This window comes from Melospiza georgiana, chromosome Z (genome assembly GCF_028018845.1).
Source record: "Melospiza georgiana isolate bMelGeo1 chromosome Z, bMelGeo1.pri, whole genome shotgun sequence".
NCBI lineage: Eukaryota > Metazoa > Chordata > Aves > Passeriformes > Passerellidae > Melospiza > Melospiza georgiana.
Genome location: NC_080465.1, coordinates 38,649,709 through 38,793,887, shown reverse-complemented (window position 1 = coordinate 38,793,887; position 144,179 = coordinate 38,649,709). Strand labels below are relative to the sequence as shown.

General features: G+C 42.0%; 4 protein-coding genes across 6 annotated transcripts in view; 3 read left to right on the top strand and 1 right to left on the bottom strand.

Annotated features, from left to right (window-relative positions):
* The first annotated feature begins 64,489 nt into the window (after positions 1–64,489).
* SLC1A1 (solute carrier family 1 member 1) lies at positions 64,490–114,592 on the top strand. Of its 2 annotated transcripts, XM_058043833.1 has the most exons (12): positions 64,583–64,735; positions 78,043–78,183; positions 94,444–94,536; positions 96,124–96,238; positions 98,061–98,103; positions 99,821–99,928; positions 101,214–101,398; positions 103,266–103,373; positions 108,125–108,247; positions 108,754–108,948; positions 109,442–109,576; positions 112,479–114,592. In XM_058043833.1, the coding sequence occupies exons 1-12, from the start codon at positions 64,645–64,647 to the stop codon at positions 112,723–112,725; spliced, it is 1,584 nt and encodes a 527-aa protein (XP_057899816.1). In that variant the 5' UTR covers positions 64,583–64,644; the 3' UTR covers positions 112,726–114,592. The 2 variants fall into 2 exon arrangements, with proteins under 2 accessions (XP_057899817.1, XP_057899816.1); XM_058043834.1 differs by lacking the exon at positions 94,444–94,536 and having other exon boundaries at positions 64,490–64,735.
* Positions 114,593–117,493: 2,901 nt separating this feature from the next.
* On the top strand, positions 117,494–123,984 carry LOC131095924 (glutamine-rich protein 2-like). Of its 2 annotated transcripts, XM_058044081.1 has the most exons (16): positions 117,494–117,971; positions 118,296–118,382; positions 118,598–118,702; positions 119,106–119,399; positions 119,520–119,617; positions 119,763–119,871; positions 120,034–120,201; positions 120,448–120,570; positions 120,777–120,839; positions 121,153–121,317; positions 121,466–121,584; positions 122,242–122,307; positions 122,615–122,716; positions 123,141–123,237; positions 123,408–123,483; positions 123,826–123,984. In XM_058044081.1, the coding sequence occupies exons 1-16, from the start codon at positions 117,636–117,638 to the stop codon at positions 123,873–123,875; spliced, it is 2,058 nt and encodes a 685-aa protein (XP_057900064.1). In that variant the 5' UTR covers positions 117,494–117,635; the 3' UTR covers positions 123,876–123,984. The 2 variants fall into 2 exon arrangements, with proteins under 2 accessions (XP_057900064.1, XP_057900065.1); XM_058044082.1 differs by lacking the exon at positions 122,615–122,716.
* A 13,536-nt stretch (positions 123,985–137,520) lies between these two features.
* Positions 137,521–140,176, top strand: LOC131095961 (E3 ubiquitin-protein ligase TRIM7-like). The gene is made up of 3 exons (XM_058044156.1): positions 137,521–137,653; positions 138,682–138,784; positions 139,111–140,176. The coding sequence occupies exons 2-3, from the start codon at positions 138,709–138,711 to the stop codon at positions 139,617–139,619; spliced, it is 585 nt and encodes a 194-aa protein (XP_057900139.1). The 5' UTR covers positions 137,521–137,653; positions 138,682–138,708; the 3' UTR covers positions 139,620–140,176.
* A 230-nt stretch (positions 140,177–140,406) lies between these two features.
* Positions 140,407–144,179, bottom strand: part of LOC131095964 (C-type lectin domain family 2 member E-like) — a 4,911-nt gene continuing 1,138 nt past the window's right edge. The window contains exons 2-7 of the mRNA XM_058044159.1: positions 144,112–144,160; positions 143,354–143,448; positions 142,324–142,422; positions 141,456–141,628; positions 141,009–141,115; positions 140,407–140,620 (exon numbers count right to left, since the gene is read on the bottom strand). Of these exons, the coding sequence (XP_057900142.1) occupies positions 140,407–140,620; positions 141,009–141,115; positions 141,456–141,628; positions 142,324–142,422; positions 143,354–143,411 (651 nt within the window). The 5' untranslated portion in view covers positions 143,412–143,448; positions 144,112–144,160. The remainder of the gene's footprint in view (positions 140,621–141,008; positions 141,116–141,455; positions 141,629–142,323; positions 142,423–143,353; positions 143,449–144,111; positions 144,161–144,179) is intronic.

Sequence of the window (144,179 nt, the reverse complement as noted above, 5' to 3'; positions counted from 1 at the left end):
CAAAACTGAAGTATGGCTTCAATCATGGTTTTAATTCATATGTGCATTAAGGTTTTAATGAAGTGTTATGTTCTTCTTGCAGCAAAACACTGAACTGTAACTTTATCTTCAGCACAAAATTTTCAGCACTGAAGCCAGTAAGATTCCAACCAGAATATTCATCACTGAATTTAACAAAAAACCCTCAGACTTAAACCTTTGCTTATTCTGATTCTGTAATGTCTCCATTTCACCATCTGTGAACAGTCAAAAAACACAAAGCATCCTGTTTATTTCACAAAACTGTGCTCACAGCACACTTCTAGACTGAAAGTCATCTAAATGCCTACAGAGATATCTATGCATGTATCTGAAGTATTCACACACACTTTCCACATAAAACTCACTAAAAATGAAAGGCCTAAGCATGTCATCTTCAAAGGAAAGAGCAAAATCCCTAACTAGGAGAGATATGTCTTAACCACACTTAAATGGTCATAGAGCCTTACTCTACATACTATTTTTGATTGTTACATATTTTATGTTGTGGGAATAAAAATTGTAAAGTACAACAATAAAAGTCAGTAGTACTTATTTTCATGCCTGGATGAAGCATAAATCACTCTCTCCAATTCAGCCAAGGACAGGGAGAGCTGAATGTTCTTAAATTCTAAGAGTTCATTTTAAAGCAGAAAGTCCCTTGCCTTAACACAGGTGACTAAGTCTTTAGAAAAGGACACACAAAAAAAAAAGAAAAAGAAATAAAAGAAGGCATGTATTTCTGGCAATGGGTTTATACCATGTCACTATAAACAAATAAAAACTATTCTTCCCTGTATTTCATGTCTGCAATTTTAACTACATTGGAAAAGTACAAATATAATCAAGAAAAGATTATAACATACTGAATGCATTAGCTTTACTCAACAAAAGCACCTTTAGTTTAATCAACAGAATTTTTCTACATAGGTTACACAGACCTACAAGGCTTACAAAACCGAGGTTGATATGCAATTTGTGTTGTTATAATGCTGGTGTCCCTTGGTACTCTCCTCTAGCAACATTATATCTTACAAGGAATGACAGTTCTATACCATCATGTTTTCTCATTAGCTACTGTTGTGGTTTTTACACTTGAAGAAAGGCCTCTGGACTCACAATTTCCTTTCTCATGTTAGCAAACTGGTTTTTGAACCAATTGACCTGCAAGCAGGAAAAAACCAAATTTTTTTATGAGAGTAGGAAGATGTTAAGCCATTCTTCTGCATTTTCTTCCCCTAGTCTCCATTCATACTATATCATGAAAATGTATAACATAACATTGATATGCAAATGAATATATTATTTCTCTAAAATACTAAAGCACCTTGGAGAGCGTAAGTCTTATCATTTAAGAAATTATTATTTTGTGATATTTTAATATCAATTTCCATCAGGAAATCAGGACCTTCTCATATTAGTGGCCAAACTGAATAAGACCAAAGCCCCAGATTATCTAGAGATGCATTAAATCATATATAAGTAATTTAATTAGGACATGAATTATTTTCTGAAAGTCTAAATACCTTTTGCATCAGATCCAGAAATAACTACCTGTAATAGTAAAACCCCACACACTTCTAATCAAAGCGATCTTGGAAATTGTGAGAGTACAGCACTTAATACAATGGCTTATTTAGAAATAAGCTTTGCAATCCTGAATAGGGTTGAAATTTCATGTATTAAGTTAAAATGCACAAAAATCCCCCCACCAAACAACCAAAAAAACCCCAGAAATAGTAATAACCTGAAAATGAATGGCTGTACAGACAAATTACTTTGTTCTGTCAAAGGAACAGAAGCACTTTCCATCTTTGAATGAAGTATTTCTGTCCATCATAAGACACTGTAGTGACCTTTTTATGTTACCACAGATATCAAAAGGACACTTATGTCCACTGCTTTAAAAGTCTCTTTTTTCCTAAGCTGACATTACTCCAAGTTCTATGACTCCGCATCAATAACATTATGACAACATAAGTGCTCAAAATCCATAGCAATGATTCATAAATTCACTTTCATAAAAATAAAATTTAAATTCAAGCTGAACTGAAGCCTTGGAAAATCCAAATACTTATCCTTCAGAAAGTGAAAAAAAAAAGATTAATTCACAAATCTATGTCTGTAGCACATCTACTTTTCCAGGGCAGTTCTGAGAGTTTTAATCAGAGCTAGCTTACTGCTTCACTCAGTGAAAGAAAGGTAAAATATTTTTCAATTTCAACAAAAGCTAAATTACTCCACTGTGGAGGTGAATTTAAGGAATAGTAAATCCAGCTCAGGAGATGCCTTCATGGAAGTAGTTATCAGACACTGGCATTTTGCACATGGCACAGCAAGCACTATCCCAAAAGAGGAGACTGAAAGACAAGGCACTGAACCTTCTATTTTTCTTGCCCATTTTTCTACTGGACACATCTCACCTCTACAACAGCTACCAGACACTACAAAAATCAAACATGAACCATAACCCCCTATGTGGAACTGTGCATTCCAAGACTGTGAGTGCCTGTCCTCATCCCAAACAGAATATGGGTAGCCAAGACTCTCACCATGTCCCCCTCAACAATTTCCTTGGCACAATTCCAGGAAAAAATTTACTTCCTCCCAGGGCTGAGCAGCCACATGGCCACCCAAAGGATCTACCCACCCTCTGAGCTCTATTCTCCCCTATCAGCCCTTCCGTGTATGCATGGCCATGGTTTTTGGAGCGTCATCTCTCAGTGGCACCACAGTGAAATACTCAGAAGTTTGACATCACACCCCTGATGAGCCAGGCTGGGTGGACAGGGCTGTGATGGAGAGGGGGAAGCAACAGGCACCAAAAGCCATAGGGATGCTTCACCTCAGCCTCACTGACTCCTGAGTTTTTTGTGTCTCACAACTACTTGTGAGAAAGACACACCCTAATATAGGTGCAAACCACCATGCATTTTCTAAATAGAGCACACATGCATAGGAAGTTACAGTGTTTTTATAGTTATCTGGCTCTGGTTGGCAGAACAGAGCATGGTAATAAATTCTCCTTGAAAAGGAAAACCACATAAAGATTTAACTCTGCAAGAAATAACAATTGAGAGTATGAAATTAGGTTTGGAACAATAGGTACGTTAAGAATTCCAACTGCAATAAAGAAAGACAGTGTACTTTCAAAAGTGGGGCTAAAAAATAAGCTTTTCTCTCATTGATATAGAATATCTTCCCCATCCTCCATGTGTGCCAGCATCTCAGAAATCAACTACTTACAATAATAAATACATAGTATTAGCATCCACTGTTTTGATCATTTGTATCCATTTCTTGACAGTAGTATTCTTGAAGTACCACAGGGGTCTTCATTCCAAACTGTAGTACTCTGTAAATATCACCTTTTTCTAAGGCCCAGGTTGTCAGCCAAGGAAAGCTAAAAAAGGTCACACAATCTGAATAGTTTTTAGTTCTCGCACATCATCAGAAAGCCCTCTTGATACAGCATGAACAAACAAGACAAATGATAGCTAAAGATCTTCCACAACACTCAAGGCAACCAGTCCCCAAATATGATGGAGTTTCTCAGAGCTAGTATAATGAAATCTACTAATTACTTATTACTTGCATCACTATAATTCCTAGGAAGATTAGTCACAGAAAGGAATGCCTTTGTGCAAGGGACTGTACAAACACAGAGCAGAGCAGAGCCATTGATACTGCTGCAACTGCCACCAAAAGAGCAGCCGTGATCGGTGGACAGGATGATGTATATCCCACCATTTTTGCCAGTCTGCCCGAAAAACCTTCTCAAGTTTATTATGTTAATTAAGATCTCCTAAGCTTCCTCTCTACTACAACCTTAAATATCACAGCAGTGCTTCTGCAAGTGGTTGCTCCAAAAACACAACATGAGCTTTCCAGGAGCAAAGTTATTCCCAGCAGGGCTACCTACAACCCTCAGACAAGGTGGTTAAAAAACCCGAGACAAATCAGGCAGCACTGAGTACCTGAGTCTGAGGCAGGCTTTCTGACATGCCATCAGTAGCCGCAGCATCCACACCTAGCAAACAAAGGTACCTGCAAGCTCGGATTCGTGCATCTTTTACTGTCAATGCTGCCTTGTTCACCTTGCCTGGAAAGGCTTTGAACTTTCCAGAAGTGCAGTGCTTCAGTATTAGCAATGGTGAGACCTTCAGTCCATGCAGGACGCGGGAAACCACCAACAATGTTCCCGTGTGAGCCGACGGCAATGCAGAGACAGAGGTATGGGGCCATGGACACCTGCCCTGCCTTGGTTCCTCCGCTATGACCACCCTCGTGGGGCAGTGCAGGAGGCCACCACACACTGCCCGGTTGATGGACCGGGGAACAACTACGGCCACCCTTATCACTACCGCTCTCACCCCAGAGATCTCGCAGCAAAGCATGAGCAGCCTTAGCCGGGGCCAAAAGCGAACAAGGAAGGAGGGCACAGCTATAAGCCATGAGTTTCGAGTCTATTAAGTTTAAGAGGTTGGAGTTGCTAGCAACATACAGGCCGGCAGATGAAGAGAGCTGTCACCTCACCAAGCACGACACGTCTCTTGCGGACGGGGCCAGTCCCTGGACGAGAGGAAGCCCCGGGCGGGACACAGCCCGGCATCAGAGCCGCGAGCCCCCGCGGGATGCGCATCACTGCGACCGGCACCCCCGGCCGCTCCCGGCTTCCCGCCCGCGCCGCTCCGCAGCCTCCCGCCGCGGGTACCTAGCTCCGCTTATTCACCAGTAGGATGACAAATCTCCCGGGCGGGTGTCTGTCTGTCCCGTCCTTCCAGACAGAGCTGCGTCCCCATCCCGGCGGCGGACCGGCCGGCGAGGTGAGTAATCGCGAACTGACGGCACCACAAGAGCGCTTGTTTTGCTTTCCCTTCTCCTCCGCCCTCCCCGCGCTGACGCGGAGGCCGTGAGCCGCCGACTCACCCTTCTCCCCGCCGGGGCCGGCGGCGCGGGGCTGCGAGCGGGGCAGCGGAGGGGCCGAGCCGTGCCGTGCCGTGCCGTGCCGTGCCGTGCCGTGCCCGCAGGCTCGGCGGGGCGCGGCGCCGCCGCGGGGCTCCGGGCACTCACCTCCCGCCGGCCCCGCCGGCAGCGCGCAGCTCCCGCCGAGCGCGGCCGGCCGTGCCCGCTGTCATGTGCCGCCGCCTCCCGTTAACCCTTCCCGGGCCCGGGCCGGCCCCGCCAGCCGCGCCTGCTCCGCCACGCGGGGGGAGCGGCGTCCCGCCGGCAGCGGCCCCGCCGCGCCCCCTGCGCCAGGGAACGCGTGGGGACACGGCGGGATAGGGCCGGGGCAGCCGGGGCTCTGGCCGGTGATGCAGGGGGATTGATGGGGCGGCCATGTAGGGGCTGGAAGGTGCCGAGGGGGAGGCTTCGGCGGGGGACGGGCTGCACAGACGCTAGAGGGGATGAGGGAACCGAGGGGTGCGCTGGAGGCCAGGGGTGTGTGCAGTCGGGGAGGCGGGGGGGATTTTGTGTCTGTGTGTAACGGGAGCGGGGGGAGCTGCGGTGCCGCACCGCTTCTGCAGGAGAAATGTTTACAAGCTCTGGGGGCTGCAGGCTCTCCGGAGGATAGTCTGGGGGCCACACGCTGCGGGCTTTATGAGGAATGCGTGGGGGGTTGCACGGAGGCTGTAAGGGGGCTTGGATGGGACCTAAACGTTATGGTTTTCTCGTACACGGGCAGGGTAGTAGGTAAACCACAGGAACAGGGCTTTGGAAGTGGGAAAGAGGATGAAGGGGCTTAATGTCTGGCACTTTTCCACCCGGTGTAGAAAGCTGTGATATGCATGCAAGAGCCTTTCTCAACTAGAAGGAAATCTGACTTGGAATTGCAGGACTAGCAATGTAATAGCGTGAGCCATTGGCAGTATTGTTGGCAGTATCCACTCAGAGCAAAAGCACAGGAATGCTGTGGCCCCAAGGTGATGATCAGTTCTTGCAGCACCAGTTGCAGTCAAGAGGTAAATGCCATGAAGAGCACCCATTGCTCTCAAAAAGACTCCTACACATGTAGGATAAGGCCCAGCAACTGAAACATGTTGGTTCTTTCAGTTTGGGTCCATCTTACTCCCCTTTGGTGTAATCGGGGAATTGGGAATATAAATGAGCTGAAGCTAGAGATGAATAAAGCAGCTGAAAAGCCAGGCTCAGAGAACAGCAAATTACCCAATCACTCCACCAGCATGAGCACATGAGCATGCAGACCTCATGGCAGGGTGTCCTGTCAGCCAGGGAGCCTCCAGCAAGGGAGCCCACTAACATGGATGGGCAATTGAAGACTGCAGCAGGTGTGGGCCTTTCATGCCAAGCATGGCCAGCCCTGCATTTAAAACAATTTTAAATCCCAGTTCTCCAAGAATGAGAATGACACTGTGGCAGTCATTATTGCTTATCCCAAGGTGAAGGGAAGCCCGTATCCCTATTGTGCTGTGAGTGCTGTTAGGAGGAGAGTTGAGGGAGGGGGATGTGTTTTGATGTGTTCACATCACTGGGCTCCTCAAGGCCAGCCTTGATCCTTAGCTGAATAAACTCTTCCAAGCTAAAGGTCCTTTGTCATTCATTCATATTGCATCCAATTAATGTGACTGTGAAGTTCGTAAGAAGTCGGTGTTGCATTCTTTACATACCCAGAAAACCTAGCAGATATATTGAGGCTTCAATCTTTCTATTAAAGTTTCATTGCCTTCCAGTGTTTTGGGATTTTTTTCTAAGTGTATGGACACTTAGAGATTGAGACACTTGTAAGTTTACTGTTCATAGTACATTTAAAGCAGAAATATTTTTAAGCTGCATCTTACTTTAAAAATCATATTAAAAGAACTGACAGCTGAAGGCTGTCAATTACCTCCAATTAACAAAGTTAACATTAGAAACTGCAACTCATATCTAAAGATAATTTTTCATTTTCAATGTGCTGAAATAGCAGCGAAGTTTATTTAAAGTAAGGCAGGTAAGACTAATAAGTGCATTAAAAGTAAGTGCATCCAAAGTTTTCTTAGTGGGTGACACAGCTGCATGTTCATGTCTGTCATACAGCGTTGCACATTCATATCCGTCAGTATGAACCCATACTTCTCACATAAAGCACACATCCCAGTTATGAAAAGGCTATGTCATAGTCCTTCAGAAAACTACTGCTTATTCTCTACTGCAAATTTTATCCCCTCTATCAAAAAGCATGTATCAAATGGAGCTAGTGGATTCTGAAATTCAAGAAATGTATCTGAATCCACAGTAATACCTGTGAACTTCTTCTGCCACCTACCCAAGAACTGAGGGTAAAAATTTATATTTGTCACTTCAGTGCCAATTACATTTGCATAGTTCAGTAAAATCTTATATTTATGGCTCAAGGAAATGTATAGTTACATGCTATATGAAGGTACAGTGAACTTTGAATTAAGCCTTCAGTTTACAAACTATCAAACACAGAAGGATTTTTCAAAAGACTCTTTTTTAAAGAAAAAAGTCCCCTTTTTCTTCTTTTTCTCAGTCCCAAAGTCTATTGGAATAACACAGTATGCCATCAGTCCTTGCAAAGTCTCTTCCTAGCCTGATTCTTGTATTATGTCACTTGGTTTGTTGTCCTAGAGTGTTATTCCCAGGTATGGAGGAAAAGAGAGACATGGTCATATAAATCCTTGTCACCTTTGTCCCAGGGAAAGACCATCTTTGTGAGTGAGCCCTCACAGGAGATGGTCAGTGGCTAAAGATTATGAAAAGAGCTCATTCAAGTGGGAGAAAGAAAATGAATAAAGATTAGTAAATTTATTTTATTTATTGGTATTTTAGAGGCCTTTTTGAGAAAGGTAATTACTCTCTTGATGTTGAAGCATCATGTAGAGAAACTCAGATTATTTTTTTCAGAGTCCAGAGGAAAACCATTATAGCAGAAGGTACAGAGAATAAGGAATGTGATAACCAGAAGATACAGCTGGTTTTAGTTTTTCTTATCTCTTTCTTCTGTATACTGGTAGCAACAGAACTCACCTTTAGGGGGAAAAAACCTAGGTACTAGGATTGTAAGACAAATTAAATTTGCTTTTCTATAGCAAATCTGAAAAATTTTTGACCCAAACACCTTTGAAATTGTGGCAGTCAATTTAATGGGAGGACAAAATTCCACTGAAAATAAAGTGAATTTGAAGAGTACCTGGAATACGATGATACTTTGTTAGAGAACACTAACAGAATTAGAGGGCTTGTCTTCTGTTGCCTTGGACATGCTGATTTGAACAAACCCAAGTCTGAACAATCATTCCTCAGATGCAAACAGAAATGCAGAAGCTTTTTCAAGCTGTTTGGGTTTTGGGGGGGTTTTTTGGTTCATGTTCTTGTCTTGGGGGTTTGGTTTTGGGTTTGATTGGGTTTTTTTGGGGTGGGGGGACAACTGATTAAAAAAATACATCTTACTGACTAACACTTTTGGTCTAATTCTTTAATTTGACCTCAAATCTTCCATTTCATATCTATTCTGTTTTCATAGTTGCTGTGCAAATGAGAACATTATTTTTGCTAGTTAAGCTGATATAACAAAAAAAAAAAAAAAAAAAAAAAAAAAACACAAACCTTGAATTCCATCTTGAATAGTTTTACTGACTCCAGTATATTAAAATATAATCAAATTGGGTTTTCCAGGTTTAGCTGTAAAATCAAGTCTTGCACCTCTCCCATCTTAGCTTAAACTGACTCTTGGCAAGAAAGAACTCTGCGAGGGACGTCTGCTGTTTCCCATCATCCATGGCTCCAGCATCTCAGGGCTGATACCTCTTTTTTTCTAGCAGAAAAAAATAGGGCATTATGGGCAATGAGTTTTGGGGTTTGATCCTTTTTCTTCATCTTTCCAATCACAGGTCACAGGTTGCATTTAGGTGGTCCTCACAATACATCAGGGAGGGCTGTCTGATACCATCATGACATAGCAGGGCCACAGAATTTTTTTCTGTGTTCTATTTCCTTTTTCTCTATCCAGATTTCACAAATACTACTTTTTTTAGTGAGTTTTACTTGCTATGCAGGAGATGACACAGCATATTTCTCCTCCACACTGCAAGAAGCTGCTCTTCACTTATGAAGAGCATATTGCTAAGATCTTCAAAGTTCCCAACAGCATCTAGATATCCTTGTAACAAATCAGTTCCTCTCCTTGCAGCTCCAGCAATGCACCCTGCACTGTGAATTGAAGAGATGAATAAAAGCTGTTCCATTGCCACTCTTTAATGTAAGCTGTCAGGTGGAGAGAAATCTGTCTGTGGAATAAATATGAAAAAAATATATGCATTCTACTAACCTCCTCAAAGAAAGTGAGTTTGATTCCCCAGCATTCTTACACAGACAAAGCTGGCACTGGTAAACTGGATTCATTTAATTAAATTGTAGTCTAGTTTTATATGGTACAACATTACATGCAGAACCTTTACAGAAGAATGCAGTCATTATCTATAACAATAAAACCTTTAGGGTCAGAAAATAAAATTATTAGATGAAAATTAATTGCAAGGGAATTCTACATTCCCACAATACACCTGAAGAAGCTGGAACTGAGACTGATGAGTAGAAGCCTCATAAAAAATTAATCAGTGAAAAGACATAATATCAGCAGTGGAGTTTAGCTAGAATATATTAATACTTAACTGACACTTTTTCTAGATATTTCATATGCTGTGGTTCAGGCCCCAAAGTGGGAATATCATGTACATTGACAAACAGGTGAAGAGAACAGGGGGACCACATTTGCTTGGGTACCTCTGTCTTCGTGCCTGAGTCAAATTTGAAGTCAAATTGAGTTTTGATGTGGATCAAAGTATACTAAACCAAACATGTCTGATTTCCATGGAGAAATTATAAGGGATTTCGGGCTAGCATGATGTCCATTCCCTAATACTTACTGACGAATAACACTGCTAGAAACATTGTTATAGGTAGGATGCTAATTGAGGGCCAAGTAAGAAAAAAAGAAGGAAATTTCCCACAGTCCGTTTAGAAACCTTAGAAGAAAATGCTGTGATAAAGTGGAACTACTGTTTGTCCTACAGTAATAATGATTAATAATGATTTCTTTTGTAGGCCCCAGCAATTTTAGATTGAACAGCAGATAAGTACAACGTTGAAACTCACTTTTCTTGTTTGGGAGAGTAAGCATTTTATTAATCACTTCAGTGGTATGCATATAACACTGCAATTTTTCTCCTACTCTTGTTTCTATGCCTACTCACCTCAACACTGATTTTTAATGTTAAATTTTGCTTCATACCGTGTAATAAATACTGACATGTGTGTAGTTAGCTTTCTTCATTGTAGTACCTTTGGACTTCTACTAATTAAGAAAAGAAACTAATTTAGTTCAGAAAATACTGGAGGAAAACACACTAAAAAGTAGGTCCTTGATCAATCAGATATTGAACAATTCACCCCAAACGTGGCTGTCTCCCGCAGTCAGTGTGCCTCTTCCCAAGGGTGACATGCAATTAAGGAGGGGGTCTGGGGGAGGCATATGGGTGAAGCTATGGTATTGTGTGCACAGTATTGCCACAGGAGCCCATTACCTGTAACAAGGCATCAGCTGTCTCCATGAAGCCTGAGTAAAAGATATCTTGGCTTTGTACTCTCTACATGGGAGAGTATCTTTGTGCTCTTTTATGTCCTTAAGAAAATCACCCACACTCCCTCCTTTTCATTGTTTTAGTATATTTCTATTAGGAGAAGATGTGCAATTTAAAAACAACTTGTGAATAATTTGATGTTACTGTGGTTTTTGTTTGATTCTACATAGAATTCATTCTAATAGAAGTCTAACCTTTTTCTAGGATCATATATTTCACTGGTAGAATATGTTTCTTATGTTTTTTGCTTCTGCACCATTGAATTTTCTCCTTTAAACAGTATTTCTCCACTTGGAGTTAGGAAGGACCCCTATAGCCTCTACTGAAATTATATCAAAGTCCAGATAAATGGCTGGTCACACAATATTCTCGAAAGGTTGTGTTTAGACATATGTAAGAAATAAGAAAGTTGTCTATATGCTAGCCAAGTGTCAAAATACTGATCTGACTTTGTTCTCAAAACAGTACTCACTCATATTCCCAGCCTAGTTGATATAACTGTACCAACATATCTTCACATTTAGTTGGCTCTATAAGAACTACAGGGATATAGTGGATTGGAAATTCATCTCCTGAGTCTTTCCTTGAATGTAATTTTAAAAATTAAAGCAATGATAAAAACTTCTCTTTTTTTCATCCATTTGTAAAATGGATAAGAAAACAGCTATGATGATCTATATAATTCTACAATCTTTACTTAATTCCATTGGAATTCATTATTCTAAGCTGTAAGAGTCTACATTGCACAAAAAAACCCTTAAAATGTTGCCAATTCCCTATTATATTTCTTTGCTCCAGTTTAAAGAACCCAAAACAGAAAAGAATAACTCCAAGTCACATGTTCCAGTCTTTCTGGGCATATGATGTGTCTCAGAAATGATCAAAAATCCACAAGTGCATCTAAATTTTTTAATAAGCTGCATTTTTACTTATTATTTCTTATGCTACACAAATTTCTATTCTATGGTATGCCTATGCACTTCACTAACTTCTGTGAGCCTGACAATACATATCCATCAGCTTAAGTGATTTAGGTACATTTCTATCTATTTCCTTTACATTGCTAAAAAAAATATTCTGATCCTCCCAAAATGCTGCTTCTAATTTTTTTAATGTATTTTGTAAGGAGCTCACTTTTAAAATTTCCTAATTCAAAGCAACTTACTAATTTTCTGTGTGCTGTAACTGAAGGGGTTTGCAGTTCCACAAAAATCTCTGGCATTCATGGATTCAAATGGAGTTGACTTGAAAAAATAACACTGTCAATAAAATTCTAAAATCTAATGATTAGACAAACAAATCTAGTGAGCTTTAGCTGTAAGAGAAAAATCTTCTGAGGTTTCCAGAGAGGTGCTGTGACACTTAATGAGATCTCCTTCCTTTCCTTTTCTACCTTCCTGATCACACTTGTAATGAAGACTGAATCCTGACTTTCAGAAACACTTATAAATTATTCCTTGTGCAGTTGAATTCAGACTGTTGTTGCTGGGTTAGATTCAAAGTGTCATATGTGCTAATATAGTTCTTTATTTTTCTAACAACTCTGACAACATAAAATATAAGATGGGGATATATAAATTGTGGAAGAATCTAACCACAGAGAAACAGGAAAATTAAATATAAACAATCTTTATAAAACATCGTGTCATTTTTTTTTCTTTCTTGTTGCCAGCCAAGAACTTTGACATCATCTCTTTTTTGCAAGAGATACCATATCTCTAGAGAGAATATATGTACACACATATGCACATATATAAACTCAAAAATCCAAGCAACAGTTATCATATCAATGTCTGATGATAAACCTGTTCCCATTAAAATAAAACAATACTGAATGCTAGTAATGACTGTCAATAGTTATGAACATTTTTGTTGCATTCCTCAAAGCCTTTTTTTTTTTCTGGAATTTTCACAACACAACATGTTACTATTACATGGAAACATTTCAACAGCTTGAATTGATTTGATTTCAATAGAAAAACATAAAAATACTTAAAATTAAACAAGTTTTAAATGTTTAACTGGACTGCAAACATGGCTTTCAGTATATCACAAGGTAGGGACACTAGGAAAGAAGGAAAATACAAAAAGAAATGCTGTCTGGCTAGAAAGCATTGGTAGGCAGAAGGGCATTCCTCCGGCTAATGATTTTTCAGAGCATATGCCTTTGTATACTGGCACAAATGAAAACCTAATCTCTAGAGTAGATGCTAATTAACTTTCACTGTTGCACCATTAATACATTCCCAGGTGCTTCCCAGCTTTGATGTCATAGTGTCTGGGAGAGGGGAAATTGCTGACTGCCTCTTCAGGCAGCTTCTCTTTTGGGTGGCTCATTCCATGAAATGTATTTGCTCTGCCAGGAATGTCCTACAGGCCCTGATATATTGTGAAAGAGAGAGAGTAAGAAAAGGGCACCCATATATGAGAATGAGGCACTGGGTCTTATTTACTGAGAGCATTTTCTATTCAGGTCTTGCTATAGCTCCTCAAAACCTGTACTTTGAAAGACCACAAGCACCTTAGGTCTCAATAGAATAGACTTTCACTCTCCATTCTGGTCTGGATGATAATTTTGGACATTGGCCAACTATTAATGTTCCATGGTGAGTCTTTTTTAAACTTCAGCCTAACTAATAAATTAGTAATATAAATAGCAGGGGCAAAAAACTCAGCCACCTCTGTCTTTAATTGCCTGTTATAATCCCAAGTCCTCTGATAATTTCTGTTACATGCCATAATAAGATCATTAGGTGATTTTTTAGGTTCTTATGATTATTCAGCTCAAGACAGAGCAGGTATTATAACGCAGTTTCACCCCCAGTATAATCTGTTTCTAAGGATACTCCGCTGCTGTTTTTCCAACAAAGGATGCTGGTAGCTCAAGTAACAGTCATAAAGTTAGTGGATATGTTCAAGCATGGCTGACTCCTAAGTGACCTTTTGTTGTTACAAAGTGTCTATACTCAAGTATCCTTCTTTAATATTCTGCATTTCCCTATGTACACAAAGTTTTTACATATTCCACTATTTAATTTTTTGTAAAAAAACCCTCTGTGGTATTTATTATATACAAAATATAGAATCATACCATGGTTATGGTTAGAATGGGACATTTAAAGATAATGATGACCCATGGCAGGGACATCCTTCACTAGATCAGAGTGTGAAACCTGACCTTGGACACTTCCAGTGATGGAGCATCCACAGCTAATCAGAACATCTGTTCCTGTGTCTCAACACCCTCATTGTAAAAGATTTCATCCTTGTATCCAAGCAAATCTACCCTATTTCAGTTTAAAACCATTGCCTCCTCTCCCCATCACAAGGAAGCTGTAACTGCAATGAGGTCTCTCCTCAGTCTCCTCCAGGCTGAACAGAACAACTGACCTCAGCTGCTCCTCATAGGGCTTTCCTCCTAGACCCTTCACCATGCTCATGGCCCTCCTTTGGACACTCTCCAGTAGCTTTATATCTCTCTTACACTGTGGCACCCAGAGCTGCCCCCAGCACTAGAGGTGAGGCTGCCCCAGGGCAGAGCAGAGCAGGACAACAATGCTGTGCTTGAAGATGCTGTGCCTGGTGTCCCCAGGACACAGGTGGCCTTTCTGTCTGCCTTGGCACTGCTGGCTTATGTTCAACTTGCCATAAGCCAGGGCTCTCAGGATCCTTTCTGTAGCATTTCTTTCCAGCATCTCATTTTTCTGTACATCCAGGGCTGCCCCATCCCAGGTGCAGAAGCTCTAATGCCATGGGAAAACACAGGACACACAGTCATTCCAAGCACTGACTGCAAAACCCCACCACAGCCAAAGCTGGAACTTCCATAAGTTCATTAATCAAGGTCTAAATCAAACTCTTTCAGGTCCAAATTCAGCTGTAAGCCTGCATGTTCTCCTTTAGTCTAGATCTTAAAAATAGTAATGTAATATGTACACAGAAGCATGATCTGGGCTTCTTTCCTAAAGCTTATTTCAGTGGTTTGGAAACCATAATCCTAAAACAGTGTCAGGGGAAAAGAATCACTATATCTTCTTTCACCACTTGCACTCCAACACTGCAGACAAACATTTGAACAGTAATCAAAAAAAAAAGAAAACTGTTATTTAATATAATCATATTGCTGTTAAATAAGGGTTACCATCTGATAAAACTTTTCCCTAAATGCAATCTGAGGTTCAATCCAAGTGTTGAAACTGTTTTTTCAAAGGTACTATTAGCTGTTTTTCTAATTTGAAAAACTCTATTTCGCCACTCTTCAACACTTACAAACAAAAAAAAGATTTCACCAAAAATCCTAGACACAATGTTACAGGCATCTGTGAAAATGCAAATCTGCTTAAGGTGGGAGAAAATCAGAAGTTCAAGAATGCAAGTTTTATTCTAACTTAAAGTTGAGTGTCCATCTTTAAAAAACAGGATGAGCTGGAATCCTAATTTTTTTCTTTTTTGTGGCTCAGAGAAGTCAAAACATAATGCTTACTAATGTCTTGCTCTCAAAAGTTATATTGAATCTGTCTGAAAGGATACATGACATTTTTACTTGTCACTGTGCAAACATGTGAGATGTAAATAAATACTGGTGATAGACAAAGACATTTCAGCCTGCATTCAGTGTTAGTGTGATAATACTGCAAACCAGCACTGCAGTTTTCTCAGAAGTGGGTTTGCAGTGACCTCTGTAGGACAGACCTGAGATAGGGTCTTTCCATGCTCCAGACTTGCTTTTTGAGAAGCCATAATTTTATTGTACACTGCTGCAGCTTCAACAGAATCCCAGTGCATATTTTCTGTGTACTTATATTAAGATAAAAAACTGGGCCTTCAGCCCCTGATACCCAGAATGCCTGACAGTTCTGCTGTGGCAGTGTGGTAGTGACCTCCTCACTGGTCCCTTCAGCCTTTGACATCTTAGTGCCATTTGTCAACATGATTAGTTTCTGAAAAGTAATTTCTGTGAAACCACCTGTTTTTGCTAGGTGTCAAGTTCTGCAGCAGACAGAGATCCCCTGGCAACCAGACTGGCTCACCTGTCACACGGAGATACAGCCACCAACAGCAGAATGTTCAATTCATTGTGACTGCTGGGATGATTTCTTGAGTAACTATGCTGCAAGATGGGGACAGTTTGTGCAGCATTTTGATCTCTTGCCTCTTGAACATTTTTGAGAGAGCAACATTGTCTACCTGTCCATGGAAAAATCAATGGGGAAAAAGCAGAAGTTGAAAACATTGAGTTACAAGTTCACACACTTCCTATCCCAACCCAAGTTTCTGAATCAAAGAGACCAAATTAATCCCAATGTGTGTTGTTATGTCAAGTGTCTTTGACTAGTTCAAGATTCATACTACTCACTTATCCAGGAAAGCTGCAGTAAATTATTACTTTTCATGACTACCCTTTACAGACCTTAGGAGTAATCACCAATGCTCTGGAAATAGAAGAGTCAGGGCCAGTAGCAAGGGTTTGTGAAACGTGCGTCTTGCTTGACCAACCTGATCCCTTCTATGATCAGGTGACAAGTTCAGAAGATGAGGAAAAGGCTGTGGATATTTCTCCTTGAACTAGTCTCTGCTTATGGCTCAGACAGGCATCCTGTTTACAGGGTAAAACCTGGCTGTATGGCTGGGCCCAGAGATTAGTGGGGCATGGAGTTACATCCAGCTGGTGGCCAGTGACCAGTGGTGCTATCCAGGGCTCAGTACTGGGGCCAGTTCTGTTTAATATCTTCATCAGTGACATGGATGAGGGGATTGAGTGACCCTCAGTCAGTTTGCAGATGACACCAAGCTGGATGGGAGTGCTGACCTGCTGGAGGGCAGGAAGGCTCTGCAGAGGGATCTGGACAGGCTGGATCATGGGCTGAGCCCAGTGGTGTGAGGTTCAGCAAGGCCCAGTGCTGGGCCCTGCCCTTGGGTCACAGCAACCCCAGGCAGTGCCACAGGCTGGGGCAGAGTGGCTGCAAAGCTGCCACAGGAAAAGGCCCTGGGGGTGCTGGTGACAGCAGTTGAGCATGAGCCAGCAGTGCCCAGGTGGCCAAGAAGGCCAATGGCATCCTGGCCTGTGCCAGCAATGGTGTGGCCAGCAGGAGCAGGGCAGGGATTGTTCCCTGTACTCAGTGCTGGTGAGGCCATACCTCAAATCCTGTGCTCAGTTCTGGGCCACTCAGTACAAGAAGGACATTGAGGTGCTGGAGCAGGTCCAGAGGAGGTAACGGAGCTGTGAAGGTTCCAGAGCACAAGAACTGTGAGGAACAGCTAAGGGAGCTGGGATTGTTTAGCCTGGAGAAAAAAGGCTCAGGGGGAACCTGTTTTGAACAACCACCTGGAAGGCTGTGGTGAAATGGTGATCTGTCTCTTCTTCCAGGCAGTTAACAATAGGACAAGAGGAACTGCACCAAGGAATGATATTCAGGTTGGATATTGGGAAAAATATCTGCACTGACAGAGTGGTTGAGCATTGGAACCAGCTGCTCAGCGAGTGGTGGAGTTATCATCCTTGGTAGCATTCAGAGAAAAAAAGAAAAATACAGAACTTCATGCTGTGGTTTAGTGGGCATTGGTGGTATTTGATCAGTGCTTGGACTTGACGGTCTTGGATATCTTTTCCAACCTAAATTATTCTGTTACTCTGTTACCTATTTGCAGCAATATTGCTGCAAATAAACCCAGCCAAATGCTTGGGTGTACTCGCAAAGGCAGAGACAGCAGATCCAGGGAAGTTATCCTTTACCTGGTAATGATTCATCCTTTGTGAGGTGGCTATGAATTGCTGTGTCCAATTTTGGATCCCAATAATATAGGGAAAAGATGAATATATTGGGTGAGGTTCAGGAGAGCCCCCCCAGCCTTCTGTCAACCTGGGAAAAGGGATGGGAGATCTCTTGCTTTTTTGACTTCATAGAATGATAGGGTGGTTTGTGTTGGAAGACACCTTTGCAGGTCATTTAGTCCAACTCTCCTGCAATAAGCAGAGACATTTTCATCTCAATCAGATTGCTTAGAGCCCCATCCAACCTGACCTTGGGTGTTCCCAGGGATGAGGCATCCACAAGCTCTCCGGGCAAGCTGTTCCAGTGTTCTACCACCTCATTGTAAAAAATGATTCCTGATGTCTAGTCTGAATCTACCCTTTTATTTTCCTATTTATGCCCCGTTGTTTCAGTCTCTCAAAAAAAAGTCTGTGGTGATCTTCTTCATGAAGCCCCCTTAAGTATTGAAGGGCTGCAAATAAGGTTACCCCAATGCCTTCAGGCTGCTCTGATCTGTTCATCCCCAGCCTGTGTTAATACCAGAGGTTTCCCTAACCCAGATCCAGCACCTTGCATTAGGTCTTTTTGAAACTCGTGACATTCCCATGGACCCACTTCATGAGCTTGTCCAGGTCCCTCTGATGGCATCCTGTCCTTCACATGTGTCAACTGCACCACTCAGCTTGGTGTCATCTGCAAACTTGCTGACAGTGCTTGATCCTTTTGTCTGTATCACAGATGAAGACACTAAACAGAATCAGTCCCAAGACAGATTCCCAAGGGCCACCATCCATCACTGATTTCCAGACAGACCTTGATCATTTGCCCTCTGGATGCAGCCATTCAGCCTTCTCCACTTAACAGTCCATCCATCAAATTCCTCTCTCCAATTTAGAGAGAAGGATGTTTTGGGAAACTCTTACAAGGCTTTACAGAAGTCCAGATAAATGTCATCTTTATCCCTTCCTCGCCCCCTGATCTCGTTCCTCCATCACAGAAGGCTGGTCAGGCAAGACTTGCCCTTGGTGAAGTTGTGCTGGCTGTCTTGAATCACCTCCACAGAGGTGCCATACCACCTCCTCTAGGTAGATCTGTCCCATGCTCTTCTCAGGCACAGAGCAGAGGACTTTCCAAGGTCCTCATAGCAATCCTTTTAAAAGATGAGTACAATGTTTCCTTTTCCACTCACCCGGGACTTCACCTGATTGCCATCACTTTCCAAATATTATGGGAAATGGCCTGGCAACTACATCAGCCAATTTCCTCATGACTCTGGGATGTATCTCATCAGGTCCCATAGGTTAAGTCTGTTCAGATTTCTCAAGTAGTCTCAAACTTGATCTCTTACAGTGGGAGGACTTTGCTCCCCATCCACTTCAGAGCTGTGGGAAGAGATTGTTATTGAAGACTGAGGGGGAAAAACTATTGAGTACCTGAGCTTTCTCCTTGTCTCTTGTTTTATTCATCAGAGAGTTACACTTTCTCTTACCTTCAACAACCTTGTGGGAGGATATAGGAAAGGTAGACAAAAATTCTGTTCAGAAATGCACATCAATAGATGAAAAAGCAAGAGACACGAGCTGGAGCACGAAAGACTCAGACTAGAAGTATTGAAATGTTTTTTACCATGAGTGTAGTTAAACACATGGGAACAGGGAGGTTTTTTAATCTGTCTGCCTGTTCAAGTCTGTGATTAACTTGCTGTTGTTGACCATGATGATGCTCAGAGCGATCTCCAGAGGTGCTGGAGGAGTCAGCCACTTGTGATTATTTCAATTGTCTTCTACACAAAATCATGCCAAGAAAGAACTGATTTTATTTTTTTTTTAATTTGCTGCTGTTTAACTCAAACAAAAAGCAGTAACTATTCAGCTCCTAAGTCTAGACTCTCAGAACAAAAACATTTCACTGACAAATAGCATATGCCTCATGATTTTAAATTGTAAAAGCTTCAGAGAGCAGTACAAATTCTGCTGCTGTAGAGAAATAAGAGAAAAATGTTTTATAGTTCTTCCAACTGAAATGACCATGAACAAGCACTCAATTTCCATGAAGATGCCATCAAGACACAATGAACTGAGAAACTGGTATTGAACTGAGACATCTGCACCAAGCTTGTTTTTACCTTAAACAATATTTATGTTGAAAAATAAGTCATATCACGGCTGAAAAAAACACATTTCATAGTTGTATTTTAGTGCTTTTTATGTGGAGATCACGTCAATTAATGGCAATACAGGCGTTGAAAGAATGTTCTCTATTTACAGATGAAGTGCCTGATTGAGCCTGGATGTATTTACAACCTCTCTCAGATACCCTAAGGTTAATCATGCAGTCTTTGCCTTGATGCTACCAATGAGCAGCACTTAAGCAGTCACCTGGAAGATCAGTGGGAACAGAAAAAGCTGTTTTGTTGTATCAGTGATTATCTTATAAGTTCATATCATCATGCTTCACAAAACATATTGCTATTCACATAGAAAATTTAGTCACCCTCTTGCCAAACCAGGAACAGGTGCAGGAATAGGGAACATATCAGAAAGAAGCACTTCCTGCACCACACAGAAAACTAGTGCCTGAATCTTGTTAGAGAAGGCCATGTATCTGTTTTTCACTCAAACCATGTCTCAATACCTCTGCAATCAGCAGCACAGTGCATCCAACAATCTGGATTTCACAGCCCACTGTGTTTTTATTTGTGCCCAGCATCCCAGTTAGGCATTACAGACACAACTCAAAGACTTACATCCTCCATACAACTCCAACCTCCTAACCATCCATCAAAGCAGCTGCCCACAATGTCATTCAACTGTTTGCATGGCTTGTGCTGCATGCACACAGTTGCTTCATGCCATTTTGTTACTCTCCAGCTCCTATATAGGACAAGAGAGGTCCAGGTCCCAGCTGAAGCACATTCCTGTCTACTCTCCCATTGGAAGTAGAAGGTGCTGCACCCAGCTGCACCACTGCTGAACAGACAATAAACTCTTCACACAGCTGCAGCTCACCCTGCACGGAGACCTCCAGGCCAGTTGAATAATAAGGCTTTACATCTGAATAAAACACAGGCCCGTGCCTCCTCATTCTTTCTCACAAGCTAGTCAGGGCTTCACAGACAAGGTCTGACCAGTAGAGTAGGGTGTGCCAGGTTGTGTTTGAAAAAAGTGGCTCAGGAACAGCCAAGCTCTGCATGGCAAGGATGCCGCAAGTGTGAAGTAGAAGTAGGAAAATGTGCCATAAAACAACATGCCTGTTATGGCACATAATATGCCCTGTATGCAATGAAAGACTTCAGGAGCTTCAAATGTGAACACCAATTTCAGCATAAATTGTTCTCACTAGGCTGGAAGTATGATGGGAGGAAAAAGTGTGCAGAGAGAAATGCTTATTTGTCCAGGGCCATAACCTCAGTGTCTGTAAACCCCATTAATATAAAAATGCAAGAAGCAGAAATAGAGTCATTTCTACAAATACTCCTTTAGTTTGTTTCACTGCTGGTTTTCACAAGACATTCCTCTCAGACCTGTCCATTTTACTTTTTTGAAAGCAAAATATGCTCCTATCAATGAAGTCATGTGACAGGTCAACAGTTTCTTGAGAAAATAATTTGGATCTCTGAACATAATTTTTCCCATTGGTGCAACAATGATCCAATAATATATTATCCTACCAGAGCTGATACACAAAAATATGAAGGCAGTAGATTTTCTTCCTATGGCATTCAAAAAACCTGCAGGTAGGAGCACTTCACTGAGAGCTTAGAGTGAACTTGGTATCTGAAACTGGGCAATGCTTTACTTACTTACTACAGATATACAATATAAATTCCCTCTGTGGGTCATTCCCTCTGTGTAATAACCATTCATCTAATCCTGCAGCAGTTTTTCACATTTGTTTCACATCCTCCCTTCTGAGTCATTTCTTACAACCCTGGAGAAAACTTGAAGCCTTATTTGGCAAGTATCTGAAGCCTGTTCCCCTACCCATGCCGTGATCATATCTATATTGTATATCTGAAGTGGTTTCAAAAGAGTTGTTTCAAACATTTTTTTTCATAGAAAGTGTTTCTCCTCTGCTTCGAGCTACCTATGAGACTGCACTAAAGCCTTCTCTAATGCTAAGAACTTTTCTTGAGCATCACCATTCCTAAGGAGACTCTTACACTTAGTGGTCATATTCACAGCAGATACACATGAAAACTTTGTAACTTGTCAAACATTTAATATAAAAACTTTCTGTAAGTTGCATTACACTGGTTTGTTGTAGGGGTTTTTCTGTTTGTTTGTTTCTTAGTTTCAATTTTGTATGTAAGCCATGCACTGACTAATAGCTGTAAGGCTAGGCTGTCTTTGTGTTAGAGGTGATGATAAGTTACCTTTACACAGAAACTGAGCTACACCTTAGATGTGGTGTGAAAGAGGATCCCTGTACGGACAAATAATGATAGCAAGCAGTGGCAGAAGTTGGAGATATTTAATATGAGAAAGATTTCTGGCAAGTGAAACAGTTCTTTGATAACAGCAGGATGTTCAGCCTGAAGACATTTGTACTTCAGCAGCTACTTTGACATTTAGTATGCTTCCATTCAAAATCTGTTGTTTCATTTTAATTTGTTGTAGGAATTGTGAAGTCTTGGAGGATCTTTGCTGCCAAGATGAGGAGTTATCCAGAGGAAGTGATCAGGCTGCACAGCACAAGGGAAGAGGAAAGAGAGATAGGACATTCTCTGAGGCTCAACAGCTTGAAGAGCCACCAATCCCACCTGCAGCTGAGAAGTTGGCAGTGTTCATCCCTAATATGAAGGTAAGTGCAGCCTCTGGAGAGTGGAAGAGGTGGAAGCAAGTGGCTTACAGCACAACGGGGAAGGCTCTTTTCTCACCTAAAGGCTTGCAGCTTCACTATCCTCAAAGCTGAATAGGAGCTTCATGCACTTTCAAGCAAATTATCTGGTCCACCTGACCCTAAAACATGCAATAGCACCATGAGGAAACAGTGATTCATTGCAGTGGGTGACTCCTTGCTGCAATAATCACTGTTCAGGGTACAGAATAAACCACCTGTTGACCTGACATATCAATTGATGAGATCTGCTGCCTGCTGGGTCCTCTGTCCAGGATAATGTGTAGGGACTGCAGAAGTTTCTCTGGCTCTCTGACTAATACCACTGCTCATCTTCCATGGAAAAGGAAATTATACTGCTAGACAAAACTTGACTCTTGGGCTCAGATGGTGTTCTCAGTCGTGCTGGTGAAAAGAGAAGAACTTGCATGTAGGTAACAGAAGACTAAGATGAGAGGCATCCCTGAGTCCTGAGGGAGTTGACTGATGTACTTGCAAAGCCACTCTCACATTTGGGTGATATTTAATTTTGTGATATTTGAAAAGTGATGGCAATCATGTGAAGTCCCAGGTGACTGGAAAAAGAAAACATTGTACTCATCTTTTAAAAGAGTAGAGAGGAGGACCTTGGGAACTACCCATCTATCAGCCTTCCTTCCATGCCTGGGAAGATCATGGAACAGACTCTCCCAAAAGCTGTGCTAAGGCACACATAGGACAGGGAGGTGGTTCAGGAAAGCCAGCATGGCAGCACCAGGGGCAGGTCCTGTCAGACCAACCCAGTCACCTTCTGTGGTGGGGTGACTGCACGAGTGGACAGGGGAAGGGTGACAGGTATCATTTACCTGGACTTCTGGAAAGCCTTTGACACAGGCCCCCACAACATCCTTCTCCCTTAAAATTGAGAGAGAGGGACTTCATGGGTGGACTGTTAGGTGGATAACAAAGTAGTGGGGTGGTAGCACCCAGAGGGGTGTGGGCAATGGCTCAGAGTCCTGATGGACAAGAGGGACAAGTGGTGTCCCTCAGGAATCCATACTGGGACCAGTGTTATTTAATATTTTCATTAATGATGTAGACAAAGGGATTGAGTGCACTGCCAGCAAATTTGCAGTTGACACCAAGCTGAGTGACATACTTAACACACCTGAGGGATGGAATGCCATTCAGAGGTACCTGAACAAGCTCAGGAAGTGGATCCATGGGAATTTCATGATCCCCATGTGCAACTTGGGCAAACCCTGGTATCAGCAAAGGCTGGGAATAAACAGATCAGAGCCACCCTGCTGAGAAGGGCTTGGGGTGCTGGTGGCTGAGAGGCTGGACATGCCCCAGCCATGGGCACTGCCAGCCCAGAGAGCCACACGTGTCCTGGGCTGCATCCAGAGCAGGGTGGGCAGCAGGGCAGGGAGGGGATTCTGCCCCTCTGCTCTGCTCTGCTGAGACCCCACCTGCAGGGCTGCATCAGCTCTGGGCTCCCAGCACTGAAAGGATGTGAGTCCAGAGGAAAGGCATCCAGAATATTGGAGGTACCGGAGCACCTCTCCTATGAGGAAAGGCTGAGAGAATTGGATTTGTTCAGCCTGGAGAATAGAAGACCCAGTTGCAGTCTTCCAGTACCTGAAGGGAGCCTACAAGAAACCTGGAGAGAGACTTTATACAAGAGCATGTAGTGACAGGACAAGGCGGAATGGTTTCAAACTGAAAGAGAGTAGGTTTGGGATTAGATATCAGGAAATATTCTTTACTGTGAAGGTGGTGAGGCAGTGGAACAGGTTGCCCGGAGAAGTTGTGGATGTCCTGGCAATGTCCAAGGCCAAACTGGATAGGGATCTGAGCAAGCTGATGAAGTGGAAGGTGTCCTTCCCCACAACAGGGAGTGTTGGAACTAGATGATCTTTAATGCCCCTTCCAACTCAAATCATTCTATGTTCTATGATTCTATGACACAGAAAACACTGTGGTACAAAATGCCTTCTTTGCCTCAGTCTTTACTAGCAATTCCATCTTTCAGAAAACCCAGACACATGAAAAATGTGGAGAAAGGAAAATGCATAGGGAATTCTTCCATGGTGGAAGAGGATCAGGTCAGGGATCACTTAAGCGATCTGAACATACCAGAGTCTTGCTGGGATGCACACATGAGTGTGAGAATTAACTCACCTTGTACCACTGTGAGGTAATTCTCAATAATCTTTAGTAGATGTTAATGAGACTGGAGAGTGTCTACCATGATAAAAAAGATGTGGGTCCAGCCCAGAGAAGAGAACTCATCCATACCTACAAATACCCAAAGAGAGAGTGCAACAAAGAGAGTCATGCTCTCCTCAGCGGTGTTCAGTGACAGGAGCAGAGACAGAACTCAGGGCATAGTCTATGGGGTTAGACTGAAACACTGGAGGTACTTTCTAAGCAACAGGAAACCCTTTTTTCTGTGAGGATAACTGGGCGCTGGCGCAGGTTGCCCAGAGAGTTTGTTGAGTCTCCTCCACTGGACATCTGCAAAAGCCATTTGGACACAGTCGTGGGCAACCAGCTCCAAATGGCTCTGCTGCAGCAGGGGTTGGACCACAGGACCTCCAGAGGTGCCTTCCAAACTCTGTCATTCTGTGATTCTGTGTTTCATTTAGCCTATCATTTGTATATCTCACCAAAAAATGACATATAACTTCCAATTCTTTTTCAATTTAGGTCTTACATGGTGATAAATTGAATAATACTCCTGCTGAAAATGCCTCTAAAGTGGTGAAATACCAAGAGTAACCAGGATAAAGCATTTTAGCCAATTTAAAGTGTTATATGAGAGAGCAGAATTAGGCAATTAACAATGCTTATCACATGTTTTTGCCATTGCTTTCAATGCAATTTTAGATATGCATCTCTGAGACTTTACTTTGTTATTTATTCCTGCTATCAGACCTAGACCAGACTGTTCAATACATGGGTAGTTCAGACTTTTAGTATTCTACACACAAACTCTAAGACATTAAATCCCTGATTTTTCTATTTTTTTTCTTGTAAAAGCTTTTGTGAAAATGTGTATTTTAGTCCTTCTGGTATTTCCAGAGCTGGGTGAGGCACTTGCTCATCATACTGTTTCTAGATATCGTAGTCCTCTTACTAGTAAGGCTGTAGAATTTCAGCCCTAGTTGCACCAGTGCTTTACTTAATGTTGTCATGCTACTTGTGCCAGTGCAAGCTACTGATTTCCACCAAAACTGATCACTTGAATTGGTTCTGCTGTGGGTGCTTGGACTGTGCCTTGGAAGGGGAATTTCCAGTGTCCTCCTCATCAAAGCTTCAGCACCTAACTGAAATCCAAGACTGCATTCATGCTGCAGGCATTATAGTTCATTGCTAAGTATAATGCGTATGTGGGACTCCTACAAACCCTTCTCAAAGCCACATTTTTTGCCCTTGTATTAAGCAATTCACAGGGCCAAATACCCTTGGCTAGAATTCATGGGAGCTGTACCTTTTCTGATTGTTTCCTTTCCTATGTCTGCAACATACCTCTCTTTAAACAAAACATACAAAGGTCAGGGAAAATTACAACATAAAAACCTCCACCATATTTTCTGCCAGGGCACATAAAACTATCCATGTCACTGAGACCATGCAAGGCAGCCACAAAATAATTTCACTTGAGATTTGGCCTACTACTTGCCTTATAGTGATACTTTCTTTCTTGCTAGTGACCAGGATAAAGTATTTTGGGTTAAAAGGGCAGATAAAACTGTCAGATTTTTATAGGATTCATCAGTTGTTTTCTTTGTGCTGTACTAATACTGGTAATTCTTGTTTAATAGAGGATTTTCACCGTAGTTCTGGGAATGACAAAATATCCATGTCATTTTTTTGCTGTCTGAGCACACATGAGAGGGGAGGCTTACGACTGTGACATTTGCAGTCCCCATTGTCTAGAGTTACATACACACTTCCCCATCTGTCCCATAACTTTATTAAAGAGCCCTTTCCAGCAAGAGTTTAGTCTTTTCCAGAAGGAATCATTAATTTTCTGGTACAGACTAATTGCGATTATAACCGCTTTGATTTTATTTTCTCCTTTCTGTGGCTGGAGTGAGATTTCTTTTGACACTTAACTAGGCTAGATTTATTTTGTTAAAATCTAGTGGATGTAGTATCTCCTCACCATGAAGCCATACACTGCATTTTTATCAATTGCAGGACTCCATCACTCAGCAGTAAGCAAATCTGCAGAGTAAGGATGACGAAAGCAACAGGTGCTATTTATCTTGACTAAAACTACCACAAGATGTCACCAGTGTTAAATATAGGAAAGTACAAAAATATTGCAGAGGCTTATTCAGGAAGTGTTTGAAAAGCTGGTTTACAAAATATACATGCTATAAAAATCACCACTGTTGTAAAGTTTGTCCAGTTAAAGAAAAAATTTTTATAATACATACAAGTAACCAACTTCTTAGCTTGGTTTAAACAGTGATTTGGTTTGTGGTTGCTGCTTGCATCTAAAGCATTTTCTTTGGTTTGGTTTTAAACTTTTAGCACTTTTTAAAATATGGATTCAAAATTAAATATTGAAACACTGAGACAGATGTTCTCTGACTAACCAATATTTTTTCCTGAACATTGTGTGTTGTGTGCTTTTTCAGTGAATTAATTTCTTTAACACTGGCTATGTTCAAGATTCTAAGTTAGGAGGATTTGGAAAGTAATTTCATAGTTGGAAAGACTTTCTCTTTTCTTGTAGTTTTCTTCAGAGTGTTATGGTTTTTTGATTTGGGGTTTTTTAGATGATGTGTGCTATGTTTGGAGACATTGCTTGACATCTTGCATTTAAATAGTTTGCATCAGCTCAATGCATTATCCCTCTAATCTGCCATTCTTTTATATCTACATTGTTTCAGTAAAAAGAAGACAACATAATGAAGATGTAAACATGTGGTAACTCAAGATGTTAGGTCAAAACTGTACCAATTTGTTTCATCTACAGTGTTGTTAAAAAACATCATCGCTATTTCAGTGATATCATTTTAGTCTCCCATGGAGACCGATATCTCCATTTATCATTGTTCGCATGCAAAAATAGGGAAAGTAGGGTAACTCGATCCCAGATAGATAAGAACTGGATTCTGTCCAGAACACTGATTCATCAATTGATTTTAAGGGAGAGCATTCTTATTCTACCAGTATCTTCAAGTAGGCGAAACCAACAAAGTTGCCCAGGAATGGAAATATTGCTGTTCAACATCGACTCCAAACTCCTTTTCTTTCATTCTTTACCATAATCAGTCACATTTATCTCTATAAACCTTTTCAAACCCCCTCCAAAGGGTTTTGATTCTTATTGTTCTCTTACAAAAGCATGTTAGAAAGCAACTTCTGATGGGGTTGTGAATTACTTTCCATGAAAACTGCTCCCAAAAGACACTTGAACACTGCAGCTCAAACACACCTTCAGTCACACACATTTCTGAAACCAAGAGAACGTCCTTGCCCTGCCAGCTGTGTGACATGATTTCAAAAGATTTTGATATCATATGATAGTGATGATCCTGAAATGTAATCAAGATTAAGCCTTGATATATTTGCCCTAATTTTACAGCTACGTGAACTGGTGCCTTAGGATTTTAGCTTTTATATTTTTCATATATTTGTAATCCTGCAATTCTTTAGTATATAACTCTGAATTCCATACACAGTGCTAGCTACGGGTTTCCCATTGTGGTCAGACAAAAAAAATTCCTCTCTAAGCCTGTGAATCAAGGACTCCTCGCCATCATAGGCCCTGAGAAATGTAAACAAAAGTGAGTTTGGGAGGGGGAGTCAACCTGGGGTAAATTGCATCAGAACCATTTAAAGAAGATGATCAAAGGCCAAAAGCCAGAGAAGCTTCACTTAAAGAGGAATAAGTAATGCAGTAGGCTGAAAAAATTAGGAGCCTTCAGAACGAGAAATATTCGTTGCTGCCTGAAGATCCCACAGCACATCACTGGCAAGAAAAAGCAATACAGATTGTGGATGTGTGGGATATGAGCTTCAGCAGGAGGGAGAAGCACTGGAGCTATGGGGTCTTTTCTGTCTCGTACTTCTGGGGCTCAGGAGCTCACTACACACCCCAAAGCGGACACACTGTGGGTGCAGAGGAGGTTTGGGCACTTCTGCTCTCTTTCAACCTTATTTTCCTCATTTGACTTTGAATTCAATAGTTAAGTGAATAGTAAGCTCAGGAATCTATTTTCTCATCATGAAGCTATTCCACAGGTCAGGGGAAAAGTTTGGTGGGCTACTGCCCCATGAGTGCAGTCCACTGTTGGCAAAAAATGGGACCACATGGGAGCAAGCATCATTTCCTATGTAAGCGTCTGTCAGAAATGCTTGGAAGAAAAGCATCTGCTCATTGGTCTGCCAGAGAAGAGCTGTAAGCTGATGGCTCTGCATCCTCACAGAATAAAAGCATTTCCTCGGGTCCAGAGGGAACATCCTGTATTTCAATACATGAAAGAAGCACAAACAGGGAGGCAGGGACTGCCTAGTGGTACCTACTGTTTTTTTGCATCAGTACTAAAGGATATCTAACAGCCCTGATACCTCTGTTGCTGTGTCTCTTTCCTTTATTTTGTGAAGAAAAAATGTGTGACAGAGGAAGAAGCAAGGTACCCACAGCTGTCCTAGCAATTGTTAAACCAGGAAACAGCCCCAGACACTGGGCTGCCTGAAGTCTGTTGCAGGCTTCAGAGACAAAATGGAAATAGTCATTACACCAGGCCTACCATGAAGCACAAATGCAGTAAGTGAAAAGCGCTTTTTGGGTGTGATATTTTTTGTTCCTTAACTCCTGACATCATGGCAGCACAAATATAAAGGCTTCTTCCTCTCTTCCTCTCCCAGTTAATTTCCCAAGCTGGGAGAAATCAGGGGGTTTGAGTCTGGGTGACTTTCAAGTCACCTGCAGCAGTTCTCTCCATTTCACATCAACATCCAATTCTGCTTTAAAGATGTTCTCTATAATAAATACTTGAGACAGGGAGTACAAATTCTCTGACTCAGAGTACAGTTTCTTTCAAAGCTCCCTGTGTCCACAGTCCTTGAAAAAAGGCACAATGTTTCTTCAGCAGTCCCATGCTAAGTAAAGGAGTTAAGACAATTCTGTAATCACACTTCCTGTGAATGTCTGGCAACAGCATTCTAAAAAACCTGCTCATTTGCAGATGTGTCCCTGTCCCTGGCTAAACCAGATTCTACCACACCCAGGGACTTGCTGCAAACAGCATAGGTTCAGTCTAGAGTATTTCCTGTCTTTCCAAATAGATTTCTTAGCAATAAATAATGTGGAAAAAATGTGAAAAAAAAGGGCAAATATCCCTTTTATACATTTACATTACAAACTTTGTTTCAGGTGCTGCTGTTGTGATCTACTTTCAGTGTGTGTCAAGTTTTTAAGTACAGGAGAAACAGGAAGAGAGACATAGAATCAAAACCAAAAGTGAACCAAACCCCCAACGAAGCAATGTGACTTTCCCTGTTCAGCAGCACAGTACTGTGTACATCTGTCTGAGCAGAAGTGCAGGCTGGACTACACAGTCCCTTCTGGGAAAACGACCTGAGACCACTGGCCTGGTGGTCCAGTACCAAGACTGGATCAATGTTTTCATGTGCTCATTCTGGGTTGAGTGTACTAGCAAGTACTTTGAAAACACCTCATTTATCCCTGCAGCAAACATTTCTCAGTCAGTAACCAGTTTTTCATTATGAGGCTGTTTATCGTTTCCATCTTTACCTGTGTATTGTGGCAGTAAACTGTTGCACTATCTCAGAGACAACATCCAGTTAGCCACTTCAATTTACTATAAACCAGATACCTGTAGAGAGTTTAAAATGCTAATTCCTTTATGAAGATTGTTGTTCCCTTCTTTTTACTGTGTGCACTATGAAAGGCATTCATGTTCATAAAGGTCACCATCAACTTCATTGCAGCGAGTAAGAAGGGTTGTGCAGCCTTCAGAGGAATCACAGCATGCGTTTGGTATGGGTTCTAGCTTTGCAGTTTTGTAACAAACTCTGAGATGGGATTAGGCAAGTGGCTTCACAGGACAAGATGGTAAGAGTGAGTATTAGACAAACTGGAGATAAATTCCACAGAGTCTGAAGGTCCCCAAGCAATAGTAGTACATCTCAGTATTTTATACCAAAGCTATTCCTCCTGCTTTTCATCAGCTAGGCAGGAAAGGCAGAGAAGTTTGCTGCTGGAAGACAATAAACTCCACAATGCAAGCAAACCAGAAACAGGCATTTCACACACCCGCTATTGTCCACAAGTGAATTCTCCAGGTCATATCTGACCTTTCATCTCACTACTTTGATTTCAGACATTACTACCCCTTCATATCAGATTGAATAAAGACTCTGTAAACGACCCTGAAGAAATGAAATACAGATAGTTTACTAATCTTTGAGGCTGTACACCACTAAGTGACAACCTTTATTATAATAATTTCAGAAAGCACATTTTTCTTATGTACATCAAGATTTTATGAAATTCTACATAAAGACCAGTTGTACAACAAAACTTATTTAAAAAAACTGTCAAAACAAGAACTAGGTTTTTTTGTTTGGTTTTTTTCTCCGCAGCGTTAAGGCACTGTTTTGTAATGGTGTGACACTACACATAGAGCTACAAAAAAAAAAAGTATGTCAGGTTATACAGTCAAGCCTTCAAAAACCAGGAAATAACTAAATTGAAGCTGGTGTATAAGTAACTAAATTGGCAGCTGTTTCTGGAAAACAGTGATAAAAAGTTTGAGACCAGGTGCTTTCTTGATGCCAGGCTGCTTGAATGCAGCCTCCCACAGTGATGAGTAACTGCATTGAACTGAACAGACTCGTCACCCATTCTAAGTCCATCCTATCGTACACCGCTCATATGCAGAATTAAATCTTAGTGATATTTTTAAAAAATACATGGGAAAATATGGCAGTACTATTATTTGGATGGTTATATTTTGCAATTTGAAGTATGAATATTATGAATAAAAAGTTCTGGGCTACAAAAGACATTACTAAGGGTTTTGCTATTGCCCTACTTTTGAGCTAATCATCACAAAGAGAAAGAATTTGGTAAACTCTTATGTTCCAGACAGTTTTGTACTACAATCAGTGATAAGCATATCTTCAAAGATATTGACATGAATATTTCAAAGCAATGTTAGTGACTCAGTGCAGTGTGTTGCTCTTCTGTTTTCTGTCTAAAGGCGGGTCCCACATGTCTTTTTGGAGTGACATGCAATACCAGTTCAGCAACACAATGCTATAATATAGAAATCACAACAGAACCCTTCATCAAAAGGAGGGTTGATTAAATCTTGGGTAATCAGAAGTCAAAAAATACCCTCAACATAGTTATCTATATGTCCTGCTTCCCTTTGCTGTGGATGTCCAGACCAACAAAAAGCACCCCATCCACAATGTAACTGAAGGCACAAAACTACCTAAGCTTTCTTCCCCTGACTGCAGCCTCCTTTCAAATCCCATGCACTCCTCCAAGAATGTGGGTGTGGGTGTGGGAGTGTCCCAGTGTGTCAAATATGTTGTATATCTTAGGGTGCACCAGGTACAATGATCCACAATGAGCCACTTCAACAAATAAGCAACCTTCAATATTTGCTAAGGGTTACCTTTTGACCTTTGTTGGAAATATTACCTTTATCTTATTTTTCCATTATAGATATTTGCATTTGTAGATATTCTGAGACTTGTCACTAAAATGTAATAACAGTTACTCACTGTTTAAAATCATAGTATATACTATTGGCTTTGTGGCTCCCCATAAAGATAAATTTTCGTTTTAGCTGAACTTTGTGGACTATTAAATTCATATTTTCACAATGAACAGCCCATAAAACATCCTAGTGTTAAGAGGTTGTGAAGTCTCCAGATCTATGCATAGCTTTAGTTCAAAAGTTTGAAAGAATAATCAGCACCCCATGCTGTTTTCTGTTCCCACAACTGTCACTAATGCCTGGGAAAACCCTTCAGAGCTATTCAGCAATTATGTCTCCTCCCATTTTTGTATTTGGTTTGGAAACCAGTGCAGAAGAGGCAGATTAGCCAAAACTAACACTATTGCAAATATCAGCTTCATACAAACACTCTTCATCTGCAGCTAGGTCAAGACAATTGTAACATCATCTAATTTGCTCTTTGCACTTCCAAACTATAATAGAAGGCTAATTTCCAATAATTGTGGCAGCAGCAGGTGTATACAAAATTGCAGGTTTTTTCCAAATAGCAGTACTGCTTGATTGTTGTCTGCTGCAGAAGAAACAAGGAAGAGCTAGGCAGGATTCCTCACATGCTTCTTGTCTACACAACTGGGAGAGGCAAATGCACCCAGACATTTCAGACCAGGTTCTTCACAAGTTTTTTTGCTGATTTGGGTTTTTAAACTGAGTTTTTTCTCTCTACAGCCCCACTTCATTAGAGGTGATGGGCAAGAGGACGCTTTAGGTCTGTCTGCAGTGCTGTACAATTTTTCTGCATTGATTATGTAGTAAAATGGGTCCCCTTGTTGCTATCTAGATGTAGGGGAATGCTAAACACAGGGATGAGTTCTCTCTGCAATTCAGTTTTCCAACATGTTTCATCTGCATGTTTAGAAGAACAGACTTCTAGACTGAGAACATATCTCAAATGCTATAGACATGCTCAGAATCTGAGCATCTAGGCCGCTGAATACAGCAAATCTGCAAATTTATAAATGGCCCACACACTCCAGATGTGCAACTATACTTGTCTGCTCTTTCTCTGTCTGCTGCATTTTGTTGAAAATTTGTCCTTGCCATATGAAGCTTTAAGAATTTGAAGGGCACTGTACTATCAGACTGAGAAGTCTTAACTTCTGAAATTTCAGAATGTTTTTGAAATGAAGGACCAATATGTCCTTCAGAGAAGATGATGCCGTCTGTTTCCCAACACCTCTTCTTTGAGGAATTCCCCACCAAGACTATCAGATGTATATCAGCAGGATGTCCTAGTAGAGAAGAAGGGATGGATTAAACCACCACAGAAAGAATAACCAGCACCTGATGCTGTTTCCTATTCTCAGAATTGAGAGTCATTCCCTCCAGATCCATTCAGATTTTTTCCAGAACTGTATTGTGAAATTCTCACTTGTTAAAAGACAGTAGTTTGGGAGCGCTGTTCTTTCCACAAAGGCACACATAACTTCCTCCACTCTTGGTGCAAATCAAACACCTAAGAGCCTGTTTGAATACAGGGCTGAGCATAAAATTATTTGACAGGTGATGTCAGTGCAAATTAGTTACTGTGACAGTAAGTCCCTATTAAGAAGCATAATTACTCTAGTCAGCAAAAACTGTTTTCAGTTAGTACACTAAATATTCAGAAAAATCTGATCCTTGTCTTTAAAATTGTGGTGTGTGACTCTTTTACATCTTAACACTGCTCTACTACAAATTGTCCTTTATGAAAAAGATACTAATTTGTTGTACACAGTCAATGTTTGCATGTTCTTAATAACTTGGCTTTAATTCACAGGATGTATGTAATCACTGTTAGATAAAAGAAAAAAAGTAATTCAAGTAACATTTAGTCTACTGATAACATCTGAAATCTAGTGCTTACTCAACTTACTGGATTCTAAATCTAGAGAATGGCTGGTAACTTGATTTTCATTACCTGCTATTACTTTCTTTTCTGTTGTATTCTCACTAATAGTATTCGTTTCACATAATTTGCTTCATTCTCATATACACTCTTATTACCTTTAATTATTACTAGATCACCCACCACCCTATAGACCATCACTTACTCAGTGCAAACTCTCACTTCATAGCAAACCATTCCTCTGCTGTCATTGCACTGTTATGTGGTCATCATCTCTCCAGTTCAGAAAAAAACTATTTTCCTCCCTTCTCTTCTCAATTCTTCCAATGTTGCATCAAGAATTATACTCTGCACGTAAACTCCAATTATTCAATCTGTATTTTAAGAAACTCCCCACACTAACAGCTTTGCATGAAACTAGCAGTATTTTCTCCTGCCTCTCTGACCCGCATTTCATCTCTTTGCAGAAGGGTGTGGTGTAGCCATCTTCCTAAAATGGGACTTTGAAGGTAAGTGTCATGGACCAGCCTGCTGTGCCAAGTCTGCCTGCACAAACAGAACGAAAGACAAAAAGACTGGTTGTGGTCCTCAGCCATAGGTGAGAGCATGATATAATCTGCATTCAGAAAAATCCCACCAAAAGACTCACTCCCAAGGTGTAGCTTAATTTCACAGCACAAATTCAGTCACCAATTTTGTTGTACTACTCTGTATCATTGACAATACTTCCAGGACCATAGAGAGTAAACATGTAGGGAAAAAGATGTATATAGGTGAGGGTGTTTGATTGACAACACTATTCAAAAAATCAGTGATATTCCCCCTCATAGACTCACAACAGGAAAAATACTATCCATTAACTAATTAGAAAGAAAAATTTCTAAGTGACCTTACTTGCAGATGTATTTCTATCCATGATGGCAACATAGTTTAGAAATATTGATGATTTAATCTTATTTAAGTAATAATAACATGAATTATCGTGAACATTTTGTACACAAAAGAAAAATTTATAAGACAAAGTTGTTTTGCAAGGTGGGACAGAGTCAACATATGATGAAGCAAAACTCTGCTGACTATTATTTTTGCTAACTACCTGAAGAACTCTATTTACTTCACTTCACTGGAAAAACTTTATAGATGTACATTCCTACAAGCATGTAGGGTTCTACATGTTTATACAGAAGAAAGGTTGCTGAATGTCTAAGTGATTTGAGTTGATAATTTCAGCAAAAATAATGGTTACTTAATAAAAAAGAGGGAAAGCCACAAGGAGTGGCTGGGGGTCACTTGTTCTGTTCAGTCTGGAGGAGACTGAGGGGAGACCTCAGTGCAGACCTCCCTTGTTAGGGGAAGAGGAGGGGCAGGCACTGATCTTTTCTCTGGGGTGACAGTGACAGGACCTGAGGGAATGGCCTGAAGTTGTGTCATGGGAGGTTTAGGTTGGATATCAGGAAAAGGTTCTTCACCCACAGGGTGGCTGGGCACTGGAACCAGGTCTCCAGGACGTGTGATTCTTGGGATATCCTGTGCAGGGCCAGGAGTTGGACTCAATGATTCTTGTGGATCTCTTGCAGCTCGGGACATTCTACGATTCTGTGGGGGGGGAAAAAAACCCTCAAATTCAAGGAAAATGCTTCAAATACTTGGAGAAAAAATTTAGCCCAATTCTAGGATCACATTAATTACCCTCTCTAAAGGTAAACCCCTAAGGTGATTCTGCATACCAAGGAGTCTCCTCTTTGTAGCAAAAATCAAAGAAAATAAGAGGATTCAATGAACACATTAAAACAAAAAATATCAATTATTTTAATAACTAATGAAATCTCTTTCTTGACTGTATGTGTCATACAGAATTTCCCCAGCAGGGTTTTTATGTTTTTCTGTCTTGTGTGACTTGCAGAAATTTTGTGTCTTGAGACTGTCTTTGCATGTAACTAAGGTTTCCCAAGGTGCAAAAGTTATTCCAAGAAGAGAGGGAAGCAAACACATACAAAGATATATGCAAACATATTCACAAACAAGAAGGCAGGATCAGATAAACCTCCTCCTTTATGAAACAGAGTAACCGAAAGTGTTCTTATGATAAACTCCCCAGAAGCTCTTTTAATTAAATTAAACCCATGAACTTTTATAGCCTGATTTGATCAAAAACTAGTACACTTGTCATCTGATAACTGTTTAGTAGCCTCCAGCCCCATTCCTAATGAATGGTGACCCATAATAGATATCATGTAAAAAATGATGTCACAGAAAACAGAAAATTAATGCTGTGAATACTCAGTTCCCCCTTGCCCCAACACATCAGGCAGCACAAGATTGCTTATATTGGTTGTTGTATGCTTTTTTTATTGTAGGTGGAGGGCTTCAGTTTCCACATACATCTGCCTGGTATCTTTCACAAGAATTGATTCAGAATAAAAGAAAACTTGCATTCATTTTTGAGCAAATTAACTGCTCACCATCTAAATAGTATCTAATCAGAAGCAGATAGAAAGAATGAACAGCAATATATGAGGAGCAAAGGGAGAAAATATGTTCCTACTTCTATGATTCCCCTCTTACATTCTTTGCATTAGCACTGCCTAGTATGCCAGAATAAAGCTTGGTCCTTGCACTACGCTGGTACTCACAGAAAGTCCCCGTGACCACAAACATTGCATATCTATGCTTTTAAAATCGCACTTTAAAAAAATGAGCTCTGCTAGACAAAACATTACATTCTTATTTAGATTGCCTTGACAATGGCACTGGAGAATGCGTGAGGAAAACTCTCTCCTTCCACCAGTATTCTCACATTGTTATCATCAACACCAGCAGATCACTGCTGGCACATGTGCAATTACTTGATTTATTGTCAAAGACTAACATATATCATAGCAAAACTCTCCTATTTTCAGGTTTTTCTACTGAGAAACAAGATTATTATCAAAATGTATTTTTATGGATGAGAGCCAACCAACACCAAACCCAAAAAAGATGACAAGTTAAAGAAGGACAATTGAAACAAGAGACTGGAAGGTAATGCAACTGTATGCTTAAGCGCAGGAGAGAGCTCATAGGAATGGGAGGTAAATTCATTTCCATGATGCTTCTGGAACTGACAATAATTAGAGACAGGATACAAGCCTAACCTCTGCTTTGACCCAGAATGGCAGTATCTGATTTTTAACACAACCACCAACAGATGGATGTAGGCAAGGATTTATTTCTGCCAAGGAATGAAACAGCACACAGCAAGACTAATCACTAAACTATGACCATGGAGCAGATCACTATGATGGCAAATTCAGAACAACAAGAAGGAAAACAACATCAACCCTAATGAATACAGATGGGTATTGCCACATCACCTAGGGACTGAGAATTTATTTTCCCACATATGTCATTCCTTACAAAATTGTGATGAGATGACAGCTGCTGAAATAGGGAAGAAACCAATGCATGCAAGTTTTTGTGCACGGTAAGAGCACAAAATCTGTACCTTTTGAGACAAAAGAGCCATCAAAAATCAGTACATTGAACATTCAACAGGGAAATCTACCCATAGAGTAATTGTTACAAATGTTAGATAAGAATTCTTGCTTCAGGGAGGTCAAAAGAAATTTTTCTACATGATGAAAATTTTCAGTGTTCTGGCATTTGAAGGCTGGAAGAAAAATTTTTATTTAATTTACTCATTCTCTATATTAAAAAAAATCAGAATCTTAGAAGCCCCGATTTTCAGCTACTTTCTTTTTTCAGAAAAAACAGTGATATGGGTCCTAGAATTACAAGTAATTTCTGTGTTCAGCTGAGAGTAGACAACTCTGAACCAGGCAGAGGTGTATAAAAATTTGGACAGAGACATGAGAAACAAAGTTTTAGCAGAAAGCAGTAACTGCTCCTCCCATGCCTGCCAAAACAGATTATGGAGATTGGCATGCATCTGCTAAATCTCTCTCATGACAGATGACCTGTGTACACTAGGAGGTCCTCCCTTGGTTGAGTTCAAGATCAGAATGTGCATTGAAGGCAGAATAATTGGCCACAACAGATTTCTCTTTTGATGCTGTTATAACTTTAAATAAATGAATGGATAGCTACAGTGTTTGCATGTAATGGTGCACTTGGCATTACTGGAGATTTTTCACCAGCAGATTCGACAGACATGCCTATAGCGATGACAACCGTAACTAGAAAAGGGAAATGGATTAAATTTCTCAAAGTCTCTTCTATCCTTACTTTATCTTGTTCTGTGAACTTCTTAACTCTGTGGTTGTTACACTGTAGTTGTATTTTTCATGCTCTACTCTTCTGAAAATAACAAATACCTTCTAATATTAACTTAATTAGACTAAATTGTTCCACAAATTTGTTTTCACCACACTGGAGTAAATTAAGACAATTCTAGGCTTTGAGAGTGCAGGGAATTTTGAATATGCCACATAAACAACTTGACCAACACAGTTTGCTACATCAGTGTTTACTGTTATTCAGTGAGCATGAGCCATAGTATCTGGTTTCAGATGCATGCTCACAATCCTCAAGATAATTGGATTATAGCAAAGAGCAGAATTTGACTACAGGGAAGTATGTTTTTCAAATTTGACTGTGTTTCTCTATGCAATAAAAGGGATGATGCTGTAAAACATTTATTCTGAACATTATAAAGTTCATCATAAATTAGATTTTGTCAAGAATTCAAATAAAAATTTGAAGTAGCTAGCTCTTTGCATAGTGAAATTATAATGATTTATAAATTAGTAACTTATGTTCTTCAGTAGATTTGTAGAGACATGTATTTGCAATCAGCCTTGCATCCCAGACACTTATGGTTCTTAAGGCTGTTTCCATAGATAGCGATATCTGCCTCCACGCTGTCAGGTTCTGTCCTGCAGGCTACACCTGCCACAGCCAGGGAGGCATTACTTCAGCCTGTGAACAAGCAGCAGACCAAGCTGCTCTGCATGAGACACAGGTCATCCAGAGATGCTCTTGGTACACACAAATGATGATAAGTGTCAGCACTCTAATGTACATGGAAAAGCAAGGAATCAAAGTCGAGTGAAAACTAATCCTGAAAGCTACTGGATTGACTAAGCCACTTTAATAAAATTCTTGTCAGGTTACATGGCATAACTATAATTGACAATTTTGGAAGTACACTATTTACTACCATTTGAAGATACAGATAAACTAACTGAATCTGTAGAAACTGTGACTTTCCTAGTTAGTGATAAGTGCATAAATTCCTTTTATTATCCCACTTAAACACATAAGTAGCAATAAAAAAAGATTCTTTATCTTAGATCCACCCTTCCATATACTTTAAAACACAGTGGTCTTTCAATTGTCATTCCTTTGCCTTATTATATTCATCTCTGGATAAACTTGCTGTGTTACATCTTGTTTGCAAGGTATCCAATCCATTATACCAGCTGTTTAATGGCATCCCATGAGAGGATTTGGATTAATGGATTTCTGTCTGCATCCTAGTTACTTGTTAAACACTGCTTACAAGTACAACATTTCTACCATAGCACAAGAATTCCTCACTAGATCACAACATTCAAAAAAAAAAAAAAAAAAAAAGAGGTTAATTGTAATTTACTCCTAGTTAATTAAGAGTTTAAATATTTTGCTTACTTCAGTTGTATGTGCCCAGAAATATATTTATTGTTTTCTTCCGTTATCTTTCTTTTAAAATACCTCATTCTTTTGCTTCATGCAGTTACACTTTGCTGTCACTCTTCACTGAGTAAAAAATCATCTGGATGGCCAGGCCCAGAGAATGGTGGTGAATGAACTTAAATTCTGTTGATATCTGGTGGGATTCTCCAGGGCTTAGTACTGGGGCCAATTCTGTTTCTTTGTTGACAGCCTGGACAAGGAGATTGAGTGCTACCTCAGGCAATTTGCAGGCAAGTTGGGCCAGAGTGCTGACCTGTTGGAGGGCAGGAAGGCTCTGCAGAGGGATCTGGACAGGCTGGATCATGGGCTGAGCCCAGTGGTGTGAGGCTCAACAAGGCCCAGTGCTGGGCCCTGCCCTTGGGTCACAGCAACCCCAGGCAGTGCCACAGGCTGGGGCAGAGTGGCTGCAAAGCTGCCACAGGAAAAGGCCCTGGGGGTGCTGGTGACAGCAGCTGAGCGTGAGCCAGCAGTGCCCAGGTGGCCAAGAAGGCCAAAGGCAATCTGCCTTTCCTCCACAGCAGCTCTTTTCCTCCACAGCAAGCATTTCATATAGTCAGAAAATTACATATATTACAGTTCATTTTTATTAAGAGGATGCATGAGGAAAACTCTCAAAAGCTTCTTTAATGATTGCTCCTTTCTCTTTCCCATCATCTCCACCAAATAATGTTGTCCAGTCGCTAAAAAATCTGTCAGTGTTGTTCTGTTTTCTATGTCCTAGAGAAAACATAACACACTTTTTTCAAGACAACTCTGGTAATGATAACCTACTTTTCATTACACCTCTTTCACCCTTGTTTGGAGTGTTGTTGACTTCTCTAAGTAATGAATTGCAAGTTTTTGTTTGTTTTTTTTTCAAACAAATAAAACTGTTGAGTAAAAGTGTACTCAGGAGGTCATAATACCTTTTTTTCTTGTCTATTTACATCTCAAAAAAGTGATACAGTAATATAAAAGCATAGATGTGGAGTCTTTCCACAGAATCACAGAACCACCCAATGAACTAGGTTGGAAAAGACCTTTTGAGATCATCAAGTCCCACCTGAAAAGGTAACACCTCCTCATCAACTAAACCATGGCACTGAGTGCCACATCCAGTCTTTATAGTTCTTATAGTCTTTTGACTAAACCATGAGAGGGAATTGGTGAGCAAGCTGAAAAAAAACAACAACAAAGTCCTCTTCACTGCTTTTCTAAGGTTTTGCTTACTTATGCTGACTGCAAGAACATAAAATTTGCCTTTTTTAAGAAACATTACCTAGAATTCCATGGAAGTATGAAGCACAATAACTTCCCACCTGCACACAATGTACACCTTACCCTATGCATATTGCTCATGGCCTCTGGGCACATCTTCAGTACCACCCTTCCCTCACAGAGTTTCAAGGAAAAATTCAGGGCAGCATATGATAACATGCACTTACCTGAAAAATAGCCAGCTCAGATTGACCGTGATATTTACTCACTGTGTGGAGGAATGTGGGAAGAAAAATCTGAATGAACCAGAAGGTGTGCATTGTATATTTCTACAAAGAGATCTATTTCTGAAATCTGGGAACATTCCCATACATGAAAAATATGGAATATATACCCATGGTACATAGATTGTGTAATGAGTTCATTTGAAATACCTACAGATTACAGATAATAATGACTTCATAGTTAATGTCAGCCTGATTGCCAAGGTCTTGTAAAAGGTTGAAAGTTCATATATTTGACAAGAGTAAGATGACTGACTTATTAGTCACAACATAATTTCCTCTCACTTGTCCACCTTTTTCAAGTCTGGAACACATACAAGTGATATTAGATCTTCTACCAAAATCAGATGCCATTTTCAAGTACTTGTAACTCAAGCCACAGGTAATTCATGGTCAGATTCTCTCTCTTTCCAAAACAACGTGGATCAAAAATGGATAAAAAGGGGCAAGAAAGCACCATTCTGTGAAAATAAACTCCTCCATAATTCAATTTCTCTGTAATGTTCCTACCTTGCCAAATGCAAGATATCCAATATCACCTTAAATAAATGGCTATATGTTATAAGACATGGCTTATAACATAGATGAGTATTCAAGATCTTTCTCATGTCTCCCTGAACAAAGAATTTTACACTGTGTCATTGAAGGATTTTTAGACCTTTGAAAAGTGTCTCACTCAGGCACAAAAGGAGAGCAGAATAACAGTAATAGCACAGCATAATCCAGCTTACTGAAGTCAGAGACTTCAAAGGTCCTTGACATAATTAAGAGTAGGACTACCTTGTCTCTAAAACATTTGGATGAAAATATCTCCTTTTAAAGATGAATGCTTCAGCAATTAATTCTTAGGACAGCATTAGTATTACAACTGCTTGTGTAAGCTCTGTTGCAATGCAGTGAGGTGAAACGAGTGCTCGATGACAAAAGGACACTTCCACTGGGCACAAAGAGAGAGTATGACAGACAAATACATCATGCTTAGCCTGCAGATCCAAGTTCACAAAGCAAAGCGTGCTGGAAAACTACCCCACATGCAAATAAAAGCAACAAATGAAAGCAAAATGGATCGATATGGGTGGATGAAATGATGATCCTCACTACTTTCAGAAATGGATCAAGACATAACTATCAGGCTAACATTTCCAAAATTTGATGTGGAGCATCCATCTGATACTGAAGCTGAGTTTTCAAAGTGCTGAAGATGAGAAAGTCAAAGGCAAACATAGCTTGACAAAAACCAAATCAATCTACTTACTGCTGAGAGCACGAAACCAAAGCAATTTTGAACTATTTCCAGTTGGGTGCCTATTTTCCAACTACTTACGATTCCAAGAAACTGAGTTGTTATAGTCCCGTTTAGCAATAAGTCTGTTAAATGATATGGAGTAAGCAATAAGAAGTCACCTTATTTTAACATGACAGCTCCTAAAAAGGGATGATACAAATCTCATGCTTGCACAAAAACATTGAAATTATTTTACTAGCTATTGGAATATTTTTATTCAGCAAAATAGATTATACAAGCAAGGTGATTTTAGGGAGATAGTAAGAAATAAATTAGCATAAAAAACCTAACTATTTAAGGACTATTTTTGCTGTTATTATAGTGAATTTTTGTCCAGACTTAAATTTGAACCAAAAAAGTGGCCTAATGTACATATACATAATTATATTATATTAATTATATTAATTATATAATATCATATTATATTATATTTTATAGAATTCGGGAAAACTTCAAACAACAGACTTTCAGCATCAAATCACAGCTAAAGTGACATACAATGGTAATTGGAAAAACTCTTCAAACTATGAATTGCAAACCACATTGCCAAAAAATGGCTTCCATGGGATAATTTACTTGTTGGTTTGGTTGTTTGTTTTTTTTTCAAACTGAGAAAAAAATATACAAAAAAAGAAAAAGAAATGAAAACAAAATATAACAAAGAAGAAAGTGTGACTGCTTACTCCCTTCAGTAAATGTTAGAAAAAGTTATTGCAAACTGCCCAGTTAGGGTAATTTCACTATAGAGATGTTCAGAATTTAACTGATCCCTTCAGTTAAGCATATTTAGCCTCATCACTAGTAGTGTTTCCTAGGAAACACTGTTGGGCCTGGTCCTGTTTACTAACTTTATCAGTGATCTGGATGAGAAGCTTGAGTCTACTATTAGCAAATTCATGGATGGCACCAAGTTGAGTGGGAGTGTTGATCTGCTGGAGGGCAGGAAGGCTCTGCAGAGGGATCTGGGCAGGCTGGATTGTCGACGGAAGGGAACCAGGACATCATTTTGATCATCACAGGCTCGATTTTATTGATCAGTACGGCGGGTTAAATACAGTTGGTAATGAGCTTCATGCATATTGCAAAAGTTGAGCTCAGGATTGGTCAGCTTGCATATCAGCATCTACGCCTACTTCTACATTCCTATGGTTCTACTTTTGATACTTTCTACATATTCTTAGGATGTATTCAGGGCTAATCTCAACTCCCTATCCTCATGTTGCAGCAAGGTCGCTGCTGACTCTTCCTTTTAGCTTGCTGACTGCTGACTTTTCTCCTTCAGTTTAACCAGTGGCATTATATCAGTGTGGCCTTTCTCAGCTAACCAATTATTAATAATGCTCTCCACATTTCCCCCGTTTTCTTCTTGTGCAAGGAGATTAGTTTGCCATGTTTTTGCTATTGTACGGCTGACCATGTTTTGGATACAGTTAAAGATACAAGGCAAAATAAGCAAAAACAGTAAAATTACACCCAGCAGTCCTATAGCATAGATCACAAGGTTCCTCAGCCACGGTCCGAGTCCCAGGCCTTTAAGCCATTTGTCAATTCCTAAACCGTCTTCTTCTTTAAGTTTGTGAAGTCCCTGTTGTAACTCTTTTATCTTAGTGTGAATGGACACTGAATGATCAGACAGATTCATGCAACACATTCCCTCGAACTCTTCACATCCATGCCCTTGTGCTAAGAGCAAAAAATCTACAGCAGCTCTATTTTGCAAAACAGCATGGTTAACACTTTACACATCTGCAGTTAACATGTCTAGAATTTGTGATGTCTTGTTCAGCTCATTCTTTGCCCAGCATCCTAATTGTTTTGCTAAATTCATGGCTTTATTGGCAGATCCTCCTGGTAAGATAGTTGAAACCACCACCTGTTTGAATGTGCCCCAAAACCGTGGATCTCTTATCCTGCTGCAGTCTAAGTCATGTATGCTACGTTTTCTCCTGTTTGAATTTTGACTCAGCTGCATTAGCAAGGACACATTAGGATGAAACAGTGACAATTTTCCCAAAAAACAGGGTCCACCCTGTGGTTTAGCTGGTATACCATTCCATGCCCTGTCTCCACAAATCAAAAATATTCCTGTGGGTAATTTCATTGGTGCTGTGATATTTGTGCTGTTACATTGACTGTAATGCTGTGGAGAGAATTCACTCACATTCAGGGATGAATCTAGGGTGGCCCATGTTTCTTTAGGTTGGTTTAAATTCTGAGCACCCGAAAGTTTGAAGCTAAACCATCTACCAGCTGTAGTGTTAGATATGCTGGCATTTGTACTTCCAAAAAGATCCAATTCTTCAGGAGGAGAATGCAAAGAGGTGTTAAGTGATTGGATTAGTAAGCATTGACGATAGCCATCACTCTGACCTGCAGTATACCCCTGTTGCACTGGCAATGTGATGTTTGACATGTTAGACCTACATAAGGTTTGATTGTCTATCAAACTACAAAATTCTCCAGGAGACCACACCGGAAGTCCCACCAGGCATGTTCGAAATGGGTTAGTGACTCCTCCAAGACTAAGACAAAGTGATGATTGGTTAGTTTGATTAGCAAGTGTTACCCATAAATTTTCCCTTGGTTGACTAAAGTGTGTTACTCCTACTGCTTCACTTGCTACAGCATTGAGCAGTATTACAAAAACAAACCTCATTTTTCTTTCTGCTTACTTTGCTTCTCCTTTTCTTCCTTCTGCTTACGTTGTTTTTCCTTTCTTCGCTGTCTTTTCCCTGGTTTGCTAGATTGTCTATTGTAAGGCTGAGTCAATTCTTGAATATACTGATCTAATTCTAAATCAGCATCCTTGCTCACAAGTATAGCACGAGGTAAGTTTGAAGGCAAATCAGCTTTGCAGCGAGCTGCTATGATACGTGAGGCTTTAGTAATTTCAAATATTCTAAGGTTTTCCTGTAACTTCCACCTAAGATATGCTATAACCACTTGTTCTGCACTCTCAAAGAGCTGTAATCCTGTCCGTCCTGGCAGGCCAGTACTTTGTTCAAGAGCTCTAACCCAGATATGATTTCGAATCCACTTTCCAAAACAAGATGTACACCATAAATATCCCAATGACTTCTGTGAATACCAATAAACCTGATTACAATCTGCACAATGCAAAGCTACCCATGCATAGCATTTATCTTTATCCTTTTTGCAAACATAACAAGGAAGCGAATGTAAGTAAGGACCAGTATAAAATTGTGTATCTTCAACCCAAAGCAACCAATTCAATGGTGGTGATCGCAAAGCCTCTTCAGCCTTTTTACTATATGAGGCTAACAGCTCAAGGTCCTTCTTTAACACAAGGTGTATCTTATTTCGTAATCGTAGTTCTTGTTCGTTATCCTCCTCAACAACTATATCCTCCCGAGGGTCCCACAACAGTAAAATTGTTCTAATCATAGAAAATTAATTAGCAATCACTGATACCCCTATTCAAATGACACCGTTCCCTTTTTTGCCTTCTTTTTATCTGTCTTCAATCTTGCTGCTCCTAATTTCACTGGTCCTGCCACTTTCAAACTTAATTTTTTCAACTTATCAATGCAGCAATCTAATGCTCTATCAGGATCCCCTTGGAAGGGTCCTACAACTGAATGCTGTGTTAGAGGCACTAATTTCCTACACCTTATAGAAACTATACGTGATTTACTTTGAACCTTAATTCTATTTACAATACATTGTATTTCCCATCGATAATAAGCAAGAACCTTCTGTTCAGGAGACTCATAAAGATTTAAAGCTATATATGCGTTTTGCCCCGTTTGTCTCCTTAATTCATCTTGCCAGCTTTTACCCCACGTGTGCTCGTGTTCACAAGTATGACACCACAAATCCCGTAATAATGATTGTTCTATCCAAAAAGTTCTTTTACAACCCCCACAACGTAGAGCTATCCAGGCAGCACAATGTGGATTGTGACAGTCAAGGCAATATAGTTTCGCTGGATCTGTTAAGTGAAAAGTTGATAATGAGTCAATGAAACCAATCAACTCCCGGGCTGTCCGATAGTGACGTGTCAGTGCTCTGTCCACCGCTTCCGAGTACCCCTTCAATTGAAACAGTAGTGGTTGTAGGACTAGAAGCAGTTTCTTCCCCAGTCGCTCCTTGTCCTCCTCCGTAAGGCGATCCACCAGAGGCTGCATCAAAAACAGGTTTAGTCCACTTAGCAGGCACCCACAAAGGCCCTGTAGGTGAGGAAACACAAAGATACCCCTGACCCCAATATAATACTTTTGCAGGTTTTTCCCATTATCCTGTACTTGGGTTCTTATACTTAACCCAGACCTCTGTTTCCTTAGTATTTTCCTGACCTGACCTCGGATGATGTTTCATTGCAGGAGGGGTATCATCTTCCCCAAAAATGCATAAATGATTAATCACATACAAAACCTTAGCCAAACATACTTGTGGATCTGTCAAATCTTGATGTTTTTCAATATACTGCTTAAGGGTACCGTTTGCTCTTTCCCGTAAAGCTTTCCTTAACTGTATCAGTAACTCATACAATCGTTTATTATTCACTTCCTTAATTGCTGCTTCCTTTATTCGTTTGACTACTCCTGCAACATACATAGAGTCTGTGACCACATTTAAAGGCTCCTGTAAGTTGGACACCGCCCATACTACTGCTAACAATTCCAAAGTTTGTAAGCTATCTGCAGGGTCTGCTGTGAGGAGTTGATGCTTCCATTGTCCTTTTTCTTGCCAGGTAACAGCAGCACGCCTTGATTTCTTTCCTGCATCTGTAAAAACTGTAATAGCTCCTTCTATGGGGTTTTCTTCTCTTAAAGGTCGAGTAATCCAGTTCCATTCTGTCATCCATTGCAAAACTCTAGGCACTAATTTACTAGTCTCTACTTTAGCAGGTGACATCAATAATGCTTCTTGTAAATTCTTTGAATTTATCAAGTACCAGTCCAAGGTTTCTTTTTCCATAGATAATCTAATAGTAGCAGGTTCTCTACCATCCACTTCAAGAATTCTGAGACGCCCCTTTTTGATTAATGCAGCCAATTGTTCAATTTTTGAAGATATTGTTTTCTTGTGCTGTAGTGGTGGTGATAACCATTCCAACACCCGTATCTCCCCCGTTTTCTTTTGCAACTGAGAGAGAGCACCAAGCAAGTGGCAAGGGCTATTCCAAATAGTAAGGTCAATGGGGTGGTCGAGTTGTCGACGAGACACATACCCTTGCTGTACACAGTTACTAATTTGCTGCAAGGCAAGATGATGCTCCTTTGTCAGGTGTACAGGAGTAGTAGGGTCCACACCTTTTAACAAAGGCCGTAGGGCTTCTAATAAGTGATTTGGTATTCCCACAATAGGCTTCAGCCACTGTAAGTCTCCCAGCAATTTCTGTGCATCATGTAGAGTTTTAATGTCCAATTGTAATTCCAATTTTTGTGGTATCACTATTTGATCCGTCAAAGTCCATCCCAAATATTTCCAGGGCTTTGTAGTCTGAATTTTCTCTGCAGCAATAACAAGTGAATATGCAGCAAGAGTATTTATAATGGTGTTAATCTGTAAAGAGGAGAATGGCTGTTGCTGTGCAAACAAAATATCGTCCATGTAATGATATATTATAGTTGCTGGCCATTTACGACGTAGTGGCTGTAATGCTGCATCAACATAAAGCTGACATAAAGTGGGGGAGTTGCGCATGCCCTGCGGAAGAGATGTCCATTCAAATCTTTTATCTGGTTCCCCACGATTTATTGCTGGTAAAGTAAAAGCAAATCTCTTCATGTCATCAGGATGCAGGCCAATAGTGAAAAAACAATCCTTTAGGTCAATAACTAAAAGTGGCCAGTGTTCTGGAATCATAGCTGGATTTGGAAGACCAGGCTGTAATGCCCCCATTAGTTCCATTTGGTCATTTACAGCCCTCAAATCATGTATCAAACGATATTTCCCTGATTTCTTTTTGATTACAAAAATAGGTGTATTCCAAGGGCTTGTGGATAGTCGAAGGTGTCCCTTTGTATATTGTTCCTGTACCAATTCATGGGCATGCATAAGACTCTCCCCTTTTAATGGCCATTGCTTAACCATCACCGGTGTATCCGTTTTCCAGGTGAGTGGAATGGGGAAAGTCCAAGCAATGGCAATTACCCCAAAGGGTGCTGATTAGTTAACACCACTCCCAATTGTGTTAAAATGTCCCTTCCAATTAAACAGGAAACTGTAGGAGGCAGTTGAACAATTGAAAACACAGCAGATATTTGTTGATTCTCAATGCACACAGACAAAGACGGCGACCTGCTTGCCAATGTAAATCCTCCCACTCCTGTGAGCATGTTTGATGAAGGAAATAGAGGCCAATGTTGTGGCCAGGCTTCTGGAGAAATGATGCTAGTATCTGCTCCTGTGTCCAATAATCCATAAAGGGTTATGCTTTGATGCCCATAGGTAATTTCAACTTTTTGTTTTGGTCTATTTTGTAAATCCACAGTTAAAAGTGTAACACCAGTAGAGCCAAAACCTTTTTCATCCCGTGCTTGCCCAGTAAATGATTGTATTCCTGATGTCATTTGTGACAGTGGTACCAATTGTGCAATGCGTTGTCCTTTTGTAATTTTAATCGGAGGATAAAGGGTGTAAGCCATAATTTGTGTTTCCCCTGTAAAGTCCGCATTGATAACACCAGGCAAAACAAATAATCCCAACATAGTTATAGAGGAACATCCCAGCAATAATGCTCCACATGTTTGTCCATTTAGTATAAGAGGACCCTTTATTCCAGTGGGTATCCTCTCAGGCCGGTTCGTCATTAGTGTGACGTCTACTGCTGCTGATAAGTCCAAGCCGAGGCTCCCGGTTGTTGCGGGTTGCAGACAGGAGGTAGCAGCGATGTCACGGCAGCTGCTGGTGTCTCCGATGTCACGGCAGTAACTTGTGTCTGTCCCTCATTGCCGCATCGGTAACACTTGATGAATGGTCTCGAGCCTCTTTACGTGAACTGCCAGTGAGCCGCTTTGGAGAGAAGCAAGAGCAGCTAACACCTGATTTTGAGTAGACTATGCTTTTGCAATCCTAATCCTAATTCCTTTAAGGCTTCTGCTATAAATGCCTGTGAAGCTGTTGGCATTAATGCCATTCGCTCTAATGCTTCCTCAATAGTCTAATTTGCCCCTAAAGTAGCTAACACTCTTTGGGTTGCTGGATTGCTATTTTGCAAAGCACACCTGCTTCAACAGCGCCCTGCAACACTAGCCCGATCTATAGCTGTAGCTGTTCTATCGATAAAATTTCCAAATGATTCTTCCCTCCTTGCTTAATACCCATATAAGCCGGTAACCCTCCTGGCTCTTTAACCATGTCTATTGCAGCACGCACTAACCACATAGACTCTCTAAGTTTATCTGCTCCCGATATCATCTGTGCCTCTGTACGTAAGAATGCCTCTAAGCCCATCAGCTCCTTTACTGTTACTCCATGTAATGGGTCATGTGCATTAAACAATAACTGCTGATGCTGAGTGAATATCAACCGAACTATTCCTCTTAAATCATTAGGACATAAAACCTGAGTATTAAAAAGATAATCTAACATTTGCTTAACAGGTTCACTTTTTACTCCAAACTGACTAACCGTAGAACGTAGCTGAGTTAACAGCTTCCAATCTAAGGGAGTATATTCTGCTATATTATGCGTAAGGTTCCCCTGTGCATCATACTGTGGTGTGTATGTAACTGGACATGCAAGACTAGAAGCTATTTCCACCGCCTCACCATCCCCCATTTGCATTACTTCTTTCGCCAAAGCAGCCCAAGCTTCCCTCCTCTGTTTAGCCATCTCCCCCCATGGATCACGGTGTGCCCCTGGGATGGGATCTGGCCCTTTAAGGGTGCTATGCTGCTGGCGCTTCAGTGCAGACACCGAGTTTTCGCGCGGGGGGGGCAGTGAAGCAGAGGCTGGCTCGCGCGGGGGAAGCCCCGCTGGAGCTGACAGTGAAACCGGAGCCGGCTCAAGCAGAGCCAGCCTGCGAGGGGGAACCAGCCCCCCCGCTGGAGCCGGCTCGGGCGGGGAAGGTGACCCCCCCACCGAAGCTGTAACCAGAGCCGGCTCACTCGGGGGAAGCGGCGGAGGCAAGGCTGGCGGCGGAGGCGAAGCTGGCTTGCCCCTACTCCCACCATCCAACCCGCCTGAAGCTGGTGGCGGAGGCAAAGCTGGCTTGCTCCTACCTCCACCATCCGACTCGCCCTCCCCCTCTGACAGGAAAGGTGCAGGCGGTTCCACTGCGCCTATAGGAAAATCCTCCACACCACTTTGCTGGGGACTCTTAGGCATAAGTACTTTAGTTACAGAGGGTGCCAGGGGATCATCTTCACGACCATACCCTATATTCCTCTTATGAGCTTCTGTTGCCCTTTCTGCTGCCTTTCTCTCAGAGACCTGCTGAAGTAACGTGTTATACACCACCCGCCATAACTTCCCGAATTTCTTTGCTGACTTATCATCATCTAGTACTGTATCCCACAATATTTCCCCAAACTTTCTCCACTCTGATAACTCATGAACTGTATGAGGATTAGAAAAGATACCCTTAGAATGGCCATAAGCTAATAACCCTGGTAACTCCTTTTTTAAATCTATCCCTTTTATCCCACGCCGCTCTAAATAGGCGGTAAATAAATCATATGCCGCTTGCCTATCCATACCTATTAATCAGCGCGCGCTGTTGCAGCTCTCCAGGCTCCTGCGGACACGTATTGGCTTAAGTCACGGTTGTGAACCTTAAGGGTGCTTCAAATTCCGGCACCGTCCCGGCTGCTGGGACCCAAACCCAACTTCCGGACCGTGGCGTAATCCCTTTTTCTTTTAATCCGAGAAAAAGGGCAGAGATTCGGTTATGCCCGCATTCTCCACCATTTGTCGACGGAAGGGAACCAGGACATCATTTTGATCATCACAGGCTCGATTTTATTGATCAGTACGGCGGGTTAAATACAGTTGGTAATGAGCTTCATGCATATTGCAAAAGTTGAGCTCAGGATTGGTCAGCTTGCATATCAGCATCTACGCCTACTTCTACATTCCTATGGTTCTACTTTTGATACTTTCTACATATTCTTAGGATGTATTCAGGGCTAATCTCAACTCCCTATCCTCATGTTGCAGCAAGGTCGCTGCTGACTCTTCCTTTTAGCTTGCTGACTGCTGACTTTTCTCCTTCAGTTTAACCAGTGGCATTATATCAGTGTGGCCTTTCTCAGCTAACCAATTATTAATAATGCTCTCCACATTGGATCATGGGCCGAGCCCAGTGGTGTGAGGCTCAACAAGGCCCAGTGCTGGGCCCTGCCCTTGGGTCACAGCAACCCCAGGCAGTGCCACAGGCTGGGGCAGAGTGGCTGCAAAGCTGCCACAGGAAAAGGCCCTGGGGGTGCTGGTGACAGCAGCTGAGCGTGAGCCAGCAGTGCCCAGGTGGCCAAGAAGGGCAATGGCATCCTGGCCTGTGCCAGCAATGGTGTGGCCAGCAGGAGCAGGGCAGGGATTGACCCCCTGTACTCAGCACTGTGGGAGCCACACCTCAAATCTTGTGATCAGTTTCTGGGCCCTTCAATTCTGGAAGGACATTGAAGTGGTGAAACAAGTCCATAGAAGGACAGTGAAATTGGTGAGGAGTCTGAAATGCTTGTGCTGTAAGGAGTGCCTGAGGGAGTTGAGATACCTTAGCCTGGAGAGGAGGAGTATCAGGGGTCCTCTACAACTCCGTGAAAGGAGGTTGTACCCAGGCGGGAACCTTTTTTCCTAGGCAGCTATGAATATTAGAAGAGGACGTAGTCTTAAGCTTCTTGAAGGGACATTTAGGTTGGACATTAGGAGGCATTTCTTCACACGAAGGGTGATAGACATTGGAATGTGCTACCCAGGGACATGGAGGTTTCACTGTCCCTGGGGATGGTTAAGGAAAGAAAAGTGGCACTCAGTGACATGGTCTGGTTGACAAGGTAGTAATTAGTCATAGGCTGGACTGGATGATCTCAAATGTTTTTTCTCAAATTAGCTGAATCTGTGATTCTGTATTTCTCAGCACATACACTCAGAAATCACATGTTCTAAGATTTTGTGCCTTGATCTGTCCAGGTTGAATTCTTTGCTGTTTCCTGCAACTCATGAAGACATGTCATGACATTAGAGCTGAAAACTGAGTGACCAACACAACATTTTATTGGACAAATATCTCCCTGTATGTATCTTCTTACGTTCCTGTAAAGGCAATGTAACAAGCTGGTAGAAAGGATTATCAGCCTCAAATTATCCACATACTCTCCCACCTCAAAGGAAGAATATTTTTGATTGTTATTTTCAACATATAGACTCTACCAAAAAAATCCTTACATTATTCACTGGCTTGGGAGGGTGTCACAGTAAAGTTAACCACTGCTGACTTTTACATTCACAAAATTTGAGACTAGGAAAATCAGCAGCAGACTCTTTCCCTGCTATTGTATTTTTGTTTTCAATGTAGAATGTACTTTCATTTTCAAGAAAGCATGTGGTCGTAATCTGAAAGTAGCAGAATTTAAATGTAACCAGAATTTCTTTAGACTACAGATGACACAAATGGAATACCCCACAGACACATTAGATGAAAAGAAGTAACCTACTGTCAGCTGACACTGTGAAGATTATACAATATGATTTCTGTATTGTGACTCCTGCTTTGACAAAGAACATGTTTGACTCCTTCCTACTGGTTGATTGCATGAGAACAACCATATTATTCTTTTTGTATGGTCTCCAGATATAGCAATCCTGGGGTGCTAGACACATCTCTGGAAATTCTAAAGTGAACCTACAACTGAATCTACTAACTTGAAATACAATATTCTGCTGCAAGTTTGACCCCAGTTCCTCTCTGCTCCTTAGCAGGTGAAAAGAGGACATAAGCAAGGGGTTGAATGCACACACATGGACAGAACCTATCTGAATTTATGTACAGATTGCTTCTTGAGTACTTTCCGCTTCTGCCATAGAAAAGAGCTGTGTTCTGCAAGCTCCTGATATTGACCAGCAGTGTGGGGTCATTTCCATGAAATCCTTTTGCTAGCACAGCACAAAGTAACCTGCTCACTTGTTAAAATACTTTCATATTTCATCAGTCAAAAACCGTACCATGCAAATCTGCTGTACTGCAGTTAAGTCCTGATGCATAGGGGGACTTTATGTCCTTTTGGATGACAAAGAGTTTCCACAGCTATTTCTCAGGAGATTTTGTCTCTCCAAAGGCTATTTTCAGAAAGATTTGTTTGTTCTTACAGGACATTTCTATCAGAACTGTGAAGTTATGCTTAAACTGCCCTGCTGAAAGTTAATTATAAAACTTGCAAGAAGCATAGGTTGAAGTCCTGCTTACTGCTGCTGACCACAAATTTCTGTCAGGCTGGAAAAGTCAGCTGCTTCAAGCCCAGCAGCATTTCCATGACAATATTGTGTCCAAAAAATTCATTTTAAAACCTAAAATAAAAAAAAATATTAAAAGGTGATTTCTTATGGTTTTAATTCTATTTCTTACTATAGAGTTTACTGATCGCCAGCTAAACAATTCCTAAGAAACAAAGCAAAGCCTCAAGTCTTCTCTTTTGGCTACTGCAATTAAATAACAAGAATTACCTCCTCTATTGCCCCCTTACCAGTAATAGTTACACCTCTGGTGATAAGTAAGAATCCTAAGGCCTAAGAACTCTGTCCTGGATACGGGGACAAGAGGATGGAGCTTTCAGTGCTGTGTATTCCACACCACCCACATCACTGCTGGAGGGGTGCGGCCTCGACAGGAAAACACTATGAGCAGAAACTGAAGTGGCACCATCTTTAGCCAGGGCACATGGAAGGGCGTGTGCCAGAGCAGAGTCCAGACTGCACTGCTACTAGGCACCAGGATAGAGCTGGCACCATAGCTGTTGTAGCCATCAGAGCCAGCACGCCAGAGCTGCTGGCTGCCACTCCGCTGCTGCCACCACTGCTGCACCCACAGCCCTGCTGCTGCTGTGGTGGCAGAGAGTGAAAGAGAGCCTGCACCGGTACGGCTGCCACCACCAGAGCCAGTGTCTCTGCACCACAGAGCCTTATCTGGAAAAAGTAGTTTTCCAGATTTTGTTTTGTCCCTATTTTTCATTGTTTCTGGACTGGGGAGGAGGAGGTTGAGCCACAGGAGCTGCCCTGGCATGCCGCCTCTGTTTCGCTGAGGGCCATGTGATGATGGTTCTATTTTGCCTGTGTTTAGACAGATTGGTGCCCAGGTGGACGTTTGGTGAATACCCTTTTGTGGGCAAAACTCTCTCCTGTCGCTGCCTCTTGTACACTCTTTGTTACTAATATTGTTGTGATTATTTCCGTAAGTTGTGGTTCCAGTTTACAATTTCTCCTAGTTTCCACCATTATCAGAAGGGGCAGGGGGGAAAGGGGGCAGCTACAATGGGTTTAATTTTTCACCTGGGTTTAAAACCAGCACAAACTGAATCACTGAAAGGCATATATAGGACTAAATTAGTCAAAAGTTAGAAAAAAATTACACTAAAAATGACAGTAAGTGCTTTGTCTCCTATGAACTACTATCAACAACAACCCTCACATGATATATTGAAATAATGACCATATTACTGTTCAAACTGCTTGCATAATTTGCACTAAAATATTGTCTCTTGTATACTAACAGCTGTGTGTGAGATTTACTTACCACACTGGCTGAGCATTCACCTGGTTCCTCTTGTTCATTTCCCCTCCTTGTTCCTAGCAGGCTTTTTCTACAGTTAATGCACTGAGACAGATGCTTGGCTGTCTAAGGCTTTCCTACAACCAGGAAAATTTGGCCTATGACTTCCCATGCAGTTTGAACCTAAGCTCAAAGGCCAAGCTTCAAGTCTCAAAATAGATTGCCTCCAAATCATGGGCATTTTTATAATACCAGCTTTTTTCTTGCAGCTAAAATTTTGGCATACATTTCATTGCAGTTCAGGGAGGGCTGTAATTTGTCAGCCAGCACTTCATCTATGTTTGTAGAGATATGGTAGCCCATGGTGTTCATCCTGTTTCTCCTGGGTTAATATACCCTTTGACAGTTTTCATTCCCCAGCTTTTGCAGAAATTCTCTCTCAGAAGAAATTTAAGAGCATGGAGAAAGGATACACAGAATAAAAGCTTCAAGGGTCAGGTGGATTTTGAGATAAACCTGGTGAGGTACAGCTGCAGACCCGAGGAAATTGGTGGAGGAAAGTGGCTAAGTTATGTATCATATTCGAGAAGTTGTGGCAAGCCACTGATTGGTAAAGCAGAAATATAATCCCGATTTTTTAAAAGGTAAATAAGGTACACCCAGGGAACTATAGGCCTATCAGTCTCATCTCAGTGCCTGGCAAGGTCATGTAGCATATCTTTCTGGAATGAAGGTACAGGGAGGTGATTTGCAACAGCCAGCATGGCGTCACTAAGGGCAAATTTTGCCTAACAAGTTTGGAGGCCTTCTATGAAGGATTATAGTATTGGTGGATTATTAGTACTACCAATTTTGTGGACGAGACGTACCTGAGTTTATCTGGCCCCTGCAGCTGAACCACAAGGTGACAGCTGTGGTGTTTCACCTCAGAGATTCTTTTGGCTAGCTGGATGTTGCAGCAGTGTTGGACACGTGGAGATAAGTCCAGGCATGCTGGGGCTCCGGTGGTGGCAGGATGGAGCTTCCTCTCATAGACGGTCCGCTCCTCAGGTTTCCCTCTGACAGAGAAGCTTTAAGGCGGTAGTGAAGGAAAGGAGTCAGTTCTGATGGAGGGCTTTAATCCAGAGCTTTCATTCTGGCCCACAGGCCTCTGAATCCAGCAACTCCTCCAACAGAACTCCCGGACCACATGGTTGCTCGCTCTTTTACTCAGGGGAGGGGAGGAGGGAAGGAATAGGAAGCCCACCAACCAGGTACAGGAGAGGAGGTCTCAAGGGACAAAGGACACCTGGATGGCCCAATGGCCCCCCGGAGGGTAGAGGGCATCTTTTGAATCTGCCCAATCACTTGACACCCTTCTGGAATTCCAGGATTGACAGACAGTGTTTGGCAGGGGGCAGGGTGGGGAAAGGAGGGAGGAGAAACCCAGGGGTCTGGGGTAAACCCTGAAATCATACTGCAACAGTGAATGAGGGAGGAACAACTGACATCATTTACCTGGACTTGTGCAAAGCATTTGACACTGTCACACATGACATCCTTGTCTCTAAACTGGAGAGACACAAATTTGGTGGGTGGAACACTATGTGGATAAGGAATTGGCTGGGTGGTAGCCCTCAGAGCTGTTGCTCCCAAAACAGCTTGATGTCCAAGTGGAGACCAGTGATGAATGGTGCTCCTCAGGGGACCAGTGCTACATATAGTATCTGTGGCAGTGGCACGGACAGTGGAAGCACCCTCAGCAAGTTTGCTGATGACACCAGTCTGTGGGCAGCCAATGCACTGGAGGGCAGCGATGCTATCCAGAGGGACCTGGACAGGCTGGAGAGGTGAACCTGTGCCGGAAGGTGGGCCTCTGGAAGTTCAACAAGGCCAGATACTAGTTCCTACCTCTGTGCTGGGTCATCCCAAATATGGACACAGGCTGAGTAATGAATGGATGGATGGAGAGCTGCCCTGAGGACAAGGGCTGTTGCTTGACAAGAAGCTTGACATGACCTAGCAAAGTGAGCTTGCAGCCCAGAAAGCCAACCATGTCCTGGGCTGCAGCACACGAAGTGTGACAAGCAGGTTGAGGGAGATAATTCTGCCCTTCTATTCCACTCTCGTGATCCAGCCTATAGTACTGGATGCAGCTCTGGGGTCCCCACCACAACAAGGACATGAACATGTTGAAGTGAGTGGCCACAATGGTGACCAGAGGGCTGGAGCACCTCTTTTATGAAGACCTGCTGAGACAGTTTGAGTTTTCCAGCCTGGAAAAAGCTCAAGGAAAAACTTCTAGCCACCTTACAGCATCTGCAAGGGATCTACAAAAAAGCCAGAGGACTTTTTACAAGGGCATGTGGTGAGAAGACAAGGGCGAATGGTTGCAGAGACTAGATTTAGAATCATAGAACAGTTTTACTTGGCAGGCTGCTTAAAGATCATCTCATTCCAATTCCCTTGCTGTGGACAGGGAAAACTTCCAGTGGACCAGGTCACTCAGAACTCCATCCAGACTGGACTTGAACACCTCAAGGGATGGGGCATTAACTGTTTCTCTAGATGACCTGTTCCACTGTCTTCCCACTCTCACAGTAAAAAGTCCTAATGTCTAATATAAACTTACTCTCTTGAGGTTTGAAGCCATTCACCTTGTCCTGTCACAACATGCTCTTGTAAAATGTCTGTCCCCATCTTTCTTGTAGAGTCTCTTCAAGTACTGGAAAGAAGGCAAGGTATCAGATAAAATGAGATTTTGAAATATTTTAAAAGATGAGTTCTTTCCTTGAACCATTTACAGTGCATTACCTTTGTATTTTTCCAATTTTTTTTTTTTTTGCATTCTTTTGAAGTAGAATCCTAGCTCACAATTAGATGTTTTTATTCTAACGTGTGCAGGCAACTAAAAAAGCTGAGGCTTAGACACAGACCATGCTAAAGCTCCAAATCCTGTGATGAAACTCCTCAGAGCAAATTGGGAATACAATGACTGTTTAGTTCTGCCTAGAAAAGATGCCAAGGGCACTGAGTATTTTCAAGCTCTTGAAATGTCCCAGAAGATCAGATCATATGCCTATAATTCATTTTTGAGTGGCATAGCCAATAATTCTAAATTCCTTTCTCAACTTTGCTCTTCAGATCTTTGGCTATCACAGTTAACATATTACCTCAAACTTGCTGAACATTTTCTAAATTAGTGTTCACTCACTCATCCATTTCAATGTGCTACTAAGAGATTTGAGTTCCAAAATAATTTTGTCATTTGCTATCATTATCTTCTATCCAGAAAACGTTCTGCTTCATTACGTCTTCATTAAAATAAATCTCCAAATGGAATGTGGGTGAACAGTGTCCTTCAATTTCACTTATGTCATTTGTGAAGACTGGTAAAAAGCAACTGCTTGCTAGAATCAATAATTTTATAATTACATGTATAGTACATAATTATATGTACTAGTACGGCAACTTGTACCATATATCGCATAATGAGGCATCCTGCAGAGTTGCTGGAGCAGCAGTAGAATATTATCCTATAATTTTTGCTTTGTTCACCATCACCTTGTATTAATACATATGTACTTTGTGTAGTATGGAGGTTAAATGATGTTACTCCAATATGGCTGGAAAATATCACCATCTTCACTTGGGGAACAAATCATTATTATGCTAATAAAGTGATATTTGTTCAACATAGTTTTACCTCTTAATTTTTCAAGATTAAGAGACACGATTGCCACTACAGTAAAGATTCAGCCTTTTCACATGGGCCTAGAGGTCAGATGCAGGTGCTGCTGTGAAGTAACTCTTCCTCTGAGGTGGAATTGCCTTGTACATATTAGTGTGCCAAAGAACAATATATCCTGTGCAACACCCAATATCAAGTCACATCTGAAAATAATGCCTGATTCACAGCTCAAAAATCTTGGAAATATGTATGAGGTCTAGTTCAAATTTCTTTTAGTCATTTGCCTTAAGCAGAGTTCATTTCTGAGTCAGCAGGTGAGAAGATATTACAAAAATCAGAAGTGAAAAGGTAAATCTCCACTCCAGATAGTAGATCTATTGTTCTACTCTACAAAGATTTACTGAATAATTTTGCCCATGAAGACATCATACTTCAAAACAAACCTCATCCCTGCCATGCTGATATTCTCTGACAACCATTTTTAAATGCTTTGCAGAAACTCAGATATTTTTACTCTTTGTGCAAATTTAATTAGTTTTTTTATTACTACCAGAGTTCCTCTGCACATGAGGCTGAAGAAGGGTGTTGAGAGAAATATGTGTGCTTCATACTTATCCTTATTGTTCATACTTACCCATTTTGTGTAATTAGGAAGGAAAACTATTTGCAGTCATATTGGTCTAGATTTTTTCACGGGCTCTTAAGTGGCTGAATCTTTAAGAAAAGGAAGAATAATTTTTAAAATCATTGCCACAGTATGCACCTGGATTTACACCACTGCTGGTTCATGATCACTTCACAGATATGCCATCACTCTTTCTAGGCAAATGAGAAATTTGTGACCTTGTAAAATGTGTCTGCCTGTAATGATTTTCAGAGCTTGGCTTTCCTTCAGCCTTCTGTTAATAGTACATAACTACTAGTTAAATCTCAATCTGTGAAACACATTTCATGCCACCTTCCCACTCTGCTTGCCCACTTTCTTACAACATAAAATGTCTGCAGCCAGGAGAACATATAAGCACAGTATGAAATATTTACACTACTTGAAACAAGAAAAAGTAATGACACTTTCTCACTGATAGAAATTCCTCCAAGTAAGATATGGACACAACATCTTCCAAACTTCATTAAAATAAGTGACAATATACGCAGTATTTTTACTGAGGCCAGGAACACAATTTACTAAAAAAAAACAGAAGTGATCTAGAATGCAAAGTTCCACATCCGTGGTTTTAAAAGCTTAACAGGTAAACCATTATCAAGGAATTCTAATACTTTTTCATCATTATTCTTTTATGTTTGTTTGACACAGATGAGTTTTGATACCAACAGTGAAAAATAGCTGATAAAAGAATATTTAGTTACCAAAAGTGGGTTTTGGTAGCAAAAAAATATACTCAATATTAGAGGGCTACAAGCTGGCAAACAAAAATCTCATCTGCAGCTGTTGTCTTCCTCCCAGTTGTGGTCCCATTGACTCCAACAACAATAAAAATCTCATTGATCGGGCACAGGATTTCATTTAATTAAGGAAAACAAAACAAAACCCCAACAACCACTGACACCCTCCGAAAGCAAGCAAACAAAAAATAAAGTCCAAACAACAAAAAAAAAAAAAACCCTCCCAATGTCCTCTCCTTGTTAATTTTAGCTCAAATCCAGACTTTTTTATCTACTGTTAAGCATAATTCAACAATTCTAAAAAATCTCAGTTGAAGAAAACATGAAGAATGACTAATTTGATAAGGTGTAGGGTATCTTTGGCAAGAGTAGAAAAACAAGTGCAAACAGAAGATAAAGCACCTACTGGTAATATTCTGGAAGTTCTATGTAGTTAGATGGATCCCCCTATGCATTCAGGAACAGCTACTGAAATAGAAATATATATAACTTTAAAATTATAAGAGAGGGTTGGATTAATTAAATATACCAATAAAGTTTCTGGTAGTTTAAAACTACACTGGATTAAACAGCAATTGTGAAAGAAAAGTCTACTGCTATTAGACCAGTATCATGGCACCAGATATAAATTCAGCCCCCCATCAACTCTGCCCTTGAGGACAATCAGTGCATCTGTCAAGTAAAGCTCAGTGGAGGAATTTTTTTCCTATAATATATTTTTTTCTTATCACATACGCTATATTATACAGCATATATGAAAGTTAAACTTCAAGGTCAGATGTCAGGAGGTACGTCTTCCAGGCTATAAGGAAAAATTCTGCAATTTTAGGTGCTTGGTAACACTAAAGTATTGACAGACATAAGACACATAAGATCTTTGTGCATTTTGTTCCACATGCTTTGGCACTTCACTGAACTTAAAAATGCTATGATTTTTTTTGCATTATTTTCTCATTAAGACAAAGAGATATTAGAAGGAACTGCTCAGTTTGTGTTTTCAAATTTTGTATATACTCATGGCTTTATGTTATTAAAAAACTATTGCAAAGTTCCTATCTTGTGCACTGACCTTAAATTAAAAAAGCAAAATTAAATTAAACAAGCAAAATTAAATTTTAAAAAGCATATTTAAAACCCTTAACTATTCTACCCGTATTTTATGTAGATTATTTTTGGAAATATTTTAAAAATACTGTTGTTTATCAAAGCATTTTTAAAAACACAGTATTCAAAATTTCCTTAATTCCCTGTTGATGCAGTTTCCTTTGTATGCTCACCATAAACTAGAAGAAAAAGGCACTTCATTAGTTTTCTATGGAACAAATCAACTGTCACCAAAACTTATACAAATTATATTAGTAAGCTAACCGATGCAGAAAAAGCTGAACATCTAAATAAGTAAAACTGAAGTGATTTTTTTTTCCTTTCTTAATTAGAATCACTGAAGATCTTTTTTAAGATTTAGGAAAGGGCAAGCTTCCACTTGCTATACTCTGCTCTGCATTGTACTGTACTGTACATGCTCCAGTAGGACTGCTCTCCCAGCATCTCCCAGCACTGAAACATTCGTATGCCTCAAAATTGAAAATATTCCTATGCTGGTCTTCAGTAATTCACTTAAAATGTAGTTAAGAGAGTTATACAGATTGGAAGTTATTGTTGAGACACGGCTGTGTAAGTATTAGGACACCATGTGGTAATAATTTATCAATAGAATGGTTATTTATGTATTTATGTACACTCCTAATTCTACAACAAAATAATCTGAATTATCTTAGCCTTCAGGAAAAAAAAACCAAACATGGTGAATGTATGTCATTGTTTCCCAGGACAGTGTTCACATTTTCAAGACTGATTCCTCTGTATGGTTCATTAACATTAAAAAAATTAAGCACAAAAAATTAAATCATTTTTTCATGCATACAATCCTGACCATGATCTACTCTGACAACTTTGTAACAGTGATCAATATAGCTGCAGAATATATTCTTATCATCTTTACAGGTAGAGTGTATCGACATTTTTTCACAAATGCATTCTATTCCTTTCATAATGATTCCATGATGTCTCAAAATCAGACAAAAATTTAAACAAAATGTTTTAAATAGAATATAGATTTATGTTTGCTCAGTAGTTGCACTCACTAGGTGTACAAGCAGGTAGTCTTGAAAAGTGTTATGTCTTTTAGTCTTTTCATATAGATTAATTAGTTTTTAGAATAATTTCAACATTTCAAGAATGATTCATGGGCTTGGGCTACATTTCTTTTCCATTTTATTGGGATTTTTTTTTTTGATGTTGGGTTTTTAATTTATAACTCCCTTTACAGAAACTGCCAGCTTGACTCTACATCCAGGATCAAAGCCAATGTCCATCATTCTATAATAGGAAAATTAAATTTAAAATGGCTTGCTCATCAGGATGTTGAAAACATCCCTATTTCATAGGCTTGATTTTTTATACCCTTTAATTTTCAATGGGTGTTGTGTTGTCAACTTTGTGGGTTTAGGTTTGGTTTTTTTGAGGTCAAGACTGTGGAATTACTTTTGATGAAATTAAAAAATAAAGACAATTATTAAGGAAAAAAAGACTAGAACTTTGGCATGCTTTTTTCCTTAAACATTTTTAGGGACAAAACACTAGCAGAAAATAATAGAACATTGTATTGTAACAAAAGGTATATGGAGGTCTTCAATATTATTCAATATATATATTGTCTTGCTGTTGCAGAACACAAAAATAAGATCTGTCTCTAGCCTTCACAAGTTGTAAAGCAAATTGTCTTATGTTTTTTCTAAGGTTGTGCAACTCCTTTAAGATATTTCAAGCTTCAGGAAGAAATATATCAGCCACAATCACATTGTTTTGTACCTACAGAAGGGCATTTTTCTGTCCTTAGAATGCTGCAGATAATTCTAGATGTACCAAGAAGGTACTCTAAAATCCTTAATGTGAAAAAGGATACTTAATGTTTCAGTATTAAGAGAACTACAAAACCTTAATAGAGAAATAAGTAAATTCTAACCTTATTTTAGCTAGTCTTCAGGAACTGAATTGGAATAATTTCCCCTAGCTCACCAAAACAGCTCAAAAGAGAAGCAGAGTAAGTTGTAAGAAGGGGTATGTGAGAAGGTGAATAGAGAGAAAATTAAAGGAAGGCCTAAATTCTGAACATGTCTTGCAAATCATTTTGTTCTTACTATCTAGAGAGGCACCAGTTCACCACCTCCTGGGGCAGATCAGACATTTGACTTACTGAAAGCAACATCCGAGACTCCAAGTATATAGGAGAGGAAATAATAGTTTTAAAAAATTATACCCTGTGGCAATGAGATCCAAAGTCAGAGCTCTTCTGCACAAGGTATGCCTGATCTTGCCCATCCTGAAACCCAGTGTGTCTTTTTCTTCAAGTATCTCTTTGGTGCCACTCATACTTTGTGATATTTCCGTACCAAAGTCTAGGCACAGTTGTTTCTTATAATTTCTTTGCATTAATTATTTTTGTTTTGCTTTACTGTAGCTTGTAATGTGATAGTATGCCAGCCTTCCTTTTAAGAGGTCTGACACATTTTATGGCTTAATTAAACTAATATATTTACTTATCTGTTTCCTTTCCACCCCTGGGCTACCACTTATTTTTTTAAATTAAATTCTCCTGATGACAGATGCAAACAAATTACTGCAGTTTCTCTACACATCTGAAAAATAAGGACAATTTTAGGTGTGTCTCTATGAATTTATGTATCTAGGTCCAGGTTTTAACACTTGAGATTGATGACAGCTCTTGCCTCTCATCCAGGTGGATTTCAGTGCTCTTACCTGATTTAACAAGGTGCATACCTGACTCTTTCTCCAGGCTGTCACACAGCACAGCTAGATTCATGTGAAGAAAGAATGAAGAGAGACCAGAAGTGACAAGGTTTCAATTGCGGTTTTTGCTGATCTCCTTCAGGTCTTAGTTATCCAGGTGTTATAGACATAAATAGGTAAACCTTAGTAGCGTATGGTTAGAAATCAATGATATCAAGTGCAATTAAACAAGATAAAATAAATTTTCATTCTGCTCTCTCCTTCATGTCATTCAGCAAGACAATGGCAGATTTTGGTTGGGGGCTGTTTGTTCTTTGCATTTACCATTGAGCTACGGGTTTGACAATCAAAATCAGCATCTTTATAGACATATTGAAAACCATACACCCACAGAGAACTGGGTCCAAATATTATATAAGCTTTAATCAGCCTTATGATGGGGAGGAAGAAGGAGACCATTACCAGTGAGATGCACAAGAAATAAACGCTTCTTGGATATTTTAGTATGTAAGCCTACCAGGGTCAAATCCCGGGGGGGAAATCCGACATGTGTGTTCCTGCAGTCCCCAATTTTGTCAGCAGGAGCTGGGGGTGCTGGCCGGCAGGTGGGCCGGCCGAGCGAGGGGCGGGCGGGGGCCGGCCTCTCCGGTTGCCAGGTGAAGCGCGACGTCTCCGCCTCTCCGCGGTGAGCGTGCAGCCCCGCGGAGCGCACGCAGGCGGCTCGCTCTGTTCGGTCCGGTCCGGTCCGGTTCGGTTCGGCTCGGCTTGGATCGGATCGGATCGGATCGGCTCCGCGCGACACGCACCGCACCAGCCCCGCCGATCCCCGCCATGGCGAAGGCGATAAAGAAGGGATTGCTCTGCCCGAGCTTCGTGAGGGAGAACTGGCTGCTGCTGAGCACGGTGGCCGCCGTGCTGACGGGTGAGCGTGGGGCAGGCAGGGAGCGGGGCGACGCCGCCCCCCGCCCGGCCTTGCCAGCACGGTACGGCCTTACCGGCCCGTACGGTGGCGCGGCGCCCGACCGGGGACCACGCCGGGGCGAGGGGGGCTGCGCGGCCGCAGGGCAGGGCTGGGCAGCGCGGGGCCGTGCTAGCGACCCACCCGAAAGGCAGGCGAGGGCGGCGGGCTGCTCTGCAACGGCTCCGCCGCGGCCGCGGGGAGCAGCCCCGCAGTGTGACGGTGCCGCGGTCGGGCGGGAGCGGGGCTGGGCGCGGGGGGACGCGGCGTTGTCAGCCCCGGGCGGCCGGGTCGGCAGCGGGGGCCCGGGGCCCTCCTGGCCGGGCCGGCTTCTGCGCGCGTCCCTCCGGCCCGTGTGGCAAAGGTCGGTGATCGGCGGGGCGAGACCGCCGTGCGGAGAAGCGCAGGGGCGCCGGGGGCTGTGAGCCCTCCATGCTGCGGATCCCCACGGCGGGCTGTGCCCCGGGGGCCTCTGCAGCTCTGGGGGGACGCGCCCCTGCCTACTGCTGGTCTGCAGGTGGCAGCCCCGCCGAGGGAAGCTGCTGTAGGGCCGGGGAGCGGTGCAGGTGGTTGCTTCTGGTGGCCCAAGCGAGCGGTGCAGCTGGAAGAGTTTGGCAATGCCGCCCATCTTTTGGAGAGGTTTTCGGGGTGGAAACGTCTGGCAGTGCCATCCGGCTTTCAGAGAGGTTTTCACGGCCATCATTGTAAAGATAGCAGGATTTATCCCCTGTACGTCAACCAGCTTTTGAAGGAAAAACGAGTTGAACGCCATCTTATTAAGGATAAGTGGGCAAAGGAAATGCACTGTGTTACTTAGATGAAGAGATTTTTCCATAGGGCATCATTTTGGCCCTATTTATTTCATTTTCTCTTGGTTATTATTTGGAAAGCCTTGTTCACTTTTTTTTTCTCCTGTAGAGAAGTGGTGCTATAAATATTTCCTTAGCTTGTTGTCTGGGTCTCTTTCAGATGACTTTTCTGCTAATTTGAATTTTGGCTCAACCATGCCTATTTTAGTGCAAATTTGTTCAGAAGAGAATTATTATTTTGGAATTCCTCCTAGTTATTTATAAGCTGTAATCAGAACTGTGCTTACATACATATGTTTTCCACAATACACTCAGTATTTGAAAGATCCCTGGATTTTTCTGACCTTGTTCAAAAGTATTTTTGTGAGTTTTGTATACCAAATGTGCGAAGGGCCTTGCTTTGAAAATCTGACTGTACAACTGGAGGAGTGTGTTTATGTGTCTGTGTTTGCATGTGTACAATTGTTTTTTCACATAGTCTTGTCAGGTATTCTTCCAGGAGTTGGTGTACTTACTTTTGATTTACAGAAGTGGTTAAGAAATATTCCCCTCTTATTATCTTTGGTGTCTGTAGTTGGAATTGAAGATTGTGATGTGATTCTACAGCTGCAACATTCTGAAATTAAATTTCTCCGAGAGCCACAACTTATGACAATGCAGGAGCTGTGGGGACAAGTGACCCCAATTCCCCTAATACCCAATAGGAATTCCCAGTAAGAGGACAGTCTCCCAGCACCTGCTATGTCCTTCAACTTCTCTGCCTGCTGCACTGTAATTAACAATCCATATCTCAGGGGAGCTCTATAATATTGTCAAAGAGAGTCTTCATCGTAATTCTGTGAGCCTTGGACCAAATTACCTTTTCAAGGAACTGTGTATCTGCAGCATTTCCTGTATTTCTCATAGGTGAAGTAAGGTACACGAGAAGAACAGTGAAACCCTTGTAAAGATGGAGTTAAATGATATATTATTGCTTTACTACAGCATGAGGAAAGTTTGTAGTATACCTAGAGTCCACAAACCCTTCATAATTAAATTTACATATTTATTCTTTTTTAATATACTCTGGGAAATTGGTCTAAGGTTTGTTAATCTAGTTAGTTTGGAAGAACAATTTAGCATTTATGAGCAGAAGAGTGGCACATCATTTTGAAATAAGAAAATAGGCTTTTCAGAAGTGTATGGAAGTAATAAATGCATCAAGCTGTGAAAGTATGCTGTGAAAGCTGTCCAGCTGTCTTGCAAAGTACCTGACATTTCTGCACCATCGTATGGAATCATGATTTTTGCTCATCATCCTCAGAGCCACGTTCAGCATCCAATTGAAATATGCTTATCTTTTCTAGTACCCTTACTAAATTGAAAAGTTTTTCTGATTACTTGTGTGCAGCTCTGAAAAGAGACAGAAATGGAAACCCCTCAGAATTCTGAACACTGCTTCCTTCAAGAGTATTATTATCTTAAACATTCAACATTTTGCCTGTCCTTTCCCTTTTCAAATGTACCAGAATTTCTTTCATAGCAATTGTGTATGTGGAGGGTGTAATTTAAAATCTGTACACAAAATATCTGGAGTGTCATGTTTTTTGGGTAAAAACACCTGAATGCATATTCAAACAAAACAAAATTTGAGGCTCAAGTGGTTATTTTCCTTGCCTTAGAAGAGAGTCAGCTTTAGGCCACTAAGCTGATGTGAAGAGATGTGTAACCAGGAGAGCAGCAGCCTCACACAAATATCTGCAAAAGGAGGTGCAAAAAGGTGCAAAAATCTTGCATCTTGTTGTTCTATTGGCCTTACTGAGCCCAAAGCGACTGAGCTAACAAAAGTAGTTTACAAGTCAATTTGCTTCGAGTGCTTCTGCAGCCCATTTTATAGAAAGTTAAATTGTTTCCACATTATACAATCAAGGCAAAATCAACTGGAAATATCCCTGAAAATTACTCACCCCGAAACAGGCGTCCAAAGGGTAATTGCATACGGAGAGTTTAAGTCACACTTCACAGCTTTCTCATAGAGCATTTCTTATTTGTCATCACTTTGTCTCAAAAAGGTCACTGCTGCAACACAGACAAACCAATCATGAAAGGAAAAGGCTGATTATGTGACAGTGTCTGGGAAAGATTATTCTGAGGGATTCAATTCACCTAAATTTGCAGATACTTTTTTTTTTTTTAATTGCTGAATGGAGTGTCTGTCACTTCCTAAACATATTCAGAACTTAAGATACCTCTAAACCTGTCTGTGACTTGGGATTGGGCTTATTTCAACAGCACACATGTGGGACACTGAAGTTGTTCAGGTATTTATGTGGAAATGTGAGAAATGCAGTATTGAGATTGATAAAGAAGGAGGAAGCTAATGGCACCGAAGACTGTGAATCTCAGGTGTCCGTTCTTCAGCCCTTTGTTCATCAGGGGTGTGCCAGTGCGGTCTCAGTGAGAGGCGGCACACAAACCCTTTTGTTTTCTGCCATTACCTTCCTTCATCGTTGTCCTCTGCACGGATGTACACGGTCCTTAGGCTGTACGCCTCGGGCAGGCACCGCGCCGAAGGAGCCTTGGTGCGGGCCGGGGGCCGGGTGCCGCGGGAGCTGTCCGAGGTGCCTCAGCACGGCCGGCACCGGGCGGCCGGAGAAGGCGCGAACACGCGAGCTGCGGCCAGCGGCGATGCAAGGCGGGGCCGGAGAAAAAGAGAGGGCGGGGGTCAGGTATTGAGGCTGGAGCATGCCTAAACGACTGACTTTTCCACCTCTGAAGTGAATTTATTCAGTCTCTGCAGGATCAGATGCTTTGCTTGTGCAGTTCCATTGTTGAAAGATTTGGGCTGGCATCAGCCTGCCTTTGAGAGTGAGATTTAAACAGGCATAGTTCCTGTTGTGACGCCAGCATTGCAGAAACTTTGAGTGTTGTGACTAAAATGATTTTCCAAAATTTGGTAAGTGCACTAGCCATTGAATCTTCTAGTTTGTATTTTATGATACCCCCTGGCAGTTTATATGCCTTTATTCTCTATAATGTTAATGGAAGTTATTATATAATAATATTAAGTAGTAATATCTCACTTTAAGAATATTTCTTTGTTTCTAGACAAATCAGGCCCATTCATACCTGCTAAATGAAGGGCTGTGCTCCCTCTGTAATCAGACTTGACACGGGGACTTGACAGCTGGTTTTAGTAGCAGTAGTTCTGCATTACTGGAAGCCCACCAGTGCACTCATACAAGAATGAATGTCTCATAGGGTGAAGACAACAACAGAATAATTAGTAACCTATCACTCTGTTGATGGCCTTTCCCTATGTAGAAGGCCGCCTGAATCCAGGGAGCTCACAATATTCCTGAGGTTTTTTTGCAGATGTTGACTGCAGCTTCTAAACCCCAAAAACGTATTAACTCTCTGTCAGTAAGTTGCTTCTGTCTCTAGCAAATGCAATTTAAATAGCAAAATCCTGGTCTTGATATGAAGTAAAGTTTCACCATTTTCCCTCTCTCCCTCCTTGCACCATATCAAAAATAGCCTCTTAGGTTAGTTTAGGCTGTCTTCAGTACCATTTCTTGCTTGCACAATATAGTGGTAAGGTTCCAAACAATGAAGTAGATTTATAGTCTCTTGAAATATGCTAGCAAAACCAGCAAGAAATAAGTTCTTGGGGAATAAGGAGAATACAATAAAACAAAAGAATTATTGCTTTGTTTCTGACAAGTATAAATGTAAGCCAAGCATTCAATTTCTTTCTTGAATTCTAAAGCACAGCATTTTATTAATTTGGAATTTATAAAATATGAAAACCAGATATCTTGAATCAACTATGGTAGCATGGAAATTTAAATGAAAGCTGTTTTCTTCTTGCTGTGCCTCAGAAAAGCAAAGATGATACTTGTGACTTTCTGTGCCGCTCTAGACAGTGATGATTCTTGTATCTGTGTTTCTCTGTAACACTTGCCAACAGTTTGATATAGGATGGGATCTCTTCAGAAATGTATGAAACACAGCAATTCTGAGAAAATGTCTGAATTTAATTTTAACAATGGAAAGTAAAATGTGTAGTGACAAATAATTTCATCTGACAGTTTAACATGCCACTGAGGATCAGAAATTCTCTAAATCAGGAAGTTAGACAATGGAAGAATTCAAAGATAATTGAAGTTAAGCATGATGCCTCTTTTGAGCTGTTTTGAAGCGAAGAAAACCCATCTTTTATTTCTTCTTCTGGCATGTAAATTTTCCAATTTTACTGTTTGTTTTAACCCAGTCTCTGGGTTTCACTTTATGTGAGTAAAGTGAAACTATCACTAGAGCTGAATTTTAAAATCTTTGGAAAGGGTGAGCTTAATGTCAGTTTATACTCTGAAAAGTCCCCAGACTACCAAAGTCTACTGGTATTGTTTTTACATTTGAAGCAAGAACCCCAATATTAGTATCAGCAAAATATTTACTGTATCCAATTTCCCAATATTATTTAAGGGAAGATGTAATTGCAAAAATTACAATGTAATTGCAAGAATTTCTTTTCTTTTATATTTACATTTTAAAAACAAAGCATAAAGACACTTTAATCTTATATACCCCATTAAAAAAGATAATGTTCAGGTTGAGACTACTTGCAAGCAACAGTTGCACTGTTCGGAAATCTTTTTTTTTTTCCTATAAAGGCCCCATAGGATTTGTGCAAGGCATTTGTGCTTATAGTCCCACAACATTGTCTTGTCCAGTGAGAACACATGTGTATCACATCTGAAGATCAGGGCTCTATTGGAGTTAGCGTTTCAAATTTCGTGGTCCTTTCATGATTTTGGAATGGTGAACAACCTGGCCTTGCTTAATCTGAGCTATTTTTTTGGGTCATATATCTGATTTCTCAAGGCTTTGAAGTCTTCATTAGTTTCAGAATAACAATGTTACTGCATTTTACTATCTGTCTATCTTTAGTGTCCACTAAATTGCCTTTCCATCTGCTTATCTCTATCACAGTCATTCCATTGCTCTTCCAGCAAGGGAAGAGCTAGAACAGAATGTCCTGTTTACTGTCCTTTTCTCTCATGAATGAAGTAATAACAAGGTTTAGAATCTGGCAGATATTTCCAGTTACTGGCCTTTCACCTTTGTTATACCGCTTCCAACCATTTAGTTTCTTGTGTGTTTTAGGGGTCTTAAGTAAAGATGCATTTCTCCTGATGTGCTCTACTGAGCTAATATCTCTTGGGCTATCAATGTACAAAGGTGCTCATGCAGCTTTGGGATAGCAAGCAAAACATTGTGGAAAGAGAACAGAAAATCAGTGGGGTTTTACAAGGAAGGAGGAGAAATTATTGGTGTTTTGTGTGTGGCATTGTAATGGTGCCCATGGTACTGTAGTGTGTCAGGCCATATAAGCAAAACATTGGATGCTACAACTGAGAGACATGAATTTCCGAAACGATTGAGAAAAGGGGTCTGAACAAAAAAACTGCTTTATAAATTGTAGTGCGTTTGGAGACATTGTGGAAGCACTAAGACCTATACATGTCTGGATGACTGCATAATTAAAGAAGGCTCACACATCACAGATGGATGAGATGAAGGAGAAGGGTAATGGTTTTAGAAGTGATATATGAAAGGGGTCATAAGGAAGGTCTGCAAAAGAAGAAAGACCAGTTACTGTTGTCAGGTTACTTTTCAATTTTACTGTAAAGCACAGGAATAGAGAGATAGAAGGATACCCTCTGGGTTATCATATCTAGCCTCTGCTGCTTTGGGTTGCACCATTGTAGATAAAATTCTGTTAAATGCCATGCTCCATCTTAACGTTATATAGGCCATTTGATGCTGTACATCCTCCTAGGAAGCTGGATTCTTCAATCTGATGGTTGAAAGCCTTACGACTTCCACTGTAAATGTACTGTTTCACTATTTATGCATCCAATAATTAAAATATTACTCCATCACTAGTATTCAACCATTTTTTATATTCCTACCTCACTCATCCATGGTGGACAAAATAAACTCCTTCATCTCCCCTCAAAAGGTAGGCTCTTCATTTTTTTTTAATTACCCTATAGTCCTCCTTCATGTGTGTTTGACACTGATTTTGCTTTTCCTGAAACCTTAATGAGTTTCACACAGTATTTCCCAACAGAACAGGTGCTTTCACCAGGACACATCCAAATCCGTGAAGAAATGTAGGTTGCATAGCTGCTGGGACAGAATTGTCATTTTCCCCAGATAGTTTGTTTATGACATGACCTTGCTTATAAAATAAATAAGTTTGTTATGTTAAGGTTGTAAGCACACTACTTCATAAATATAATAAATTAACAAGTTTTTGAAACTATGAAAGAAAAAAATCTTATCTCTGGTATGACAGTTTATTTTTTAGTGGTAGATTCTTTACTAGAGTTCTAGCTAGATGAAGCACAGTTGAAAGGTTTTTTTCTTCATTCACCTGTATATTGTTTTCTTGGCTTTCTCTGAAGGAAGTTTCATCTGCACATGGAAAATATTTGGAAAGTATGTGCAGGTGGAATTCATCTACACTGTTTGGATAAAGGAGAGGAAACCCAGAGTCCAGTAGGAGACATTGTTAAATAATCAAGCTGGTTAGCCCTCTGCATGTTTGGAGGGAGTACTGGTTCAGATTCAGCAGAACTGTGGCCACACAGTCACAGGAAAATAGCCACTATTTCCCTTTTCCTGGATGAGTGAGCTAACTGCTCTTGGTTTGAGGAAGGAGGAGGTGTGCCTTGTGCAGGGCTGCATAGCAGAGGGGCTGCTCTGTGTTAGTGGTGACTGCTACAGGCTGCCCTGTGTTATCAGCCCTGTTCCAGGCTCCTGCAGCACAGAAAGTGGCAGGAGTTATGTGGGTTTGCTGTTTGCAGTGGCCTTCAAACCTACTGTGAGTAAAGGGAGTACACCTACACTGGAGTAGCTGATTTTTACCCCTCTGGCCAGCATTCCACCTTGCCTTCATTCCTGAAGGTCCATCACAGGGAGTCACTGTCTTCCTGAACTTTTCTCACACTGCAGTCAGATGACAATGTGCTACTTGTGTGAAGGAGTTTACAACCACTGCACCCTCAACAGGATAATCTGAGAGCATCAGGGGGTCTCACCATGGCAGAGGACAAGCATTCTCTTATACATTGCTCCTAAATATTCTTCAGTAAATCAAGAGCTGATATGGAAACTCTCTTCTGGAAGATTTCTGAGAGAACTTTTCTTCACATGTCTTTGTAAGCAAGCTGGTAGTCTGGCTAACACAAGCAACCATAGAGTTAAGATTAGTTACCATGTAATTATACCCCTTATACCTTAGTGGTTGCCTGCAGTTTTTCCAAGAATCATCTTTTTTCAATCCACATCAGTATGTTTATTGGAAGATAGAGTGTAAAACAGTAAAATGTGTAACATTAGAGAGTATTAAAAACAATGCAAAAGAGCTGAAATAATGTGTTTATAAGCCTTTGTAATATATTCTTCCACACTCTCTCTTTTAGTGATCTGTAGTTGGCACTATATTTCTTTGCAGTAAGAGACAGCCAGTGATAAGAGAAACTCTATGGAGAGAGCATACAAAATTGTTTTGTAAAATATTACTAAAGGACTGAGAATGTACCACACTGCAAAACTCCTTCCTGCCTGTGCTGCAGTTTGACATGTTTATATTGAATATTTTGTATTGTGTTTGAAATCAAGTCAGTGAACTTTGCTTGCTAGCCTTTTCAGTTCCATGAACCATCTGCTGTGAGGTTAATCCAGTTAAGACTCATCAAAATGATAGAAGTAATTGTTTTAGTCTGTCACATCTGTGCAGCATATAATGTGAAATTATGAAGAGCCTAATCACTTAGTTAATAGCACAATAGATATTGATACAATTCAATTAAATATTACCAGGTTTGAACAATGTGACTTCTTTTTCTTCTTTCAGTGCTGTGTCAAAGCAAAATTCCTGTAATTTCCACACTAACAGCATCAGCAGGATCACTAACTGCTTCAGTGAGAAGGAGTTTCCATATTATGAAATTTTAAGAAAACAGGAAAAATAAATACCACAGCTTTTTTTTCAGAGCAATACATGTGCTACAGAACAGATAATTTTACAAAACAGATTATTAGTTTTACAAAAATACATGCTGGATTCCTTTTCTCATTGCCTTTATGGTTCATTCCTAAGGATCATTCGCATAATAAAGTCAGTGGGAGGTGAAGGTGATATGTTGTTTCTTCAGTGTCATGCACACTGATGGAGAACTCCCTGTCAATAGAAACTGTGCATCCCAAACCAGTGTTCTCATCCATGAATGCAAATAACATGATGGAGTCCCACCTGTTGGATAAATTTTTTTTTTCTGTTTCACATTCTCTTTCAGTGAGAAACAGAAGCAAGCATGTCTATAGGTGGACTTAGGTTATCTGTTTCAAAATTGTGAGTTGTTCTACCTGTGAAGGTAAAGAAAGTAAAGGGGCATGCTATCTTACCATATTCTTATCAGGGATGTAATCAGGTTCTGAAGAGCAACTAACCCACAACAGTAATGATGTAAAGCAAATAAGTACTGTAATGTCATACTGCATATCCTGAACAGATTCAGATACTCAGGGTTTCTGAGTTTTGAAATTCAAAATCTGTATTTTGTTGACCTCACAAAAAAGGGTTCAGGGTTTAGCTATGACTGAAAAATTGTAAATGGTCTCCATGTTGGATTGCTTGGGAGCTTCTGAATGGCCAGCATATTTTTACAAGTTTACAATAGCCGTCGGACAATCTATGACACACCCCATGTGTGCTACTATAACTGAGCATGGAGATTATGCCAATGTTTTGAACAGAATGTGTGTAGGTTTTTTACTCATTTCCAAATCTGTGTCATGAACTTCAGCAAGGTACTTGAAGAAAAATGTAGTAGCCCTATAATCATTCCCATACAAAGAATTTACTTTTTCCTTAGATAAAATTTCAGAAAGAATAGCAATATGCAAAGAAACACTCCAGATGAAGATCAGATTGCAATAAATTACTGTTCACCACATACCCAGATGTCACAGAAATTGTTTTGCAGATAGACAGAAACCTCAACATAATGGTCTCCCAAGACACGTTTTACCTAATTTCAGTGGTGGACTCACTGACCATAAATACACAGGCAAGACTGGTTCTTCCACCTCTCTACACGCAGCCATCATCTCCTAAGTCCTGTAAAGCCTCAGGCTTGGCAGATGTAATGGATCTAGTGCTATGTACAGTGGAGCCAGTTGCAGGTGCTAGGTAACCCCTTGCAGCACTTTCTGCTGCCCTTTTTCTGGGTGGCACAATGAAAAATGGCTCATCCTATAGAGGGGAAACATGCATTCCCTCTGGCTTTTCAAGCTGGGACTCCCTGAAAGTTGGGTGCCAATGGGTTTCACTTGGTGTGCTTATATTCAGTGATTTTCTTCTGCTCTGTTTTTCTTGTTCTTCTCATCCTCACCCCTCACTTACTTCGTCTGTATTTGCACATTTTCTTTGAAGGATTTTCTGTCTGTTACCAAGCTTATAAAAAGCCTTGTGTGTTACCTAGGAGAACAGTAGCAAAGAGTTAAAACATGTGAGAATTGTCCTGTGGCATTCATTGTGCTCGCAAACTCAGGGACCTGACTGCACCTTTCGTTTGCTGTCTTGGTGGCTGCTGGGAGAGGAAATGTAGACCCCATGCTATACAGCATGTGCTCTACTATTCACAGTTACAAGGATATGTTTTCCTTAAAAATTTCAATTAAAGGTATGAGATTGTACCATTTATTCCACCATCATTCTTCACATCTGCCACAGACTGCAGAAATCTGGAGCTTAAGCAGAATGTGTCATTGAGCTGCAAGTAAAGGATTGCTCTTGTGGTAAAAATCATAACCTAACTTAGCCATGTGGACAAGAAGGAAAAGCAAAAAGAAGAGATGGAAAAGAAATACAACCAATTTATCGCGGATGAGAAGAAAGGTGGAGTAGTTGAAACTCCTCAAGGAAAGATGAAGAGAGCAAGTAGGAAAAATAACATTTTGCTCTTCAAAAAGTACAAGCAAATTATTCCATAAATTAAAGAATTATAAAAAAATAAAATTAAAATAATAATAAAAATTAAAAATAAGAAGGAAGGAATCCTAATATATAGAAGCAGCTTTGAAGACTGTATTTTAAGGTTGTTAAAAGTAATTGTTGATTTTAATTTCAGAAATAAGGAAGTTATCAGTAGCATTCATCTAGAGAAATTGAGATTTTTATAACACATTGTCTCTGCTTTGGGCTGCTGTAATCAATGTGATGTTAAAATCAGTGGTTACCATGTGAAATGTGTTTATGCTGAATCACACTTCTTTTTGTGTGTTGCAATTCCCAGAAGAAATTTCCAAGTTAAACTTGGTTATGAAGAGGATCAAAAAGTTCTACATATGTCCATTTCCTGTACAACAGCAAGTTTATTCTGCTGAATTTCTAATCTTCTCTTGTTACTGTTACAAAATAAAATTTCTTATATTCCCATGATATATTCAAGCAGCATATGCTACATGCTAACTGCAGTTAAAAAGTAGCTGCATTTTACTGTAGTTTGGTATGCTACACGAGTTAATATGGATATAAGGGCGCTGCCGGGTAAAGGAATTGCATGATGAATAAGGAATTGAGAGCAATAATGTAATTTCAAGAGATTGTTGAAACTCTGTTCTCAGCTATTGCCATTAGATAAATAATATCCTCAACAAAAAAATCAAACAGAACAGGTATAAGTGTATAGATGGAACATCTTAAGGAAACCCTGCTATAATTTTGAGAGCATGTGGGAAGTTTTTGTAGTGAAATATGAAGAAGTGGAAAATAGAACCCTCAAGAATTAAACCAAGGTTTCTACCTGCAAGCAATCCTGCTGAATATACAATTATCAGAATTCCATCTGGTCAAATATGGCAGTCATATAGAATGAAAGGCAGATGGTTAGAACACATCCGTGTCATACCTGCTGAAAGTAAAGTGGCATTACACAACTTGCCGTAAACATGCAGTTCAATCTTGCTGCAATTTAAGCAAATGTCTACCCTAAGTTACATGCATTGTCTGAAGACATGGAAATTACCTGTATGGTTAGATTCAGCTATTTACTCTAGTGCCTTCAGGATCAAAGCCTTAGCAACTAATTTCAACTCATGTAACCATTTTACAAATGGAATTTTATCTTGCTTGGGCTTATCTAAAAGTGCAGAGCAAATATTTTCAACTCATCTAATTCAGTACCTAGATGAGAAGTAGATATCATTGTGTCTTATCATTCTTTAATCAAGGTTATTTGCATAATATTGCAAATATCTTCAAGGCTATTAAGATTCAAGATTGCTCCAAGGAATTCAAGCTGTCTGTATTCACTGGCAGAGATTACACCTTGATCAGAAATCTTAATAGTTGACTAGAGCAGCTCATTTTCTTGGAAGGTTATCTGGTTAATTTTCCATCTCTATTAACAGGAAAGACTTGGTTTTTTATCTGCTTTAATTTTCATTTAGCTTGATTTTGATGATGGAGAATTCTGACTTGTTCCTTCATTGGATCCAGTTAGAAACTGGATCTCTTGATCTCTTTTCATTCAGGACTGAAGCATTACCAAGCTTCTATGTGAAACAACAGTTCTAGTGCTTTTTAGACTAGAAAAAACATTTTACACATTTCCTGTAACAGTCATTTTAATTTGAAAATCATGTTGGAATGGAAAATAAAGCTATTGCCTGTCAAACTGAGGAATTCTGTCTTTTGACTCATAATTTTTTTTCTTTTGGTAGAAGTCTTATCTGTGATTTATCTCAGAAGTGGGAACTATCTGATAATTCATATAATCCAAAGACAAGAGGATGTATAAAGGTTCCTTGTGCCATGGCTCAATCACTGATTGAATTTATAATCTGGTATTTTTAGGCTGGTTGTGTTGTGAAATGAGTGTGAAATGAGCAGAGTGTATTTTTGTTGTGCTGTTTCCTGGAAGTTATTAAATTAATTTAGTGATTACAGTCACACTCTTTCCTAATTATGTAGAGCAGCAATTACTGAGTGTGTTGCTGCTGGGTAGGCTTATTTTCACCAAAAGAAATCATCTGAAGTATTTATGTCACCATCTCTCTTTAGTGTTTGGTAGTGTTTATATAGTCTATTGATTTTTTAAATGCCTGTTATGAGTCTTCTAGAACTGGTGAAGGTGGGTAAAAAGTCAGAACTGGACTGGACTGATAATCAGACCACCTAATCAGATTTTTCTGAAGACATATCTAAAGACATCCTGCTTCAGAATTATGTGTTATTACTTTGCTTATTAGAAAAGGAAATAAATGATTTTACCTGATTTAGAAGTTGTACCAGAGTTGTGAAAATATGTTTATTTCTCCTTTTATTCTGCTATTTTTTCTCCTTGTCTCACATGTTTCTTTTATAAACTACATCTAATTTGTGTAACATTTTTATGTCCCTTTTAGGTATTGCGATTGGCCTGCTGGTACGGGAATATGGCAGTCTGTCTAAGTTGGAAAAGGTCTACTTTGCGTTTCCTGGGGAATTGCTGATGAGAATGCTCAAACTCATAATTCTGCCATTAATCATATCAAGTATAATCGCAGGTATGACTGAAAATGTACTGTTGGCTTGTGGGACTATCATTGTGGGTTAGCTTTTTTTCTAAAGGATATAACCCCTAAAAACAACTTGATGGAACTCTATACTGAGAAAGAGAGATTTCATACCTCTAGGTTAAATTATTTCTATATATAATGAGAATGAGAAAAGATTTAGAAAGATTAGCACTATTATCTGTAACATTATATAGAGCTGTGAGCTAATAACTTTGCAAATCTATAGATTCTTGTATCTCTCTCTCCCTATTTTCAGAAGTGGGTTAAGCACATTGCAAGCCCAAAGCTGCAACTACATATTCTGAGGTAGAGTTAACTGTTATAAGCAGTCTCATGATGCCATTTCACAAGCAAGAGAGAGCTGATCTCATTGCCTTCTGTCACAAAGAGGACATTCATGACCTATACTTCCTTGGTCTCAAGTAACTTCCCTGAGGTACCTTGCATGAAGTCTAGCATTCACTGAGCCCTTCTGCGAATCCACTTGTACTTCCCCAAAACTGAAAACTCCCTTGAACCAAGCAAGTGCTTGGGAGACTGTGTGGCCAGGAAGGGAAGAGAGAAGCAAAGCTTCCATCTTCTGGGAAAAGCAAGCAAGCTGTTGGCTGGAACCCTGCCCTAAGTGCTAGAATTTGCTAGCACTTCACCCACAGAGAAAACTTTGGAAAGATTTGGTGGAGAAAGCCCAAAGCAAGGAGACAGAACTGAATGTCAAATAGCCTTTCCTTAGAAATAACTTTTTTCAAAAAAGGGAAAGCCAAGTAAACTTCTCTTTATTAAGTCTTTACTGAGGGTGCAAGGATTGTGACTCTTTTCTTTTAGCTTCTTGCAGTGACACATTGGTCCCTTTTCATCTCCACAAAACTTCTATTTTGACAACATATTCATGTCTAGATATTCATATCTGTAATGTAGGGTGAGATGAACCCAGTGTTAGAATTGAAATGGAGAATGTCAAGAGCTGCAAGATCCAGAATGGAAAGCTGCCAAAGGCAGAGTGAGAAATTATGTCACAAAATAGTCAAGGGTTATGTCCAAAGGAATGAAAGGAGGATAAGCAATTGTTAGTGTGTAAAGGTGAGGAGAACCTTAGTCTGTGTCAGGCTATCCAGGAAAATAAATATCCAGGATATTTATTGTGTTTAAATGTAACTGCCAAGATAAGATTAAGACTTCTTTTTTTTTGAACAAGGTTTTATTTGTGAGTGAAGTTGGGCTCGTGTCTTCAGAAATAAATTGAATCATTAGGATAATCATGAAATTATTTTTTAAATCTATCTGTCCAGCACTTAGAGGGGAAACAAGAATCATCCTGTTAAAAAATATTGTGCTCACTTGATGTATAATGTTCCAGTATGAGTAAACTGCACTTGTAACTACTAACATAATCTTGGATTTTACAGATTGCAGATTACAGTCAAATACAAAAATGACTGTATAATTGGAAATGCCAAGGTCAGAATCACAGCATCTCATGGTGAGAACGAGATGCTCTGATTCTGACCTTGGCATATCCAATTTCCTTGGCAAGTAAGGCCATATTTTTCTACACTTCTGTATTAGAATTTTAGGCAAGGGAAAGGAAGCAAGATAGGTAAAAACAGAAGCTACTTCGATAGACTATACAGGCCTTTGCAAATGAACCACAAATGTTGGTGCATGATGCTATTTACCCATATCCATCCTCAGGATGTCAATGAGATATTGCCTCTTTTAAAATAGGTATGTTAACCTTCCAAGCATCAGAAATGCACATTTGAATTGAACAAGTAAACCTGTGAATGGTTATGAAGCATACTAGTCATTTTTCTTCTTTTACACAGAGTCATATAGAGTGATTGAGGTTGGAAGGGATCTCTTGAAACTATCTAATCCAGTGCCCATGCAGGATGTCATGGTGATACTGGCTAAACACCAGATAGCCACAAAAGTCATTCACTCAACTTCTTCTGTTGTAGTTGGGCAGAGGAGAGGGGAAAAAAAAATTAACAAAGGGCTTGTGAGTTCAGATAAGGACTGGGAGAATAATACTCTAAGGGCAAACCAGGTTCAAATTTGAAGGTGTAAGATAAATTTATTATTAATAGAGTTAGAGGAGGATAAGGAAAAGTAAAATAAACCTTTAAAACACCTTTTCCCCTGCCAGCCCCTCCCTCCTTCCCACTGACAGTGGAGGAAGACAGGGTGTGGAGGTTCTGGTCAGTTTATCGCCTGAGATTTTCTGTTCACTCAGGAAGAGGAATCTTTTCTCTGCCTTGCCATGGGGTCCTTCCCACAGGCAAAGAGTCTTCCCAAAACTGCTGTGGTATGGGTCACACATCCACAGGCTGCAGTCCTCTAAGGACAGGCTGCTCTGGTTTCGAAGTAAGGGCCCTCTCTATCTCTGGGAGGAGGAGCCCTCCCTCTCTATTTGGTTCTCCCATGGATCCCAGCATCCACCCACTCCAGTGTGAGCACTTTTTCCATGGGCTGCGAGTGGATCTCTGCAGCCTCATGGACTTCATGCATTACAGGTGGACAGTTTGCTTCACCACAGTCCTCATCTTGCATCTGACACTTGGAGCACCTCCTTTCCCTCAAGGTATCACTGACCTTGATGCCACCATGTTGTTTTCTCTCACATTTCCTCCTCTTCTCTGACTAGAAGAAAAACTGCTCCGTGTAGGTACCATTGTCAACAAGTTCTACCAATTCTGAGATTCCTGCAGGATCCCACAGTGCCGAGAGGTTCCACGTTGGGGAGTCACTTGTTGTGTTTCTGCTGCTGGCCATGGCACAGGCAGTGATGGATGCCATGGCACTGGCACCATTTAACATCTCCCTTCATGTGGGGTCTGGGAAGGAAAGGCCACCACCACCTCTGCCCTTCTGCCCACGGCGTGGCTGCCTAGGGGCGGCCAGGCAGGCAAGGCCCGCCGTGGGCCGCGTCGAGATGGCGGCAGCTACGGCTCGTCGCCACCACTGGAAAAAACTGCACATGCTGTTTGGCTTTTCTTCTTAAATATGTCAGCACAGAGGTGTTGCCAACCTCTCTAATTGTGCCAGCAGCATGTCCTTCTTCAGAGCCATCAGACACTGCCTCTGTCAGGCATGGTGGAAGCTTCCAGCAGCTTCTCACAGAAGCCACTTCTGTGGCTGTCTACTGTTACCTAATAATGCAGGCTGTGTCAAATCAACACACAGGGTCAGCTAAAGCAGTGTCTTCATGTTCAGATTAAATCTCACGGGTTTTTTAATTTTTTACTATTGTCTCATGTCTTGTTTCTGGGCACTACTGCTAAGAGCCTGGCTCTGTACTCATTCCCATACATCAGCAATTTATACACATGATAAGGTCACTCTGAGCATTCTCCTCTCCAGACTGAACAGTCCCTGCTCTCTCAGCTGTCCTCATGTGAGAGATGCTCCAAAACGCTCATCATAGTTATGGCCCTTTGCTAGACTAAGTCCAGTAAGTCCATCCCTTTCTTCTACTGGGGAACCCAGAACTAGACCCAGTACTCCAGGTGTGGCCTCACAGATGTGTTTGGAGAGATCACCTCCCCCCACATGTTGACAGTGCTTGTCACAGTGTTGCCCAGGAGTCTGTTGGCCAGCTTTACTGTGAGATCTTACTGTCTCATGGTCAGCTTATTGTCTGCCAGGACTCCCACATCCTTCTCTGCAGAGCTGTTCCAGCCAGTCAGCCTCCAGCATGCACTGGTTCCCTGCACTATTCCTGCCCAGATGTAGGGCTCTGCATTTTTTCTTGTTGAACTCCACAAGATTTCTTTCAGACAAATTCACCAGCCCATGCAGGTACCTCTGAGTGACCATATAACCATCTCATACATCAGCCACTGCTCCCAGTTTTGTCTTGGTGATTCATGCACAAAGCTGTTACCTGTAACCAAAATCTAGTATTTTGACATGACATAAATTTACAAAGGCATCAAAACTTCCTAGACGCCTTTGGACTCAGCATCACAGTCTAGTTAGAGTTATGTACCAAATGAGCCATTGTAATTGTCTCTGCTGCACACACTTCACCTTCAGTAAAGGCACAATAACATGACGATGTTTTTTCTCTCGTGGTGAGCTAATTGCATCCCTTTAACTTGTAAACTAAAAAGACATTCATTCTGGGCCAGCTGAAGTGTTGTTACTACTTTAACTGCAGCAGCTTTGAATATATTATGGCCCCAAGTGCCACTGAGGATGTGAACACATGCACAGGTCCAACAGCTGTGATCGTCAGATACAGGCCCTATAGGCATTTGCATAATACCTGCATTCCAACAAGGTGGACATCCTCAGAACACATCTGGTCCCACCAAAGACCACCAGCCGTCATGCAGATTGTGGTGCTTTCCTTGCATATCCTACATTTAATCAAGAATGATGAGGTGTCTTTGGAGGAAAATGCTTTTGGGTCTCATTCTAGGAAAGGCACGTGGCCTTGCCACTAACAGTAAGGCAAACTGTCTTGTTTACAGTCATAGCTAAAGACAAATCCTGGATCTTCCATAAATTTTTCATTCCCCTCTTTGTTTGCTTCTTTACAGTAATTTTTGAAAGTGTGAATTTTGCTTTTGATCTGAAAATGCAAAATTTCAAAGAAGACATGTGGTCTAACTTGACTTTAGTAGTAAGGTTTTTGACACTCTCACATAACATCCCCACAGATCAACTGAAAAAAAATACAGGTTAAAGAATTGCGCAGTGAGGCAAATTGAAACCTGTCTGAAGGGGCAGACCCAGAAGGTTGCACAAGTCTGGTTGGAGACAAGTCAGTAGTGATGTACCCCAGGATTCAATAATGGGGCCAGTCCTGGTTAACATTTTATCAATGACTGATGATGGAGCTAAGTGCTTCTTCAGCAAGTTCACAGGTTTGTTCAGTGGGCAGAAGAGAAGGTGACAGGGACACCTGATTCCAGCTTTCCAACACTTGATGTAGTCTACAAGAGAGCTGGAAGGGGTCTTTTTACATGGGCATCTAGTGCTGAGACAAGGGTCAATGGCTTTAAACTGAAAACAAGTAGGTTTAGATTAAATAGTGAAAAGAAATTCTTTACTCTGAGGTTTGTGAGGCACTTTTCAAGAGAGCAGGTTAACCCATGGAAATTTTGTTTGCCTCATCCCCAGAATTGTCCAAAGTCATGTTGGATGGAGCTCTCAGCAACCTGTCTAGTGAAAGGTGTCCTTGGCAGCTGTGTTGGAACTAGAGGATCTTTAAGCTCCCTTCCAACCCAAACCATTCTATGATTCTATGATGCAAAATATATCACCAAGACATTTTTGAAAATGCAGTCTGTGGTTTTCTTTTTTAGGATTATGATGTAATTAAATAATTAAAAAGGTAATGTCACATCCTGAAGAGAATCAGGTTATGCTTTAGAGATGGGGAGCTGTGGACAAATGCATGTCCCATGACCAGATCCCAATCCATTTGTGCATAATGATGTAAATCAAGCCACAGCAAAGAGAGTGGAAGTTGGAATCACTCCTTGAGATTTCAGGATTTTCTGCAAAATTTGAAGTATTAATAATTTTAATTTGTTGGAATAAATTCCATCTTAGTAAAAAAAATCCTCACTGATTTCCTCAGTTAAATTAGGAACATGCTTCTTCCTTCTCCTTGGAGCTTTAATTAGAGCAGAAAAACCCTTACCTCTATTTTGAGATTCAAAAGGTAAAATTCTCCCCCTGAAGAGAAGGAGGCTTTGTAAAATGTGGTTTTCATTCATAAACTCAGCTCCTTTGAGCGTTAGAGATGAAAAGCATTGTTTACGTACTTATTTAGTGTACAAGTTGCAATTTGTGAAATTTTTCCACTAACCTGCCTAGAAGCATAACTGTAGCATAGTAGGAAACTGGCATAAGCACTAAGCATGTATTTGTTTTGAAAATCTTGGTTAGTAGAACCTTGCTTTGGGTGTGGAATAGTCTGAGTAGTACTCCAGCTCAGACCGAAATTTTAATTTTTCTCTTCTTCTCATAATAATTTTAATGGATTCTCTACTCTCACCCAAAAGTCTACCCCTGATAATTTGATTCAATATATAGAGCTCTTTTGTCTACCCATGAGATTTCTATGCTTCAAATTAGTTAATAGCATACTACTGCATCATTCTTGTCAAGAAATTATTTTCTGTCTTCTGCTGTAGTGACATGGGAAAATTGAAAATGAAAATCAAAAGCCTAGTGTTATTCAAGATCATTGCTATGATGTCAGAACTACAGCTGTACTGAGTGTAATGCTCCACACCCCAAATCCACTCTTTTTGAAGTAATTCTCTAAAAGAAGAAATATTAGACAAATACAAAAATATGTTATTTTTAGGTATCCTGTAGGGAGAAAGAATTGAGAGAAATCTCTTGTGTGCTTCATGGGAGTTTTGACACTTCAATGTAATCATTTTGGGAGTACTTATGTCATATAAAGTATCTTTGAAAGTCTTAGAAATTCACAACTGTAATTTCATTCCGAGATCAAAAATTCCTTGGAGTTGTGCAGTGTATTTCATTAAGGGTGCATACTGAACAGATCAGTCCTCTTTAATCACTTTAGCTTTCTTTTTCATGAAGTGAGATTCACACAGTATGCAACAGCAGGAAATGTTTGTAAATCTGTTTTCTATCAGGATGCCAGTAGAACTTAGGTTGGAGACAACTGTCAAGTTTCCTGAAGAGTTGTTCTCTTCTACTTGGGTTACAAGCTGAGGAAACTTACATGCCTAGTCTGAAGTTTTATCAGTCCACATAAAGTGTCTGGCCTTACTTCCTGCCCCTAAGTTCTGGGTTAGTAGCTAGTGTCAGGAGATCTGGATCTTAACGCAACATCCCCAGACATCCAGATACTATGAGAATACCATGGGTCTGCTTCCCATCTCTTTTCAGTTGGTGCTTCTCAGATGGGGTTATATCATGCTGCCTGCCACATTGATTTTCAAACTGTAAGCAATGGGTCTTGATGTGGAGATCTTTCTTCAGGGCTAGAATCTATTCTGTCAAAAAAATTCACATCACATATGTGATAAATGACCTTTTTTTTGATGATGTTTCCAGAGTTACCCATAAATACCAGAAATTTTTGCTTTGTATTAAAAGATGTGGCACATAGCAGAGCAGGTCCACGTCTCAGATCTCAAAATTAATGACATGATTTTATCAGCTGTTCAACATCTGTTTCAAGTTCTGCAATAATCTGTGCATCATTTCTTATATTTCCTCCCTGACAAAATATTAATAAAGCTTTTTCTTATGTTTCTGACCTCCCCTGCACTTTTAGCATTCACAGACAACTTCAAAGAGACTAGAACAGATGCATGAGAGTTTCCTGCATTGTGAATTTCTGCAGGCTCGGCTATGGGTAACACCAAAATTTCCTAAAGCCATTGATGAGGCATTTGCAGGTACACATGGCATACTTCAGGACCAGTGGGAAAAAAGACAGTCTCAATTACCTCTCTCAGGGCAGCTGTGAGCTATAAATACAATGTCTGCTGAGCTGTGGGTCTGGCAAAACTATAAAGTTTCCATCGCTGTAGAAATAAACTCTTGCTTTACTCCAGGGCCTGCTTTGACTCCAGGTCCACTGCAGTCTGAAGCATCATGCCAGTTCCATTTGTCCCTATACTTAATATACACTCTTACTTGCACTTGCTACTTATAGTACAAAGGCAATGATTTCACCACAAATCTGCCTCAGCAATTTCTATTTCTACAAGTCCAAGAAGCGCAGCTATTGGGAGATGCTCTATTACTTACATCCTTAGGCATCCTTAACAGGCCCTGTGCATCACAGTCCTTGGGAAATTACTGGGCTAGCTTAACATACTCAGGGACTGTCTTCTGAAGCACCTGCATGTTCTTTGTATGCATTGCTGTTTCTTAAGCCAAAAGAGCTTCCAAGAAAATCAGATCTATTGTATAGTGTTAGTAAATTAGTTAACTGGGCTCAGACAGGAGACTCACCTCTTTCCTCTGTATCATTAATTGTGTGAAGGTCAGAAACATTACAGTACTGTTAATGAGTTCTGACTTCAGCTGCATTGAGGGATGTTGGAAGTTCTGTCCCCACTGTCCATGTGCAATCATTGAAACAGGCAGGATGGCAGAGTCATGAGTTATTAATGGACAAGACTTTGTGCCCCTCTTCTTCAGATTACTTCTGTCATAGTCATCTACTCCTTTCCCATCAATATCAGTTGACCTTATACAACTGAGACAGCCCCTACATTATTTGAAGTTTTAAATTAAGGTAATAAAACTTTGAAGTGCACTTCTGGTTCATGGAGCACAGTTACCACCAGCTCTCAAGGGCAAACAGCTCCAACAGAACAGCCATTTTGTGGTACCAGCTGTCACTGCCTCCTGGCCTAGCCATATCACTGTGGGCACTGCTGGTGGTACCACTCTGGATGGGTCTAAAGTCAGTTGGTGTCTTCTGTGGTTCTCTTGTGGAGCTCAGGACATATAAAACTGTTCAGGACATATACAACTAGATACTCAGGACATATACAAGTAGATAAACCAGATTTCATTCATCTTTTTCACTCCATTTCCCTATGAGCAGATATCACAATTGATTAAAAATGCAGTGTCATGTTAAAGGGCTTTTTTAATAGCTTGGAAGTTAAACCTTGTCCACCTACACATATTGCTGTCAATAATTTTGAGGGAATTCAAGTACTTTCAATACTACAGTTTTCTGTATACACTCCATACATGTATCACCAGCAACAGTTCAGGGCTATATTTCTGCTGCATCCTTGAACTGAATCTGATTTCTGTAATGAATCTTGTTAGTATGTCCACCTGTCTATTTTGGCAGATAGATGTGTCATCTTCCTTCCTTTCAAGTTCTTCTTATATTCCAACTGAGGAACATCATCTCTCCTGAAAAGTCATTAACTTCAGATTATATAACCTCTAAGAGCTTTCTAGAGAAAAAACTAAAATGTTCCTAGAAGTGATGAATAGAAGGCAGTACTAATACCCTCTTTCTCTGCATGTCTCCAATAAGCTCTGTAGGGAAAGATACAATGATTGTGCCAGCTGCCAAGAACACAGCACAACAGTCCCTCAGCAAACTATATCCAGGGTCAGAAATTCCCTCTGTTTTATAATTGCTTTAACCCTTTCATTGCTATAAACTGTTCATCTCCCATTCCACCCTATCTAGCATTTAGAAAGGTTCATTACAATTACTTTTTCAACCTCATCCTAAATGAACCAAGACATCTCTCAGTATTTGGGCTGTTATAACTATTGTTATATTCCACATTTTAGTCTCTTTGTTGGGATTTTTTTTCAAATAATATTTTTTCAATGTCTCTCCATAGTTAAGAGACCAATATTTGACATGTTAATCCAAGTCTCATTAGATCATGTAATTAGAAATTGAGAATTTTCTGACTTGAATTTTTGGTTATATTTAAATAGCAAGAACAATTGCTGAGGCATTACCTGCATGCATCTAGCTCTCTTTCCCACTCTCTCCCTAACACTGTGCCCCTGTCATGTGCTAGTTTTTCTCATTTCATTTGTAAGACATTCTTTTGTTGCACTGACACAACTTACAGTGGGATAACAATCACTTGTTCTAAAGAAAAGCAATAATAAAATTTCTATCAAGTCGATTGAAAAGGTAATTGCTACAAGCTGCCATAGAAATCCTTTTCCTTTACAGTAAGTAACAATGACATTTGAATAGAAAGGATAACTGCTGTTACAGAAGAATTGACAGAATAGGAATGGAAGACTTCTAGTAAAAACACTAAAGACAGTAGATCATGTAAAATCTCATTTGAGAGACTGCAAATCACTGTATGTTTGGGGTTTCTGTTTGCCATAGCTTTTTCATTACCTGATCTTCTCAGCCAACATCTGACTTGCACCTGTCCTCCTAATGAGACACAGCTAAAGAGGTCATTCAGTTAGCTGGGGAAAGACTCATTGCAAAAGATCTTTCCAAGCCCCATGACACAGTAAACATGAGGAAAAAATAAAATTATGAGGTGCATATCAAGTGAAAGATATTTGAGAATGATCTAGTGGCAGTAGCAACCTGAGTCCTTTGTCTCAGATGAGCAGTGGACAGTACATTGTGCTGTCTGAAGTCCTGTGTGTGGGTGGTATTTCAGTAGACAGTTGTAAATGACTTACTCGGTCCTGGTCGTCTTGTTCAAACACACGTAACATGGTATTACATTTCACAGAGAATTCCACAGAGCATCAGGGAAAAAAAGAAAATATTCACATTCAGCTTTTGGAAGAAGCAACAGAAATTGCTGTTAAACTAGTCTGGAAACTGAAATTTCAGCGAGAATATGAGGAAAATGACATTTCAGGAGATGATTATTGACAGTCAGACCAAACTTGACAGTTGGGGCTTAACTACAACATCATGCAAATAAAAGGGCAAAATGGGACAGAAAGGGCTCAGAGTCTGGAATGGGAAGAGGGGAAAATCATAGATGACTCAAAAATGTCTTCAGTAAAGCATAGGCTCTGAATTCACAACCGTGATTCCTTCACTGCCCTTATTTTCCATATTGTAAGCAGAAGGATTTTCCCTTCAAAAAATGAGCATAGACCAAGGACAAAAGGAAATATTGGGCCAAGAACAAAAGGACAGAGGACAACTGGCTTTGGAAGCTTGCTATACACTCACTGCTTGTGCAAGCAATAATCTTGCTCGACACTGGAGCTAGAATTTGGTGTTCACTCCTCAGATAAAAAGCATGTTGGTCTTCTGAAGTAAAGGCCAAATATTGTTTTAGCATTGGTAGTATTTCCCATTGCAAGTAGAAGATGGCAACTAATTCAGAACTTTCACTTGCATCTAAGAAAGATTGTTTTTATGGCCTGACCACTAGCCTTGTGATGACCAGTGAATTAAATGAGATCTCTCAGAAGAGAGTGTCAGCATTCTTTTGGGTTTTTCTACTCAGTACTTTTAAAGAATAAATATTACCTTTTTGCAACAACACATAACATAGTTCATCCCAGCAATAAAATGACATTACTTCTTTTATATAAGACATTGTGATCCCCTTAGAAGGACTGCCTATTGAAATTCTCTGTATGCATTTTAAGAGTTGCCTATGGTTTTCTGGTTTTTTATGTCTTATGCAACATTCTGTAAAAACTTTTTGCTTCCCTGGATGCTCACCATCATTTAATTTAATGTAATTTAATGTAATTTAATTTAATTTAATTTAATTTAATTTAATTTAATTTAATATATCATTTATTTACATATAATTTCTATGATGTAGTGACTGCATATTGCAGCCAGAAAAGCCAAAATGGACATGAAGAAATATAGTGTGAACACCTGGGAGAAGTTGAGAATAATTTTGTGATTTATCTAGTGACTTCAGAAGTTCTTCAATTAGTCAGTAAGGCTGCTAGCAGTTTGGAGCAGTTTCAGAACTGTGTTTTGCCTTTGAATCAGCATTGTGGTCATAGCTGAGAAGGTCTAAAAGGCATACAGCTCTATTCTTCAGGAACTTTTTTGTTAAATTTTTTTACAATTGGGGATTAGATAGGGAATTAGATATCAGAACCCTTAGAGAATTGGTGTGCAGTTGATATGCACCATACTTGAGCTGATTTTCATCGGAATTGAATTAGCTTCTAAAACTAATAGAGAAATATACCATGTGTCTGTCAGTAGTGTGAACTTGGAAGGACCTTGAGCCAGACTCTTCCTTCAGGCCCTGGGTCATTTAAGGAGAACAACTGTCAGTTCTAGAAGCTGGCTAAGTGGCATTGAGAAAACTCACATCTTGATCCTCAAGTGTGGCCGTGCTGCAAAAGGAGTTAAACAGCGTAACTTTTATGGATTATACATAATGATCAATGTGTTGTGCAGATAAAGTGATGATCCTGTCAGCTTCCACTGATCTTTGGAAGTTTGAGAACAGCTAAGGACTGCAAGAGATGGACTTGATGATGGCACTGAAATTTGTAGAGCAGGAATAAAAAATGCCAGGAGGTCTACGTATGATTATTTCTGTTGAACAGAGTCAACCACTGCACCAAATTTATGATTAAATCTCTCATGATGTACTGAAAAAAAGCACCTGGAAATGTAAATCTGTGTGTACAGTTGCATGTATTCCAATCTGTAGAATAGTATGAGAAATTCTAAGGATGTAGGTGTTATCCCATAGGGAATTATGAAGATGATATCTAGCAAGTCAGAAGACCCCTGTGATTGTTTCCAGTACTTCACAGAACTCGTTTTACTCCCAGATCTCGCAGGACCGAGCAGTGGTCTCACAAGAGCATAGTGAACAAATCTGGAATTACAGTGCTGTGCCTCAAACCAAAGCCATTTGCCCATTTGTATATAGGCATTTTACAGGCCTCTAAAGTGAACATATTTTATGTTCAGTGGCTACTCCTAAAAAATTCTGGAGCACCACGTTTCATATTTAAACTTAGTTTTGTTTAAATGAGACTATTCCCTTAGATAGCTTTATCCAGTAGTCTTAAACATGTACCATTTTTAAAAATTCCTGCAGTGCAGCATTTCACTTTAGGAGGGTTTTGAGGTCCTTATACAAGAAAGAGTAGAAGGGAGAGACTTCATTTCACTGATTTTTTTGGGTTGTATTCTTTTGCAAGTGTATGTCATACAAAATAGAGAAAACTGGGCAAAAAAAGAGAAGAGTGCTAAGAGCTTCAAGCTGGAGACTGTAACATAGAAAATGTGGGAGGTGAATTGCAGACTAGACAATTGATTCCAAAATTTTACTTCAGTAAGTAAAACCTTAACTCTGTTCTGCTAAAATCATATGGGCAGAGAGGTAGATAGATTAACAGATTTTAACATCAGTTAGTGTCTTTGTTGATGATCTCACTCTTAAGCCTTTTTGTATCATAGCCACAGAATTGCATTTTGTGCTTCAGTGGCTACAGCTGAATTAGGAAATATCTTATAGGAAAATTCAGGGGACTAATCAGAAATAACTGCAGTTTTGAAATGCCATGGGACAGAGGAGAATCTATCGTGCCTGTTCAAATTCTATACAGTAAATTATATTACCAGTTTATCTGTTCAAACATGTTTAAATTTGGGGATAGATTGAGGGAAGAAAGAACAAATACATGAGCTGTAAACGTTTAGTTGTAATCCAAAGTAGATAACCAAACCTAATTACACTGCTTTTGTGATCTAATTTTGAATGACACTGCAGACTTTCCTATTGAAGCAGCATGTGTGCCATCTTAGTTTGAGTAATTAGTGTTCTTCTGAACTGAAATTGGTGTTGCGTAGTAGTTTAATACTACTAGCTTTGTAGTTAGTATTGTTTTAGTGCTTTCTTCAATACATCTTCTATTAACTCTTTCAGTTCCAAAGAAACTGAAAGACATAATGAAACTAAAGCCATGATGTAACTACAAAGAGAATCTTAATTTCAGTTTTCTTGAGAAAAAGGCTAGTGGCTATCAATTATGTTATCAATTGCTCAGTCATGACAGTAGGACATATCTGGATAGAAGTCCATTATTACATATCATATTTTCTTATGTGTTACAAGCTAACAAGAAAAAAAGGAGCTTAGTAGTATACATTACCCAGTGTAAACCTGTGTCTGTGGCACTTGTATTGAATGCTATTTCAGTCTCTAAATGGAAACATCATTCTGAATGCAGGTTTCACAGTACAGCAGCTTTCAAAAAATGCAAATCCCACACCTATCATCCCCAGACCATTGTTGTACTTATTCAGCCATGTCTGTCAATAATTTGTGTGGTTTTATGGTTACCAGCAAAGCAGCATCAACATGACAATGGAAGGACAGACTGGATCCTAGCATAGCTTGCTCACTAACAGGATCATTACTCAGTTTAAAAAGGCAGGGGCAAAGTTTACCCTTTATTATACCTCTATGACTCTACTGAGCATAACAGTTTGCAAAGGGATTTCATTTGGAGCCAGAAGAATTCCTGTCACAGGAATCTCCTTTCATATTTACTGTAGGATCTTTATAACTGACTACTCCAGGGAATTGCATGATTATTAGGCTCTTAACTAAGTCAACAAGACTGTCAGAGAAAAAAAAAAAAGGAAGGCATAAGTTTTAGAATAAAATTCCATTATTTCCAAGTTTTTTTTAACTTTTCATTAAAAGATATGGAATGGTGGCAATACCCGCTTGCTCTCTTGTAAAAAAAGTATGTGAATTCTTCCAAGTTAATTTATCAGGTGCAGAAGTTTCAACATTGAACAGCCTTTGAAAATAGGTTTGTCCACAGAAAGCATTATTTGTTATTATTGGTGTGAATTGACACAATCAGGTAACCAAGGGAACCACCTAGTGACAGCTGAAACACAAAGAGTAGATTTATTTCATTACCTCACCAACAATGCCAGTTGGCTGAGGCACTTGGAGACAGAGCTCCCTTAGGCTTGGCTCATCCTAGCGGCCAGGGTGGGGGAAGTGCTTGCAGCCTGCCTCCAGAAGGCTTCCTGCATCTCTGTGAGAGTGCGTTATCTCTCCACAGGAATTCCACTTCTCAAAAGAGGTGCAGGCTGAACAACGCTAGGCGTAACAAATGCAGTTTTCCCACGCTGACATTTTTAGCATTCCCAGCTGCAAGGTCACTTAGGTCTAAACTATTCCCTCCTGCTCCCCAAATTTTCCAGTTCTAACTATTTCCTCCAAAAACTATCCATTCTGAGGAGTTCTTGCTGCCATGACTTCCACAGCTGAGCCCACAGCAATGGAAAAGTCCTCCTTTCTACCTTTTTCCCCCCAATTCCCAAGGTGAGAAATGGAAATCAAGGCTCAGATTCTGTGTTTATTCTGTTATTTGTGCCTCAAACAATATCCTTACTGCTGACAGTTTTGTGTAATAGCTGTGGCATTGTTTTTCTCTGCATTAATCTGTATTCCTTTGCCATATGAATAGTTCATTGATTGTCTTTATTTGCTTTACAAGTGAGAGAATCTTTGAACTATGATTTCTGTATATATGTGTAGTTCTTCTGTACTCAATCTTATGGTACACTATGCCATGGAAGACCCCAAGATAATCAGATTATGAAATAAAACAACCTTCATTCTTCCCTCTGAGTATTGTTTTCATTTTGAATAACAATTAACAGAACTAGTAAGACATTATATGAGTACTCTAAGCACAAGTTGTCAGTGCTGTTAGTATAATTTCTGAATGAGACATCAACACATGGTTAAACTGTGCTTGCTAAGATCCTTTTTGAGCTCAAAGATCAGTAAGTTACATGTAAGTCAGATCTCTTGATTTTTCTTCCTTCCTTTTGAAACTACTTTTCCCTACAAAATCACACTTCTCTGAGGCTAAATATCCTCCTCATGGTTTACCTTTTGTATGAAAAGGGATCCAGCCAGTCTTTGATAAACTGACTCAGTAAACATACACGTATTAATGGATCATAAAGGTATAATAAAGAGATAGCAGTGATTTATTAACTAATGTTGTTATAAAGAGACAAGTTTTGGAGTCACAATGCTCACTTTGCCCTGGTTACTAATTTTACATATACAAGTTTTATAAATCTTTTAAACAACTAATAAATACTTCACAAGTTTCATCTAGTATTGTTGCCAGGACCTAAGTTGACCTGAGTGTAATACCTGTTTCAGCACTTTCCCTACTTTCATTAGTAAATCTGCTGTCAGTTCTTAACAATGACATATACAGGTGGAGAAGTGTGGACCACCCAAACTTCAGAAAAAGCTTTAGTCAAAAATTTAAAAACAGTAAACCTGGTAATGAAGACAAACTGACCAGAAATGATCCTTACTTGTCTGATAAGTCTTTGAGCCACCTGGGGTAACAGGCCTGAGCAACTCTCTTCACATGGCTTTTAGCTTTAAAGCCAAAATGTTACAGATATGGAAAAAGTGAAGCTATGAGTTAACAGAATAAGGAAATAAATTGTGACATGCTCTTATAAACCAAAGAAATCTAATTAATCACAAACATCAGGGAATCAAGAAAGCTCAGTTGTCTTTGTTCTAGAAAAAAAGGTGGAGGGGGAAAGGGAAAACAGATTTTTGAAAAGAAGCAGAAGCAAATATGTTGGTCAGCTACAGATATTTTTCAGAAGTGCAAATGTCAATTAAGTATTTAGAAACATCTTGAATAAGGAAAGATTTTCTGCAAACAAGTAAGAGACAATAATTACTTCTCTCTACAAAAATGACAACATTCTTGTAAGACTGGTTTTTATTGTTTTGTTTCTGTGGCTGTTTTTTTCAGGTGTTGCTGCTTTGGATTCCAACATTTCTGGGAAGATTGGTTTGCGAGCAGTTGTATATTATTTGTGCACAACAGTCATTGCGGTAATATTAGGTACTCTGTGATTCTGTAACTTTTAAATCATCAGCATTGCCTAATTACAAATGTACTGCACTGTGACATTACTAATTTCTCAAGACAGGATGTGGAGATAAGATGGGGAATCAAACCAGACAACCTGACATTACCTGTAGTCAGATACAGAGAGGAACTGTCCTGCTGTCCATGGTTGGGCTGTGTTCATATCCAGTGTGAGGCCACAGGCAATTTCACCATATTTTTCAGCTCAGGGAGGATTAGGAGCTGTCTGCTGAGATAAAAAATGACCAACACTGAGAAAGCTGAATCAATGTCAAAGACCAACCTTAAATACAAAGTGAATTTCCTCAGTTGCAAAACTGATAGCCTGTTCCTGATTCTCTTATTGAAAAATATGTAGTGTGTCACACCTGAAAGAATGACAGAAATTACTGGTTCCTTTGTCATCTTGTTTCTTTCCTTAAAAGTTTTTTCCCCCTCTGTGACTGCCAGGCTCCAATCCTAGATCTCCAAAATTCTCATCCCCTGTTACAGGAAGTTCCTGACAAGCAACATTGACATGTTTTGTATTTGCTTAAAGAAACATTCTCAGCCTGCCTTCTTAAAGCATAAACAATATAAAACAATCTATCTCATATGTCTTGGTAATTTCTGTAAATACATAAGGAATATTATATAAAGACTAATATTAGTATATATCTAACTTTGAAATTGTTCCAACTTTGGGTGAGGTGTTAAACCAGACAATCTCCCGAGGTCCTTGCTATTCTAAGTTGTTCCATGGCATTATGACATTACTTGTTTCATAATGCAGAGCTACGCAAATACAATAATGCTTTTATTCGTTAGAAAGACTTGTTCCTGCCTGGTTGAAGGGTCATCCAAACAGCTCTTTCTCCCTTCTTTCTTCTTTCACTGAAATTTAGTAGTTTCATTTTCTTTGGCTTTCTCTGGACTTGTATAAGTGGAAAAAAAGAGAAAAAATATTTTGAGAATTTGGAGAATAACAATAGTAAAAATTCTTAATATGGAGCCACTAAAGTAAATGAAAAATTTGTCATTGATTTCAGTATTTACAAGGTCAAATCTAGTATTTCTTAATCTACTTTTTTAAAATTTCTTTCTTTTTCTGAAGCCTTCTCTTACATAAGCTACCCAACTTTATTGAAACACCCTGTGACTCTGGGGTGCACACTTGTATTCATATCTGAAAGCTAGAAACAAGAAGAGCTACATAAAGGACGAGGGAAATAGCAATTAAATATATTCACTCTGCAGAAGTTGCAGCACACTCATCTGAAGCCAGCTGAAGTAATGTACCCTCTTGGTGAGCAGTAGTGATGTAGTACAATACATACAAAAACAAAGCTAAAGTGATGAAGTCTAGGGGCAAACCTGCAAGTAGCTCCTCTACAAGGGGAACCCACACATTTGAGTGGAGGAACCCACCACCTGCAGACTTTTCTGCACATGCTAGCAGAAGCACCCAGGGAAAGTGTTTGTTGAGTTGAGTTCACAAAGAGTTTGGATACACAGGATATACTGAGGAAGAATGCACCAATGCCTCTGCTTGCACAGTGAGCTCTGCTTCTCCTTCTGCAGGGATTATCCTTGTTGTGACCATTAGACCTGGAGTGACTCAAAAAGCAAGTGAGATTGACAGAACGGGCAGTAGCCCAGAAGTCAATACTGTTGATGCCTTGCTGGATCTGATCAGGTGAGATTTTAATTTTTAGTTTCCATATCCCCTTTGCAGAAGTTCAAACAAACACAAATAAAGTTGTGATATGTAATACAATAAAATGCTCTCTGATACTGTTTGGATGAATTAGGGTAGTATTTCAACAAATTAGACATTTTAAAATTTACTCAAAGCAGTTTGTTTAAAAGAAATTCTCCTTATAGACTTCAGCTAATAAACCAGTGATGAAAAATCCATCCTTCACAGAAACTGACATGCAAGATTTATCTATTATGAGGAAAAGATCCATAAAGGATTGGTGGATTACTGGTGGATTACTGATTGGTAGCTTCTGTGTCATCCAGCATAGACAACCAGCTGAAATTGCAGAGCTGTGGTTCCCCTCCGCAAGGCAGCATGCAGAGTAACAGATGCAGTATGCCAAGATTTCCAGGGGTTCCACAGTCAAGAAGTTTGCTGCATCACCAGTATCTAAGGCAACCGTATAATGTGTCTTTCCCCATTAGCATCATGGACAATGACAAATATTTTAAAGTGGATAGAAGAAGGAAACCCCTAGAAAGTCTCCAGAAGACAGGTCCAGGTTTTCAGAGCTACTGTGTATAAAGGATTTGAAGAAAAATAACATCAATAAAGGCTGCGTTTCCAATAGAGGCTAGAGGCTAGGTGGTACCTTCAAAAATATTTCTGTTGATTTTTTTCTTCTGGTATATTTAGCCTCTATTCTGGGTCACTATTCCTGCCCACCATTTTGTCTTTGTAGAATTTTTACATAATCTATCATGTAAGAATCAACTGCCACATATCTGGTAGTTTGGGGGTTTGCTATAGATTATAGCTCAACTTCTTGCAAAGAAGTTGAAGACTGTAAATTAGCAGTTAAAAGATCTGAAATTCACTTTTAAAGGAATTAGAATTGCCAATATATTTATATTCAAAAAGATGGATAAAAATAATAGATTTAGGATTCAACACAAGACAGTCTTGTAAAGTTGAAGGAAAAACCCACACTTGCACAAACTGATTTTGCTTTTGAATAGATTTTGCTTTTAAAACTTGAAGACCAAAGGCAGAAGTTTGTGAAAGATCTTTAGGGGAGTTTTTAAAACTTCTGCTTCAGTATATCAATGTATTTTATGTATCAAATGCATTTTCTGCACTGGATTGGATATTTACCAAATACCTAATTAATGCTTTCTTGTTGCAACTGTTTGAATCTGAAATTGGCATTTGGAGTCACACAACTGCATTGCACTAAATCTCCTAATTTTTCAGTGTTTGAAAATTGTCCTTGACACCAGAGTAATACAGGAGAATTTACCATTAACCAAGATTAATTTCTGAATTCAAAACTACAAAAGAGCATACCAAATATCTTATTCTTACAGCACAGCCTTTGTAAGAATTTTTTTATTTTTCTTTTCTGCCTGTATTTGACATAACCTATAAAGATGGTGTGTCCTATATTTCTTACAGAAGTCAAGGAGATAATGTAGTAGGGATAAAATACACTGGGTTTAGTATCTTACCAACAGAAATGCCAAATACTGAAAAATAAGCCCAAAAGTTCGACAAGTGCTAGCAGGAAAACAGTCATTGAGACTCTTAAACCCTTAATTTCTTTAGAAAAAAAAAAATCTATCTATCTATCTATCTATCTATCTATCTATCTATCTATCTATCTATCTATCTCTGGTGATGCTAAATGTACTTCTTTCTGCTAAAAGAAACAAAACATGATCTTGTTTTTAAGCATCAAATTTTATCATTTTGTTTATAGCAAACAACTTTTCCTTAGTATGCTGTCATATTGAAATGCTTCTATGCTTTTTAACAGGAATATGTTCCCAGAGAACCTTGTTCAGGCCTGTTTCCAACAGGTAAGTTTGCACATTCCTCTTTATTTCTGTAGTTTTCACTGTTAACCACAAATTATTTTCATATGTCACAAAAAAGTTGTCAGGTAAGACTTATTTCTGAGAAGTCCAGGAATATCTTCATCTCCTATAAAAAGGTGGGGGTTTAAGGCATCTTGGTTCCATTTCCATTATGATAAACACTCTGCTATCAGCTATTAAGTCCCAAAAAGGCACTGTTTAAGAGCTGGATGCAGAAACCAAGCAGCCTGTAAGACAAGATGATTCCTTTTGGGACAACAACAGTTAGAAGAACCATCTTAAGAGGATTAGTTGCCTTGTTCTTAAGATCCCTCTGTGTCTGATAAAGTCTGTGTAAGTTTGCCCTCACCCTGAAGTGTCTCACATCTAATATCAACTCCCAGACCAAATCCTTTGAAGGAGAAGGATGATAACTAGTAGTCTATTTGAGACATCTTTCAGGAAAAGGGAGTGTTGCAAGATGAAAGAGGAAATTTCTGTCTGTATATTAGACTTATCAGCTAACCTTCCCCAGAAATTTATATAAGAAATTTATATGCTCTGTGCACAACTCACTTTATAAAACCTCTCCATGTAGTTTTTGTCATCATTACTGGCCACCCCACACTAAGGGGACAGGCAGGTTCTTTTAGGAATCCTTGACAGAATGCTGGTGGCATTAAACTGTAGTTACTATTAAAGTCTTGTTTTCTTAATGGATTATGATTAGTGTAGCACAGAACTTACAGTCAGAATAGCACAGGATTTCTGTGAGCAGAATCAGTGTAGAACAGTTTTATAGTAGCACAATTTAACTTGTTTTCTAATCACCTGGAGCCACCGCATATTTGGTCAAATCTTAATACTTAATTTGCTGTATCAATATCACAGCCATAATCTAGGTTTGAAAAACAGATGAAAGAATGCAGGTTGGTCACTCAGTCCTCAGAGGAAGCAGACAATGACAGAAGCATCCCTGACCACCCGGTCTCACTGTTCTGCAGCACTTTTGGTCCAAGTTACTCACTAGGACTTACACCTGCTTGGTTTTATGGACAGTGTACCTGCTGCTGTTACATTTGCCTGTTCAGTAACTGCATCATCAACATTGCTCATCTGGCTGGGTGCCTGGAACGTTTAAGACAAATAAGGAGAGGGGTAGTCAGCCTAGTGCCAGGAATCTGGAGGCTAGTAGGGAGCGGAAGAGTAAGTCTGTTCGGTTTGTCTGCTTGGTGCACAGGACCTTGAAGACCTGGCAACGAGGGGTAAAGGAAATGTGTAAGCCATTTGACCACTAAGAATGTCTGTTTGCCTAGCATAGTGGCATTAGTTATGCTGACCACACCGCCAGGGGCCTCTCCTGGCATGGCTGTCAGCAATTCTCTCCAGGCTGTTTCTTCCAGCAAAAAATTCTTGCCATTGTCAGGAGCTCTAGCTCATGCCCCACAAGACTGCAGCACATCCATGGGGTATCCAAGATCCTGGGGAGCAGCATTCATAGGATATTATTTGTGAACCTCTTGTTTGATCTATAGCTTCTGAGGAACAGAGCCCTGATGGCTCACATGAATTGGGAAATAAAGTCTTTGTCTGTGTTTGCTACCTTCAGCTTCAATTGGTTAATTTTTCTCATATTTTTACTGAGCCTTTGTCTATTCTTCAGTTTTCTCATTTTCCTAAATAAGTTCTTCTGGATTTTTTTCTTTAAAAACTTTTCCAGTATAAAACTAAACGTGAAAAAGTTAAAACTACAACTGCTGTGGATAAAAAGAGCTCCCTATTTCGAGAGGAATCCACTACAATGGCTACAACAGCAAAGGCTTCAGAGGTACGATCTTTTATCCTTTCATTCCTTCATAATATATGAAGTAAGAAGAAAGAACATAGACTAAATTTGGTTTATTTCATGTGATTAGTGATGAAGAAATGATTGGAAATAGCACATAGATGGATTTTAGCAAGAGCACAGAAGTTAATTAGTAAATGCCTAGAGGTCCTTCCAGTAGGATTAAGAACATCTCAGGATCCCATGGGTAATGGACCAGTCCAAAGAAAACAGATGAAGATTGATTACTTTTATCTGCTTATGATTGGTAAATTTTCTGAGAAATTTAACACTCACTGCGGAAAGACTAGATGTACATCACCTTGAGATATTTGAGTAGCAATAACTGTAATTGTAAGCACTAAAAAAAAAATTAGTTGAAAATAATAATAAATATTTTTAATGGAAAACAAAACAATATAAAGCATTTGTTAATTAATAGTTTTTACTCTGAAAAAGAATGTACAAAAAAAAAGTGAAGAGATTTAAGAAGCCTTTCATTAGAAGTGTAGAAAGCTTTTGGGTGTTAATGGTGTATATCTCTAGAGGAGAGGGAGAAAGGAATTCAATAGAATGTGAATGCAGAACTATAAACAATACCAAATCAATATACATTTTATTACACTCCTTCCAAATTTCATCTCAAAGTAATAATAGCATGGGAAGAAGGGCTATATGAAGAGACATTAATTAAATCCTGAACCAGAATGTAGTGAAGAATTGCACCCTTTTGTTGATATGTTCAGGCTGCACAGAAGAATGTATGAATATCTCTTTAGTAGGATTTTTATGTAATGTGCACACAATTCTCCTATAAATTATGCAATTACACTGATGTCCCAGTTGTTAGGCAGTGGTGAATTTATCTTAGATCCAGACACAAACCCTTGAGTTGCTCAGAAACTAATGCAAGAATTCTACATCTGTGTTTTGCTTTCCAGTGGGGAGTAAATCTTGAGTGTAGAGGAGTAGATCTTGAAAGCATGACTCTGGATACTTAGACCTTGCTATACTCATGTCAGAAGTCTATAGAAAGGACAACACAAATTAAGGGGTGCTTTACTCCCTGCTGAGGTTTGGTCAGATCCATACATGGCTTTAAAATACACAAGTTCAGTTTAGTGTATTCCTGAACTTGCGCATTTGGCTATTTCAGAAAGCCAGTAGAGTGGCTGGGAAAGAGCTTCATGTCTTTCAAAAAAATCTAAATGTGTTTTTGTTTTAGAACTCTTTAAATTAAATTCACTATTTTCACATAGTATTTTTTTCTCTTGATTCCAATTTATAGAACAAAACCCAAGAATATAAAATTGTGGGGATGTATTCCAGCGGCATCAATGTGCTGGGGTTGATTGTCTTTTGCCTTGTTTTTGGAGTGGTTATTGGGAAAATGGGAGAGAAAGGACAAGTGCTGATGGATTTCTTCAATGCGCTGAACGAAGCTACCATGAGAATAGTTCAGATAATTATGTGGTAAGTTCAAGGATATACTAGCATTTTCCAATAACTTCTTTAAGTGGAGTTTGTCACTGAAGAGGTAAGAGCAGACTCAACCTCATGTCTGCTTTTGCATAGTGCTTTACAGAAAGCAGCTTTCAAAAAAAGATTGGTAAAAAATTTCCTTTCTACAGAATTTGATCCTTTTGAGGGAACTGGAAACAGGGCTTCTTAATATATACTAAAGGAGCAGTCCTATTTGTTCCCAAGAAACTTGAGTTTTTTAGACATTCTTGCTAGATGTTTATAAAAAAACTAGTGCACTAGTCATTTGAGGCCTCTTTTGAGGATAAGCGTTACCATTCATATGCCCTTCTGAGTCTTGAACATTATTCTCTGAAAGACATTGTGTTCACAGGATGTCTGTATTGGATCTAACTTCCTTTAGAAATCTGAATTAATATGCAAGCCACAGCACAGAGAAAAATTGAAAATGGTATGCAAAATACAACTTAGTATCATTTACCTCCTGCTAATAGGTTTTGAGACGGCATTCTCATAATGTTCTCAGACAAGAAAAACAAATTTAATATATAGAAACTTGTGTGATAGTGTTTGGTTGGACTTCACAGCTATTAATAGAATTTTGTATGTGCAAATCACAATTACAGGATCAGGACTATAAATACACACAACTCCTTCCAGAGTTTGATCCTACATGCGGAATGCCTTGTGCCACTTACTACAATACTCTGCTCATGTGCACATTTCATACCAGTACCATGTCAGATCTGACTCTTCCATGGGTTTTTCTTACATCCCAGCATACTGAGATGTATGTAAACCAGCAAACCTGTCCAGGATTTGCACAATTCTTGCTTCTTTAAAGAAAGGTAAATTAATTTCTGCAACTAGTCCTATGCTAAGCAGCTAGTTTAGTCCCAGGCTAAGTTAAAGCCCTGTGAGACAGGTTGCCTCACTCTGCAGAAAATTACCAACAATGAGACTCCAGACTTAGCACATGCCATACAGGTATTTACTTATAAATTGATTATCCATTTTCTTGCATGTGCCAGAAGCTGTGGCTACAGACTCCCTGAGTTTCTACAGATGTGGGAGCTGTTGTTTGAAACAAGACAGAGTTTTCTGGTGAAAGTATGAGGAATTAGTACTGTTTTCATCAAGTTCAGTGCTTAGAGGAACTAGGTATACCTGCTTTTTACAGGTGTAAGATACAATTTTGTTTATGAGATAGCACACATACATTCTATAATAACTTGTCTCTGTGACAGCCTGCTCTCTGGAACCAAAATAAAAATATGCAGTGGAGCTGGTGCTAACATAATTCCTGATATTTCCCTTGAATTTTCTATAGGCAATAGCCTATACAGCTGTTCAGATCCATGAGGCATGTGCAGGTTTATTCTGTGACACAGGTGACACAGATATAACCCCCAGTGCTGCTGGGCAGCTCCTGTAACTACAGGACACCTTTCCCATCTGTGTGTGATTGCAGACTAGACAGACACTGGTCTCAACCCTGCAAACTTCCACCCCCAGGGAGCCTGTGGTTGTACACAAACATTTGCTGTAACAGGCTATATGCCCATACCCCTTCCTGACTTCTGTATATTCTGTGACACCAAGTTATACAATACTAGCTAGACTATGTGTAGTCTATTTTCCAGGTTTTTTTCATCACCTCTGTTGTAGCCTTGCTGCAAATGAATAAAGTCCAATGTATAACATAATTTAAGAAAAAAAATCTGTTGTTGTGAAATAGGATATCAAAACATATTTTTTATCTGTTTAAAAAAAATTACTCTGGGAGAGAAGTTATTTCATGGTGAGCATACAGTATTTCTGAGAATGCATTTTTGATAGCTTTATTTTTCCTTTCTAGGTATATGCCAATTGGTATCGTGTTTTTAATTGCTGGGAAGATAATAGCAGTTGAGGACTGGGAAATCTTTCGTAAATTGGGTCTTTATATGGCTACAGTAATAATTGGGTATGTAATTTCTTAAATATGTATGCAGTTTTGGAGCTCAGTTGACTACCACTCAATTATCCACCACATCCAATCTTCTAGGTCAGAGACAAAAATTCTCATCAGTGAAAATTATGTAAGGATATGTGAGGATGGTTTGAATGCACATTTTGCTGGATGCATGTTCTGTTTTAAAAAGTCACTGCCTTGCCTTCTAAAAAAAAACCAAAACCCAAAAGTCAATTCCTTTATTGTATTCACTGTTTCATCTTCACAGCTTGTGCTGAAGAAAATATTGTTGTATTAAAGCTGAGGTTATGAATTATTTCTTATTGGGGCTTGCCAGCCTATCGAACTTATACAAATACGTGGATTATGTTGCAAACCTCTATGGAACTTTTTGGGAGTTTTTGGGCCCAAGGTGTTGCAGCACAGACCAAACTCCCTGCTGAATACAGATGCATAGTAAGAGCAGTGCACAATAAAGGATGCTAAAGAGACTGATCCCTTCCCTCCGTAGTACTGAGCAGACAGCTGACATCAAGAGAAGCCCTGGGGATTGCACTGTTTGCTAATTCCTCCTCCAAGGTTAGGGTAGATGGTGAGGCTGCAAAAAGAGAAATTGTAATCTGAATAACATAGCCAAGCATCAGAACTTTTTTTCTATTCTTTTTTTTTTAGCAGTTGTCTATGTAGAACAGTCTGGGTGCAGGAGGTTACACCTGCACAATGTGGAGCCTTTCAGCAGTGGAATTTTAGAATAACTTAACTGCTCCAATTATAGGTTATAATACCAGGTTATTATCTATCTCTGAAAACTATCCTACAAAGGACTCTTTTGTCAGATAAATGTGCTTAAATTTCTGTTTCCAATTCAGTGAAGCATAGCCTTCTAGGCAGTCTTGGTCCATTACCTTAGCATCCACTCCTATAATTCCTTCAGTATACCAAGGACTTATATATGTTTTGTCTAGAGGCTCAGTCCAAAATTGTTCGAGAGTTTCTTTCCCCACACGTTGTGCATTTGCATGCTATTCTTCAAATGTCTTTCACACACTTTCTGACAGCCAAAGAGAATGGTAATATATTAGTCTTAAATGCAAACTACTTTATAAATAGTCAAGAAGGATCTCTGGGGTTTTTGCATTAATCTGTGCTAGATAAGCATATTTATTTTAAGGTTGTTGTTTTGTTTTATTCATAAGCATATTTATTTTAAGGTTGTTGTTTTGTTTTATTCATAAGCCAGTATGTTTGGACTAGCTGTTTGAAAATCAGAGATAAAATTTATTTCTAAATAAGAATTACTGTTCCAGAAATAGCACTGATTCATTACTTCTTCAAAATGTTACAGAGATGAGTACAAGTTATGTTCATCTAATGCATTATACAGTTTTTGTGAGTATTTCTTTGCACTTGGAAAATAGGTCAGATTTTTAAAGGTTTCAAAAGCTGATATTTACCAAGAGATGGTAAATGAAGATTCTAATATTTTCTATAGAAATTATAAATGACACCCCAACCACAAGGTAGATAGAAATCATTGACAGAATGACAGTGTATTACTTCTGCTGGTTTTCTATGTCATTAACTCCAGTTAATTCAGAGAAGGAATATGTTGAATGGATTACTACTGCCCCTTTTGACTTCAGTTTTACATCAGATAGTAAGTTTTAGTTTTAGATGTGATAGCAAGTTTTATGACTATTTACCTATCGATTACTGGTTATAGGTAATGATTTTACTGTGACAAGGCAAGTCTTCCTTAACGTGTGTGTGAAGGCGCAGTGCCTTCTCCAAAGCACTTTTATTGCAAAGTAACCTGCCACTGCATAGCCTCCTGTTTAGCTGGTAATAATTTGTTTGACAGGCACAACAATTTAAAGTAGATCCCCAGGTGCCATCAAAAACATTAGTGAGCACTAATTTGCATCCTTGGAGAAAAAAATTCTCTGTTCCTCCAAATATGACCATGTTCCCTGATGGGTGCTCTGGTAGAAGACCTCTGCAGCATTTCTGCCTCCTGCAGAGCAGCCTTCCATGAGTGCTGCTCAAGGCGTTGTTTTGCATATTCTCTGCAAAACTGACCATCAGGGAGAGCATGTAATAATCAGATCACAAGAGCAGATATGAACACATACACACAAAGCTATAGGCTACAAGGAAAGGGGGCTTGTTCTACATTTTTCAGCCTGAAAGAATACCCCTTATTCTTACCTCTCAGGAAAAAGGAGAAATGTTGCTCTTTGTTTGGGTCTCTTAAAAACTGCAGTTCCCACCATCAGTTTGGTTTTCATTCTTATGTATTTGACCCTGTCTGCAGTGTATTCTGTTCACTGGTGTCTTCTGTAACTGCTTTTCATCCTCTCTTTAAGCTTGAACCTGAAAATAACAGGTTATCTTAAATGTTTCTTGCATTCCTTTTAAAGATATTTGTCCTATCCTCTGCTTTCTTTCCTTTAACCTCCCTAACCAGCTCACCTTCTTCCTAGCTTAATTATTCATGATCTTTCATAGCCTCAGCCCTACCAGGACTCATCCAACATTGTCTGCAGCTCATCTCAGTCTCTCTGTCTCGTTCAGGCCACCATGAGAGAACAGACTTCCCCCAGTGTCTTTGGTGCAATTTGCCACTAAGTATCTCAAGTCTCTCATGATTGATGGTTACAGAGTCAGGATGAGGACATATTAGAAGTTACAGCAGAGGAAAGTCAAAGTGGAGACATAATTTAAGTGCCAGAGGGAACTCAAGCTGAAGGGGGGGCGGGGGAGGAAAGAAAAAAAAAAAGAAAAAAAGAAAGGAAAAGAAAAAAGCTGCAGCAATTCTTTGTCTCTCCTTGCCTGTGCCTTTTTCTCTTCCTAATGCAGCAAGGAAGCTACATCCCTGTAAGAGATATTCCTATGGAATGGTAGCTTGGGATTCTGAGGGACATGACTCTTCCTAACTAAAAAATGAATGCTATTAGAATTTCTGTTTTCAATTGCTGATTATGATTTTGGTATAAAAATTCTGCTGCTTTCTGATAATTGCATCTTATGAACAAAATAAATATTACTTAAAATTTGTTTCAGGAAAACCAGTAGTAGCAAAGCAGATAAACAAAAATATTTTGAATAATGTCATGTTCGTGCTACTACTAAAACGATGCAAATCTAAATTTTTCAAATAACTAAGTCAGTATGCTTTTAGACTTAGACATACTCAAAATGCTTACTCTCATTAACATTTTGTTAAGACAGTAAATGGCACCCATACCACTTTATTTTTTCCTATATTCAGTTTGTTCTCAGGCATGTCACAAACCTAGCAATTTATACAATAATGCCTTGTATTGGTGCATGTATAATTTGCTAGATTTCTTTCTAGAGTTATTTATAAAATTTTATCAAGACATGTTGCATGTTATTATTTACATTCCACTAAATATATCATACGATTCTACAATTCTGTGATGAATGTAGAATGAAAACTTCAGCTTCATACAGAATGAAAACTTCAATGCCTGTTCCTTTTAAAAAGATAATTTTTCAAGGAAACATATATGTAGGTTTTGTGGATGATTTTTCATGCCATTGTGGATTTCTGTACTGTGACTACTGGTCTCTTAATTGTCTGGTTTTGGCAGAACAAATGGTACCATTATTTATTGCTATCTTTATCAACTGCTCTGAAACCATAAAGTGTTATTACAACACAGGAATGTGCACAGGAACATTTTGTAAGAACAGAGTAAAAATTCCAAGGTCATAGGTGACAGCAGTTTTTGGGTTTATGTTTCCAGGCTATGTGATAATTTCTTTTCATGAAAAGCGAATGTGCTATAATTGCAGCCTTTGAACACAGGAAGTATTCACAGACTCTTCAAATACATTTCATTTCAAACGCACTTACAGCAGTCAGTTTACCTTTTATCTTAATGTCCACAAGCTCTGCATTCCTGTGCATTCAGGATTACTGCACAGTGTTCAAAATCAATGCATAGGTTGAAGGATGATTTCATCCCTGAGACCTATACAAATGCCCAGGCAAATACATCTGAGCTGCTAAAGTCAAGAGAGTGAGTTGATCTTCTATGAGTCAACCCACCTAATTTTAAAAATTAATACTTTCAAAACATAGTATTTCAGCATCTTACAACATTAAAAATGCTTAGACTATATACACCTCATTTAAACAGTCTCAAATACCTCACCACATTTTAATTGTAGACCTGAGCTTAGACAGTTTTGCCCACAGCAGATGTCGATTTTTCTAAAGGTCCATATTTGAAGATTCTGCAGAAAATGTGCATTTCAGCTGACCCTGACTGGAAAGCATATTTACCTTTATTTCTAAAACATGTTCTGTAATAAGGGCAGACAAACTGAGGATAATAATTTGACTTGGCTTTCTGACGCTGGTTTGCATTGTAAGGATTTGGGAGAAAAGAGAAATGTTTAAGTGTTATTTCAAATCACCCTCTGCACATCACTTTAAATATTACGTATTAGTTTAGTCTTCTAATTTTTATCAGTTTAAAAATTTTTCAAGTCAATTTTTGCTCAGCTTAGGAGAGACAATTCATATATGGTGTCTCCTTTCCAAAAGGAAGTGTAGAACAGCATTAGTCTGCTTTTTATTACATTCTCTCTAAATTTTTCACCTAGGTGAAACACCTTTAGTGTTTCATGATTATATTTGAGGACAGAGCTGGGTACCTATTATCAACAGCTTAGTAAAGAAAGACAATGAGATGGATCTATTTGTTTAACTAGTTGATTTTATTTTGCAGACTTGCAATCCATGCCGGTATAGTTCTGCCGCTTATCTACTTTTTAATAGTAAGGAAAAATCCTTTTTGGTTTGCCATGGGAATGGCTCAGGCACTTCTTACAGCCCTTATGACCTCTTCCAGGTAAACAAAACCAGTATCTTTTCTGTAGTGTTCCTAACAGTATTGCATGGTCTGTGCTCTGCTTTTATTGCTCCTTTTTTAAAAGCCCTGGTATCAGCTGGAGGCTGAAATACTGTTTTCAATATTATTTCTGTCATAACCAAAGGACACTACAGAGTGTGTTAGCCTTACACCAAATGAGAGTCTGCCTTTCCCTGGAGGAGGCAGTTCTTTGCCATTCAGTTCATTAGCCGCAGACTTGACAGCATTTAAGTGGTTGAACATTTTTTGTGACTACATATACCATGGCAATTTACCATGTAATTTTGAGAACTAACACTTAGCTATTTCTTCCAATATTTAGAAGGTATAAGAGAGGTTGCTTTGCTTTTTCATAGTGCAGCCTCCCTTCCTGCCTTAGATCTCCTTTTGAGTCATAGAGCAGATCATGCTCTGAGCAAAAGGAAACATAATAGAAATGGTGTGTTGTTGCTTTCACTAATTTTATGTGTTTCATTATGTGCCAGTTCTGCAACTTTGCCTGTCACCTTCCGCTGTGCAGAAGAAAAAAACTTGATTGACAAAAGAATCACAAGGTTCGTTCTTCCAGTTGGAGCTACCATCAACATGGATGGCACTGCTCTTTATGAAGCAGTAGCAGCCATATTTATTGCACAGCTGAATGACTTAAAACTGGATATTGGCCAAATAGTTACCATTAGGTAAGACTAAAGCCATCACATACATTTTGTGGGAAGTGAGCTTTTTTGTGAATGGTACATTCGGATACCCCATGGGAAAGTTTAACCTATCATTCACAGCATAAAGAAATAACAAATATTCTCATTTCTTGATCCAAGGAGTAGCCAGTGCAACCTGATGGGGAGGTAGGATGGATCAGGATATACAACACTGTTATGAAAATTGCTATTATTCTTTCCTGTAAACACTTGCAAACCTAACTCAGCCTCTACCTTTGATCCATCCAGTTTGCTTGCTAAACATGTGTTGCCTGTTATTCTGTAGTGTAACCATAAGAGTACATCAGAACATAGCTTGTCCTATAAGCTTGATACCAGACTTTGAGTAAATACTATTCAGGATGAAATCTGAAACATTTAGGCTTCTTTCTTGCAGTGAAATTAAACTATTTGTGTCAGAAAACAGAGTAACATGTCTTCTGAATGCCTTTTCTGGGTTTTATTTGGGATTTAGCGTCACAGCCACAGCAGCCAGCATCGGGGCTGCAGGCGTGCCCCAAGCCGGACTTGTTACCATGGTGATTGTGCTGAGTGCCATTGGCCTGCCTGCCGAGGATGTTACTCTGATCATTGCAGTTGACTGGCTTCTGTAAGTTTAAGGCACCTCATATTTAATGTTTTTTTCTTTTTTTCTTTTTCCCTATCTTTTTTTTTTTTAATGTTTGCATAAGTTGCCTAGAAATGTGTGAGTCTGAGAAAGAAAGCAATAACATCATTTAGTTTCAGAAAATGGACAGAGATTATTCTTATGGCCAGGCTTGTTCAGAGTTAAATGCAGTAATGGCTTTGATTGTGAGATAAGTCCTGCATGGGATGGCAGTGAATAACCTCCCATTCAGAGATGCTGTCTGCCTTAAAGTAGTGGTCACATCACTAATAAATCATGAGCATCATCCTCAAGACAGGCAAATTTGATAGTACCAAGAAATGTCTCTAGAGTGTCAGAGACACCACCACATTATGCTAAACACATACATCATTCATAAAACTGAAATGTAGCCACAAGCTGCAAAGCACATGATATCCATAAACTGGCAGTGGAGCACAACATGAACAAAGCAAAACTGACCCTGGATTCCCTGTGCACCCATATAGCAGGGTGTACACAGATCTGTGCTGCCGGCACTACTTTGCTAGGACTGTTCTTCCCTGAGAGCACTCAGGGCCCAGCCCTCAATCAACAAGCACACATCTAAATTTGGAAAGTGATTCTTATGCCTAATCTAAACCATATCAGAACACTTCAAAACCTCTCAGTCACATTCATCTGCTCTTTCTGGAGAGAAGCCTTTGCATCAGAAATCTTTTCTGTTCAAGTTACACCAGTGTGTATCTCTGCCAATTTTGCAAAAGCCCAAAGAATCACAGAGTGTATTCTGGAGGTCAGAAGGCTATCAATACTCAGTTTTGTTCCATGATATAGAGGATTCACAAGTTAACAAGTATAACTTCAGGTTTTTTGCCTCCTAAACTGTGTGAGCTTTGGTGATCAGGCCAAGGTCTTTTTCACCTGCAGTTTGCATGAATGACATTTCACTGGTATCAATCCAGTGATCTTAATAATTTCATGGTATTTGCATGTCTTCTTCAGGTATATTTACATTCAAGATAAATGCCTTGCTGTTCCTCCTCTGGCCTTTCCAGTCATTTTATTGAAGGATTTCTGGTGGCAACCTATGTATTTCACAGATATATTTAATTTATTTACTATATAACTCAATTTTGCAAATAGAGAGAAATGCCAGTCTCCAGAAAATCAGGGCTATTGTATGGATCCAAGAATCAATTCCATTTATGTATAAGCATAATTTCTCCAAAGGAACCAGTTCTGTCCACAAGTAATTTTCCCAGTCAGCTGTCTGCAACAGGGTCTAATAGTTTTGTTTGCTGTGCTCCATAGTAATTTTGTTTTCTTTAGCTCTCTTCTATTCCTAGTGAGCATTTAATGTTTTTAAGGATAGTGCAGATCAGTACAAACCGCTGGCTCAGAGCAGGTATCTGAAGAGTCTAAGACCACCCAAATGTATAATGGTTCCTTTATCCAAAGTATTTGTCCAGCCTCCTGCAAATTGCAGAACAGAGAGCTCCTGAGTTAGAAGTGATTTTTGTCTTCTTCTACAAATGCCTCATTGCTTTGGGACCCATGTTTCCACAAGTCCTTGGGAGATGAATTCCACATTCTAATGATGCAGAGATATAATTGAATTTTGTTTGTTTTCATCTACACCCTAATAATTTCATTTGATGCCCTTTACTTACCTTATGGGAGTGAGAGAGAAAGAGAACAATACCCTATTTCTCAGAGCAATCATGACTTTATGGATCTGATTTTTACTCCACTTTAGAAGTCTGTAGCTTTTGTGGGTTTTAGACACAATATTAGTACATGGAAGGTTCTTGTTCCACCATGAAACATACAAATAATTCAAGATGTTTCTGGTTCTAATTAAGGCAGTTTTCAGACTAAGATATGTTTTGCTGTGTAAATTAAATCAAATAGAATAGTGCTGTTATAACCGATGATTTTCCAGTGGTGTTGATTTCCTCACTTGTCACACTGATTCTACTAGAATCTTTACAGCTCTCTCTTCCTTTCCCTACCATATATTTTTGTTGCACATAGAAAACTTTTTTAGCAGAATTCAGAATTCAGCAGTTTTGTAGAAGTATTGGGAAATGTTGTAAATATATCCACCTCAAGGTCTCTGCACAGAAAGAGAAACTTGTTCTGCCAGAGAACCTTTGTAGTGCTCTGTAGCTGAAAAGAAAAAGAGGGAAGCATGGCCTTCCACGCTCCATACCATACTTCCACATCGATTTTCAAATTTTATTATGTTGCAAGGGTTTGTTGTTCCTCTGCCAAGTAGCAGCAGGTTTTTAAGGCCTGCATGTCACATTTCTGTCTGGAGAAAAATCAATAGTGCAGGAGTATCATATTCCTTTAAGTGAATTTTTTAGTATAGGTTTGTCCTTCAGCCCTTAAATAAGGAGAGGCCAGCAGAGGACAGGCCTTTCCCTTTGTCAGCTTTGGGCCAGAATACTGGACATCCTGGGCTAGGTGCTCTTCTGGCTGAGGACATGACTGTTAGAATGACAAAAGGCACAATGCAGACTCTGCTGCTGCACCCCACAATCTATCATTACAAGAGGGAACCAGCTTTGTAGCATACTTCAAGGGCCTGAGAGGTGATCCTTCCAACATTTTGTAAGGCTGTACCACACCACTTGGCTCTAACAGACAAGTGACATGACTTGCAGTTTTGCATGTCCTGTACAAAATAATTTCTCATGAAAATTACCCCAGGCTTCTTCAAATACCTGTGGGTAAAATTCTGATTCTTGTTTTAAAAGACTGTTTTCTTTTAATTGAATAATTACCCAAATCTGCACTGGGAAGAAAACAGTGTTGCATGAGCTAGAGTACCTTACTTTTACTAAAAGGATTTTCTTAACAACTGGATGGTGTGTCTGACAACTTTTTTGTTCCGTAGGGATCGATTCAGAACAACGGTGAATGTCTTGGGAGATGCCTTTGGTACAGGAGTAGTGGAGAAGCTCTCAAAAAAGGAGCTGGAGCAGATGGATGTCACCTCTGAAGTCAACATAGTCAATCCTTTTGCCTTGGAAACAGAAATACTTGATAATGATGAAACACAGGCCAAGGAATCTTACATCAATGGAGGCTTTGCTGTAGATAAATCTGATACCATATCCTTTACACAGACATCCCAGTTCTAAAGCCAATAGCTTTGAGATAAAACAGGAGCACTAAGCATGGCTATATGCAATATCTCAAAAAGCTAAAAGGAAATTGAGAATTAATTACATCTCACATCTGATTTACCACACAGACCCTGATTCTCCTTACTGGTTCTTCCCTTGCTCATCATCTCCCTCAACAGTTTGAACTCACCATTTTTAGTCCTTACTGATAGGGTGAAGAAAAAGACAGTTGTAAAATACTTTTTTTTTTTTAAGAATATATACTATTCCTGAGGCTGTGAAATGCCTCTCTGGAATCAGCATGCTCATAAATGGGTCATTAGCTGGGACAGCCAAATGTGTTTTACTCAGGAGTAGCACAGCATTTTACACATTACCACATCACAAAGTACCTGTATGAAATCCCTTTTTACATCCTTGCCTTCTAAACAGGTTGCACTGTAACTTGATCATTTGCCAAAATGCTAATTTCTGCAGCTGAGGGGATACTACTTGCATGATTCAGGAAAAAAACAGACCAGAAGGGCCTTGAAATAAGTACATTTTACTGTGAATAGGGTTTAGTTTTTATTCAATTGTGAAATAATTAGTCACTGAAAGAGGTCCAGTATTTATGTAGCTAAGTTTCCTCATACCTTTCATGTGAATGCCAGATGCTGGTATTGGCTTTCAGATGTGAAATAAATTGCTCTGAGCTTGCTCTTCTGGCACTTGAAGAGCTTTTGTAAAGTTATACTTTACCTATTTAGGTCAACTTTGATGGCTTCCTCATACATTTCCATCAGAAACAGAATCTCATTTTCTATTGTCCATTTATGATTTTAACAAAATATTAGTCAGCCCAAAAGTAAGAAGAGATCATGAGAACAAAAGTGCAGAGTGCAAATTCTAAATGTTTCTTCCTTGCAATAAAAGCAGATAGATAGATATATATACATATATCAAGAACATAGGAATGAGACTTTTCTCATAGAAAGAAGCCACTTTCACTAAACTCTTTACACAGACTGGTTGGGGTTTTTTGGCTCTTTGGTTTAGTTTGTCAGTTGAACATGCAAGCTTATAGCTGCAACACCACTATAGTGCCAACCTGTCAGCTAAACTGTATCTTATGAACCATTTCTGGACCTAGAAAATCATCTCCTCAGGTGGCTTGCTGTAAGATAAGAAGCACCGAGAACTTCCTCATTAAAAATCTCCATTTTCTATAACATTTTACACAAGATTTCCATGGTGCAAAAATCACTCTCTCTTGGGAGGAGTTGATGTAACAATTTTTTTTCTGCCTTGCACATTGAAGAAGTTTAGCCATTTTATATATATCTTAAACTGATATTCATATATAGTTATTTCTTTGTGAACAAGCTTGTGGTAAGCATAAATAAGCATTTATTTGCTAACAAAAAACCCTTCAAATACCTGCAGTGTTATATACTCGATTCAATCCTACACTTTTGTATTTAGACAGACCAGAAGTGTGCCAAAGAGAACTGATTAAGAAGAAAACATTTACTGTAGATTTTGATAAATTGCACCTTAAATTAATGAGACATAATACTGCATTTAAATTTAACATCAAAAACTATATGAAAATGTTAATCTAAGTATTGGTAAATTTATACAATAAAAAGAAAATGTACAGATTGAGCAAATCAATCTTTTACGTTTGCAGAAATAGTATGAGACAGTCTTTATCTGTGTAGCTTTGCTTATGGGAGGAAAAAGCCTACCAGTTTCCATGACGAGCCTATAATCTCTGCCTTGTCTTTAACCAGCTTTTTAAGTCACCCTTTTATCATCACTTTATTATTTAGTCACCCTGTTAATGATGTACTGTTAAAAGTGTTCCTAATGTGTTATAAATAAATAATTTCTCTCATTACTCTTGTTTTAGCCTACTATCTTCTCCTTAAGAGTTCCTTTAGCTATGACAAGAAAACCAAACCCCATCAAATTCAGGGTTTATGTTATTGTCTCTAGTGATTTAGCTGTAATTTTGGCAAGAATTGCTGTCTTCCTCCAATAAAATAGAAGCTTAAGAGCAGAGTGCTGAGATTGCAAGAAACCCCTCTAACTACAGATGACCTGGATTCGATGCTATTATTAAACACAGGCTAAGCAGGTGTTTGTTTACCTATAACTTACTCATCTGGATCAGATTCAACTGAGCAGGTGTTGATGGTATTGTTTTGCCATCTACTCATCTATTACATCTATAACCAAGAGACCAAAGCATATGCTGAAGATCCTCTTAAGTCCAAGGATGCTTTTCTTGACACAGTATTGCAAGTGTGTACCTTCTATATATGTGGAAACACCCTGCTTGAGCAACGTCTCCTCTTTTCCACAGTCTCCCTCCTGGTCTGGAAGATTTGAAGAGTGGTGAAGAATCACTGTTAGAAAGGCATCTGCAGATTTTGGCCCTTTACACCATGTTGTTATGTTCTTGTAGGGGTTTTGGGGCTGCAGAAGCTTAGCACAAGATTGGACTCTGCATTTTGAATAGTGTTTGTGACTTTAATTTGACCTGGAGGACCAGGTTACCCACACACCATCCCTGCCAAAATACTCAGGGACTTATAGTTGACTCAACTCTGAACGAGGAAAGAAAAGCACTTGCACATAAACATACACAGGTCTGTCAGGTCCACGCAGGTCAGCTATATCAGATCCACAAGATCTAAAATTGCATAAAAACCACTGTGACATATGCAATTCACTTGTTCTTTAATATTCTCTGATATGACCAGAAACTGACCAGTGTTGCATGCGCAGGCAGGAGGCAGCCAGTGGACCCCCACGCTGGGACACCACAGGATCTGTGGCCTCATCCTGCCATCACCACACAAACACCTTCTGCATCACTTGCCCCTCCTCACAGGGTCAAGGTCTTTAAGGTGCCTGGTGACCCATGAGAACCCATAGCCTGGTCCCAGACCCATGGGGACCCTTGGCCCCATCTCAGGGTACTGCTCCTAGCTGCAGACCTCCAGTGGAGATGGGGACTTCCTGGGGACAAGGACCTCTGGGCACTGGTATAGGAGGGTTCCTGTGAGGTCAGGGACCTTCAGACTCTCAGGGAACATGCCATTTGAGGGTCATGGGTGGGTGACATTCCCACACTGAAGTGGCCCTGTTCCCAGCTCCATGGCCCTCTACTCCCCCCAAAGGAACCTGCTGTAACAGGGTCAGGGCCAGGGTGTTAGAATCACTCACAAGTTTCTCACCAGAGGAGCTGGAGGACTTATTTAAAATTTGAAATCCTGGTGTCAAAGCAGATCTTAGGCACAGCTGCATTCCCACTGCATGTCACAAGTGGCACAGGGACTAGTGGGAGCTCTGGGACTGAGCATACTGGAAGCACAAGGATGGGGGAGCTGGGCTGGCCGTGCTAGGTAGGACATGCTTGCTGGCAGCCTGGGAGGGCATTCTCATTGTGTGTTCTCAGTGGGCACTGGTAGCACAGAGATGGGCTGTTCTGGGAGTCCTAGTGTAGCAGTACTGGCAGCGCTGGGCTGAGGGTACCGGGACATTGGGCCACACTGAGATGAGAGGCACTGGGGGCAATACAAGCAGTGTGTTTTGGGGTGTGGTTTAGAGGCTGGATGTGCTAGGCCAGGCATTTTGGGGGAGTATTTGTGGTCCATTGTGGATATTTGTGGGCCACGGACTGGTTTTGAGGGCTATTTGGGGTGCCTAAGGGTCATGAAGCAAAGGCTGTCCCACAGAGTAGCTGTCCCCCTCCATGTCTGAGGTTTTGGAGTTCAATGTGATGCTGGAGTGGGAGTCCCCTCAGGATAACAGCAACTCCAAGGGCAACCACTACACTGTGCAGAAGGTGATGGGGAAACCCCTACCCACTGCCCCCCAACTGCCTTCCCTTAGAATCCCCAAATGATGCCTGGGTCCTCTTCTGGTTGTGAGGGGACAGCCTGGATGCCAGTGTTCCACTTCTGGCCTCGTGGGGGAGCCCTAGACACATACATCTCCTCCTGGCTGTAGGGAGTCGCCCAGACACCATCCCGTCCTTGTCCTGAGGGGCCATCTGGGCATCTGGGTCCTATCCGGAGACCATCTCAAGGAGGGCACACCAAAATCTGGATCTCCTTGGGGAGCTGCCCAGATACATGTCTCCTCCTGCTTGTGGTGGACACCCCAAATACCTGGGAGTTTTGTGTTTTGGGGTGCCACCTGTCCTCTGTCCCTGAGAGCCCAAAGAGGGAGCAGGTGTGGACAAAACCACCTCTCTTTGCTGCCCCCACATCCAGCTGCCTGGGTCTTTCCGGGATTTTGAGACTGAGCAGGGGGTCCTTAACTCAGGCCATGTGTCCATGTGTGTGTGTCCAGGACTTAGACTGAAGCACTCGAGTTCCATCATGGCCCGTGCTCGGGCCCATGGGTCGAGGCACCGCGGCAGCTGAATCACTGCTCTCAACTGCGCTGTACCGGGCAGCCCAAGGGGGGCGACACCTGAGGGGACGGGGTCGGGGGCGTCGGGGCACCCCCACTGCTGTCCCTCCCAGCCCAAGGTGGAATGTAGATAGACATCAAGGGGAGCAAGGCAATTTTGGGGCTCCTAACCACATGTTCCCCCAATCCAAGGTGGGGTGGCTGAAGAACAAGAGGCCATCAGGGAGGACCCCTCCAGCCAAGGGCCACCACAGCTGCAAACACGGGAGTCGATAATCTGTAAGAAGTCCCTTCCGATCCGGAAGGGATCCTCCATGGCTCCGCGACAGCCGGCTGACAGGGCCAGGCGTTACCTGGCAACAAGCGACACCACAAACACAGCGACCCGCGATCGGGGCTCTGGAAGGCAGAGGAAGAGGAGGAAGGAGGGTGCTGGCTGCCCTCATTGCTAACTGCAGCTTCCTTCCGAGCACGGAGAAAGGAGAGGTGCTGTGTTTTCGGGCAAGGCAGCAGCCATGGCGTCAGGCAGCCTGTTTCAGCTGCTGGATGAAGCCATCGGGACGCCCGAAGTCAATGTTAATTTGGAGGCGCTCCGCAGACTGCTGAGGGTCATATTGGAACACCTGAGCCTGCTGGGTCTGCAGGACGTGATCCCCCAGGAGGGGGCCCAGGAAGCCGCGCCCGCCCCGGGGCAGAGCCCTCCCGCCGAGGCATGGGACACAGGGCAGCCTCCCCAGCCGCCGGGGGAGGATGAGCTGCAGGGCACCAGGAGCGGCTCTCCTGTCACCTCGGGAGCTGCCGACATGGTACAGATGGAGAAGACTGATGCCAAAGAGAGTGGCATCTCCAAGGTAGAGGCTTTTCCCACCCCCCTGGGTGCTCCGCCCAAGACTCCCACTCCCGTGGGGTCTGTGCCCTTATTTGAGGGTTTGGTTGAAGCCCAAGCTCTGAGCAGCATGTTGACTCTCATTGTGGGAAAAGGAGGGAGATTTGGAGAGAAAATCTGGGGCTGAAACACTGCTCTGGGTGCCTTGGGCCTTCCCATGTTGGGTCTTTTCCTGCTGAGCCAGGATGTGCCATAGGCTCCCCAGGGCAGGAGCTGGAGTCTCTGGGGTGCTGCTTGCCTGGGGCTCACCCCCAGCACGTGTCTCTCCTAAGCCACTGCTCTCCCCCAGGAGTCCCACAAGGAGATGGCTGGGATTAAGGCCATGCAGTTCAACATGGGAAAGGAAATCCAGAAGATCAAGGAGGCGCTTGGCCAGGTGAGCTGCCACCATCAGCATGCTGCAGGTGGGAGACAGCAGCCAGTGACCTCTCTGTGCACTGGAGGTTCAGCTGCATCCGGCCCTGCCAGATGAATGGAGGGTGCAACCCACAGTGCCCAGCTATCTGGCTGTGCCCCCAGGTGCAGGCAAAGGTCCTGCAGGTCCCCAGGGACCCTGCCATGAGGCTCATCCCCCTTACACCCCTCTCCTAGACCACAGATCTCTGCAAGGATCTCTGTAAGGAGATCAGTGAGATGAAGGCCACACAGTCCCACATGGGAGAAGACATCCGGATGATCCAGGAAGCACTTCGCCAGGTGAGCTGCTGCCTTTGGGGGGGAATTGGGCCCTCCCTGCCTCCCTGCCTCCTCTGCCCTGTGTCCGTGTGTGTCACCCACTGTGAAGGTCACTGGGAGGGAAGAGTGGGAAGGGTGTCCTGTGAGGGAAGCATGGAAACTCAGCCTTGCTCACTAGGAGGCCCCCACCTCTGCCTGCAGATCAACCTGGCAGTAGAGGTCACTGCCGGCCTCAGCCAAAGGGTTGCTGAGGCATTTTGAACTAAACAGTCCTGAAAAAAGGGAAAATGTGGAAAGAAAGAAGGTAAAGATCTACCAGTACTTGGCAGCCACAGCCCACCCAGGGTCTCTCTGGCTTAGGCACAAGCTCATTTGTGGATGTTTTGGGGTCCTGATCGCAGTCCCTCTTTTCACTCCACTCCAGGGGAACCTCCAGGATGCTGCTGGCCAGCCACTGGTCCTCCACAGCCAGCCTGCCCCTGCCAAGCCCTACACTTCAGACATGGACAAGCTGGGGCAGAGCCCTGCTATGCAGAGCACCACCCCTGGGGTGCAGACAGGGACCTCCAGTGTCCAAAGTGGCACCACTGTGACACAGCCTGGTTTCCAAGCAGGCCTTCCAACTATGGAGAGCATCCTCAGAAACCTATCTGAGCTCCAGGGCCAGATGTCCTCCCTGCAGAACCTGGCCAGAGACCTGCAGGGTGAGAAGGAGAAGGTAAGCCCATATCAGTCCCTAAGGGGGCAGCAAGAATGCCAGGGGGAGTTGGCAGAGAGGAGACAGGCAAAGGAGACCATGGGGTCCATGCTCTGACTCTGCCACTACCACCCTTCCCAGATCAGACAGCTGCAGGATGCCCTTGGAAAGCTGGGTGTGACTGTAGCCGAGCGCGAGCACGACGTGGGTGGCACCAAGGAGAGCCTCCTACAGCTGGAGTAAGAGGATGGGGAGAGGATTTTGTATCCTATGGGGCTTCAGGGGAGCCAGGAGGAATGGAGGGTGGCAATCCAGAAGCATCAGATTTGGGGAGCAAATTTTGTGGAGGTTCAGCCTGCCTTGTGCCCTCATCTTGTTGGCTAGGCCTGCACTGCAGGAGATTAAGCAGGAGCAGAAGGAGCTGAGACAGGAGCAGAATATTACCAAGGCCATACTGCAGCAGGTGGTTACAGATGACCAGCTTCAGGATCAGGTGAGGTTAGGAGGCAGCACTCCAACTGTTGTCTTGAATGGCAGGCTGCTCCTTGTGGGGTTCCTGGCCACATTCCCTGCCTGGTCAGGGCCATCTGGGCACCAGGTTCTGCTGGCTGCATCCATTCTATCTCAAAATCTATTCGTTCTCCCCTTTCTGCAGCTGAATGAGTTGAGAGCAATGATGGGGACTGGGAGGCAGCAGCAGGGAGAGACACACACAGACAACAAGCTTGTGAGGAAGCTCCTACACCGCTGTGAAAGGCTCCAGCACCAGGTGGACTCACTGGTGCCACAGCTGGTGCAGAGGTCACTGCCAGACAAGACCCAGGTGCGCAGCTGGCAACATGGAGGGCTGCATCAGGACCCTCTGTCTGTGCTCACTGTAATGTAGAGCAGCCCCTTGCTACCCCCCAGCTTGGTTTGGACAGGTCAGCAGTATGGCAGGAAATTAAAGCCTTGATACAAATGTCCAGCTGGCACTGACCGCTCATAGCCAAGTAACCCATATCTGTCCTTGAGGGCAGCCAGATACCTCTTGCATGACACTATCTTGTCATCTTTCTCCCTGGAGCAGGAGGAGGAGCTGCTAAAGAGCATCCAGGCCACTGTTGTGCGGGTGGAAGGGGACTGCGAGCAGCTCGGCTACCTCACGGGGAGCCTCCGGGATGACCATCGCCAGCATCAGAGAGATATCGAGGTTGGTGGCTGCACCCCCAGAGACTCAAAGTATCCCCCAAGCACACCAAGGCTGGTCTGATCACACAGAGGTCTGATCCCCTGCCCACCTGCTCGCAAGCCCTTTGTTGGTTCAAATGGCCTTTCCCAAAGAGCAGGGAGCCCTGGCTGGCCAGAACACAGCTCTGACCCTGCTGTGGTGTCATGAGATGCTTTTTGCATTGGAAGGCTCTGTTCCGGTCCCTGGAGGGTCTTGAGAAGAAAGCAGACAAGGAGGACCTGCTGCTGCTGGTATGGTCTTGAGAGGTCCATCTTCAGCCCGGGGGATCTTGGACAGGGTGACAAATGCACTTTGCTCTTTGGGCACGCAATGGCAAACTGGCTGGATGGGGAAGGGGGAGGGTGTGAGTACTTCTAGACTGGCTGCAGATCCCTTGCCAGGTCCCTCTGTCCATCTCTTTAAATCCCTTTGACCCCATGGGGGTGATGGCGTAAGCAGGCCACACAGGAATGTTTCTGCCTCTATCCCCAACACACAGAGGCTGGCCCTGCCTCTTGTACCTCTGCCGTGTCCCACCTCTCTCCTGCCTTTCCTCCCTGCTAGAAAGTGGACAAAGCTGCCCTGGGCAGCAAAGTCAATTGCGCCCATTTTGATGAAACCATGGAGCATCTGGAGGAGAGGATGCGGGAGTTGCTGAGACGTGTGCAAGGTCAGGAGCAGCGCTGGCAGGAGGCCCAGCAGCAGTTCAGTGATGCCCTGGACTCCAAGGTGAGGGGTACCTTATTCTCATGGTACAAAACTGGCTCCCTGGGGGCTTTGCAGCCTGAGGCAGCCTCCCTGTGAGGTTTCCCCATCTGCTGGCTTTTCCCATGTTCCATCCTGGAGCAGCTGGTTAAGGGTATGCATCTGTCCACAGCTGGATCGCCTGGAGCTTGGGCCTTTCCAGAAGCAGCTAGAGGATAACTGGGCAAAGATCATTAAGGATCTCAAGGATGAGTTGACAGTAGAGGTTGGCGATGCAGCTGGAATTAAGAAGTGAGTGCAGTGGGATGGTACTGGCTTTGGTAGCAGCACTGGCCTCATTCCTTCCTGTATGGTACCCTGGCATCAGAACAATGTAGCCAACAAACCGCAGGGATGCTGACAAAGCAGCTGCACCTTCTTCACCGATCAGTATCAGGTTCCCCACATCAAAGGAGGCACAAGAATGGGCATCTGCAAAACGAAGCTGTGCAAACCAGAACTGGGGTTCAAAGGTGCAAAGGTTCAAGGATGGAGAACAGAGGGTTGTTTGCCTGGGCAAGGGTGCAACTCATGGTGCCACAGGCCTCAGTCATGACCTGCCCACCTTGGCAAGATGGAGGGGAGTTGTGAGTACTGACAAGGCGATGACACCAGGGGAAGAGCTGGTTTGGATGGCAGTGTGGGTGCCTGCCCCCTTCCCATCATGTCCCTGCCTGCTCTGGGCAGCTATGGGCCACAGACACAGTTCAGCAGTTCCAGTGCCGCCAAGGCAAGCTTATCTCCTTGTTCCCTTGGATGGGAAGAAAACCAGGCTCAACATGCCACAGCTCCCTGTGCAAACATTGAGGCTCCCTGCAGCAATGTGCCTGGCACCTGTTGCTGCCTGTGAGCTGCTGGCTGTGTGCACTGCAGCCCTGTCAGGAGCTCACCCAGCCCTTTCTCCCTTAGGCAGCTGCTGGTCCCTTTCAAGTGCCTGTCCTGCGACCAGCAGCTCAACGTGCAGGTGCCTGGCCCGTGAGTAGCACTCGGCACTGGTATACTGGGGGGCTGCGTGGGTGGGACAGGGATGGGTGTGCTTGTCCCCAGCTGTCTCAGGCACAGGGGTTAGACTCTGCTGAGGGGCCTGGGGGGCTTGACTCTGCTGAGCCCCCTCTGAAGCCATGTTTTTCAGATGTGAAGTGTTCCCTCCAGGAACACTTCTCTGAGGGCAGCAAGCAGAGTGGTGCTGGGGGGTACAAGTCTATGGGTTTTGGTACTCTGCCCCAAGCTGGGGTGCCTTATTTGTCCCCTGTCACCCACCCATGGCTCCTGCCCTCCCCAGGCACATTGACACACTGCCACTGATTCCATCGCTGCCCAGCAGCCATGCTCCACACCCCTCTACCAGCGGCACAGAGGAGCAAGCACAACAGAACGGTCACAGGTAGGGGACATAGGGACCCATCACTGGCCTCTGGTATGCTGGGTGGTCCTGCCTTGGCAAGGGAGATCTCGACCCTGAATGGGAGGCACAGGGGGCCTGGGCAGGGTAGGGTAGGGTAGGGGAGCAGAGGGTCAGCTGTACTTGCCCCAGGTGTCTGGGCTTTTAAAGCCCATACTGCACTGCTCAAGCCCTGGTCTCAGTGGCACTGAAGCCAGGTATTATCAGTTGTATCTGGTCTCAGCCTGACCTCAGGCTTGGTGGGGACTCAGCACAGTGGGACAGGCATGGGTTTCCTGCAGCAGTTGTTGGGGAGTCAGCAGGGACACCTGTCAGTAGGGAGCACCCTCTGCCCCCCCCTTCTCTGGCACAGTGGGATGAAGCTCAGTGATGGACAATGAGCACATCTCCATGCTCCATCCCTCAGGAAGCTGCTCAATAGCAAGTTCCTCAAGTCACAGAGCTGCAAGGGTCAGGACACATGCAGTGCACCGCTCAGGCAGGTCCTACAACTCTCCAAAAAGGTAGGGGTGGTGAAGGGAAGAACATCAGGGAGGAACAAGGCTGGGAGAGAGATGCTGAGCATCTGAAAGCCAACCTACCTCAGTTTCCTCAAGGAGAGATGGGTTGGGAATGTTGCTTGGGGATGCTGAATTGAGCCCCATATTGCAGCCAGCCATTCTCTCCTTCCCAGCCTAGCGTGATTGAGCTGCTGAGCAGAGATGATGGCAGTGTGGACCAGGTGGAAAAGAGGGCACAGGATGAGCTGGGTATGGCCTGTCAGGGCACTGGTGCTGGGGGGAGAGAGCACCAGCTGTTTGCTGGTGGTGGGTGGGCAGGGCTCTGTCTGCACACCTGGGCAGGTGCCGGGAGGGTCTGGGGTCTGGGCAGGCTGAGGGGGGGTGGAAGCAGGATGGAGGGGGGTGACTGGTGGATGGGACAACTAGTCCTTGGTGTGTTCAAGACGGAGTGCAGTGTGGAGATGGCCCTGGCCAGTGTGGGAAAACAGCCCATATGTTGGAGGGCAGGGGCCGGTACCCTGTCCCTGAGGGTCTCTGGCCGTGCAGATGACCCTGGGCTTCAAGGCGCTTACCTCTGTCCTTCATCCCCAGGCCCCACCACCTTAGAAGAGGACCAGCCAGCTTCAGATGTCAAAAACTGATCCCAAGCACTGCAAATCCAGTTCCCCTGGATGGAACTAGTAGCCAGGCAGCTAGATGTGACTGGATGCTTGGAGCCCTGCATGAAATAAAGGACCAGGACAGCTGCCCAAAGGGATTTCTTTTTCAAGTTAATAAAAATATTTTAACCTGCTGTGTTTGAGATATTCTAAGCAAGACTGATTTCAAAACTAACCTCTCACTTCAGAGCTGCTACCCTAAAGCTGGACAGGTGCCACAGGGAAGGGCGAAGTTTTGGTGGGGACAGGAGCAATAGAATTTGGGGTGAGGCCCCAGACTGGGTCATTTGGGTATGTGGGGGGTGTCTCTGAGCCTCGTGGAGGGGCTGGAGGTGCCTAACCTACAGGCTGTCGAGGTGCAAAAGGTGGAGCTCCTCCACCTATGCTGCTGGTGCCCCTGAACTGAGCTTTGGCAAGGCTGCTGCAGCACCACACATCTTGGAGGAACTTGAGATGAGCCCAAGAAGCACTGCTCCCTCTCCCTCGTCAGGCTCAGGGCAGGGTTTAATACCATCATCATCATGCATGATTTGCACTCTGAGTGAGGAGTGAGCTGGAGCACCTCCTCGTGGCCTGAAAACTAGAGTGCACCTTCCTGACTCCTCCCAGGACACTGGATTCACAGCATTAATCTTTACAGTGGGCTTGGACCTGCTTTGAACTATCAGTGTCCTTCTGCTTCTTGGCCTCATTATTTTATATCACATCAGCAGTCACATTAATCACTGCTGGTCAAACAAAAGTGCCAGTATAAGAAGTTCATTCTTCCTCTGGGCGGGCTGTAGAGGACAGACATGAGTGGTGAACTCTGGCCCTGACCCAGCAAAAGCATGCAGGGGGAGCAGAGGGTCATGGAGCTGGGTACGGGCCCACCTCATCGTGGGTACGTCACCCACCCTTGACCTGCAATGCTGCATGTCATCTGCAGAGCTCCCTGACCCGCTGGCTCCCCAGCCAGTCACAGAGGTCCCTTTCCCCCCAAGATCCTCAACCCCCCAGCCTAGATGTCTCTGTTCTCACAGATCAATTTCTCCCTGAATATCCTCACCTCTGGCTGTCTCCATTCCCGGGAGGGTCCCACCTGGGGCAACACTGCAGTGTGGCTCAAAACCACCTCATTTAGGACACCAGTTCCGGGTTATGAGTGACACAATAAATCACTAAGCTCAGCCAGCTTATTTAAAGATAGTGCAGTTCATACTTTTTTTTGGAGTTTGGTGAGTTTTTGTGTGAAGGATTTGGGTGGGCAGCAAAGCACAGCTGGCTCACCATAGCTCCAGGGGGAAGTTCCTCTATGTGGGAAATTCAGGTCTAAAGCACGGGCCCATACAGAGTGACAATTTTACAGAATAGAAGGCAAAACCTAAAACTTACCCAATCTTCAGTTCTTTTTTGCTCATCCCAGCTATCAGCTCTATTAATGCTGCTGACGCCCTATAATGCACTACAGTGTTTCATCCTATGGGCCTTTAAAAAGGCCCCTTTTAGCTTAAATAAACCCTCAGATGTGGCTTTTTGGAGGGGATTTTGAGCAATGAAGGGACTTGGAGGGAGAAACATCCTGCTTTGCTTCATTCTGGGGAGAAAAAGCCTCTTCCCAGAGCAGGAGAAATTATAAAATGGAAAAAATTAAATGAAATTATGAAATTTTATCCCAACAAACTGGATAGGAAAAGGGGAAAGGCCCCTGGAGGGGGCAATTGGGCAAACTGGCAAACCGGTAACACATGAAAAATTTAAACCTCCACTCCCCCCCAAGCAGCATATAGGTTAATTCTGGAAGGGTTTAGGGATACTTCTGGAGCTGTTTCTTCCCCATGTCCACTACTAGTGCTGATAAAAACAAGTCTTATTTTCACTTAAAAGGGGACAGTCTCAAAAACAAAGGTGTTGGGTGTTTATCAACCCCCAACAAAGCAAAGGGGTTGGGGAGCATTTTCTCCTCAAGGCAGCAGTGCAGAGGCCACCATTTCTTCAACAAGTTCCTCTCTAATTTGGAGATTTCTTCCCTGTGGGCATTGTTTCGAGGTGGAAAATCCCCATCTCCCGCGGTGCTAGCTGCTCCCTTGGGGAAAAGGCCCAAAAAAGAGCAAACATACCCAAAACCAGATGATTAAAAACACAGACCCCTCCCCCAGTTGCACTAGAGCTGTATTTTCTGCCTTCTGGATGCAACAAGCTGCTGATTTTTAAAATTGCCTTTTGATTTCCATTTTTATAAGCACCCATCGGCACCAACAGATTATTAAGTTGATAAAAAGTTAAACAGTTGTAAACCCACCCCCAAAATGCATCTCTTTTCACTTACAATGGACCTCAGTGAGGAGCAGGAGAAGATTAACACCCTCACCATCGTGGAGGGCCTGAAGTCCTCACTCAGGTTTGCCCCTCCATGCCTGCTGCACCTCCCTTGGATTCACAGTTCCCACTCGGTGTGATCCTGAGGTGTTAGTGGAAGAGGAGCAGCATGGGGAGAAGCAGGAGGCAATGGCTAAAACTCCCCCCAGGAATGTTCACCCTCAAGCCCCAAATTCCTGCAAAATGCACCCTTGGCTCCAGCTTTGTGGAAAAAACTTTCCTGTGGGACAAAAAACCCTTCAAGTACTACCCTCTTTCATGGGCTGGTATGAGGTGTGCCTGTCACTCAGGAGGGTTTTGGGGTCCAAGGGTCCATGTGGCAGGGCTGCAAGGTGCATCTGCTCAAGGACTGGGGGCTGTGCACCCTCCACACCAACCATCTGCCCTCCCATCTGCTGACAGGATGCTGTTGAGCTGCCCTGGAGCAAAAAGAGGCTGATTTCCTTGCCACCACAATGCCAGAGAGCCAGCTGTGGGGCTATTGAATTACACAAAAAGGCAGGAGGTTTGGGGGTTTTTTGTACGGACTTTCAAATTAAATATCCAAAAAGCTTTTCAGACAAAAAGTGGATGGAGTGTTGCAAGCTCATCTGTTGGAGCAGGATGCTGCAAAGAAGTGTTTTGCTTTACACATCACTGGACCTTGTCTTTCAAGGAAAGACAACTTCACCATGAGCCAAAGAGGGAAAAAACTAATTATAAAACTGAGCAGGGCTGTAATGTGTGTTTAGCTGTGACCTGTGTTTTGTCAGGACCCTTGTCTAAAATTCAGGTCCCAAAGGTAAAAGTTTCTGCCTTTCCTGATAGTTTCTCCTCTTCCTCAAACTAAGCTGAAGACTGCATGTGGATGGGGAGGCAATTCTGGCAGCAAAGGAGAGACTGGGACTGCAAGAGGCAGAGACCTGCCCAGTCCTGTCTGGGCTTGCTGATAACAGCACTTTATTCCATGGTTGAACCCTAACAACAACCTTCTGCTGCTTCAAGATACTGGTTCATTTAGTTTTGTTCCCCTTCTATTCACTTGCAGGCAGTGAAATGGGAGATGAAATTCTGTCTGTGGCCTCTCTTCCTGCTTACATCCTGGCAGTGAACACAAAGCCCTGAAAAGGCCCAATCCTGAGTGATCCTCAGAGACATAAAACATGGTTTTAACCCACTTCCTCTCAATTCTCTGCAAATCCTAAGCAGAAAAGTTTCCACTTGCAAAACCTTATTATGAGACATCTAGCAGCACAAGTAAAGCCCATTTTCTTCCTCAAGACGAGTTTTGGAAAGCTTTTAGGGACATTCTCCCTATTTCTCTGGTCCATGCTTCCACTGACAAACAGCTGAGGAACTGGAAATACCTCTGTTCTCCCACTGAGAAGCAAAAGAGAGAAATGTGATTGTTAAATTAGATGTTATAAGGAAAATGAAATGGGTCTGGGGGAAGAGTGGGGCTGTTCTTTGTTGAGTGGAGTGTTTGCTGGGGCGGTGGAAGTGTTTGCACTTGCAAGGTTCAGAGTGGATTTTTGGGGAAATCAGGAACTGAGTGTGAGCAAAGCTGGCCCCTTGCCCAGCCAGAGCAGTGGCCAGAGTCATTCACCTGTGAAAGTGGGTGGGGAAAGGCAAAGATTTCAGTCTGACTATCAGCATCACAGAAAGCCACCCGCCCGCCAGCATAATCCAAATCCACCTCCATGTGTTGGACAGTGTGGCTGTGGGGCAGAAACATGGGCTGGGCCAGGTGAGAGCCTGCAGCTGCCCCAGCACTGCCCCACGGCCCAAACCCCACATTTGAGGCTGAGACCAAAGCAGCCCTTATGGGACACGAATTCCCAAGCCAATCTCCAGTGCCCCGTCAGGAGCAGGACAAACCTCCATGGCCCAGCAGTGACAGCCCCCCACAAAGTCCTGCTGACCCAAAACACAGCAGAGAAACTCAAAACTCTCCATTCCTGAGAGCAGAGGAGCTGGGGGTGATTCCTGGCGGCCTGCAGTCCAGCCATCCAATGACACCAGGATTTGGGGTGAGCTGTGGCTGGATCCAGGGTCATGGTTGCTGACAGGGAGAGGGATGTTCATGAGCTTATATGCATTGGAATATCACCTCCAAAAATTGCACCAGAGCATCAGCTCCAGGCACTGAACCCAAATGGGAGTTCAGTAAGTCCCTGAAGCCAGACTCACCTCTCCATATCCCTCTGAGTCTTCCTCCAGAGAGCACTCCAAGATGTTTGGAAAAAGAAGATGACCCCAAAGATTTTTACCTCTGGATGTCGCCCTGGGCCTTCTCCATATCCACCCTGCTGCACAGAGAAGGCAAGACCACCTGAGGTGGGAGACACAATGCCCTTCATCAGGCATCACCCAATTTAGTGTCCTGATTTGGGTGCTAATTAAGCATCAACAGCATTCTGCACCTCCCACCTTCAGTCTTCCATCCCTTAAGGCTAATCAGGAATAAATTCCTGATTTTCTTTTAAATAAATGAGCATCTGTGATGCTTTCACTTTCCAGCCAAATCTGCCTTCCCATTTTTGCTTAATTAATTCCCTTTTTCCCAGTTTTTACACTCCGAGCACCTTTAAATTGTCACCGCCTCTACCAGCATGTTGGTTTTTCAAGTAAAATCCTTAAGCTATTTCCAGCTCTGACATCAACAGTCATGGCTGTACCTTCCTCTCTGTGTACCTCGAGAGGAGTAAATTGGGGTGTTTAATGCCAAATTTCCTTTCCCCATTGCTAGAAAACCACTGGGACATCTTTACTCACGTGGGCAAGGCTCCCACACCTGCAAGATATGATGGAAGATTCCCCCATCACCACCAAGTTTTGGATTAACCATCAACCCCCTCCAGCTCCAAAGCAAAAATCCCAGAGGAAAAGAACACAGGGAGAGAAGATGATCCAAAAAATGGAGGGCTTGGGGCCAAAACTGGTGATATTTTTGGCTCCAATACCTGTTCAAGATGGCTCAGGCATCCTGGAGAGGAAGGGAGAAAGATGCTTAGGGCTGCTTTCCTGTAAATAAAAGCAAAAAGCAGGGGAACAGATTCTGGGGCTAAGTTTCATCTCGCTCATAGCAGGTCACCATCTGGTTGCTGGCACTTGGCCTGGAGCTCTGCATGGCATTGCTGGATCCATGACATCTCGGCAGCTTCACCATGTTGCTGTTCCTCCAGCCTCCAGCACAGGCGATGGAACCAGGAAAGAAATTGTGATTCCTGGTCACTCAGCACCCAGCAGAGCCCCTTCAGCATGGCCTGCAGCTTCTGCTTGTCAGCCCTGCCTCGAGTCTGGGGGATGAAGGAGAAGGACTAGGATGCTGGAGGGGGTATGAAGCAGTGTGGCCCCCATGGTGCACCCAGATGGCAGCACCACCCATCAGCATCTCCTGTCTTGTCTCCTCTGCTGCCTCAGTCAGCCCAGCATGTCACTTGTCCTCCTCTTGCAGGGTTTTTTGGGAAGCTTCAAACTGCTTCTGCAGGGAAAAGAGGTTTATACTCCTGGAGAAGGGAAGAAAAGAAGGAGAAAGGACTGGAACCCCTAAAGTACCATATCCATGTGCAGATGGCCCCAACCTCACCCTCCTCTGCAGCTGCACTGAAGCAGATTTGTATATTCATACCCATGTTATAACGAATTTCATAGTTATGCTGCACGCACACCCTCACCTTATCCATACAGTGATACCTGAGCAATACAGGTCTCCCAGACAGGCTGGGATAGCCCACCTCTCCAAGGTCTCCTGTAAAAAAGTTGCCACCATTCCTTAAAAAGTTCACTGACCACCCTTCAGTTTCCATCCCCTTCCCCCACTCCTTGCACCCACAGCCAGGTCAAAACCCTCTTTGGGGACCTCCATTTCCCCTCTGCGCCCAGAAGTGGAATAGGAGCCCTCCACAGCACAGGTGCCAGGTGAGAGCAGGAGTTTGGAATCTCCAATATTTAGTTTTGGTCACAAAACTACCAGCCGCTATAAGGTTTCATACTTAGCCCTCACTAAATTGCAGCATTTCAGCTCGGTTTTGGCTTCTAGATGCTTGCATTGCTTTTTTCCCCTAGAAAAACAGGGAAAAGCCTTGCCTCTGCTCAAAATACATACTCTGGGGGCTGAGTTTTAAGGGAAATTAGAGTCGTTCAGGCAGGGGGGGAGTGTCTAAGATGGGGATACACTCACCCTGTAGCAGCGAGCAGCCTCCTTGAGCAGCACAGTGGGGTGGGCATGATGCTCATGCAGGCGGTGCAGACGAGGACTCCATCACAGTGACAGAAGACAGTGAGGTGCCTGTGGCACAGATCCTGCGCCGGCAGCGGGGCCAGCTCCTGCACGCCTGCCACCACATTGGCCAGCTGCTGGCTGGGGCAGAAGCCACTGATGCCTTGTGAAGGCTGACCTAGAACAGAGGCTAGATGGAGTTAAAGAATAAAGTAGGTATTTATTAAAAGGCCTCAATGGATACACCTTGGGCAGCACAAGAGCCCAGCCAGGGCTACACCCAAGATCAACCCTAAACAGTAACAAAATTGATGACCGATCACGAGACCTCTCACTTTTTAAAGTTCTAGTCCATTAGCATATTGGAGTTAATTGTCCAATTATAGCTCTAGGTTTGGAAGCCACATCCTTCTTGTTCTCCTCTCTTCGGTCCACTGTTGTTTATGCTTTTGGGTCTGAGATTTGGATCGGTTTTCCTTGGCCCCCAGCTATAGAAGGAATTGTTTTGTCCACCTATTCTGTGACGACAGCTAACTATCCCTTAATGAGAAGTTCAGAACTACACACTAAAGCAGTACAGAACCCGGAAAATATAAAAGCTAAAACCTGAGGCATCACCACCGTGCGGGAACGGCACCCGGCACTGCAGGCACGCAGCGCCGCCCGCCGCGCACCGCGACAGGCAGCGCCGGCAGAAATTGTGGCCGCAGCTCAGGATCGTGACAGCATCCCAGAAGAAATCCAAGCCGACAGCACAGGTGGTTTCCTCCTGGAGGAAACCTGAAATCTGACGGCCTTTCCCGCGGCCATGGCTGTTTGCAGGACGCGCTCGGGGAGGCGCGCACGGAAAGAGGCCTGGCCCGGTGCTCCTGAGGCGGCGGCGGGCCGGGACGCTGGGGCCGGCGTCCGGAGCCTCCCGAGCAAAGGCAATCCCGGGCGGGTCCGACATTCCCACCGCCTCAGCCTTGGAACAGCCCCTCGGGCCTGCGCCAGCCGTGGTTACGGACAGAAGGGAAGGCAGGCAGCGGCAGCTGGGGCCCAGGAGGGACGAGTGAGTGACAAGGCGAACTCTCACCCCTCCGGCTACGCCGGGGGAAGCAGAGTGAGGCCAGAAGGGGGCTCCAGGAGACAAGGATTAAAGCAGGAATGTGGCGAGTGAGCAGAGTTCCCTGGAGCTCATGTGGATACCAGCTTGGAGAGGGAGGGTTAAAGTGAAATAAAACCCCACCGCTGTGTGTATTTTAACTATAATAACGTTAACGGAGTTTCAATATACTATATCTCATTTTAATATAAGACATATGTATGTTTAAAAATAATTGCAAATTTTATTATAGAGCTATAAAAATAATAAGAAACACATAATATTTAAAATACTAATCAGGAATTGTAGTTACGAATAAGGTAGATAAAACAATAAAAGCAGTCTGATGTTCCCAAACAGTTGTAAAATCCGCTCTGCCCCAAAACTGCTCAGCTTTGGCTTTTTCACGGGGAAAAATAATTAGGGAGAAATTATGAGGAAAAAAACCGCACCGGGCATACGTAAATCGCAAAAAAACGCCGTTTATAGCCTCAGATTTGCCTCTGCCGGGGGCGTGGGGTAGCATGGAAAACTCCTTGTCATTGTTTGATCTCGGCCAGCGGCGCTGTGCGGTCCCGCCACTGCCTCCTCCGGGTGAGGAGCGCGACAGGGCGGGACTGCGAAACCGAGCCCAAACAAACCCGAAGATGGCTGTCTGGGCATTAAAAAAAAAAAAAAAAAAAAAAAAAAAAAAAAAAAAAAAAGGGACCAAAATAAAACAAACAAACAAATCTTTTTTTTTTTATTATTATTATTATACTTCTAAGAAACACCCGGAAGATTACTTTGGTTATCAGCAGACCAACCTAATGCTTAGTTAATTCTTAATTGTTTCAGGCACTTACTGTTCTTTTCAAAGGAGGATCTCAGCCTACATAAGGATTCTGCAGCAGCAAGAAAAGTCAGGAATATGCTAGGTATAAATATTTTCCCAGAATTTTCTCCTCGGGATGAGGTGGCGGTGAAGGGGCTACACGCGGGCGAGGCGAGGCAAAGAAAAAAGCTGCCCCTCGGGGTGGCCGCTGCCTTGGGTGGCGGTGGCGATGCGGTGTGAGCTGCCCCTCGGGGTGGCCGCTGCCCGCGTCCCAAAGAGCTGCGCCGCGGGACGGGCAAGGCGGCGGTACCGGGGCCGAACCGAGCCGTGCCGGTGCCGGAGCCACCAGAAGAGCTGCCCCGAGGGCGAGACGGCGCTACGAGAGGCGCACCGCGCGGGTGGTGCGCTGCGAGCCGCCCTGGTCGCTGCCCAGGCCCCGGGAGCTGCACCTCGGTACGGGCCGGGCGGCGGCAGAGGGGCCGCACCGAGGCGGGGGTGGGGGGCGAGATGTGAATGGAACGTACAGAGCAGAATAAAATAAATAGAATTAAAGAGCCGCAGCGGGGGATGGCCGCTGAGAGCTGCACGGCGGGACGGGACAGGCGCGGTCCCGCGGGGAGCGACTGCTTATCGTGTGAGGGCAGGCCACAGCCAGAGCCGCGGCAGCCGCTTCCAGCGGCGGGGAAGAGCGGGACGTGCTGTTCTCAGTCAAGGCTGTATAGCTTAGGACCCGGGACAGGTCCGCCACCCTGCACCCCAGAACCGGGACCCGTGTATGCCCCTTACTCGCCTGCTCCCTTCTTCCTGGCCCAGCGGAACCAAGAAAATACCTTAAAATCTAGCCTATGCATACACACACACACACAAACAGGCGCATGCACAAAAGAAAAATTGAGGGTGGCTTTTTTGTTTGTTGGGGTTTTTTCGCCTTTAATTCATGACCTACATGATGAGCAGCAACAGAAGATTGGTTACTAATTATAGCAGCTGGGAGGGGAATTTTCATAAAACCATTTGTCTCCCTAGGAGTATGGGCGGCACCTAGAATGAGGATGCACAGGTGGCATCTTGCAGAGTCCATCTACTGTGTCCACGTTCTGCATCTCCTGGCAATGACTCCTACTAGCTACTAGCCAGCTACTAGCCAGCTCCTGACCCCGGCAGAGGGCTCTCTGGCCTCATCCTGCTCCTCCTTCTCATCCCACCACACCCTTTTTCTCTCTGGCAAAAGCTGTAGGAGAGGAGTCGTGCCAGTCTCCAGCATCATCTTTGCTGTGGGGAGACCCATGGGTTGATCCGTATCTGGGAGGAGGGGAGGAGGTGGGGAGTGAGGAGGTGAAGAGCCTGCTGTTGCCCTTCCCTTGGACAAGATCCTCTTCCTCCTGAAATGCCTCTGACTTCTCCCCAGATAACTAAATGATCCCAAAATGCAACTGAATTCCTCCCAAAAGAACTCTGAATTCCTCCCCCCAATATAGATGAATATCTGAATTATCTGAATATATCTGAATTATCCCAAATACCTCTGCATTCCTCCCCAATGCCTCCGAGTTCTCCTAAATATCTGATTTCTACCCAAATGCCTCTGAACTTCTCTAGGGTCTCCCACAGAGCATTGCTTTGGTGGGAGCAGGAGCTCAGGCTCTTCTCCAGCTGCTTGGGGAGCCCCGAGGGGAGGTGGAGCCTCATTTCACTCAAGCTGGGAAAAGAAATTAGAGGGACAGATGTTATGTGATGGATGTAGCAGCCAAGCACCTCTCCACAGCTGGAGCGATAAGGATGTGAAGCAACCAGTTGCCACATACCTGCTTAGGATCCTCCCAACATCCTAAAAGGAAAAAGGGAGTTCAAGACCCCATAGGCAGCGCTTTGGGACAGCTTTTGGGTAAGAAAGGCACTCATCTGGAGCAAGCATTTGGCCTCCAGCTGCCCGATGAGTCTGTGGAGCTGTGCAATCCCTTCAGCCACCCGCAATGATTTTTCGGCGTGGGTAGCTGTGGAGGTGCCGTCCAGCTCAGCCAGCCGCCGCAGCGCAGGGCGCTCCCGCAGCAGCACAGCCGCTCAAACTCAGCCTCGATGCAGCGCCGCTCAGCCTCACTTATCTATCTCCTGGAGGAGACAAGAAATCCTCAGACCTGAATTTTCCCCTTTTGAGTTAAAGGACAAAAGTGCTTCTGCTGTAGCCAGGGGGGGGCTGTAACACTGGGGCAGGGCTGGGGACGCAGCTAATTAGCGACTGATTACGTACTTCACCCTGTCATGGTTTGGCACTGGCACAATGCCAGTGCCCCCATGAGAATACCCTCTCCCTGGTGTCTGCTGTGAGATGTGACCAGGAATAAGCAAAGCAGGCTCCTACTTAGAAATAAAGAAAACTTTATTAACTAAACTACAAGAAAATAACTAAACTACAAGGACAGAAAAAAAAAAAAAAAAAAAAAACCACACAAGGAAAATGAAAACCTTACAAAAGCATTTTCCTCCTCCGCCCACCAAATTTCCCAATACAATACATCTCCCAAATCACCAACTCTCAGTCCGGCACCACCCTTTAGAATACTCAATCTTCAGTTTATCAAGAGTGAGGAGTCCTTCTTGTGCCATAGGATTCCCCCAGAAACACCATTGAGACCTTTTGTGTTTCCTGTCACAGGTGGCACCGCTCGGGAAAGCCTTTGTCGTCGTGACATCTTCCTTTCATGCTCAGTGCTCTCACCACTGCACATGGACCAGAGCTGCTTCTAGGGTTCCCCTTTAAGGATGCTTTCCCCAGTTCTAACAAAGAGCACAGTCTCTCACTTTTGGGACACCTGTCCCCCACAAATTTCACCCCCTGGGGCTGAGGGGTCTCAAAAACAGAGATCTTCTCTTCCACTGAAGTGAGAGAACCAACCACGCTCCTCACCTGCTGTCTCTGTTCATTCACTCTTACACATAACATCACTGTGCTCCCTTGGCTCTGAGCCATTGCCTCCCCCTAAATGCAGCCTCTGTGTCACAGGGAAAAAAAAATGGTTCAGTCTATGGCCACACAAGAAAAGTCCAGCCAAAAGGCCACTCTGTCATCTCTTCCCCCACTCAAAAGTCTTCTCCACTTCCCTAGTGGCCCATCCCCTCTTATCTCTTATCTCTCTTCTCATTCAGCTCCAGGAGGATCAGCATTTGCAAGATTTCTATCATGCAAGAAAAGGGTTAAATATCTCAGTCTCTGCCTGTCCCAGAGCTTTGGAACTCCCATGCTGCCCTGCCGGGCACCTTCTCGCTGCACTCCCCCTTCTCCTCCTCGGCCGGCTGATATCAAATTCAGACGCTGGCTCTCCCTCTCTCTCCCATGTGGTGAGGGGTGGAGGGGGGCTGCCCGATGCCTCCTGGGGCTCCTCCACCCTTCCATCCTCAAGGGCCTCCTCACCCCCCATCTCTGTCCAGCCCCAGGCCTACCACATGGCTGCCCCTTCCCCACCCAGCTGAACAAGGCAGGGAGATCCGACCTCTTTGCCTCCGGAGCCTCTCGGAGCAGCAGCTCTGCTTTTTAACCCCTGTGTTCTCAGAGGCATGTCCAAATGTCCCAATGGCCACACCAGGTGCCAATATTAAAATCTGAGCACCCATTGGTTTGACTACAGCATTCTAGAATTCCCATTTTTCGGTCAAACCACCACAACCCCATGATTCTCCTTTTCCCTCCCTTTTTGCCATTCCTCTCTATATTCTGTCCAAAACCAATCCAGGTCCTGAGAAGCAGGGGGGAGTGTTAATTCCATGTTAACACATGTCCCTTTGTGACTCAGTCTGGGATGAAAATGAGCAGCACCATGACATTGATTTAAAGTGTGGATAATAAGCAGCTGCACATGGAGGTGGTGCTTGCCAAACCTGCCCAGGATCTGCGCCAACCACTCCAACTGGATGTAGGGCTTTACAGGGTGCCAGGATGCCTCTTGGATATGATCCCACCCGTTTCTTCAAGAGGGGCTTGGGGAAAAATAAATACCCGAAGGCTCATTCAGACTGCCGTAGAACCTGTATCAGGTAGTCCTGGTGTCTCTTCTCTTCACTCTCTCTCCAGTCCAGAAATTCTGCCAACACCTTCCTTAAGGATTGCACATGAGACTGCATTTTCTCCTGAATACACACACACACACAAAAACCAAACCAAAACAAAACAAAACAAAAAAAAACCAAACCAAAACCAACCAAAAACCCCAAAACCAACAAAAACAACAAAACAACTTACAAGTGAAACAATCAGCTTGTTTCTATAATCTTAACTTCAAAATCTTATATTATTCAGGGGAGGAAAGCAAATAATCCCCCCAAAAAAGCCCCTTCATTGCCTTCCGTGGAAAGCAGGGATCAACTCATTTTGTGTTTCTTCCACAGCTAGGAGCAGGCACTAGAGCTTTGCTTTCCCAAGAAGAAATTAAAATATTTTCACTTTGCACCTTTTTTCCGCGGGGAGAGAGAGGGGGAAGGACTGATGGGTCACAGGAAGGTGATCTCACCTCAGAGATCTCATCTAGTCCTCCAAAAAACTTCATGACCACAGCCTGTGGTGTCTCACTCATTGCCTCCTGAGGGGTTTTTGTCTCTTCAGCACCAAGAGATGAAGTTCTGGCCAGTGTCAGCACAGGGGTTTTGCGTGGCTGCTGTGGCCATGCTGCCCTCCTGGCGAGGAGAAAGGAGTGCTGGGGATTGGCTTGAACCGCCCCTGATTGTTCCTGTGCTCAGTTCACAAGCTGCCCCAGCTGGAAAAGCAAACGTCATCACCCACAAGTAGTCTTTAAACAAATTTTATATCCACAAGTTTGTCTTATTTCCAGGCATTGCTGTCACATTCCTCACCTCGAAGCTACTCCCAACTTTGCCTTGTTCACCTCCATCATGTGTAAGGGGCCAGAGTCAGGTTTGGGGAACTAGGGAGGCAAAATTTAACCGATTTTTCCTTTGTGGTGCCATGCAATAATGGGGTTTTTTGCAATGCTTTAATTTTCCTCCCTTTCCTCCCCAGTGCCTGTGTTGAGAAAATAAATGGCCCTGATATGGGGGAAAAAGGGGCAATCAGATGGTGCAGGTGTCCAAACACGTCATGGCCCCATCTGCAGGCATGAGATTGGAGGGCTCCTCCCTTCTTGGCTGATAAAAGCTGGCAGAGGCTGAGACAGGACTGAGCTTTGGCTGAGCCTGTGCCAGAGAGAGGAAGCAAAAAATCCCAAGAAAAACGCAGTGGAGAAGCAGCCAGTAGAAGAAAACCATCTGGAGGAACGCAAATACAGCACCAGGACAGCAAGGAAAATACCAAGAAGGTTTGAGTAAGAGGGAAAATCCCAGTGCCGATGGGGGGTTACATCACCCTGATGTCTGGGGAGGGGGGAGAAAGGGGATTTTGAGCCCCCTCCTCATCCCATGAACTCAAGAAGGGAAGGGATTTACCCTTGCTTTTGTCTCAAGATCTTTGTTTTGGATTTAAAGGTATTTTGCAATGGAGAGTCATGATGATTATTTACTTCTCTTCTACCTGTAACAATCCAGCCAGGGAATTTGTGTGAGAAACAGCATGGCTCCTGATTTTATCTCCATTTGGATGATTTTCTCACCTTTTTCTCACTTTTACTCATTACCCTGCTGCTTTAATCCCCTTATCTGCAGATTTGCAGACGAAAACACAGGGAAAAGAAGCAACCTGTTTGTTTTCAACTCTCACAGCATGGTTTATTCAAACATTTTGGGGCTTTATTACTCATGCCAGGGCCCTTTAGCATGGGCAATCCCTTGTTTGCGTGCAAAATCCCACACTGACTTCCAGAGGAAGAATTTGAAGCCATTTGGTGCCAGCTCTTATCTGCCCCATACACATTTTCTCCAAGATCAATAACAAACTTCCCCTCTCACAAGATTTCTCTGGATATGAGAGATGAATGTGGCTTATCTCAATTTTAGGGACTTTCCTCACTCAAATAACTTTGTCAGATTTGACTGGTGTATGGTGGAGGCAGAAACAGATTTAAGATGGACAGATTCAGCCTTCAGCCAGCTCAAGGATTTGGGGGTATAATAATATCTAAATGGAGATGGGTTCATTCCAATGTGCTACTCTTGTTCCTTTCATAGTCATTGGGGAATTAATTGATTTAACCCATCTCCAAGGGTCTTCCCATAAATGAACCAAGCTATGTTGCAACTGTTGAAGAAAAATAATGCTATTTTCTTGAAGTAGTTTGATTAAATGTAGTGGTTAAACACATTTTTTTACATAGAAAGGGGCAGAAGCTGAGATAGCAATGAAGGATGATAATTGGATTTTATCCTTTCTTTCCTTGTTCTGTGCCTCCAGTCAGGAAGAGAGAACTCTGAGGGTGCAATGGCTTTCTTCCTCAAACCACGGCCATGCACATGGGACCTTGCCCTGGACTACCACACTGCCAAACAGTTTGAAGGTAATCAGAGGCAGCTCAAAAGGAGCAAAGTACCTGTTCGTTGTGTTTTCTGGGCTGAGATGTTCAATGGGGTTGGAGATTCTCCAGCTCCACCTTCTGTCTCCCTAGGGCCTCTGTCTCCAACCTCCATCTCTTTGTTCTTCCATCTCCAGCCTCAACTGGATATATATCCTCCATCTCCTACTTCCACCTCTTCACACTTACATCTGCAGCCTCACCTTTCCTCTCCCTTTCTCTTTGAAAAGTCACCACTGAAGGCATTTTGGGGGTGTATTTTCTCTGGGCTTAAATTTGGCTTCTGATCCATTCTCCGTTTTGCTTTTCAGTGGACGTAACCCTGGATCCAGCCACAGTGGGCCCAGAGGTGATCCTCTCTGAGGACCTCAAGGAAGCCACCTGGGGCAGACCTCGATGCCAGCGGCCTGAGGGTCCAGGCCGGTTCGACACAGACCCGTGCATGCTGGGCAGCAAGGGCTTCACCTCGGGCCGCCACTACTGGGAGGTGGAGGCCAATGGGCGCTTCTGGGCCGTGGGGGTGGCCCGTGAGTCAGTTCAGAGGAAAGGCCGGGTCCTCTTCAAGCCCAACACTGAAATTTGGGGCTTGCAGAAGTATGATGAGCTCTGTGTGGCCCTCACAGCTCCCTCCCACACCTCTGTTCCACTCCTCAATGGGGAGATTGGGGTCTACCTGGATTATGAGGTGGGACAGGTCTCTTTCTACGCTGTCAGCAGCCGCCAACGCATCTTCACTTTTCCTGCCTCCTTCAGTGGGGAGAGGGTCTTCCCCTACTTTTGCGTGCTCCTCTCAACCATTAAACTCTCCCCCAAGGGCTGATGCCCTGAAAGGATCCTCCCAAAAGCTGATTGCATCACAGTGGTTGGAAATGCTGGTTGATGCTCCTCAACTCTAATCTTCCAAGTCTTGAAGTAATTTCTAACTCAGTTCATGGTCATTCCTTCATCTTAGATGTCTCTGTTTTGGGTTGTGCCATGGAGATATTGGGTCTGACCTCAGTACGGCTCATCTCAAGTTGCTAAATTCATGCAAAGCTTGTTAAAAGGAGCTGGACTTCCCTGAGCTTGAGCTAAAATCTTCATTTTTTTCTCCCAAATACAGCTTCCTCTGGAAGGTTCCTTTTGCTGACCTCAGTGCCTATGATTGGCTGGGCTTCCAGCACAAATTAAAAATCTTGATTTTTGCAGACTTTGTATTAATACCAGCAGCTATTCCTCATATTAAAACTTATAATTTAATATTGTTTTATATCATTTAAATCCCCTTGTTATCACAAGGATGTGCTCACATCCACTGCCCCCACTCTTTTCCTCTGCTGTTCCCTATGCTTGAGATTTATTTCCAAGTACTTAGCATGTAAATATGCTCCAGATAGAATAAATTTCTTTTTCTCTAAGAAATCTGTATTCAGGGCATCACCAAGTTGCCCCAAACCCAAAAAGAGCCCCCAGAGCTGCCCTGCCACCCCACCCCACTCCCTCAGAACTATCTCATGTGGATCCCCAAAGTCTGCCTTGTCCCAGAAACACTTTGTTGGCCTCTGGAAAACATCAATAACCCCTTGCCCAGGGATTTCAAAGTCTTCTTGAGATTTTCTTTCATGTCCCTATGGTGCACCAGATATCTGGGAGTGAGAAGGCCTCCCTGCAGCGCCCAAGGAGCTGACACAGAGGTTTGGAGGCCGTCTCATCCTGTTGCCCTTGCCTGAGCTCTGCAGCTCATGTTTATTACAAATCCAGCTCCTCTCAGTGCTGCAGTGGGAGGAGCTGAGCCCATTGTCATCCAGGTAAGCACAGAGCCCACTACCATGGATCCGAAACCTGGAAGTACAGAGGACATAAGCCATTTCAGATGGAGCAGCAGGAAAAAGGAGAAAAGTAACATATAGGCTTCCCTCAGCTTCAGTTCTCAGGCATCCTCATGGGCACCAGCATGCCAAAATACTCACACTGATCTATTTCTAATATGAAACCCAAAGCTTTGCAAGAGAGAAACAAACTTAAAATAAAAAATCCAAACTTAGGATTTTCTCACCAAATGCATCACTCCCATCTTTTAGGTCAAAGGGGAAAACAAAGACCAGTTCCAGATGCAATGTTGCCCTTCCCAAATATTGTCCCATTGCTACCTCAAGTACAAGAAGAAATGCACATTTTGTGGCAAAGGAAACACCAACCAACACCTTAATAATGAAAAACATGGACTCACAGGTGAGATAGAGGTGAGCGATTCAGCCACATCCATGGCTGCTCCTCATCCTCCCGCAAAAGGCCAATCCAGTGCTCTGAGATGCCTTTGTACCTCATCACAAAGCTCTGAAAGAGAGGGAAAGATTTTTACCTTCTTCCAACCAAAGCCCTCCATTTTACCAGTTGCTTATGCTGCTTTAGGGCTTCTTTGGGGCTTGAACATTTCAATCTGCTACCAGAAAATGTCATCTAGAAACAAGAGTTTATCCCTGCAGTCCTTGCAGCAGTTGGCTTTGGTGAGGAATTTGAGGAGACCCATGATGACATATTCTCAAATTTTCCCCAAATTATCACCCCAGATCTTCAAAAAAGACCCTGGAAGAGCAGTCACAGAAACCAAAAGGTTTCAAATACAGTGCTTTTGGTTTTTTCCCCCCATGCCAAGCAAGTTCTCATGTCTCCTTACCAAGTCCTCCGTGCTGTCCAGCATAGCCAAGGAAGCACCAAGTGCTGAGCAGTTGTCCTGGCTGTATGTCCAGTTCCCTTCAACCTCAGAAAAATAGTAGCATTTTCCTCGGTACCTGATCCAGTCAAAGGGGCACTGAAAGCAGGGCTGGGCATGAGGCTGAAAAGCTTGCACTGTCATTAAGAATAGAACAACATTAACGAGCAGCACCTTCCCCTTGCCTCTCTGAGGTGGAGAGATCATCCTCCACCCCTTGGCTTCCAAAAGTCTTCACCTGTCTCAACTGTAGGAGAAGAGAAAAATTAAGATACCAGGAGAGATCCTGTGAGAAAATAAGCTCATCATGGCCTAGCTTGTGATGTTGGATAAGAAATACAGGTGCTGCACCTTCAGAGAAGGAAATAGGGTGGTAGACTTCAAAAAAACACATTTTAAAGAGGAGTTTCAGAGTAGTTCTATCGCTAAACATGCCCTTGGGTGTTGCTCTCTGTCATTAATGCAAAAGTAGTGAAAAAGACAGGACAAATGTCCTCTTATTCCTGCACACTTCTTGACTTGGTGGGACTCATGCCAACATCTCCAGGCCCCTTCTTCTCTGAAAAGAATACTTCTGTGTGACTGTACTCCTGAAATGGCTCTTCCTGTTGATTTTCTAAGGGTTTCTTGATGACATCAGTTCCCACACCATGGGGATGGGTTTGTTCTTCTGTAGAAAGACTGCTCTGAAATGTCCTTCTCTCTCTCAGAAAGAACAGCAGCTTGGGTGGGCTTTGTCTTCCGCAGGAACATGGAAATAAATCTGTCACAAATTCAACAAGCCAAAATATCTCAGAGACATTACCTGTGAGACTAAAACTTCGACATTCACCTGCAAAAGCGATGGCTGTGATGAGCAGAGCTGTGAAAAGCACTGCCAGCATCACCTGGCAGGCAACACGTGCCTCTGGCTTCATCTCCATGCTGTGACCTGCAGGAGAACAGACCTTCAGTGCCTCTGCAGGGGCTCCCAGGGCAGCAGCACGCCACAGGCCATGCCAGGAGCGTCAAGGGTTGGTCTTGTGCCAATGGCACTGGACTTGGGGTCATTTTGTGTGAGAAACACCAAATATTCTTCTTCACGTGGAACAAAAGTAGCTATTTTTTTATTTATGGGAGCTCTTTGGGGAACAGTTTCCTCCCCAGCTCCAGATGCAAACTCATGAAATGCACCACAGTTAAAAATCTGATTTAATTTCTGGGATTTACCTCATTATTAAAATTCAGTGGCTTTTTTTTCTCCACCTAAACTAACACACTTTGGGTCATGGTGCCTCCATTTCCGTGTCTTGTGATCCAGAATATGCACTTTCCCTTCACCATGAGCAAAGAAAATTCTCTTTCCTAGAGGTTTTATACAAAAATCTTAGTGTTTTCATCTAGTAGAACTTCCCCATTTTTTGTTTAAGATTTTCCCTTTTTGTTTCCATCATATGAACCAAATGTTATGGGAAAAACCCTCCTCTCACCTCTTCTTCCTGGAAAAAATATTAGAAAGTAAGTCAGAAGCCAAATATTTAAAAAAAAAAAAAAAGTTATATTAAAAAATTTAAAATCAACAAATGAAAAATCAACCAAAAAATGGAATATCTGTGGGTAAAAAAATATGCCTAAAAGAATCAGTTACTCAAGAGCCTCAGGAAAGTTTAATGCTAAATCTGAATAACCCATCGTGTCTGAAATTGGTCTGTTTAGAGCAAAAATTCTTTCTGCTGAGTGCAAAAATTTTCCCTCAAGGGAAGTGCCAGAAAAAGATTTTCCCCCCTACAACCTTACTTCAGCTGGGTTTGATTCTCAAATTACAGAAGTATCAAAATAAAACCCAAACCCAGTGATTCTACAGTTCACTGCCCTACAGTTACCTGCCCGCTTGTTCCTTTCCATGCCCAAAAATCCGGAATAAACTCTTATTTCCTCCATTTTTGGGGTTCCACCTCTACAGGTGCTCTTGCCTCACCTGCCAAGCAAAGTTTCATCTATCAGAGGTATCACAAAGGCTCTCCATGCTCAATTCAAATTTTCTCACAATTTAAAATTTTATCCCTGTACCATATTTAAACTTTTCTCCCCCCGCCCCGAAGTTTTCCTGCACAATTAAAATCTTGTCCCTGCAATTAAAATTTCCTCTCCCCCCAGTTAGTTTTATCTGGTTAATTATACTTTTCTTCCCTCAGTTAAAATTTTCTCCCTCTATGTCAAGTTTTGTACCTGCAATTACACTTTCATCCCAAATTAGTTTTCCCCACCTATTAAAATCTTAAAAATTAAAATTAAAGTTTCTTCAGGTAACATTTTCTCCCTGCAGTTAAAATTTTCTGCTGTAATTAAATTTTCCTCCCTGTAAACTTTTCTCCCCATTTAAGGTTTTCCCCCAATTAATGCCTTCTCCCCTCAATTAATATCTTCTTTACAGTTAATATTTTCTCTCCAAAATTAAGGTTTTCTCTACTAAATTAAAGTTTTCTCCCCCCATTTAAAATAATCTTCCCTTATTTAATATCCCCTCAATTAAAATTTTCTCCTGCAATTAAAAATTTCTCCCTGCAATTGAAATTCTCTCTTCCAGTCAAAATTTAAGACCACCTCCCCTCAGCCCCCAAGCCATCCCAAACCCTGTTACCTGTGTCTGCTCTGTGGGAACAAGCCCAGCGCTGAGGCACAACCTGCTCCTGTGAAGAGAAACACAGT

Coding starts and splice junctions, on each gene's coding strand:
- LOC131095961 (XM_058044156.1), top strand. CDS start 138,709: ATGGCTTTCTTCCTCAAACCACGGCCATGCACATGGGACCTTGCCCTG. Junction 138,785..139,110: donor CACTGCCAAACAGTTTGAAG/GTAATCAGAGGC, acceptor TTTGCTTTTCAG/TGGACGTAACCCTGGATCCA.
- SLC1A1 (XM_058043833.1), top strand. CDS start 64,645: ATGGCGAAGGCGATAAAGAAGGGATTGCTCTGCCCGAGCTTCGTGAGG. Junction 94,537..96,123: donor AGTCATTGCGGTAATATTAG/GTACTCTGTGAT, acceptor CTCCTTCTGCAG/GGATTATCCTTGTTGTGACC. Junction 101,399..103,265: donor ATAGTTCAGATAATTATGTG/GTAAGTTCAAGG, acceptor TTTCCTTTCTAG/GTATATGCCAATTGGTATCG.
- LOC131095924 (XM_058044081.1), top strand. CDS start 117,636: ATGGCGTCAGGCAGCCTGTTTCAGCTGCTGGATGAAGCCATCGGGACG. Junction 118,383..118,597: donor TCAAGGAGGCGCTTGGCCAG/GTGAGCTGCCAC, acceptor CCCCTCTCCTAG/ACCACAGATCTCTGCAAGGA. Junction 122,308..122,614: donor AACGTGCAGGTGCCTGGCCC/GTGAGTAGCACT, acceptor TGCCCTCCCCAG/GCACATTGACACACTGCCAC.